Genomic DNA, 144,179 nt, shown 5'->3' on the forward strand with positions numbered 1-144,179 from the left:
AATATAAAATAATCTTTAAATTACATATATTAAATTATATTCTCTGAGCACTTGCAGGATATAAAACGTAAACTTGTATTTTTTGTTGTTGTTTAAGAAATGTCTGTACCTGCTAGAGATTTATCCTTAGGTAGCTAACAGGCAAAATAATAGGATGTACTCTTTAGGATTTGCTTCAGAACACTCTTTGAAAAAAAATTGGGGGTGGGTGGGTGATAGCTGAAGCAAGACTGGTGAGATGTTGATGAGTGTTGGAGCTGATGATGGGTACATAGGCACAGGGGGATTTACTACTGTATCTATTTTGCTGTTTACTTCCCATTTCCCTTCTCTTGCTCTCCCTTCTGGATTTTTTGTTGTTTTTCCCCATGTTTCCTCTAGATACGTGGTGCCCCTATGCTATCCTCTGAATTCCCCCCATTTTCTGAGGTTCAATCACCCCTGATACCTACACTGTAAAGGTGCAAAATGTAGCCATGTTCATTGTTTTAGATGCTACCAGACAGCTGTTAAGAGGAACACAATCAGCTTGTCTTGCACCATGAGTTAAGAGAGAGATAAGTAGCTTAACACTCTTGGGAAGAACTGTACTTTAGAAGAGGAGCCAGGTACCCTCTGGTGGGGTGGGCAGTGTGATAAAGCACAGATGCAACAGCAGGCGGAGCTTGTGGGAAGAGGCTCTTCTTCAATACCTACCTCTCCATCGCCGCCTTTTTGTCCAGTGGTTTTCAGCCTTTAGGAATTTCAAATAGCAAGCTACATTTTGAGGTCATATGTATTTAGTAAAATTATACATATTAAGCTTTCTTGGAATTTTTATAACCTTTAATATAAAGCAGTGAAGCGTCTCAAGTGCTCAAGGAAATATTTTATATTCATGCTGAAAATGCAAAAAGCTAATCAAATGGCTATATTTTCTATTCATTTCCCAAAACATTAGTGGATTACAAATGTTATGTGACCTAAGAGTAATCGCAGGGTGATGATTTTGAGATTGTTCTGATTTTAATAGTAAAATGTAAAAAACAACAACAACAACAAACTCCTGGTTGTTCCTGACTCCTTGAAGCTGGGACACTCTGAGATGTGACTGTACAACCTTGTGGGTACCTATGCCTGGCAGGGGATGAGACCTTCTCGGAGCTCCCATGGCTCCCTCCACATGCCTCTGCCTATGGACCCCTCAGCTTGGATTAAAATTGTGTCTTTACTTGTCAATCTCCCTCCCTAGTCTGTGAGCTGCTGTGGGAGGAGAGGGATTCTGTATTTTTCAATGCCTGGAATGCAGTTGGGTCCCAGTAAATATCAGTTGAATAAAAGGCCCAAAAATTATTTTCTTAAAAAAATTCCCATAGCTTCACCCTCATAGATTTTCTTCCTTGCACAGACCCAAGATGGTCCCATTCTTCACCTGACTCTGAAGACCTCCTGATAAGAAAGTAAATGCTTCCAGGAAACTGCCTGTCAGAGACTCAAAAACTCCAAATGATTCCCCGCTATGGACTGCCTACTGCAGGATGGGCCCACCTGGATTCAGGTCACCTGGTATGTGCCTTTGCCATCAGCTTTCCCTTTCTAGAAACAAGATTGTTACCTTTAAACTGTTCAGTGCTGCTTTTTTTTTTTTTTCAACATAACTGCTTAAGGATTTCCAAACACAAGCTTAGAATTAAAAACCCCAATAATTAGTCCAATTTGTAGTCTACTGTGAGCACAGCAGGTCAGCAGCAAGTTTATTATCAGGCTTGCAAGGTAACAGGATGGTGCATGGCTAAGTGTTTGGGCCAACTTGCCTTGAGTTCTCTCCACTAGCTTCTGCTGCCACATTTCCCTTCTGGTATTTGTAATAGTTTGCTGCGGTGGTTTGGTTTGTCTTTATGAGGGGTGGTGTGGGGGAAAAGCAAAGCAAAAGAAGGAACATGGAGTGAATGCAGCCTCCCTTTAGAGCCTGGTTATAGGAACTCGGGGCAGTTCACCTGATCTGTGACAGTTATTTTCTCAATGTCAATGTCATTAGCGGTCAGGATATCTTTGAGATAGGTCACTGTTTCTGGAGGGAGATAAGGGTTTCTTCCCAAGAGCCAAACATGATCCATGTGAAAAAGCCAGATGATTGTGGTACAGGAGTACACGAGGGCGTAGTTCTCATAGTCGGTGGCCAGGACCCAGTATGGAGCTGATGGCATAACTGAAAACCAGAGAAAGGCAGTATTAGGAGGGGCCAGGGCAAGAGAAACCTTCACCTCTAGGACCCTGGAAGCCAGGCTCTGGGGTTCTAATTCTTCTACATCAGTGGTTCTTAATTGTGACTTCACATGCGAATCATATGGGAACTTTGAAAAATACCAGGCCCACCTCCCCTCACCCTGACTCCCAAATTCTGAACTGGAGGCTATTGGTACTTTTGAAAGCTCCCCAGTGATTCCAGTGTGCAGCCAGAGTTCAGAGTCATAATTCTGGATCCCCCCCACTCCCTGATTGCAGGTTGGTACCTGGAAGTCCATAATACCTGGGAGGTTTGGCTGTACCCCCTGGACCAACAGGCGGCATTTAGCACTAGTGCGTATGGAACAACCACTTAGCTAAACGGAGGCAAGAACGTAAGGTCAGGGGCCCCAGGCTTTCCAAGTTTGTACCACCCAGCTTCCTCTAGAACCCACCTACGGAAGGAGGTAGGGGCTAATGTTGGTCTGCTTGTTTTTCTTCTTGTGCGAACTTTGAAAATCCCACCATTCTTAAGAATACGGTAAATCAGGTGGTAACAGGTTATGATTCACTGACATCTGTATAGTGTTGAAAGCTCAACATTAAAATGGTCCTTAAGAGAGATGGAGGATTTACTTTCCCCATCTGAATCCAGAAACTTCCTCTGTGAACGTGACCTCCACAGCCAAGGTCCAAGTCAAGTGTGTGGCTGAACCACACTGGCTCCATTTTGTCAGCTCCATCTTAGGCCTGCGGTCCTACCCTCTCCCTTTTTTTGTGAGACTGAGCTTTAGCTTACTCACAAGGAATACACCCAAGCCAGATTAGTTCCTTATAAACTTCATCTGACATGAAAACTAGAAGAATGCCTTTTGCTGACACAGGTGGTTAATGGTCACGAGACCCCTGGGGTGAGAGTGCGGGGAGGAAAACCCCTCAGTTCCTGTCAATGTGGACATGCTTCTCTTTAGTAGTCATTCTATTTTTAGCTTTGGCTCCTTTAAGTGCCCCTGTACCCCTTTTAGCGGAATGCAGTGCAGCTGTGAATGCCTCTGAGGGTCGTCCACCTGATTCTACCCACAATAAACTTCTTAATTGTTCTTTATGGAGTTGTCTGCTTCGTTTCGAGTCTCAAAGTTCCTTTTCAGTTCAGAGGATATTATTCAGTAACTCCACTTCCAAACACCAAGGAAAACTCACTGCCCAGCCCAGCTTTTTAAAGTTAAGGGGAAGGTGGACCCAAATGAAACTCCAACAATTTGGCTAGAAAATGGCAGACAGAGCCAGGACTCCAACTTACCTTCACTCTTACCATCTCTTACCTCCAAGATTTCTCACATGTTAGTTGTTCTGCTAATAACTACTAATTTTTCAGTTACTGGTTTCCTCTGGGAAACAAGACTGGCTTGGGTCTCCTACGGCTCAAGCCCAGTGGCCTCCAATCTCTGCTTCCTCTATTGACACACTTACTGTAGTTTTATAGTAAATCACCTGGGTGCTCATCAGTATCCACACTGACATGTAAGCTTCTCAGGGACGAGGGCCAGCTCTGTCTTGCTCATCTTTGCATCTCCAGGGCCTAGCCCAGTGCATGATGGCAGGTAGGAGGTGCTCAATGAATAATTATGCATTGAATCAATATGGGTGACACTCAGATGTGATGGGAGTGCTCTGACCCAGGGCTCTAGCCTTCCGTTTGCATATCTCCCGTCCCTGACACCTCCTGCGAGTGTATACTTACACCAGAAAAACTTAACTCCCAACTTGGCGGGCTCCGTGATGTTCTCCTGGGTGGCTTCACCTTCAATTTGATTCACAGTTCCATCAGCTCTGCAATGAGTTAAAAACCAAAACCAAAAAACCTGAACTCATTAAAAGCCCCAAATCAAGGAAAAGCAAGATTTGTGACACCAACAATCATGGTGGCCAACATTGCAAGTTCTGGGTAGGAGGTTCTTGAAAACAGGTTGGGTCCTAATTCCATTCCCTCCCCTTTGCTTTCTTGCTGTCTCTGAGATGGAACAGAGGAAGACAGCTTTTGGGTGATAAGAATCAACAATTGCAATGCCCCCGGACTGGAAAATACGTGAGGCCCTGGTATTTCAACACTGTTTTTTGGAGTGTATGTAGTAGCCTGCAAGGCCATTTGCTGCTCCTGGGCTCCAAACCAAGAGGGAGGAAAAGGGAATGGAAAAACAAGCAAATAAAACAACCCAACACAGAACAAAGATTCGCTTCTTTAAAACTGAGAAAGGAAAAAATAAGGACTGACTGGATTACTGAAAATCATGTAAAAAGTGGAATCTGGAGATCTGCAAAGTTTCCCCCTCTTTGGGCCTCAGTGATATCACGTGGCATCATTTGTCCCATAAAGGGGTTCATATGCCTGGGTTCATAGCTCTGAGATCCCATCCAGTTCAGCAAGCTTCTGATTGAGTGTGGGAGATTCTGATGTAGGCCAGGTCAAAGCAGACAGTGAGGAAACATTTACCTCACTTCAGGGATTCTACCAGGCATCCAGATCTCAGAGACATTAGATGTGAGGAAATGTGCATCTTACAATTAATGCCACCTTACAATTGTTAGTGTCATTTCTTTTTTAGTGGTATATAAAATGGTGGTGTCTTAAAAGCAATGGTCTTTTTGCTTGGATGGATGAAATACTTTCACTCTTTTGAAGGGAGCTGGCCCCATTTCTGGATAACTTCCAATGACCCCCTGGATCTAAGGGAAAGGGGAAAGACCTAGGGATAGAGGCTATGAAGGAGGGTGCTCTTCCTAGCAGGCCAACAGAGGAGTTTCCTGTTCACCAGTTCTCAGAGGGGCAGACAAACTAAAATTGGAGCAATGGCATGTGTTAGAAAGTCAGTAGGCTATGGTTAGTGGGGATGGATATCCTAGAAGCCAGACAATAAGCAGCAGGTAAGGGGGTTGGGGGTGGGAAATGTTCTCTGATGCTCCTGGATTGCATAGTCTGTTTATCACTGAGTAGGGCTGGAGACCATGCCCCGCTCTCACCTGGGAGTCAACCTGTAAGATGGAAGATGGTCCATTTCTATCTGCATGCAGTTGCTTAGCAACAAACCACTCTCTTCCCAACAGACTTTCCCCCTTTTCACCATCATTTATGTTTTGCTCCAGGACAGTTTTCAAAATACCAGTCTCTGATCATAAACTCACAATTTGTTCATAGGAAAAATGCATTTGTATTTTCAAGGGTAGCAGCATATTAGCAATAATAGGTACTATTAAATGATTACCACATGCTGAACACTGTTCTAAGTGCTTTACATGTGTTACCCCATTTAATGTTCACACAGCGTTATGGACAGATGTACTATGATTATTGCCAATTTACAGAGGAGGAAACTGAGGCCTAGAAAATTACCATAACTAACCTAAGATCACATCATTAGTAAGTAGTAGAACCAGGATTTGAAACTGGGCACCTAACCCCCTCAGCTCCCAGCCCTGAGCCAGCTGTTTTGGCCCCAGCATTCTGACACTGGCTAAGGGTATTTTGCTCAGGCTCCCTGCCATGCCCCCTGCTTGTTCTGCAGAATCTATATCATTTTTCTGACTAACAAACCTTTCTCCATATGCCTTTGCTCTTAAGTAGAAGTGACCCTAGAGGCAGAGTGACCTAATACTCCGGGTACAGTTAAAGATGATTCCTGGCCAACTCAGAAGGAGAGCTGGGGGCATCTGATGGGTTTTGGGATCTGTGTCATTGTCTGACTCTTGACCTTAGAATGGCACAAAATATTTCAAATAAAGTCATTGTTACTTTGGGACCTATAAAATTCCTGTGAGACCTTCTGGGGGTCTGCATCTCAATTCCTGTAGCCCTCACTGGGCTCTGAAATGAGTGGGATTTTTCTTTAGAGTTGCTCAAGATTCTTACTTTATTTCTTTGGTTTACGTGGGGTCAGAGAGTCAGCCCACTGTACTGTGGCTCACAGGAAGCTTAATGGGAATAGGATGGCCATGCAAAGCCTCTCTGAGCCTGAGTAACTCCAGGCTGGGTGGTAGTTGTTTTCTTGCAGTTGAACACAGTTCTTAGACAACTTAGGAAACAGGAATGGCAACCATTCATGCCCCGCCTCTTTCATATATCTTCTGTTCTCTTCACCATTTCACTTCTCCCTGGTGTTGAATCTCAGCTTCATCACTTATAAGCTGTGTGACCCTTGGGCAAATTACTTTACCTCTCTGTACCTCATTTTCCTCATCCATAAAAAGAGAACCTCAGGTTGCTATGGGGATTAAATGAATATCTATGCTCATTTACATGTACATACATAAATAGATGTATATGTACACACATGTATATATACATACACATACAGAACAGTGCCTTGCACATAGGAAATGTTTAATTAATATTAGTTACCATTGTTTATTGTTATTCTTATCTTTGTTGATGGCAGGTGGGTAGGAGTTCTTCCTAGGTTTCTTTTTAAGTTTATATTTGCTTTCTAAAGGATGAATTTTGGGATCAAATATCAGTCTGTTAGAAGTAATAGAAAAATATCTTTCTGTAGGTTCTCCTGTTCACACAACCTAGAGTGTGACTATGTATGTATCTGATTCTTGCTTAATAAGAAAAGGAGTTTTCTAAGAGTTAAAGCTGTCTGGAGATGGGATAAATTGTCATGGAAGATGTTGAGCTCCCAGTTTCTGGAAGGATTCAAGCTATGCTGGATGCCCTCAATCAGCAGATGATATAGAAAGTGCTTCTCTCTTGGTTTGGAGGTCAGACAAGGGGGTCCTTTGCTGTCCTTTGCTACCAGAGGGTCTGTTTTGCAGTGAGAGCAGGAACCTTGCAGTTTGTGTTACCATTGAGTCCCTAGGACATCTCACAGGGTGTGGGACACAATAAGGTGCTCGGCAAGTGGTCATGGAAATGAATGAGTGACTTCTAGTCCCTACCATTCTGCCTGCCAAAAGCTTTCCTCTCAGGACCTGTCATGAGCAGGCAGCCCAGACCCAGCAATGTCTGCATCTTCCCCACACTAGACGGCAAGGACACCAGTCACCCCAGGACAGTCTCTGCAGGGCTCCCTCCCGGGCGTGTGTTGCCTTTGAAAGCACAGCCTCTCACCTCAGCTCCTTGTTTATCACTTTGATGTTTCCGTTTTCCATTAGTGAGTAGTTGGCTTGGATGCAACTTCCCTTCTCAAAGCTCACTGGGATCTTCTCAATTTCATACCATCTTCCAAGATACTGCAGAGACAATGACAAGCAGAGCAAACCCTGTGACTCTCTGGGGACCTGCAAACTCTTCCCCATTGTTGTCTTTCAGAGCAGAGCCCTTTCCTGGGGTAACCAGGCAAAATGGGCTGCATTGTTCCCAGTAGCCACTGAGCAAGATATTGACTCAAATGGTAATAAGTGAATCGGATGTGTGGGCATTGGTTGAATGCCACAGTCCATTCCTAAAGTGCTTTTTATTTAGCTATGCTTTCAGTGTCCCCTTCAGTCAAAATCTATGTGAAATTCTAAACTCCGTAAAAGGAAGGGATTGGTTTAGATGATGTAAGGTGCCATCTCAAATATTTTATGATTCTTCAAGACATCTTTGAATTGTGTGCAAAGTCAGATGTGTTTACTGTGGGGAGCTGGGTCTCCAGAGTTGGTTAAATTCTCCTCATATAACCCCACACAGGGAGTTGGTCACAAAGGCTTTTGGCAGGTGGTCAAGATTTAGAAGACCTGTATCATTCCTCCCCTGGGGGCTTGCTCTCTGTCCACAATTTCAGTGCACAGAGTCATCTTTAAAGGAAGTAAGCAACTGCGCGGGTGAGGGTGAGGGGAGAGAGGCACGCTCCTGCTTCCATACATTGCTGGGCATAGAGACTGCTCCAATCTACAGCCTTCATGAGGGAGACTGCTCCAATCTACAGCCTTCATGAGGGCAACTTGGCAATATCTAGCAAAACTAAAACTACATATACTCTGGCCCAACAATTTCACCTCTGAGAAGGTATCCTCCTGAAATTAAGAAACGATGTATGCATAAGGTTATTCATTGCAATCCTATTTGTAATAACAAAAGACAGGAAATAGTGTAAGTGAGCATTAGTAGGGGACTGGGTAAATAAATGATGGCACATCCATACACTGGAATGTTATACACCCTCTTTTAAAAGAGCTATATGTAATTATCTCCAAGATACATTTTTTTTTTTTTTTTTTTGCGGTACGCGGGCCTCTCACTGTTGTGGCCTCTCCCATTGCGGGGCACAGGCTCCGGACGCACAGGCCCAGTGGCCATGGCTCACGGGCCCAGCCGCTCCGCGGCATGTGGGATCTTCCTGGACCGGGGCACGAACCCGCATCCCCTGCATCGGCAGGCGGACTCTCAACCACTGCGCCACCAGGGAAGCCCCTCCAAGATACATTTAATGGAAAAAGAACCAGATGCAAAATAGTGTACATATTAAACTAACTTTTATGTAAAAATGGGGGGAAAGGTTATTATTATCAGTTCTCTATTGCTGCTGTAACAAATTACCACAAATTTAAAACACCACAAATTTATGGTCTCATAGTTTTGTACATCAGAAGTCCGACACGGGTCTCACTGGGTTAAAATCAAAGTGCTGGCAGTGCTACATTCCTTTCCAGAGGCTCTAGCGGAGAATCTGTCTTCTTGCCCTTTCCAGGATCTAGAGGCTGTTTGCGTTCCTTGGTTTGTGAATCCCTTCCTCCATCTTCAGAGGCAGCAAAAGCAGGTCAAATACCTCTCACACTGCATCTCTTTGACTCTTCTTCCATCATCACTTCTCTCTGACCACAGCTGGGTAAGGTCCTTTGCTTCTAATGATTATATTGGACCCACCTGATAATGCAGGATACTCTTGCCATCTCAAGCTCCATTACTTTAATCACATCTTCAAAATCCCCTTTTCCATGTAAAGAAACAATTTGCAGATTCTGGGGAATATGGCATGGACATCATTCTTCCTACTGCAGTTATGTATGTGCTTTTTATATATGTACATATTATCTCCCAAAAGATACACCATAAGCTGTTTTTACTGGTTGCTACTGGGGAGGAAAACTGAGGCTGGGATATAGGGGTGGAAAGGAAAGTTTTCATTGTATGTCCTTTTGCATCTTTAGAATTTTGAACCATGTGAATATATTTACCTAGTCAAAATATTGATTGAAATTATTTTAGAAATTTAAAAATGTATTACTCTACAAAACAAAATCAAGGAGATGCAGTCACCTTCAAAAAAGTCAGAATTTGAAATGAGAGCATACTGCAAATAGGTAGCAGTATTGCTTCAGTCACCTGGCTCTCTGCTAAAATATCTACCCACATTTAGGGCATAAATTTTCCACTCATTTGTTAAAGGACGTCTTTCAATTAAAAATCACTGAACTTAACAGGCATTTAAAGCACTGAAGAATAAGTTTAAAGGTCAGCTGGTTTCATAGGCATCCTCAGAAAATCTCCATTATATACAATGCATTTAAAATAGTTCTATTATTGTTAAGGTGACTTTAATGCTCCACAATTAAAAACGAGGACACACGATTTTCCAGAAAGGAAGAAACTCAGAGGTGGAAGGTTGCTTTTCATGTCATGTTCCCTCATGATCTCATAATATTTTTGTGAAGGTCTTTTTGTCTTTGGGGGTCTCTGTTTCTCTATCTCTATGAGGAGAATGCAGTGTTCAAAGATAATTATGAAAAGGAAGAAGTAAAACTATCTCCATTTCCAGATGACAGGGTTTTATATATAGAAAATCCTAAGGAATACACACACACACACACACACACACAATTATTAGAACTAACAAATGAATTCAGCAAGGTTAAAGATACAAGAATTAATATATAGAAATAAAATGTATTTCTATACTTACAATGACCAATCTGCAAATTAATTTAAGAAAATCCCATTTATAGTAGCATCAAAAGAACCAAATTCTTATGAAAAAATTTAACCAAAGAAGCATAAAACATACTCTGAAAACTACAAAACATCGTTGAAATAAATTAAAGGAGACCTAAGTAAATGGAAAGACATCCTATGTTCATGGATAGGAAGACTTAAAATTGTTAAAATGGCAATACTCTCCAAATTGACCAACAGATTTAATACAGTCTCTATCAAAATTCCAACTTGCTTCTTTGCAGAAATTGACAAAATGAGCCTAAAATTTATACGGAAATACAAAGGGTCCAGAATAGCCAGAAGAACAAAGTTGAAGAACTCATATATTCTGAAGTCAAAACTTACTACAAAGCTACAGTAATCAAGACTATACTGTGCTGGTATAAGGATAGACATATAGATTAATAGAATAGAATTGAGGGTCCAAAAATAAACTCTTACACATACGGTCAACTGATTTTCAACAAGGGTATCAAGACTATTCAATGGCGAAAGAATAGTCTTCTCAACAAACCATCCTGGAACAACTGGATATCCTCATGCCAAAGAAAGAAGTTTGGCTCCTATATCACATGATATACAAAATTTAACTTAAAATGAATCAAAGACTTAAATGTAAGAACTACAACTGTAAATCGCTTAGAAGAAACTATAGTAGTAAATCTTTATAACCTTAGACTAGGCAATTTTTTTAGATATGCCACAAAAAGCACCAGCAACAAAAGAAAAAATAGATAAATTGGACGTCATTAATATTAAAAAGTTTTGTGCTCAAAAGACACATCAATAAGGTGAAAAGACAATCCTTACCATATATGGGGGAGTTGATTCTATCAACATCTTTTTAGTGCAGGTAACAAGAAAGCCCCTTGGGGGAGTGCTGTCCTCCCCTGGGCTCTGTTTGAGTAACCTGTGGGGGTCCTGCACTCCTGGGAAGCCTAGTTTTGAATCTTACTCTGCATTTACTGGCTGTGTGAACTGAGTGGGTTGCAAGCTCTCTGACGTTCAGCTTCTTTAGCTGTAGAGTGAGGATAATATTTCTGCAGCAGCTGCTGTCAATGCCCTGTCCCATGTCCTTTCAGCCCACCTCTGGGCTCACCTCCATCACAGCGGGCTTCCCATACACACTGCCAGCTTCCCACCTGGAGCCCCTGGGTCTCCTTCTCTGCCACAGGCTTGGCCAGTGCCATGGGAGCTCCCACTGCCCACCTACATCCGTCCGTGGGACAACCTGAGGCACATTCTACATATTTCCTCAGAGGATCCCCAGCAGGATTGAACCCCATTGTTCACAGAGTAACCTGCTCATGAACTCACGCTTTACTGCTTTCCTGCCTTCTCTGTCTGTTTCCCCACATGCCCACTCAGGCTTCCTGGGCTCATCTTCTAAAACATCTCTGCTTCCCAGTTCTTGTCTCATGGTCTGCTTTGGGGGAGCTCCCAGTAAGATAAGTACCTACCCCAAGGCTTGCTGTGGCCATTAAAGCAGAAAAATAAAACCAAACCTGGTAGGATGCTTATGCAAACAGGAGACAGCAAAACAAGCGGGAGTTTAGCCTTTTACCACACCTTATTCACGTCGAAGTTCTCCTGCACTGGAGGATTTGGGCATTTCCCGAGATGGAAAGCTTGTCCCTCAGCTGCTCCGAAGAGTCCAGCCAGGGCAGGAAGCAGCAGCAGCAGAGCTGGGACCATCTTGGAGCTGGGTGGCTGGAGGTGGACCTGGAGTGGGGAGAACAAAGCAGCTGGAGGCGCTCAGATCTCCTGAGGGCACAGAGTCCCCAGAGGAAAATTTCTGGGCTGGCCGGTCCCTCTGTGCACAGCCTCCCACTCAGCCCGTCTGAGCCCCTCATCCCCCAGGGTCACCTCAGTCATCAGTGTCACTGTGAGGCCCTCCACCCCTGTGAGCCTCTCTAGCAGCTTTTGTGCCACCATTAGAACACATTCTGCCTGGTATTAGAGTTTGTTGGATTTATTTTGCCAGCTCCCCCTGACCCTACACACCTAATTATGCATTTTCAAGGACGGGCATCGTTTTTGATTCTCCCTGGACTCACGCACAGAACCTCTCAGTGCCAGGTGCAGTAGGTACTTATTGTATGAACAGAAACAATGTGTGTGTGTTGGGGATGGGTAGGCAAAGGAGGGAGAGTGAAGCCATCAAGTGAACCATGAGAGAAAAAACCAAAAACAAACCATTCATTACATTTAGTGCCCTGTGAGATTCATCAAAGAAATGCCTCCCTGACTCCACTTCCCCACCCTGCCCCCATCTGCTTGGCTGTTTACCAACCCAAGAGTAGGCCTGGGAACTTTAACAGGGAGCAGCGTGCTGGGGACTCCAGGGTCACCCTGACTGGATTTGAATTCTGGCTCTACACATACGAAGTATAACTGTGTCCAATGGATGCTTTAGTTTCCTTGGCTATTAAGTGGGAATAATAATCATACCAACCTCATGAAGTTTCATGAGAATTAAATTAGAAAATATAAGGAGAGCATTTAGAGCAGTGTCTGACAGAGAAAATGCTCAATAAATGCTAGTTATTATTATGAAAAGCAGAAGCAAAATATTGTGTTTCCTGAATTTCTTTTCCTTCCTCCCTTCCTTCCTTCCTTCCTTCGACATGCTGTTGAGGGTATTTTTCATAGATGCTGTACATTTAACCAGAGAAGGACCCGTAGCTGACTTGTAATTGTGCAAAAAGCATTTGAGCCCAGCACCCTTGGGCGTGGAAGCTTCTTTGAGGAGGGGCAATGGGCAGGGGTGAGGGCTGCAGTGCTGTTGACAGGGTAGGAGCCTGGGCTGCTCCCTGCTTCTTTCACTGACTTGCTGTCAGTCTGTTCTCTTCCTTGCAACTCCTTGCCTGTAGCTGCACGGGAGCTATTTCCAACGCTTTGACTTTCTCCCTGTGATGAAGAGGACTGAACCAATGCAAGCAAGATGTTCTCAGATCTGAATATTTAAAAGGATGTGTCATAACAGGAATAATTATAACCACTTTCTTATGAATCTCTAAACCTCCAAATAACCTTTAATAATCAATAACTTTTCTTCTGGAAGTTTTGTTGCCCGTTTTTCAAAAGAACAGTTACCTAATGAGTAAAAGCTGATGCAAGGTTGGGGGGAGGAAGGGTGGTCCCTGAGTCCCTGCCTTGAGCACGTCTGCTGTGGGGCCCTTTCCTTAGTCTCTGAGGCTCCACTTCCCGTCAGCCCCTACCACCAGGTAAACAACACTTGTCTTTTAACCTTTTGGGGGATGATGGATGCCAAAATCCAGCCTAAATCCACAAAAATTTGCATTTCTTTCCAAGAGGTTCTTAGAACCACTGAAGTTCTGCTCTTGGTCCCTAGTAGGCTCCAAGCTCAGTGCCTTGCCCAGGAATTGTAAGCCCAGAGGATGGCCACGCATTCTACATGTTCTACAGGCACCCCCTCCCCCAAACTGGACAGGACCTTAGAGGTCATTTATCCAACGCCACCCCTCAGGTGTACAGATGGGAAAGTTGAGGCCCAGAAGGGGCGGAGCGCTGGGACTCGGGCCCCTTCTCCACTTGTCCATTCTGTCACACCCCTGAGCCATGCTTCCTTCTGTGCCTACCTTCGGTGGCTTCAATAAACACCTACCTCTGTACCTGATAAGTCTCATTTCACCACATGACAGTCCCACCAAAAGTCAGTTCCCCGTCTTACTCTGACAAATATCTTGTTACAGAATGTTCTATTGTGGGCTGAAACATGTTCTTTAGCTCTGTAGGAGGATTTCAGAGCAAAACTAATTCCCCTTGCCTGCTACTCTTCTAAAGATGCCTCTTTATTGCAGTAGTTTTATTCCTATGATGAAAACTTTTTGTGAGAGAAAAAGTTGATAACATCCATCATTTCTTTGCAGTACCCCTCTCATTCTACTTCACCCAGTGCTTATTGAGCACCTTCTGAGGGTAAATCACATTATTAACATATATCTATGAACTTGGGTATGCATGACTTATTTTTGCATTGTCTCCTGATACTAATGGGAAGACTGTCCTAACGAAGAGAGTTTAAATATTTTTTTAAATACTTAAAAAAAGATATAATTTAAATATTATTTTATCTAAATATTAAATAATTAAAAAATAATTCTACTAAGTTATGGTGCATCCACACAGGGCCAGAATTGACTCTGTGGACCACTGCTCACACTCACTGAGCTTCTCCAGGGAGGAGCCCTGGCTTCAGTATTTTATATGTGCATTGAATCTTCACCACACCCTAACTGGAAGTGTCCTGTGCTGACAATTCTCTGTGTACTCAATGAGATTACTTCCTGACAAGCTGTGAAGCCAGAACTTAGGTCAGGTTTCCTAAGAGTCTACACACCTGCATGTTAGCCTGGACCTGGTGCCTGGTCTCAAGGAGCTGCAGAATATTAAGGACTAGGCTTTTAGATTTCACATGACCAAGAAAAAAATACATTTCCACAAGTAAATGGGTCTTAAAAACCATTTCGCTATTGAATCTAACAAGAAAACGTATCTTCTGAAGAAAATATTTTTGCATTTTCTATTAATTTAATTTAATTTAATAATAATTAATTCTATTAATATTAAATGCATTTTCTATTCACATAGTGCATTCCAATTAACTTTTCGGTCAATTTTACTGTAATGCACAGTGGATAACAACCCCCTGAGAATTCATCTGTCACAGTATTGGTGTATGGAACAATTCCTCATTGTCTCATATAGTATAGAGGGGGGTGCGTAGTGCCAGCAGAAGACTTTGAGGTGAGTCAGCACTGCGTTGGCACCCCAGTTCTGGCATTTGTTGGTGGTCTTAGCTTAGGCCTGTTGCTTAGGATATCTGAACTTCAGTTTTCTCATCTGAAAAATGGCACTAACAATATCTTCTTTGTAAGGATGTTTATGGAAAAATGAGACTAAGTCTGCAAAGCAACTGGCCAAAGGCCCTCAGTTTTGTTAGTTACTATTTTTAGCTGAAAAGCGGCAATGAAAACTCAAGACGGTCTCTATTTTAAGCATTATTTATCATAAATGAAAATTAATACCACAGTACATACCTTTTTTATCAAGGTGAAAGCAGTTTCCACATGCAAAATCATCCAATTTGAGATGCCTTCTCTTGGTGACTGGCTTCTCCCAAGCTATTTTATAAGCTTCTCAGGTCATTGATGTTTAATTTTAATGCATGCCACACCCCCTCCAGTTCAGGAAGGCTGGCCTAAAAGCTTCGCTCTGTATGAAACACAAAGATGGATGTTATGTTCATCTCCCTCCCCCAGTTTCCTTCACAGCTGCTCCCTGAAGAAGAAACAACGAGATATTGTTTGTGTGTGTGTGTGTGAGAGAGAGAGAAAGACAAAGTGCATTTCATTCAAAACATCTTTTTTGCTGTGTGGATTTTCTAATTTAATTTTCTCAGTCAGAATGCACTTTTAAGTTCCAGTAAGATGAGTTGCAACATGTATTCAAACATCTGTTATTTATTTTTCATTTTTGTGTAAATGAAAAAGCAACAGTCACATTTCCTGAAAATGGAGCCTGAATTCCACCCATGTGGTCCCTGGCCTGGAACATGACACAGGCAACAGAGAGAAGGTTAGCAAACAGAGTTGGCTTTCTGTGTGATCCTGGGCAAGCCACCCACTTCTCTGAGCCTCATTCTCCCCACTGTGAAGGATAGACTGTCATTTCTGTCCCCACCAGAGTTGGGTGTGTAGGGGCTAAAAGCTGAGAACACCAACGGTGTCTTCTGGAGTTCCTCTCTCTTGAGTCTTGGATGACTCTCCCAGCTACATATTCTAGGCAGCCCGTTCTGCTGGGGGTGGGAGTGGGGACGGGGAGCAGATTTAAGCCTGGGGCACTTTTGGTTGGGCCTCGTCTCTCTCTGTGGAATGAACAACTTTGGAAAGACTCTTAGGCGTTGGATTCTGTGCCTTTGTGATAGGCAGAAGGTTTTTTAATTTTTACTTTTATTTTATTGAAGTATAGTTGATTTACAATGTTGTGTTAATTTCTGCTGTACAGCAAATTGGCTCAGTTATAAAAATATATATTCTTTTTCATATTCTTTTCCATTATGGTTTATCATGGATATTGAATATAGTTTCCCCTGCTATACAGTAGGACCTTTTTGTTTATCCATCCTGTATATAACAGTTTGCATCTGCTAATCCTGAACTCCCAATCCTTCCCTCCCCCCATCTCCCCTCCTCCTTGGCAACCCCAAGTCTGTTCTCTATGTCTGTGCGTCTATTTCTGTTTTGTAGATAAATTGGTATTTTAGATTCCACACATAAGTGATATCATATGGTATTTGTCTTTCTCTTTCTGACTTACTTCACTTAGTATGATAATCTCTAGGTCCATCCATGTTGCTGCAAATGGCAGTATTTCATTCTTTGTTATGGCTGAGTAATATTCCATTGTATATATATATATACCACACTGGCAGAAGGTGACACATAGATAAGACAGTACTTTTGTACCAGACTTATATTCCTAAATAAAATTCATTCTCAAATTTGTAAGCAATAGAGAGAAATTTACAGCACTAGACCTTTAAACCTTATAACAACAGCAACAAGAGTGAAACCTTAACATACCAAACTTTGAGAGCTCTTTCTTTGGGATGTTCTTTACCTTTTCAGGAAAAGAAGGAATTCTTCTTCCTGTTCAGGGCACTGACTCTGACTGTACTCCTGTAATGCTTTCCCTTCAGAACTCTGCATGGCTCCCTCCTTCGTCCAGGTCTCTGATCTAATGTCCTTCCTTTAAGGGCCTTCCTGACCTTTCAAAAATAGCACTCTTGTCACTATCATTTTACTTGGTTCATTATATCCTTACTATATGTTTACCTGAAATTATATCCGTTATTTATGTTTTTTCTTGCTTATGGGGTTTTCCCCACTGGGATCTAAGCTCCACAAGTACAGAGAATTTGCCTCATTTTCTTACTGCTGTACCCCTTGTGGCTAGAACACATCATAAGTGCTCAGTAACTACTTTAAACTGAATGGAAGGGACCTATCTATTCAAAGAATTTACTGAGTATTCTAAGATATGCACAAGGACTAGAGGTAATATTCAAGAGACTTCTATTTGAATTGTTTTCTGGGGAAAGTACTGGCCTGTAACTATTACAATAAATTGTTGCACAGTTTTCCACAAAGCAATATTGCTAAATTTCCAAAAGTGTAAGTTAAGATGGATATATTTATATATTTGAATCCTCAGCATGAAATCAAGGACTGTGGAGCTGAAGGTACTAGTCTAGGAGTCATAGTGTGAGAAAAATCACATTATCTTTCTGGGTCTCAGTTTATTTTTTCCTTCAAGTGTTAGCAAATGGTATAATTTAGGGAAATCCTCTTTTTATATGTTCTGGAATGTAGAGACAAGCACAAGTTCGTAAGCATTATAAAACCAATCAGAACTGTGTTCTAAACAAGTCTTTATGTTTAAATTCCAAAATAGCGCAATTTGTTGTAAACAATTAAAATAGTACCAAAATATAGGCCTCAGAAAGTGTGTCTCATAATCCCACACCTCAGAGATTGTTACATTTGCCCTTATTCTTCTCGGTAGTCCTAGACAGATCCCAACATAATAACAATAATAGCGACAATATCCAGTGTACTGAAGCTTTCTTGTCTTTATGTAATAATGTATCTCTTGATATCAATTCACATAGATCTACTTCATTCTTTCACTTGCTGTAAAACCTTGTTTTTACATGACAGCACATTTCTTCAAGGGGATGGCCTGTGGTTTTATAGGGAAGTAGTTCTTTAGTTGGGTGGTCTTTCATCATGTAGGTAATTGCCTCAGTGGTTTTACCACAAGACCCTCAGGGAAGATGAAATTGTTTTGGTGGACTTTTTGTAGCAAGACATAGAGAACTATCCCATCTTAAAAAAAAAGTTTCCCAGATGGAAATTTCTCTGTTTATTAATACGTGGTTCTTTCAACTACCAGAGTCATCCTGTATGCCTTTCTAAAGTGATTTTTCTTTTGTCAAGTAAAATGAAGGGGAAACACAACTGTACTTTTCTTTTCTTTCTTTTTTTTTTTAAATAAAGAATACTGTGCTATTTTTATTTTATTTTATTTTGTTTTTATTTTTTGGCTGTGTTGGGTCTTCGTTTCTGTGCGAGGGCTTTCTCCAGTTGCGGCGAGCGGGGGCCACTCTTCATCACGGTGCGCGGGCCTCTCACTGTCGCGGCCTCTCTTGTTGTGGAGCACAAGCTCCAGACGCGCAGGCTCAGTAGTTGTGGCTCACGGGTCCAGTTGCTCCGCGGCATGTGGGATCCTCCCAGACCAGGGCTCGAACCCGTGTCCCCTGCATTGGCAGGCAGACTCTCAACCACTGCGCCACCAGGGAAGCCCTGTACTTTTCATGTGAAAGCCCAGATTATGAGTTTTCAATAGCAGGTATTCACTCTTTAAGACTCAGTTCAAAAGCTCCACTCTCTGGTTGTCTTCCTGAATTCTTGCCCACTCCATGCAGTGTTCATCACTCTCTACTTTGTGTTTCCACAGCATCTGTTACTTTGTTCTCAGGCCCATCACACCATGTCAAGCCTCACCACTAGGGCCGCCATCTCCTCCTGGATACTGTCAGACCCTTCAGAGTATGTTTGTCTTTTTGTCCCTGGTAAATTGCCGAATGCCTGGTAGGTAATAAGTGTTTACTAAATGTAATTGGATGATTGAGTGTTTAATTCTCATTATTTTGGGGGATGACCACATACTTCATGATTTATTCAGATGCCCTCCTTCCTCTCCTTCCTGCTCCTTTGTGGCCATTTAGTTTATCACTAGGAGCTGGAACCAGCTGAGAGTTGAAGGATGCCAAGCATCTGCTGAACAGCAAGAAAGCAATCAAACTGGTGAAAACTACAACTTGACATGGCATCAGGGAGGAACACGGAACTGGATGGCAGGAGGCCTGGGTTCTTGTCCTAGCTCTGTTACTAACTCATTTATCCATTCATTCACTCTTTCGACAACAGATATCAAGCACTGCCATGTTCAGGCACTGTTCTAAGTCCTGCAGATATGTAATGGTGAAGAAGAAAGACAAGGTCCTAGCCCTTGTGGGACTTACCATCCAGAATAGAGTCAGACACACAGAGAGGAGAACATATATGAGAGAATAGGGTGATGTGATAGGGAGTGACTGGGTGGGCTACTTCAGTTTTGTGGTCAGGAAGGGCCTCTCTGAGTACTGACATTTCAGTGAGATGTTAATGACAGAAAGGAAACAGTCATTCAAGGATCAGGGGGAAGAGCATTCCAGGAAGAACAGCCAGTGCAAAGGTCCTAGGGTGGGAATAGATTTCAGGTTTTCAAGGGACAGAAAGACCAGTGTGGCTGGAGTGGAGAGATGAGGAGGAAAGTGATTCAAAGTGAGTTTGGAGAGGTAGGCAGAAGCCATGTTACATCTTGCTTTGAGGAATTTAGGTTTTATTTCAAGTACAATGGGAAGCCATGTACTTGTACATTCTACAAGAATTTTACATTCTACATTCTACAAGAATGTGACAAGATTATTTAGGCTTCCCTGTCAAGTGTGGATTGTAGAATGGTTCCAGATGGATCAGCTGGGAAGCTACTGCAGTCATTCAGGTAATGGTGGCTTGGACCACAGTGACTGTGATGAAAATGGAGAGAAGTAGATGAATTTGGAATATGCTTTGGAGATAAAGTGGACAAGATTTGCTGATATATTGAATATAGATAATGAAGAAAAAAGGGAATCAAGACTGACTCCTAGATTTATAGATTGAGCAACTGGGTGAATGCTCACGCTAATGACTAAAACTAGGAAGCCTGAGGAAGGAGAAAGTTTGGGAGGAAAACTCGAGTTCTTTCATAGACAAATTATATCTGAGTTGCCTGTTAGACACCCATGTGGAAATGTGAAGATGGCAGTTGGATAGTCAAGTCAAGATTTGGGGAAAAGTCAGGGCTGGAGGCAGAGATTTTGGAATCATAAGCACATAGATCAGTGGTCCCCAACCTTTTTGGCACCAGGGACTGGTTTCCTGGAAGGCAAGTTTTCCATGGACGGGAGGTTGGGGGCATGGTTCAGGCAGTAATACGAGTGATGGGGAGTGATGGGGAGCGATAGGGAGCAATGGGGAGTGGTGGAGAGCAATGGGGAGCAATGAGGAGCAATGGGGAGTGGTGGGGAGCAATGGGGAGCAGTGCAGAGCGATGAGGAGCAATGGGGAGCGGTGGGGAGTGATGGGGAGCCATGGGGAGAGATGGGGAGTGATGGGGAGTGGTGGGGAGCAATGGGGAGTGGTGGGGAGCGATGGGGAGCAGTGGGGAGCAATGGGGAACGATGGGGAGCGGTGGGGAACAATGGGGAGCAGTGCAGAGCGATGAGGAGCAATGGGGAGCGGTGGGGAGTGATGGGGAGCCATGGGGAGCGATGGGGAGTGATGGGGAGTGGTGGGGAGTGATGGGGAGCGGCAGATGAAGCTTTGCTCACTCACCCACCGCTCACCTCCTGCTGTGCGGCCCGGTTCCTAACAGGCTGCAGACCGGTAATGGTCCGAGACCGGGGGGTTGGGGATCCCAGAAGTAGATGGTCTTCAAAGTCATGGGACTCGATGGGGTTACAAAGGGAGAGCACACAGTAATGGGAGAAAAGGATGCTCAGGACAGATCCCTACTACGCTCTAACTTAGAGAGATTGACTAGAGGAGAAGGAGCCAGTAAAGGAGACATAAGTAAAGGAGGACAGTGGGCTATCACAGAGCCAAGGGAAGAAAATGTTTTAAGAAGGAGGAAATATCAACTTTTACTGAAAGTTCAAAGAAGATAACGAAGAAGCGGCCCCTGGATTTAGCAAATGGTGGTCACCGGTGACCTTGACAATAGTAGTCTCTGTGGATAATGGAAATAGAAGTCCAATTTGAGTGTGTTGAGGAAGGGATGTGGAAACAGCAACTCAGTTTTGAAGTTGAAGGAAAATAGAGAAATGAGTTTAGTAGCTGACGGGAGACATGGAGGTTGAGGAAGATGCTCAAGGCATGCACATGGGGCTGATCCAGTAGAGGAGGAATATTGACTCTGTAGGAGAGGGAGGTGGAGACTGCAAGAGCAATCCTGAGCAGGAGAGAAGGAGTGGGATCCAGAGCACAGGTGGAGAGGCTGGCTTTTGAGAGGAGCAAGGGTTCTGGGCCCATAGAAACAGGAGGGAATGCAGAGGGGAGGAAACCAGATTCAGGGAGGTGTGTAGATCTAGTGGTAAGAAGATGTGGGGTTTTCTCTTTGTGTGCTGAGAAACTCAACAATTCTGCTCTGATCATGGTAAATGGGTTTCCTTGAACACAGTCACTCTGCTAATGACACCTGCCTTAACACCTGCTTCATTTATTAAGGGACAGAGTGGGGAAGGGGCAGGGTTCAACCTAGGATGAATTGTAATCATAGCTCCTGACTATTGAACACTGCAACACCAGGTCCTGTATAGGTGTTTTCCATATATTAGCTCTAATTGTTACATACCCTGCAAGGCAGGCATTAGTACTAGTCCCATTAGAGGGATGAAAAAACGGAGGTGGGAAGATGTGGTCCTGCAACTTTTCTAAAGTGATGAAGTGAGAATTTAAATCCTAACATGTAACTCCAAACCCATACTTTTAACCATTATATTCTATTGCCCCAGCAACAGGAAGGGGTGAAAGGATTCACTGAGAGATTGGCCAGGGGTTTAATATCTTCCAACCTTCTCAGCAGAGAAGGATGATACCAACTGCTTACTAATTCCTGAGAAATGTTGAGGCAAGCAGGAGGGCTGAGTTTTCTGCACCAGGCTCAGAAACTAGTGTTCCAGATTCCTCGACAAAGCCCACCTGAAAGCAGAGGAATTGAACCCATCCATCTAGTCCATCATCCAACACTGTCACCCAACAAATTCCAGGAGCTGGGACATCTGCTACCAGTTACCTCAGTCAACTTACTGTGGCTTTAAGCTTTTCCAGATGTTTGCTGGGAAACAATCTTTGTCGAGTTTTGTAATCCAAGATAGACTGAGGCCAGTTCTTATGAAGATATACAGGGCCGGCAGGGCCACCTCCAAGCCTTCCAATGGGACCAAAATTCAGGATTTTTTAATGCAGAAGCAGTAAGAGCTCTGTTTTGATTTTTTAATTTTCTAAGATAATAAATAGATTGGTGGACAGAGCTCGGGTTTGGGAATAGGGCGATGGGGTTCTTGCCTCGGCTCTCTTACCTCTTAGCTGGGTGACTTTGGAGAGTTTCCTGAGCTTTCAGTCCAGGGTTTGACTATCAGGTGTTTGTAATATGGAATCCATGGGTCTCCATGGGAGGTTGATAGAATCCCATTTCAATAAAATTGAATGCTTTTGCGACCCTGTTTTGTTTTACTCATTTATGGACATATTTGCTGAGTTGTCAGTGGGTCCATGGCACAAAAAGGGTAGGAACCTGAGAGAGGATGTTTGGGGTCCCTGCTTGATTCGACATAATTTCCATGAACATACATTCTGGGAGAGAAATTTCTTTAACGAAGTCCAACTGAGTGTGCAGGAGTGAAGGGCTGTTTCCCAATGCTGGTGAGAGAGGTCAATAAATAGGTGATGGAGCATCACATTTGGGCTGGGGCCCAGGTGACAGAGGGAGAGAGCCAGACTCCAGGCTCTCACATGCTATCTTCATCTGGGTAGAGGGGCTGAACCATCACACACTTAGATGTGTATTTGGGGCACACCCCCGAGAGGCAGGAGCAGCCTGCAGACTTAGAGTCTCAGGTGCCACGTGCTGCCTCGAGGGAGAAGATAAGAGGGAGGGCGAGGGTGGCAGCAGGAGGAGAACCATGACCTGGCCCGTCCTTCTACCTGTGTTACTTTCGCTCCTGTAACACAGTTTCCGATAATAAAGTGATGGTAGAACAAATAGAGAGTTTTCACTGACTGATGAGCCAGCTCTCGGGTACTAGACACTTGTTATGCTGGGTACTCTACATATATTATCTCCTTTAAGCCAAGAGCAACCATGAAAGGTAGATATAATTATATCCATTTCGTGGAGCAGAGAACTTGCTCACAGGTTAGTACTTGCCCCACATGGTGCAGCGAGTGGCTGAACTGGGATTCATAACCACTTCTGAATTCATCTTCTCGTGAATGGGAGCTATTGGCCAGTCTCTTGGTCCAAGGAAGTCCCTCTTACAATGGACATGCCCCAATTTGAAGAACAGGATTTCTATGTCTCCATCTAAGTCTTTAAGAAAATGACCATTTGATTTATTGATTATGCACTTTGTCAAAAGTGGTATTGTTGTACTGTGTCTGGAGTTTTGTGTTTGGCCTTGGAGCCTCCTTTTAAGTTTTCTGAAATACAAGTTGGCCCTCATTACAGCGATGAAGAGAGTATTATTGGATTTGAGAGCCACAGCATACTCCATTAAGAATGGCAAGTGGTTTTTCATGGGCTACATCTCCTGGAGGGAGCAAGTGGGTGTGGGGGAGAGGAGATGACTGAGAACCACAGATTTCATTGGTTTCTGGATTTGGGTGGAGACTGTATAGTAGATCTGTTACTGACTCGAGAATACATCAATGCATCCCTTGGTCTTACATGCTTTGCATGGGGTCTAAGAGCCTCTATTTTAGAATTATTGATGGAGTGAACTATTATAGTATTCTTTTGTGCTTTTTTCCCAAATGTCTTGTGTTAGTGACTCTTCCTTAGTCCAGTGGTCCTTAACTCTGGTCACATATACCTGGGGTGCATTTAATAAGACTGATTCCTGGGCCCTATCTCCAAAGATTCTGACTTAATAGATCTGTGTGAGGGCCTAGGCATCAGTAACTGTTAAAAGCTCTGCCAACATAGCAAACAAACTTATGTTACCGAAGGGGAAAGCAGCGGAGGAATAAATTAGGAGTTTGAGATTACCAGATACAAACTACCATATATAAAATAGATAAACAAGGTCCTACTGTGTAGCACAGGGAACTATATTCGATATCCTATAATAAACCATAATAGAAAAGAATATGAAAAAGAATATATATATCTATATCTGAATCACTTTGCTGTACACCACAAACTAACACAACATGGTAAATCAACTATACTTCAACAAAAAATAAAAATAAGAAAATAAAAGCTCTGCAAACGATTTCAATGTGCAGGGAGGTGAGAATCACTGAGTCATTGTCTTGCTTGCCTTTGGCCATCCTGCTTGCTGCTCCCTTACCTGGAAGACCCCCCTGCCCTCTTCACCTGGTCAACTCTTGCTGGTCCTCCAGGAACACTGAAACACTGGTTGGGCTCTGTGGCCTCCTCTGTGCTCCCAGGACTGTTTGCAAAATCTCTCTCTTACACATCCCCCAGTGTTCTAGTGTGTGGTTTGTCTGTCTTCCCTACAGGGCTGTACGTGGGAAGGGATGTGGCCTTATTTCTTTGAAGCTCCAGCTTCCAGCACAGTGCCTGGCACAAAGTAGGAGCTTGGTAAATGTTTGTTGAATAAGTGAGGGCATGAAAATATTTGGAGGGAAAGAATCAGAAATGTGGCCAGACATGTCTGGTCCTTTTCCGTTCTCTGGGGGCCTTGAAGACACATCAGGAGAGCTTAGGATGAATGTGATTGGAGAGGCCTGAGGCTGCATGTGAACCTGACGTTCAGAAATACATGTATCTGGTTTTTAAAAAGGTCTCCCACACCTTGTCATAATATATACCACAACAAATATTGAAGTCTCAGGGGTTCAGCTCCAGCTACCCCTGTGTAGCTGTCACTCAGCCCATAGCGTCTGCTCGGCTTATGAGTCAAGCTGCCTCTTTGTCCTTTACAGAGATGTTGGTTCTATCTCAGAGCAACAAAGAAAACATTCTGACTGTGAGAGAATGGCTTTCAGGGTTTTCCTGACGCAGTCCTGGAGAGAAGACACTTTTATTTCTATCTGTTCAGTGGGGACCAGTAGAGGCACGGGTGTGTCCATGGCCTTCAGTCATGACATTCACATAAAGACACCGCTGGCAGAGCCTCCTTGGGGTGGGCACTCTGAGGTTTTCAGGTGGGATAGTCTGATCTTTAATGAAAATAGAGAGGGATGAGGAGGAGGAGAAAGCTCTTTCTATTAAGAACCTACCCAGGGCTCCCCTGGTGGTGCAGTAGTTGAGAGTCCGCCTGCGGATGCAGGGGACACGGGTTCGTGCCCTGGTCCGGGAAGATCCCACATGCCGCGGAGCAGCTGGGCCCGTGAACCATGGCCGCTGGGCCTGCGCGTCCGGAGCCTGTGCTCCACAACAGGAGAGGCCACAACAGTGAGAGGCCCGCGTACCGCAAAAAAAAAAAAAAAAAAAACCTACCCAGTGGCACTCAAATGCTATTCCAGAGACTCTGTGTGTTAATTCATCTACTCCTTACAGTAACCCCATGAAGTAGATATTGTCTCTATATTATTTTTACCTTTGAGTCACTTTTCTTCAATACCTACATACTCTGTCTCCAAATATTCTCCACCCAGCCACCTAAATTTCTATTTCATCCCTTCTCTGTTTCCCCAGTGGCAATACCTTACCTCAGGCCGCCATCTAATTTGACGTGAGAAGGTTCAAGTGTCACTAAGCTCATACCATATGTCCCAACCATAGTGGGAGCTGCATTTGGACTTGGGTCTTGGAGTAAAGGGACTTCCTCTGTTGAGTCAATGATTCTGAGACTTACCAAGATTCCCTTGAGGTTTCTGACTAATCCCCTTAGACTTCCTTCTGTCTCCCCCACCCCAAGCCTAAATCTTTGACCTGTTCTCATAAATCAATAATTTATTAATTTAACAAATGTTTACGGAGCACGTCGTAAGGACTAGTCATTTTGCTAGGCACCAGGAAGATGAGGTGTACAAGATCAAATCCCTGTCCTTGTGGACTTTGCTATTCTGACTTCTTTCCCCTCTGAGTAGTTGCTCTGGTCACTTGTTTCTCAGCTTCCCTCACCTGGATCAGTGACCTTTGTAGGAGAAGCTGAACATGGCCATTAACCAGACAAACTCCTGAAGACTCAGGATCTCTGAACCCTGCTGTGAGGGGCCCTGGGCAGCTCCGTTCTGACTGTCCAGGGGCTGCAAGTTGTCTCTTACCTTCCCCTCCCACAGCCATATCCACTCGAGAGATGGGCAAAGCTTAGGGAATCTTAGCATCTCAGGGCTCAGCCTTGCAGGTACCACTCTGGGTAACTTGGGACCACAGGGGACCCTAGTCTCCAGGAAAAGAAGGCTGTTGACCTGTCAGCCAGAAATCCTTTTATCTTTGGTGTCATGAACTCTCAAGTAAACATGCCTTATATACATTTTGCCCTAAGTGATCCAATGTCTGCTTTCCTAGCACATTCTATGTCTTTGGACTGGGCTGCTTTGATGTAGTTAGAATAACAAAAATTTAGGAAAACAAACTCAACTTTTAAAAGAAAAATATGTGAATGAAAGAGTTGGTTCACCAAATCTGCTTCAAATAGGGAGATTTCAATCATGACCAGAAGGCCCATGATTTTCTTAAAAGGGTCAAGGAAGGGCTCCCCTGAAGAAAGTCTGCTGGGCCTGAAGGAAGGTCCCACCTCACAACCCTAAGGGATGAACACACACACTTTGCCTTTTTTCTCTACATTTGGCCTGAGATGATCTTCAGGTTGTCATAACTATTCCAGGTTGAGAATTTCACTTCATTGAGATTCACCCTAACTCACTCAAAAGAACCCAACAGATGGTATAAAGATTTCGGCATCAACCTAATTCACCCCCTCCCCTTTTCTCCCACTAGCCAGGGCTCAGAGATGTGGAATTTTCCAGAAGCTGGTGCTTCCAGTTGAGGGGAAGTGACTGGATTTCCCAGGACCTTCCAACTTCAGGAGGGTTATTTGAAAAGATATCCATGGCCTGCTTAGGGAATAATTACAAGTTGTAGTGTGGGGATGTGCTTGGGCAGGGATGGCTTCAACTGAGGCCCTGAGGGACTGAGTTTGAAACAGGGGAGAAGGAAAAATTTAAAAAAACAACAACCAAAAAACAAAAAACCAAACAATGGTACAAAGGAAGCACTGTTCCCATGAACAGATGGAGTGGCGGGGTCAGCTGAGCCCAGGTCGCTGTACCAGGCCTCCCATAGCATTTGTGCTGGGCTGGGAGGAAGCACATCTCTGGTCCAGGGACAGAGTGGGCCAAGGAAATGGCCCAGGGGATAAATGGCTACATTAGGACGTCCTGCAGAGCAGAGGGATACCCTTAGGACTTTAGATTGGAAAACTGGATAAGTGGAGGGGAATTTCTAGCTCTACTATAGGAGTCCTGCTGTGTAGACTGCCAAATAGAATAATGCAAGTGGCATAGTGAACATTCTGGCTTGAAATATACAGCTTAACTGCTACCTGTTCAGATTAACCAGATAACTGCCAGATCTTCAAGTCCCACAGGGATCTGTGGACACAGGCATAGGAGGCTGCCTTTAGACATGCAGCTGCTTCTAACATATGTGATACACGCAGACATGTGGTTATTCTGTATGCTCTTTAAGGCCTCTTCCTTTCCTGAGCATCTAAAATTTTAGAGACCTACAGCTAAACATGTTAGGGATGAGTCATGCTGTGAATGGTCACTGGGTGGACAGCAGAGGGAAGGAAGGATTCATGTGACCAACCTTGTCCTCCATGATACTAGACCCTACTCAGATCCCGGAGAGTGTCAGGGATGAGGGAGTTTGTAGTCTCCTCTCAATGATGTTGTAGCCAACTAAGGTTTATCCTATTTTGTGTATCTTGACAGGCCATTATTATTTACAGCCAAGAATCAGTGAGAATCTCCATAACAGCTCAGTTAAAGAATTCTCTTCATGTTAGGGCTTCTGGAAAGAGCACAGGTCTGTGAATCAAGACAGAAGGGTTCTAGGCCCAGCTTTGTCATCAATCTGTGGCTGACTTTGCCAAGGAACTTCCTCTGCCCAGATCAAAGTTCATCCTTTCTTGCCACTAACATTCTATGACTGTGATTTGGTACCTAGTATGGGAAGAAGACAAGACCCCAGGCAGGTCAGGGGAGTCAGAAAGGGAAGTTGGGGGAAGGTTGTATTAGCTTAGGAACCATTAAAATCCTTGGATCCTTACATAACTCTGCTTGCATCTTTAAGTCCACTGGCCTCACTCTACTTCCCAAAATGTCAGCTCTGATCAGGGCCTGTGGGCTTCCTCAGAAGCACCAAGACCCACTAGGTCCCCATTTCTTTTATGCACCCACCATGGGGGTAGAGAGTCAGAGATATAGGCTGTGAGGTGAGAAAGGAGGCCATGTGGAGAGTGCAGATGGGGAAGATGCTTCCATTTTGAAACCATTTGCTGCAGGCCCTCCAGCTTCAGCACCAGAAGAGGACTATAGTCATGGATGAATAGCTTATGCTGTTGTCTTAGATGAAACTGTTTATATGAAACAGGAAATGCAAACACAGTTTCTGTTTTTCTGCACTGCATTTCTCTGATGGGGATAATAATAGTTGTGCAACCCGGAGTGTGGTTATTAAACCCATCCTATGGTCACAAAGAAGTTGTGAGAAAGCCAACAGGCACAGACTCCCCAAGGCAGGATTTGGAGATTTTGCAAATTTCAAACTATTTTCCTGATGAACTGTAGTAACCCACCACGAGACAGAAGAGATGGAGTCGAACTCCAAGTACATTTTGTCCTCACAGAGTTTGTTTTAACACCAGAATTTCTTCTGTGTGTTTTTCTCATGGTCTTACCTCTATGAACTTGTTTAGCACTCAGTCTAGTGGACACTTGGTGATTATGAAAGTCTCCAGCACAAAATAAGGGGTTGAGAATGGGAACATTCCAGGATTCCATGGGTTAGTTTATTTTCAGGACCCAAATGGTCTGGTTGGTTCTTCCACCAAATTGAAGAACTGATTATTTGAGGAGGGTTTATCATAGATATATTAATTATATATCTATGTGATTGTGTGTGGCTGAGAGCTGAGGTCCTTGGACTCCAGGAGAAAGGCAGACTCTTTATGATAAGTCTCTAGTGGTCAGATCAGAACCAGCCTTGCGAAGTTAGTGAGAGCCCTGAGCTGATCTGGAGAGCGTAGAACGAAGTGCCTGGCTGATTTTGGACAAGCGTTCTTTGTGGGAAAAAGAGGTCACTCTCTCATCTAGTGCAAACCAAACCTGGGACACAGACATGTACATACAGCGTTCCTGCAATTCTTCCCGTCCAAGAGGACTGCTCCTTTCCCTTCCACATGCTTCTCAGGCAGCCAGTTTCCCTTTGCTGACTCTCCCTCTGTCTCCATCCTTCACACCCTTCCCAAGACTGCCCTTGATGCTCATTTCACCCACTTTTGCCTGGATACAAATGATGGGAAATGGCAGTGAGCTTGTCCTCTGTCCAATCCTTCAGTCCTCAGGAGGGCCCTGGGCCTTGCTTGGCTGAAGCACTGAACCTGGGGATAAAATAAGGAAGAAGTCTGAGAGAAGAGGAGAAGCAGAGGAAGACCAGGGCTGTGACCTGGGGACAGAAGTGAGTTTTCCTCTTATTGACTCACCTCTACCAGGAATTAGGGCAGAAGGAAACATAAAATTTAGCTCTCCAAAGTCTAGAATGATCTTAATCTTACATACCCACTTTACTGAGGACACCTCTAGTGATTTGTTTGGAGATATTTGGGTGAAGAAACTTTGATACTTTTTTATTGTCAATGGGTTTTAACCTGCTATGAAAATAGGGATGAATCATAAAACTTAGTCCTCAAATATGCCCCAGTTATAATTTTTTTTAATAAATTTATTTTATTTTTGGCTGTGTTGGGTCTTTGTTGCTGCTCACGGACTTCTCACTGCAATGGGTTCTCTTCTTTTATTTTTTGCGGTACGCGGGCCTCTCACTGTTGTGGCCTCTCCCACTGCGGAGCACAGGCTCCGGACGCGCAGGCTCAGTGGCCATGGCTCACGGGCCAAGCCGCTCCGCAGCATGTGGGATCTTCCCAGACCGGGGCATGAACCCATGTCCCCTGCATCGGCAGGCGGACTCTCAACCACTGTGCCACCAGGGAAGCCCATGGCTTCTCTTCTTGTAGAGCACGGGCTCTAGGTGTGTGGGCTTCAGTAGTTGTGGCATGTGGGCTCAGTAGTTGTGGCTTGCAGGCTCTAGAGCGCAGGCTCAGTAGTTGTGGTACACGGGCTTATTTGCTCTGCGGCATGTGGGATCATCCTGGACCAGGACTCGAACCCATGTCCCCTGCATTGGCAGGCAGATTCTTAACCACTGCGCCACCTGGGAAGCCCATGCCCTGGTTTTAATTTAAAGCCAAGTATTCAGTTCAGTTTACTTTTCTGTTTTTTTTTCTTTCATTATACTGCTTGTTAAATCCATGACACAGTGGTAACGACATTTTTCATGTCCACTGACACCATTTATTGACATCTTTTCTTTTCTTTTTCTTAGAACATCTTAAAATTTTAATCCTATCTTTACAGGTTACCTAGACCACTTTTGATTATGAAAACTGTAGAAAATTAGTAACTGCCACAAGCGGATGCTGGGTGGTGGCACATGTCGATCTTCCACAGAGTCCTGCTTTTTGGGATATCTGAATGCACTGCTCAGGGTCTCTGCTCACACGCTGGAATCAGTTGTGGCAGATTTTAGTCCACAGGTCGCTTTTCCCCATATTTCTTTGTAAACTCTTCAACGTTCTTACAGAATTTTTTACTGTCCTTGTGCTGGGGGGTTCATTTGGTTGGTTTTGGTTGCTGGCTTCCAGTTTTCAGCACTAATTACCAGCAGACAGACCTGCCCTTTTTCATCCATGTTCCGGGTGATAGATCTTCGATTTAAATGTGATCTTTGGTAGCTTGAATGGGTAGTCTGCTGGAAAGTTGCTTTCGATTCTGAAGACCCCCTTATCAATATGGAGGGTTGTCAGGAACCGTAAGCCCTTGCCAGGTCAACAAAGTAGCTTCATCAACGTAGATGTAAAGGAAGTTTTTCGTCTCACATTTGAGGATGTCTTCAAGCCCCTTCATCAGCCTCCTGCTGGATGCCATCTTCTATCTGGTGTTGCTGCTGGTACCTTGACATCTTTTCTTTAATATTTAGGTCTGTAATTCTGCAGATACCACACATAATAAATGGAAAGTTATCTCATTTTCTTTATTTCATTTTTGTGGACAAATAGAGAGTCTTTTAGTTTATATCAGGTATAAAGATCAAAGAAAGTCTAATTCAAGTTGAAAACCAACAACATTTGGCTGATCATAAACTTTCCCAGGGTGCTACATCTAGAAGAAATTCAGTACCAAGTACAAGTACCATATTGTTGCTATATCACAGGTATCTCACATATCAATGATATTGTAGCTTAGAAGCAGCATCTACACTTTAAGTTGCTCATGCTGAGATATAAGATGCTGCTGGCAATATTTATTTTGAAAACATACAAACAATAGTTCTCTTTTTCATTGCTCCAGTTACCCTTAGTTATAGTACTTAAAAGTACTTTTGTACTGTTTTGTGTGTGATTATAGAAGTAATTCATGTTCAAAAAAAGTGGAAAACACAGGAAAGCACAAAGAAAAGCATATGAAAGCCAGTAATTCCACCAGCCAGAGAGAACCATGGTTACCATTTGGTATTTCTGATATATAGGGATAGGGTTGTAGAAGAGTTATAGAGAGGAGGCATGTATCTTTTGAAACAAAAATGAGATCATATGAGGGGCAGGGAGACAAAAAGGTGAAAGAGATGCTCCAGTTGCATCAGAGTTCATGTGAGACCTTCCGACAGAGACCTTCCAACAGAGAAGTGGAATATTTGAGCTAAACCTTGAGCCCTCCCAGGACTAAGTTCTAGGAGCCTGCCTAAGGGTATAACCTGGTTGTAATTGAATGACTCTGGCCCTGGGGTATTATCCGTAGACTGTCAGGTTTCACAGCAGGTCAAGGCCACTTCTAGGATTTACTCTGCTTTGTAGCTTCCCACCTGGACCTGGAGAAGGCTGTGAAGAAAATGTTTCTAACTCACTTTTCCTCTCCCCTCTTGTCCCCCTTAGCCAGGATTCTTGGCTCTTAGTAGCCAAGCTTCTCTATAGCTGATATATTATTTATGACATTTGCTCCACTGTCACTACAACGATTTTATATTCTGCTCTCTTGAGATATGTTGTAAGAGAAAGAAATATGGTTTTGCCTTTGTTTCACGTCATGCCCATTTATGCTAAATGTATAAAATGGCTCCTCATGCATTTCCCACACCCTGTACCAAAGAAAAATTTTCATTCAGTTGTGTCTTCTAGTGACTCCACACAAGTCCTTTTGACTTTGGGTCAGAACCATTCAATGTTCGTTCCACAAAATTTTCTCAAGCACCCACATGGGCCAGGTACCATTCCATGTATTGGGGATATAGCAATGAATGAAACCTGCAAAAATCCCATCCCTCACAGAGTGCTCATTCTGGTGAGACCAGATGGCCAAATGCCTCTTGCTGCCATGCCAGCTTATTCAATCATTCATTTGTTCAAGCATTCATTCATTCAGGCAGTCCTTCAACAAACACTGAGTGCCTATTATAGTGGCTTTGTAATGTGTTAACTTGGCTAGGCTACATTACACTTTCCTTTCCTTCATGTTTTTGGATAGGGTGGGCCACCAGAGGGATTCTCATGTGAGATTTGGAGGGTGGAAGTGAAGCAGCAGTCATTTTGCAGCTCACACATATGGTCGTGTATCTGCTGGCCCACCTCCTCTGCATGAAGCAGTGACCAGGCCCATATCTGCCCTCACCTCCCCTAGGTCCTCCCTCAGCTTCCCTGACCCCTGGGCAGCTGTGGGCATTTACGCCCACGATGACAGGTGCCTTTGTTTGACCCGTCAGCTCTGTTAGCTCCTATGTACTCTCCTCCACTCTCCAAAGACTCAATCCTGACAAAGCTGGCATTGCTTACCCCCTACTCTACTTCACCCTGCATTTCACTTGTAATTAGCTAAGGAAATTTATTTAAATTTGTTAAACTTATTTACAATTAATTAGCTAAGTGATATATCACTTATTATGTACATTCTACTTTATTTATCCATTCAACAAATGTTCTAACAAGATTCTCCTACATGGCAGGCACTCTGCTAGGTGCTGGGGGTACATTGGAGAGCAGAACAGATGTGGTCTCTGCCCTCATGGAGCTTACAGCCCAGCAGGGGAGGACAGACCAAAAATTCAAGTAAACAAACAAAACTTGATTTTAAAAATGAGTGGGGCTGTATAAATAGAGAAAGGTAAGCCAGGGTGGACAGGAGGGTAGGACCTATTCCAGATAAGATAGATGGGGAAGGCCTTTGTATCCAAATGCATTTTTAAATATTAGAAAGTCAAAAGGATATGGACCCATCAAGAAAGCAGTTTTTGTTAGAAGTGTTCATCCGTTTGAAAAATACTCCACAGTGGTTAAATTTCTTAAGAAGAAATATGAGTAGAGATGGAAAGCTAGCAGTTTGAGAGACCCAGGTTCAGGAGGAAAGAGACAGTCATACAAGTTCACTGGGAGAACAGGAGATGGTGAGTCATCTTTTTCTTTCCTTTTGATCTGATGTTGAAAGGGGGAAATATATGGAAAGGAAGTCCTTCATTCTAACAGAGATGATTTACTAAGAATGAGTTATTGAGAGTGAGTCCAGGCTGTGCCATCAAAAACCTCTCCATTAAGATAGTAGTCAGGGGAAGGGATGGGACACAAGGTGGACCCTGAGAGAATATGCAGCACATGCTTGCGACAAACACCTGGGGGGGTGTGTGTGTGTGTATGTGTGTGTGTGATATGATGCACTTTTTCCTTTACAGAAAATCTTCTAGATTAGTCCATTCTGGGGAAACAAGTGGGGTGATGGCTCTGCATTTTCTTTGACGCTGCCCAAGAACCCAGGATGAAGCCACTCAGACTGGCTGTGAACACTAGGTATTACCTGAGTTGGAAATGCTACCCAGTTAGAGTCAGTTCCCTGGTCAGGGGTTCCCAGTGATCCTGGAATAAGTCACATCTGTCACCAGAGGGTAAGGATCATGACCTTAATCCTTTTGTATTCCCTCAGCGTGCTAAGCAATGTGCTATGCCCCCAGCAGAAGAATCGGTACTTATTGATGCCTTTATACAAAAGCTTCCCACTTGAGCCAAGTCAACTTTTAAAGCTTTTAGGGACTTCCCTGGTGGCACAGTGGTTAAGAATCCGCCTGTCAACGCATGGGACATGGGTTCGAGCCCTGGTCTGGGAAGATCCCACATGCCGCAGAGCAGCTAAGCCCATGCGCTACAACTATTGAGCCTGCGCTTTAGAGCACGTGAGCCAAACTACTGAGCCTGCGTCCCACAACTACTGAAGCCGGAGTGCCTAGAGCCTGTGCTCCACAACAAGAGGAGCCACCGCAATGAGAAGCCTGCACACTGCAATGAAGAGTAGCCCCCCCGTCGCCGCAACTAGAGAAAGCCCGCGCACAGCAACAAAGACCCAACACAGCCAAAAATAAATAAATAAATAAATTTTAGAAAGAAAAAAAAAAAGCTTTTAAAGGTTTGGACCTGAAGTGTGGACTCAGGACACAGAGACCCCAGCAGGGATCTAGTGGTCTTCTAATGTTTCTCATGATGTTTCCAGGTAAAGTTACTGGTTTTGGATCCAGAGGAATGATGCTCCTCATGTTTGGAATTCTACAGAGGAGAGGAAGAACTCAAACAAAAAGCTAGGAGAGGAGCCAATGTGATGAGGAAGAGATTAAAGCCCCTTTCTTCTCAAATGAGGACATTGCTTTCAAAACAAGGATGAACACTGTGCTGGGAAATTTAAAGTTCTCCTTACTGTTTTGCTCTCAGGGCAATTTTAGTAAATAAAGCCCCACTGTTATTCACTGGATTTTCCAGATTTGCTTTAAGCTCCTTTAGCTTGGTGGTGGCAGGCTGATAGGTTATAAAGAAAACACAGCAAGAGAAATCCAGGTTAAAATATTTATTTAAAAGTTAGTGCCTTTGAGGTTACCATTTGATTCAGCCTCTGCATATCTTTCCATATACTCTATTATTTCTGAACTCACTTTACCTATATGTCCTCAAAATACCCATGAATATCCACTCCTTCCTAGATGGCATTAAATTTCATTTTAGATTTTAAAAAAGAAAAAAAGTGCCTTTTCCTGGAATCTGACATTTTCTTCATGGGTCAGAATATCCAGAGTTTCTGTGGTTCATCAACACCAGGGAGACTAAGCACCAAACATTTCACAGATTTCTGTTATAAAGATTTTTACAAACATGGACCCGTGCAAAGGCTCAGTTGTCACCTCTAAAGACAATGGTGTTCCTCAGCCTTACTGTCTGGCCCTGATTAGCACATATGACATAAATAGTATAGCCTCTGGTGTGACCTTGTCACAAAATTCACTCACCTTGGCTATTAGTGGCCTTTACCTGACATAAAACAAATGACCTGTCACTGATCAAGTGAACAAAAGAAATCATAAAAATTCAAGCAAAAGGGGAAAAAATATATGCACATGTAAAGTTTTAACCTAAGGTCACCCAGCCTAAAGCTCTCAGCCAGAAAATGTGTCACCATCTTTCCTCCCACAAGGCATTACTGGGTGGAAAACACATAAGCATCATCAGTAGAGTCTGCCCTGGGATAGCCGTCTCACAGTTCTGATAGAGCAACAACAGCCTGAGACCCCATCTCCAGCACCAGGCATGCCTGTGACCTGGCTTCCATCTTGCACTCAGAGGCCAAGGCCTGGATTCATCACCCCTCACTGCAGCAGGAGCTCAAGGAGGTTCTGCTCAAAATTCAATGTTTATTGCTTGAAGCACTTTTAAAGTCCTTTGTTATCCAAAGCCTTTCCCTTGAGCCCTGGAGAGGATTACAAAGTAATGTTTTCTTCCTTCAGCTTATTTCTTAGGAAATTGCCTTCAGACCTGCCAAAGTCACAAAGAGATGCAGGATTTCATTGGTGTCTTCATACATGGAACATTTGGTCATCCCTCATGATTTTTTCCACTCCTATTTCCTAAAGAGAAAACAGAAGATCTGGGAAAGAGGGGCTACCTGCCTCTGGTCTCTTGGCTGCCCTGGTAGGAAGAGTCCAAGTGACGGTTCCAGGAATGAGGCTGGGACTGTGGGCAGATCCATACCTGTTGCTTCACCTTCTCATTTCACAGTGTGTGGCCCGCTGTCAGGTGAGGGCCACACTCCTTCTGTCCAGGTGCTTTACCTTCACCTTGTTTTGTTACCACATCTTCCCTTATTTTCTGCCTTTCTTCCATCCATATATCATAAATCCATTCACTATCCATCCATCCACCCATCCTTTTACCCATTCTTCCCAAACTGATGACTTCCTATGTGCCAGGCTTTGTGCTAGACACTGACTCTGAAGAGGAGTGAGAATGATTCCTTTCCCCAATCTTGTGGGAGAGGGATATGCAAATATGTTATACATATTTAGCATATGTAAATAACTCTAATATGGTGCAGAGGTTGAGGTGTGCATAGGACCAACGGACTGCCTGCATGCAAAGGAGAAGCATCACCTCCAGCTGTCACCTCCTGAGGTGGACTTCCTGTCAAAATGGCCCCTCTGATCCCACCTCCTGTTGTTCACGCCCTTGTGTGATCCCCTCCCGTTGAGTGTGGGTAGAACTTATGACTTGCTTGATTCTACCATAAGACAAAGGTGACAGGATGTGGGTGACTATGTGTATGTAATTACATTATTCTGTTCCATAAAACTGTAGTGCCCATCTTGCTGGAGTCTCTTTCTCCCTTGCTATAGCTTTGAGGAAGCAAGTGACCACGTTGGGGAATCCCACGTGCCAAGAAACTGCAGAAGGGCATTAGGAGCTAAGAACAGCCTCTGGCTAACAGCCAACAAGAAACGGAAGCTCTGTGTCACGTAGCCACAGGAACTGGGCTCTGCCAACAACCTGAGGGAACTTTGGAAGTGGATCCTTCCTCAGCAGAGCCTCAGGTGAGACTCAGCCCCAGCTGACACCCTTTTCTTTTTTTAAATTGAAGTACAGTTGATTTACAATGTTGTGTTAATTTTTGCCGTACAGCAAAGTGACTCAGTTATACCAGCTGACACCTTGATTACAGTTTTAAAAGACCCTAAACAGCAGATCCAGATAAGCTTTGCTGGGATTCCTGACTGCACAGCAACTGTGAGATAAAACACGTGTGTTGTTTTAAACCCCTAAGTTTGTGGTAATTTGTTATGCAACACTAGAAAACTATCATACCTCCTGAGGAGCAGCTATCAGAAATGTAAAGTTCTGGGAAGGGGCTGACAGCTGGGGGAATGTCTCCAGCTCCCCTGTTCATCCATTCAGCAAATATTTATCGAGCATTTATGATGCACGATGCACTGGTTTAGATACCTTAGTAAACAGAAGAAAATCCCTGGGACTTTCCTGGTGGCACAGTGGTTGGGAATCCGCCTGCCAATGAAGGGGACATGGGTTTGAGCCCTGGTTGGGGAAGATCCCACATGCCGCGGAGCAACTAAGCCTGTGCGCCGCAACTACTGAGCCTGTGCTCTAGAGCCCGCAAGCCACAACTACTGAGCCCATGTGCCACAACTGCTGAAGTCCGTGTGCCTGGAGCTGGTGCTCTGCAACAAGAGAGGCCACCGCAGTGAGAAGCCCGCGCACCATGACGAGGAGTGGCCCCTGCTCGCTGCCACTAGAGAAGGCCCACGCGCACCAACGAAGACCCAATGCAGCCAGAAATAAATAAATTAATTAATTTTAAAAAAAGAAAAGAAAGAAAATCCCTGCTCTCACAAAGCTTATATTCTAGTCAAGGAATAAAAACATTAAATTAATAAATAAATTGTACATAACATGTTATTAGGTGATGAGTACTACAGAAAGGATAAAGGGGCTGGGGATGCCTGGGGTGGGTTGAAGTTTTTCATAGGGTCACTGGGGTAGGCCTCACTGAAAGGGCAAAAGCTGGAAAGAGGTGAGGAAATATTACACAAGAAACTCCAGGCATCCTCCACGTGTACAACTTCAAGCACGGATTCAAGGTCTAATCCTGCCCTGGGGGTTCATGCAGGTCATAACTGCCCTTTTCAACCTCCTTTCTCACCGCTACTCCTCCATGCCCAGGTTCACCCTGCATCCTCACCTCCCAACCCTCTGCCATTCCCCAAACCCACCTACCAAGAATCCTCACTCCTCATTCTGTTCCCACAACAAAATGCTTCTCCTCCCTGTTCACCTCAGTGGTCGCCTCCCCCGAAGCCTCCCCCGGCGCTCCCACCTCACCCTCAGAACAAAGTGTGCCCCTCATCCACGTTCCCTCCAGCTTTGCTTGTGACTTATTGTGAGCTTTCTACTTTCCACACTTGTTACAGCTGGTGGCCTTTGTCTCTTGGAGAGACTGTGGAATGCAGCGACCTGGACTTGTTATCACTGAGTTTCCAGGCTCAGGCATATTATAGGTGGGATTTGTTGAAAAAAAAATATCAGTTGGAGATCAGTCCTCTGCGGGTTTTTTTCTCTCTCTTTCCGTCTACCTCTCGCCCGACTCCCTCACTATCTGTCTTTCTCTGCACACCTCTTTCTGCATTTCTAAGTGTCTTTTTCTGTTTCTCAGTCTGTCTTGGTTTCTCTCTCACACACATGTAGACACATGCACACGGACACTCGCACAATCATTATGCAGAAGTTTCTTTTGAGCATCTTGTTTTCCCATGGCACCAGGGGACAGGTGAGAAGGAAATGAGAGTGGGACGGGGTAGGATTGGGGTGGAGGAGGAACCTTTACTTCAAGGAAAAACCTGAAGTATACAACTGGCCACTCTTAAATATAGGTTAAAACAACCACATTATTACCCACACATCCACCTATGGAGGAAACTCATTCCTCTTATCTTCACATCACCCAGGGTTTCTCAACAGTGGCACTACTGATTTCTTGGATCTAATATGGAGCATGTCCTGTGGCTTGTAGGAGGTTTAGCAGCATCTCTGGCCTCTAACCGCCAGGAGCAGCCCCCAGTCATGACAATCAAAAATACCTCAAGATGTTGCCAACTGTCCTTCGGGGGCAACCCCTTCCCCCTTCCTCCATTGAGAACTGCTGATGTAGCCCTTTTCTCTGATGTCACTCATGTGCAATCTCTCAAGCAGCCTCCTAAGCATATCATTTCTACAAGGTGCAATAAAACAGCAACCTGAACCTGTTCTCATCCTTCCCTAAGCCCTGGGTCTGGCCCTCTGGGATCCAGCACTGACCCTGTGGGGGCCTCTGGTAGCTTACAGGGCACCTTTGTGCTGCCCCTTTTGGGAAGAGCCACCTCCAAGTCAGGACACTCAGCTTGGATTTCAGTCTCCATTCACAAGTTCTACTGGCCCTTTATGTGCAGTGCACCAACTGCACAACTGTATACTGTGGCCCTGTACAAACATTACCCTTCTGCTACTAAACACTGGGGTGGCTGCCAATGAGTTATTCTTCTGAAACCAGGACAGCCCTTTTCTTCTTGAATGTATCCATAGCTGAGGTGATGTGTATCAATGGGGGTGAGGTGTAGAGATGTACATATTTTGCTTCTTAAAGCATCAGATTTTCCTTGCTAAATGTAGTACCTCGAGTAGTAAAATGTGGCCACCTGTGCAGGAGATGAGATCAGACTAGAAGGAGAAGGAGACTATACTGTGGGTAGAACTCAGAGAATATCCAGGATGAAAATACAGTCTACAGATGACCAGAGAAAATGATGACCCACACTTGCAAAACAGTTTCTGAGATGATGTGTGACAGGATCCCAGGGACTCTCAAAGGGAAATCTGACTACACTTTTGACCTTACAAGAATCTACCCCTAGAGGGTTTATGTAGCTTGATCCTGACGCTGCTTAACTTGTGCAGTCAGCCTGCAGTGGTCTAAGCACTGGCATTTTAGTGTAATACCTAAAATGTTGTTTATAATTGTTAAAGTATGTAGGGGAGGTTTATATCATTTTTTATTTGGCTTGTTACTGAGAGAGTATTTGGACAGAGTATTATTCGTTTTCCAAATTCTACTTTTGAGCCTACTTCTTCCACAGCATAGGCCTGACCTGCCTCACAGAATTGCACACATGTTCAAGACAGAGCCTTGGACTCTCAAACAGATAATTCATGCAGCCACATCTGCCTTTCCCAGAGAGGAGAAAGACAGAATAATGATGACTTTCCAATGTTATTAGCAAGGAGCAAACATCTTGAGAAAGGAATGGTTTCCCTTCTTGAGGACAGAGCCCCAAATATGATGTCTAAAAAGGCTGGCTGTTGCATTACTTGTTGCAATTAAAAAGAAAACAAACACTGTAGGAGCAAAAGCCCTACTGATGGAGGCTTCCTCCTGGAATTCAGGCACCTGCTTGTTCATGATACCACTCACCATGTAAGCCAATGACTGGGGGGAAGAATTAGTTTGCCTCTGATTACATCTGATTTTCATCAGTGATGACAATAAACAAGGCAGAAGGACCAAATGATACTTGTGGGAAGCTCAGAAAAGGGCCTGGGAAACACTTTCAATTGAGGATACACAAGAGAAGAAAATCAACTGGGAGTCACATAGATAAAAGGCACACTGACTTAATTCAGTCATCAGAACAGTACAAAGTAAAATAACAAAGTAATATCACTTTTTACCGATTAGACTGGCAGATGTTAGAAAGCTGAATAATGCCAAATGTTGTGGAGCTGTGGATTAGAGGAAACCTGAGCTGTTGGTGGGAGGGGGCACGTACAGCTATTCTGGAGAGAGTCAGGATTCAGTCAAATCATATTCTGGCCAAAAGCCTAGAAGAAAATGTAGGCCAAAATCTTTGTGAGCCTTGGTTAGATAAATTTTTTTAGGACACAAAACGTATGGGCCATAAAAGAGAAACTACCAACTGGACTTCATCAATTTTTAAAAATTTACTCTTCAAAAGACATTGTCAAGCAGGACTGGGGGAAACAGAGACTCCACTCCTGGAGGGCACACACAAAGTAGTGTGCGCAGTGGGACCCAGGGGAAGGAGCACTGACCCCAGGGGAGCCTGAACCAGACCTACCTGCTAGTGTTGGAGGGTCTCTTGCAGAGGCGGGGGGTGGCTGTGGCTCACTGTGGGGACAAGGACACTGGCAGCAGAAGTTCTGGGAAGTACTCCTTGGTGTGAGCCCTCCCAGAGTCTGCCATTAGCCCCACCAAAGAGCCCAGATAGGCCCCAGTGTTGGCTTGCCTCAGGCCAAAAAACCAACAGGGAGGGAACCCAGCCCCACCCATCAGCAGTCAAGCAGATTAAAGTTTTACAGAGCTCTGCCCACCTGAGCAACAGTCAGCTCTACCCACCACCAGTCCCTCCCATCAGGAAACCTGCACAAGCCTCTTAGATAGCCTCATCCACCAGAGGGCAGACAGCAGAAGCAGAAAGAACTACGATCCTGCAGCTTGTGGAACAAAAACCACATTCACAGAAAGATAGACAAGATGAAAAGGCAGAGGGTTATGTACCAGATGAAGGAACAAGATAAAACCCCAGAAAAACAACTACGTGAAGTGGAGATAGGCAACCTTCCAGAAAAAGAATTCAGAATAATGATAGTGAAGATGATCCAGGATCTCGGAAAAAGAATGGAGGCAAACATTGAGAAGATGCAAGAAATGTTTAACAAAGACCTAGAAGAATTAAAGAACAAACAAACAGAGATGAACAATACAATTACTGAAATGAAAACTACACTAGAAGGAATCAATAGAAGAATAACTCAGGCAGAAGAACGGATAAGTGACCTGGAAGACAGAATGGTGGAATTCACTGCTGCAGAACAGAATAAAGAAAAAAGAATGAAAAGAAATGAAGACAGCCTAAGAGACCTCTGGGACAACATTAAATGCAAAAACATTGGCATTATAGGGGTCCCAGAAGAAGAGAGAGAGAAAGGACCAGAGAAAATATTTGCAGAGATTATAGTCGAAAACTTCCCTAACATGGGAAGGGAAATAGCCACCCAAGTCCAAGAAGTGCAGTGAGTCCCATACAGGATAAACCCAAGGAGAAACACACCGAGACACATAGTAATCAAATTGGCAAAAATTAAAGACAAAGAAAAATTATTAAAAACAGCAAGGGAAAAATGACAAATAACATACAAGGGAACTCCCATAAAGTTAACAGCTGATTTCGCAGCAGAAACTCTACAAGCCAGAAGGGAGTGGCATGATATACTTAAAGTGATGAAAGGGAGGAACCTACGACCAAGATTACTCTGGCTGGCAAGGATCTCATTCAGATTCAAGGGAGAAATCAAAAGCTTTACAGACAAGCAAAAGCTAAGAGAATTCAGCACCACCAAACAAACTCTGCAATAAATGGTAAAGGAACTTTTCTAAGTGGAAAACACGAGAGAAGAAAAGGACCTACAAAATCAAACCCAAAACAATTAAGAAAATGGTCATAGGAACATACATATCGATAATTACCTTAAACATATGCACCCAACATAGGAGCACCTCAATACATAAGGCAACTGCTAACAGCTGTAAAAGAGGAAATCGACAGTAACACAGTAATAGTGGGGGACTTTAACACCTCACTTAAACCAATGGACAGATCATCCAAAGTGAAAATAGATAAGGAAACAGAAGCTCTAAATGACACAATAGACCAGATAGATTTAATTTATATTTATAGGACATTGCATCCAAAAACAGCAGATTACACTTTCTTCTCAAGTGTGCATGGAACATTATCCAGGATAGATCACATCTTGGGTCACAAATCAAGCCTCAGTAAATTTAAGAAAACTGAAATCATATCAAGCATCTTTTCTGACCACAATCCTATGAGATTAGAAATGAATTACAGGTGAAAAAATGTAAAAAACACAAACATATGGAGGCTAAACACTACGTTACTAAATAACCAAGAGATCACTGAAGAAATCAAAGAGGAAATCAGAAAACACCTAGAGACAAATGACAATGAAAACACGACAATCCAAAACCTATGGGATGCAGCAAAAGCAGTTCTAAGGGGGAAGTTTATAGCTATACAAGCCTACCTCAAGAAACAAGAAAAATCTCAAATAAACAATCTAACCTTCTACCAAAATGAACTAGAGAAAGAAGAACAAACAAAACCCAAAGTTAGCAGAAGGAAAGAAATCATAAAGATCAGAGCAGAAATAAATGAAATAGAAACAAAGAAAACAATAGCAAAGATCAATAAAACTAAAAGCTGGTTCTTTGAGAAGACAAACAAAATCGATAAACCATTAGCCAGACTCATCAAGAAAAAGAGGGAGAGGACTCAAATCAATAAAATTAGAAATGAAAAAGGAGAAGTTACAACGGACACCTCAGAAATACAAAGCATCCTAAGAGACTACTACCAGCAACTCTATGCCAATAAAACGGACAACCTGGAAGAAATGGACAAGTTCTTAGAAAGATATAACCTTCCAAGACTGAACCAGGAAGAAATAGAAAATATGAACAGACCAATCACAAGTAATGAAATTGAAACTGTGATTAAAAATCTTCCAACAAACAAAAGTCCAGGACCAGATGGCTTCACAGGTGAATTCTATCAAACATTTTGAGAAGAGCTAACACCCATCCTTCTCAAACTCTTCCAAAAAATTGCGGAGAAAGGAACACTCCCAAACTCATTCTATGAGGCCACCATCACCCTGATACCAAAACCAGACAAAGATACTACAAACAAAGAAAATTATAGATAAATATCACTGATGAATATAGATGCAAAAATCCTCAACAAAATACTAGCAAACAGAATCCAACAACACATTAAAAGGATCATATACCATGCTCAAGTGGGATTTATCCCAGGGATGCAAGGATTCTTCAATATATGCAAATCAATCAATGTGATACACCATATTAACAAACTGAAGAATAAAACCCATATGATCATCTCAATAGATGCAGAAAAAGCTTTTGACAAAATTCAGCACCCATTTATGATAAAAGCTCTCCAGAAAGTGGGCATAGAGGGAACATACCTAAACATAATAAAGGCCATATACGACAAACCCACAGCAAACATCATTCTCAATGGTGAAAAACTGAAAGCTTTCCTCTAAGATCAGGAACAAGACAAGGATGTCCACCCTCACTGTTATTATTCAACATAGTTTTGGAAGTCCTAGCCTCGGCAATCAGAGAAGAAAAAGAAATAAAAGGAATACAAGTTGGAAAAGAAGAAGTAAAACTGTCATTGTTTGCAGATGACATGATACTATACATAGATAATACTAAAGAGGCCACCAGAAAACTACTAGAGCTAATCAATGAATTTGGTAAAGTTGTAGGATACAAAATTAATACACAGAAATCTCTTGCATTCCTATACACTAATGATGAAAAATCTGAAAGAGAAATTAAGGAAACACTCCCATTTACCATTGCAACAAAAAGAAATACCTAGGAATAAACCTTTCTAGGGAGACAAAGACCTGTATGCAGAAAACTATAAGACACTGAAGACACTGATGAAAGAAATTAAAGATGATACCAACAGATGGAGAGATATACCATGTTCTTGGATTGGAAGAATCAACATTGTGAAAATGACTATACTACCCAAAGCAATCTACAGATTCAATGCAATCCCTATCAAATTACCAATGGCATTTTTTATAGAACTAAAATAAAAACTCTTAAAATTTGTATAGAGACACAAAAGACCCCGAATAGCCAAAGCAGTCTTGAGGGAAAAAAACGGAGCTGGAGTAATCAGACTCCCTGCCTTCAGCTACAGTAAAGCTACAGTAATCAAGACAATATGGTACTAGTACAAAAACAGAAACATAGATCAATGGAACAAGATAGAAAGCCCAGAGGTAAACCCATGCACCTACGGTCAACTAATCTATGAGAAAGGAGGCAAGGATATACAATGGAGAAAAGACAGTCTCTTCAACAAGTGGTGCTGGGAAAACTGGACAGCTACTTGTAAAAGAATGAAATTAGAACACTCCCTAACACCATACACAAAAATAAACTCAAAATGGATTAAAGACCTAAATGTAAGACTGGACACTGTAACACTCTTAGAGGAAAACATAGGAAGAATACTCTTTGACATAAATCACAGCAAGATCTTTTTTGATCCACCTCCTAGAGTAATGGAAATAAAAATAAAAATAAACAAATGGGACCTAATGAAACTTAAAAGCTTTTGCACAGCAAAGGAAACCATAAACAAGACGAAAAGACAACCCTCAGAATGGGAGAAAATATTTGCAAATGACTCAATGGACAAAGGATTAATCTCCAAAATATATAAACAGCTCGTGCAGCTCAATATTAAAAAAACAAACAACCCAGTCCAGAAATGAGCAGAAGACCTAAACAGACATTTCTCCAAAGAAGACATACAGATGGCCAAGAAGCACATGAAAAGCTGCTCAACAATAATTAGTGAATTATTAGAGAAATGCAACTCAAAACTACAATGAGGTATCACCTCACACCAGTTAGAATGGGCATCATCAGAAAATCTACAAACAACAAATGCTGGAGAGGGTGTGGAGAAAAGGGAACACTCTTGCACTGTTAGTGGGAATGTAAACTGATACAGCCACTATGGAGAACAGTATGGAGGTTCCTTAAAAAACTAAAAATAGAATTACCACATGACCTAGCAATCCCACTACTGGGCATATACCCAGAGAAAACCAAAATTCAAAAAGACACATCACCCCAATGTTCATTGCAGCACTATTTACAATAGCCAGGTCATGGAAGCAACCTAAATGCCCATAGACAGACGAATGGATAAAGAAGGTATGGTACATATATACAATGGAATATTACTCAGCCATAAAAAGGAACGAAATTGGGTCATTTGTTGAGACATGGATGGATCTAGAGAATGTCACACAGAGTGAAGTTAAGTCAGAAAGAGAAAAACAAATATCGTATATTAACACATATATGTGGAACGTAGAAAAATGGTACAGATGAACTAGTTTGCAGGACAGAAATAGAGGCACAGATGTAGAGAACAAACGTATGTACACCAAGGGGGGAAAGCCGTGGGGTGGTGGTGGTGGTGGTGGGATTAATTGGGAGATTGGGATTGACATGTATACACTGATGTGTATAAAATTGATGACTAATAAGAACCTGCTGTATAAAAATAAAATAAAATAAAAATATTTAAAAAAAAGAGAACAGAAAAAAAAAGACATTGTCAAGAAAATGAAAGACAAGCCACAGACTGGGAGGTAAATATTGGCATATATATGTGATGAAGTTCTTATATGCTTTATACATAAAGAACTCTTACAATTTAGTAAGAAGAAGATAAACAACTCGATTAAAGAAATGGACAAAAGAATGAACAGACACCTCATCAAAAGTTATATGAAAAGCTAATAAGCATGTTCAACATCATTAGTCACTAGGAAAATACAAACTAAAACTGAAATGAGATGTCACCATAGACCCACTAGAATGGTTAAAATTAAAAAGACTTACCATACCAAGTGTTAGTGAGGATGTGGAGCAACGGAATGCCTCAGATATTGCTGGTGGGAATGCAAAATATCACAGCCACTTTGGAAAGCACTTTGACAGTTTCTCATAAAGTTAAATACACATATCATATGACCCAGCAATTCCACACCGAGGTATTTACCCAAGAGAAATAAAAACATATGTCCACATAAAGACCTGCTACATGAGTGTTCACAGCAGCTTTATTCTTACTGACTCAAAGTGGAAACAACTCTAATATCCATCAACTTGTGAACAGATGAATATCAATGTGGTGAATACTGCAAACTGTGATAAATCCATACAGTGGGATACTACTCAGTAACAAAAAGGAATGAACTACAGATACATACAAGAACAGATGAATCTCAAAAGCATTATGCTAAGTGAAAGAAGCCAAGCACAAAAAAATACATATCATTTATATAACATTCTAGAAAAGGCAAAACAATAGTGACAGAAGCAAATCAGTGGTCACCAAATGCCAGGGGATGGGGGAGGGGACCCACTGCAAAGGGCAGCAGGGAACATGAAATGCTCTGCCTTGGTGTGGTGGTGGCTTCATGAATGGATTCATTTGACAAAACTTAAAGTGAGTGAATTTTATTACATGTGTAAATTTTACCTCAATATAGTGAATTAAAAAAATATATACATGAGACAATGTTACTTGGAAAAAAGATGAGGTAGAGGAAGTTGAGTGTTGGTGGGTGAGGAAAGGGAAGCAAAGAGAAAATAAGAGAGAGATACAGACAGACAGACAACCAGAAAGGAAAGACAAAGACACAAGAAATGCAGAGAGAGACATACAAACATAGGTACAAAACCACCAGCAACAGAGACATGCCCAGAGAAAAATAGAAGGAAAGAAAGGAAAAAAGAATAGAAACTCCTAGGGACTTCCCTGGTGGCTCAGTGGTTAAGAATCCGCCTCTCAATGCAGGGGATGTGGGTTCAATCCCTGGCCAGGCAACTAAATCTCACATGCATGTTGCAACTAAGAGTTCACATGCCACAACTAAAGAGTCCGTGAGCCACAACTAAGGAGCACATGTGCTGCAACTAAGGAGCCCGTGAGCCACAACTAGGGAGCCCACCTGCCACAACTAAAACCTGGCACAACCGAAAAAAAAGCTTAAAAAAAAAAGAATAGAAACTCCTAGAAGATATGACAATAGAATACTATTCGTTATTGTTACCTTTTGGAATACCAGCACTAAAAAATAAATGTTGTAATAGTTTTACAACTATAGGCTCATATAAATTTGAATTTGTAAGGATCTCAGCAGCAGAAAGGATCTTGTAGTTTCCCTAGCCAACCTCTGACACAGAGCAAGAATGCCCCCTGCAGCATCCCCAGAGCCTGGAAGATCAGCTCCTCATCCTTATCACTGCTGGGCAAGGGTGCTCAGACTTTACCCAGCAGCTGGCATACAGAGTCCCACAGGTGTGGCTCTGAGGGTGAGTGGGATCTGCCCCTCTACCTCCCAGCTTCTACCCCACTTGCTCCTGTGGGACCACACGGGGTATGGAGGATGCTTTCTGCCCCACTTGAGATATTTGAAGACTGGGGTCCTATGTCCCTTCGAATCCTCTCTATTCCAAGTTAAACATTTCCTGTTCCTTTAACTTTCCTCACACTAGAAGGTTCCTGAGCCCTCCAGCATCCAACCTACCTCCCTCCCCACCCCTTGGGCTCTGATTTGTCAGTGTTCCCTGGGGAGTGTGGTGCCACCACATGGCAGAATTGAGAGACTAATCCTGTGTCTAGTTTGGGGCACATTGCTTTTATTAGTGTAGCCTAACCTTCATTTAAAGCCCTCCCAACCCTTGTTGACAAAGGGGTTTTCAAGTTGTGAAATATATCAGGTATATAAGAAGCATTGAGTAAAATACTCACTTAATAACCCACCCCTCTGCTTTGGCAATATACTACGATGCTACATTTGCTGCAGACTTCAAAAGTCACCTTTTAAGCCACACTTACTTCAGATATTACAGCTACGATTGAAGCCTCACCCCTTTCACACTCCCTTCCCTATCTCCCCTAGAGAAACCATTATCAGAACTTTGCGTTTAAATCAACTATATTTCAATAAAAATGAAAAAAAGAACTCTGTGATTAATCCTTCCCATGCATGCTTTCATATGGTTAAATGTATGAATCAACAGTACTTAGCATTGTTTTACATGTTTTCAGCTTCAAATAAATTGTGACACACTGTATGTATTTTTCTATACCTTAAGTTTTTGAGATTTGATTCATTTTAACTGTGATTCAGCAATCCATTGAATTTTCTAAAATTTGTTTATTCATGCCCCTGTCCGACAGGCATTTAGGTTGTTTCCATTACAGACAATGATGAGATGAACACTGTCGATCACGACTCCTTGTGCTCATGTGTGGGAGTCTCTCTAGGGTCAGTAGCTGTGACTGGAATGGCTGCGTCATGGCATGTGTGTATTTTTTCCTTTACTAAATATTGCACACATGCTTTTTTAACCAACTGATTCATGCAAAGCTTGTGACCAGCTAATGTTATCATATAAACACCTATCAAGCCCAATATGTTTTGTTTTTAAAAAGCCAATGTTGTACTCACTGAATGTCTCCTATATGTAAGACACTGTGCTAGGAACCATGGGCATACAGAAAAATGGTAGGTCCTTTGCCTTCCAGGAATTTACACATATATGAAGGCAAATCTAGGGCAGGATTGGGTCTGTATATGGAGCATCCTCACTGATGCTCCTAATTACTTATGAAAACCCACTGATGAGATGCATGCTCTTTTACTTGGGAAAGGAAGCAGAAAAGTGAAACACTATATGCTACATGCCTTATAGTGCCTTTCCTTCAAGGATCACCTCCTTCATAATTGCATACATTTGTGTAGTGCTTCATAGTTTACATACACATTACCTAACTGCTTCTCATAATCTCTTCCCTGGGAATCTGATTGGGCACCTCTAATCACCCCCAGTAGAGATGGAGGAGCTGGGGCACAGAAGGGGAAGTGAACTGTCCCACATAATGAGGTCAGAAATGGCAGAGCCCAAGCTAGAACTCAGGTCTCCTGACTCCAAATCAGGGCTTTCTCCCAAGTATCACCAACTGCCCAGGAAAACCCTTTGGGGGCTCTCTCTCTCTGTCCTTGTATCAGACTGAAAGTTAGACATGTTATCAACAAAAGTTCACAGTATTAAATCCAGGCTCCATGGCTGGTAAAATGCCCTTGACAGCCAGTCACAGGTGTTTCTAAGGTCTCCTTCTCCTCTTCCTCTCCAGGCCTGGGTACTCAAATTCCCATAGGAAAGAACAACCCTACCTGTGATTGGAAGCATCTATTTTCTAGGAAACACAGTCTTACCACATTTGTAAAGCTAGGGTACAGACAACTGGAACTACTCACTGTCCTCCAATGCATCTCCCCCTTCCCTCTATTGAGCCTTTGCTCAGTTCCCTCTCCTGAGTGCTCTCACCTCCATTTCTACCTATCAAAATCCTGTCCATACTCAGAATAGCCATCACGACACTGAAGAAGAACAAAGTCAGAGGATGGACACTATCTAACTTCAAGACTTACTATAAAGCTGCAATAATCAAGACAGTCTTGTATTGGTGAAAAAGTAGACACATAGATCAATGGAACAAACTGTAGAACCCAGAAATAAACCCACAGTTAATCTTTAATCCATTTCAAGTTAATCTTTTTATATGGTGCAAGATAAGGGTCCAGTTTCATTCTTTGGCATGTGGATATCCAGTTTTCACGACACTATTTATTGCAAAGACTCTCTTTTCCCCATTTGTGTTCTTGGTGCACTTCCCAAAGATTAGTTGACCACATATGCAAGGGTTTATTGCTGGGTTCTCTTGTCTGTTTTATTGGTCTATGTGCCTGTTTTTATCCCAATACCATGGTGTTTTGATTCGTATAGGTTTGTAATATAGTTTAAAATCAGGACGTGTGATTCTTCCAGCTTTCTTAAGATTGCTTTGGCTAGCCATCAATCCCACTTCTGAGTATACACCCAAAAGAAATAAAATCAGTATCTCAAAGAAATATCTGCACTCCATGTTTATTAAAGCATTATTCACAATAGTCAAGATATGGAAACAACCTAAGTGTCTGTTGACAGATGAATGGATAAAAAAAATGATATATATATATATATATATATATATATATATTCAATGGAATATTATTCAGGCATGAAAAAATAAATTCTGCCATTTGTGACAATATGGATGAACCTGGAGGACATTACACTAAGTGAAATAAGCCAAACACAGAAAGACATGTGTTCTCATTTATATGTAGAATCTGAAAGAGTTGAATTCATAGAACCAGAAAGTAGATGGTGGTTGCCAGGGACTGGGGCTGGGGGCAGGATGGGGGGAAATGGAGAGATGTTGGTCAAAGTGTACAAACTTTTAGTTATAAGATGAATAATTTCTGGGGATCTAAAGTATAGCATGGTGATTATAGTAAATACTGTATTATATATACTTGAAATTTGCTGAGAGTAAATCTTAAGTGTTCTCACCACACACACACACACACACACACACACACACACACACAAATTATGGGAGGTGATGGATGTGTTAGTTAACTTGATTGTGGTGATCATTTCACAATGTATACATATATTAAATCATCACATTGTACACCTTAAAAATCACATTGTACAACCCAAATATATACAATATTTATGTTAATCATACTTCAGTAAAGCTAGAAAAAAATAATAAAAGCAAGTGAGATGATAAAAAAGAAGTGTGGGTCCACATAAATGTAGTCAATTGATCTTTGACAAATTGAATTGCAAAGGCAATTCAATGGAGAAAGGATAGTCTTTTCAATAAATGGTGCTGGAGTAACTGGACATTCACATGTAAAAAAATGAATCTAGACACAGACGTTACACATTTCATAAAAATTAACTCAAAATGGATCATGGATGTAAATGTAAAATGCAAAACTTTAAAACTTTGAGAAGATAACATAGGAGAAAATCTAAGTGATCTTGGGTTTGGCAATGACATTTTAGGTACAACATGAAAGAGAAATTTGATAAGTTGAACTTCATTAAAATGAAAAACTTCTGCTTTGTGAAAGACACTGTTCAGAGGATGACAAGTCACAGAATGGGAGAAAATATTTCCCCCAAATGTACAAAGAATGCTTAAAATTCAACCATAAGAAAACAGCCAACCTGATTTTAAAATGGGCTAAAGATCTGAACAGAGAACTCACCAATGATATACAGTTGGCAAATAAGCATATGAAAAGATGAAGGTGACAGCACGGTTGGCTGCTTCTGAAGTCTCTCTGGCTTGGCTTCTCCCTGTGTCTTCACATGGTCTTTTCTCTATACTCACCTGTGCCCAAACTTTTTCCAATAAGGACAAGTCATATCAGATTAGGGTCCACTCATATGACCTCATTTTACCTTAATTACCTCTTTCAAGGTCTTATTTCCAAATACAGTCACATTCTCAGGTACTAGAGGTTAGGACTTCAACATATGAATTTTGTGGGGGACACAACTCAGCACATAATGGCCACTTTGGAAGACAGGTTGGCAGTTTCTTACAAAATTAAACGTATTCTCGGGCTTCCCTGGTGGCGCAGTGGTTGAGAGTCTGCCTGCCGATCCAGTGGACGCGGGTTCGTGCCCCGGTCCGGGAAGATCCCACATGCCGCGGAGCAGCTGGGCCCGTGAGCCATGGCCGCTGAGCCTGCGCGTCCGGAGCCTGTGCTCCGCAACGGGAGAGGCCACAACAGTGAGAGGCTCGCATAGCGCAAAAACAAACAAACAAACATATTCTCACCATATGATTAAGCAATCATGCCACTTGGTATATATGCAAATGTATTGAAAACTTATGTTCACCCAAGAACCTATACAGAAAGGTTTATAGCAACATTATTCATAACTGCCAAAACTTGGAAGCTACCAAGATGTCTTTTGGTAGGTGAGTGGCTGAACAAACCATGGTATATCCAAACAATGGAATATTATTTGGTTATAAAAAGAAATGAGTAATCAAGACATAAAAAGACACAGAAGAGTCTTAAATACATATTACTGAGTGAAATAAGCCATTCTGAAAAGGCTACATACTGCATGATTCCAACTATATGACATTCTGGAAAAAGCAAAACTATAGAGACGGTAAAAAGATTAGTAGTTACCAAGGGTTGGGGGCAGGGGATAAATAGGCAGAGCACAGAGGATTTTTAGGGCAGTGGAACTATTCTGTATGATACTGTATGGTGGATATATATCATTATAGATATATATATAGAATGTACAACACCAAGAGTGAGCCCTAATATAAACTATGGGCTTTAGTTAACAATAACGTATCAATACTGATTCATCAATTGCAACAAAAGTACTACATGATTGTGAGATGTTGATAATAGAGGAAACTGTGTGCTTGGGGGTGGTAAGGGGGGTATATAGGAAGTCTCTAAATTTCAGCCTTCTTACCTGCAAAGTGAGGATAAAAGTACCTAGGGGGTTCTTGTGAGGATTAAATGAGATAATGCATGAAAAACACCTGGAGCACAAAGTGCCTCTCTTCCAGCACCTGCCACGCTCAGCCTTGTAGAACAGAGAGATCCTGCAGACTCAGGGTTTTTTACTTTTACCCCCAAGTGCCTGGAGGGTAGAAAAACACCTGAATATCTGTGTGCCCTGCAGGTGGGTGGGCTCCCCTTGGTGATATAGTGGAGCAGGCCAGTGGGCATCTTCTGTAGAAGGCTGCTGGGCTGCCTGTCCCTTGACATCAGGGCAGTGGGCTGTGAGGTCCAGGCAAGCCTGGAAAATGAAGCCCAGGGCCTCCTAAGGCCACACAGTTAGAAAGTGGCAAACCAGGAGGAGAGTTCAGGTTTCTACACTCAAGGCTCTTTCCATGAAAACGGGAAGGGGAAGATAGAAGAGGAATGGGAGGGGAGATTGGAGGGTGCAGCAAGGGAAGGAGAAGGAAGTGCAGACACTGTCGGAGTGGTGCAGAAGGAGCTTGTTCAAAGAGCAGGATGTCTGGCCAGGAGGTCCAGCCCCTCCCCCAGGCCTCACCCAACCATGTGACTCAGTGTCATAGGATGATGCCTGTTCTGTGAGGTTGAAATGAGGTAATGGAATGGATGCCAGGCTATCTTAAAAATGACATACGTGTAAATGTAAGAGATTCCTGCCTCCAGTCCTCAGAGCTCTGACACTTGCAGGTGTATAACCCTCTTTCTGCATGATAGGACCTTTGGGCCTCAGTGAGCTATCAGGAGGGCTAAATGAGATCAAACACCTACCCAATGTTGTCTCAATGTTGTCTGTCTCTTCCTCCTGTTTCACCTAGGGCCAGGGTGGGCCAGGGGCATCCAACAGTTCCTGCCTAACTTCTCCACAGGTCCCTGAGAATTAAGGGCCAATGATCCTAGGAGGGGTGTATTCAGCTCTTAAGTGAGTTTGCTGATAACAAGCCAGCCTGTCTGCAACTGGAACTATTCTTGGGTCTAAGAAGGATCAGGAAACGGCCCTCTCTGGCCCCCCAACTCCTTGCTGTTGTGGAAAACGCTTCACGTGCGTGGCTTCCACATGGTCAGGATGACTACTGTCGCCACCCTGAGTCTTAGAACAACCCACCTGGGACCAATTTTTGCATCAGAATTGTGAAGCCGAAAAGATTTATTTTTGACAACCCTCCCAGTGTGTGCTTCACTGTAAAGTAGGCATAATATCATTAGCTACATCATGGGATTGTTATGAGGCTTAAATGAAATAATACATGTACAATGTTTAGTATAGCACCTGGCACAAAGCAAGTACTTAATGAACATTAGTGATTAATACTTCTATTATTAGGGCATGAGACTAGGTTTGGGGGGAGACTGTTGTGAGTCTAGAATTATTACATTATTCTCAGTTAGAAATGGCTGGTCCAGATGGTCCCCTTTGTTTTTGTAAGGAAAGGCTGGGGGAAAATACCCTAACATGAGAGGGGTCTCTGTGTTTCCCCTAAGGCAAATGCCTCTAATCCAAGGGCACATGTATCACCAACCCCAAGGCTCTATCAGTTCCCTTGGGATAGCAGCCTGATCAGTCTGAGAACTAAGAAAGAACAAAGAGACATCCAGGAGAGCCTCTTGCCTCTGAAACAGAGGGACTCAGACACTGGCAGGTGGGATGACAGTCATGCCCTTCCCACTGGTGGGGAAGAGAAACAATTGTCAGTGACAACCTTCTCCTTGAAAAGGTTCATGACAAAAGATAAAGATTTCTGAGGCAGAGAAAAATGATTAGGTTGGAACTAACCATAACCCACCCACAGAGATGCAAATCCTATTTCAAGCAGGCAAGAGGGGGAAACAACAGGAAAGAGAGGTATATTTTTTTTCCCTGGCAACTGTACCAAATCTAAGCATTCTCTGCAGGCTTAATTGCCATGTAACCTTCAACTTTATAAACATGTTTTAAAAATAATAACTGTGGCCAGAATGAGAGTTTTGAAAAGCAGCAGCCAGCAGGCTGTAAGCCTAGGTTAAATCGTTTAAAGAGACTGAAAGTGGCCTGGGACAAGGATGGATAGCCCAGTTCCAAGGAAATGAGGCCTGGTTATCACGCTGATATCATGCATAGGATCACTTATTTGAATGAATCATTTCATCATCAAATAATCATCTCACACTAACAGATCTTGGAAGAAAATGAAAAATTCAATCAATTGTAATAGAAAGCAAAAGAGAAGAAAGAAAATTTATCCTAGATTCTATCTCCTCCAAATTTAACTCATTTTCTGTGTTCCCCATATATAATCTTACTCAGTTAAGATTATGCAGTTAAATGGTTAAACTCCTTTTTTTCCAGGCAAAGTCTCAGAAAGGGGTCATTTGGGGGTTATGTTTATTTTGCTGCAGAACTGATTTAGCAGAGTGGTCATGCCTGGTGAATCCTTTCTGGGATCTGTCTGGTTGGGTGATGAAGCCAGAAAGCCATGAAGCCCTGGGACACGAGCGTGAACAGTGGCTGGAGGGCAGCGTGTGAGGGAGCTGACCTTGAACAGTTCTACCACTCAGGGGATTCCCAGAAATGAGTGGGGGTGGTGGGAGATGCCGGCAGGGTGGGCTGAGATCCTCAATCAGGTGGGTGTAGGTGACAGAAAATTAAAATGTGACTTTTATGTTAACATGACCTTCCTTGTAGCCACAGGCTGGAGCTTGGGGACATTTTGGCAATACGTAGAAGAAATCTTACTTATATCCACCAGCAAGGAAAACACATAAAAATCTCAGGGATATTTTGTCTTATTCCCTTGACAGTTTAAAGATAAGTCAAGTCAAAGTCGAGACGAGTGGAATAACAGCCTGTTCTCAAGGATTCCCTCCCTTCTGGCACAATCCGGTTTCTCAAGGGTAGTGAAACACATTGAGGAAGGCACTCTCTTGGGGAAAAAAATTTTTTTTTGGTTCTTGAGAGAAACAGAGAAGAAATATGACAACATGTGCTCTTGGTAGACACTCAGAACCGTTTACGAAGGGCTCTTTCTTTAGGAGTTAATTAAAAATAATAATAAACAGATGCCTTTTGATGGTTTTTGTGTTTCAAAATGTTGACTTGTTACATCCAAGGATCCTCCCTGTGTTCCGGAATAACAATTTCTCCCAAGAGAAGTAGCTTAATTCAGTTCTGCAGTGAGGTTAAGAAGCAGTTGGACTGGAAGAGTACTCCCTAAAGCACCCATCTGCCTTGTGTCCAGGCTTGTGGGAGAGACACATCTAAGTGAATTGCCACACTAAGTGAATCGTCCTCAAGACGCTCACACTCTAGCAGTAGAGAGAGCTAGTGCTCAGCTGGGTGAGTAAATTCCCATGTACATTAAACACTGGCTCTGCCACTACATAGACCTTCATTATGTGCCACAAATCAGCATGACTCGTAGCCCCTGAGGATGCCTGGCTTGGATGGTCTGTCGAGGGAGGACCTCTAGGTCACTTTACATGTGGACAATGGATTGCGCTGTTCCTCCCAACGGGAAGAGGAGGGGCCGCCATGTGCCATATGTGTGGACCTGCCCGGCTCCCTTGGGCTTTATGTGGAAACATCTATCTCTTCTCCAACTGAAGACACAAACAGCTACACTTCACTTGGGACGCACGGAGCACTGGTGGTGCATAACCACCCCAGCTGAGCTCTGCCATATGGTCTGGAGGAAGAATCACTTGGGGTGCTAGAGCACTCTACAGTACAGAGGCAGGCAGCTGACCTTTTTGTCCATCCCGAAGCCTCAAGTCGAGGGCTGGTGGATGTTAGTTTAGCACTGCCTCAGGGACTGAGGGACCGCTCACAGGGCCCAGAGGTATGCTTGCTTCTGTTCGTTTTCTGTTTTGTTTTTGTTTTGAGGCCCTTGCCGAGTTTAAAGTTTTTCAGCCCAGGCAGTCTTCTTCTCAGCTCTAGTAGCTCTCCGGTGAGAAGAGGCAGCCGGGGCCGTGAGGGAATGCCGCTTCGGAGTGAGCAGGTGGGAGTTCTAGTCTGGTCCCAGCAAGGTATTTAAACTCCCTGAACCTCAGTTCTCAACTGCTCACAGAAACAGCCCTTCCAGCTTCCAGCTAAAAACGGCTGGGACCAGAAAACTCAAGATTGTAGAATTGCCTTTTGGGAGCTACCCTCCCTTTTTACACAGAAAACTAGGTCTCTGAGAAAACCTTGGCCAAGAAGAGCACAAGGGGGAGAGAACCACAGGCAAGCCAGGCTGGGGGCCTTCCTGTGAGCCCTGGCCCAAGACGGCCTTTATGGGACACCTGGGCCTCCCTTGCACAGTGTCCGTATCTGCAAAGAATAACAGGCCACTTAAAAGGGTGTGGGTAGCACTTGACAATTCACACACACACTTTATCTCATGGGCTCTTCAGACTGCACGGGCTTTTGTTGCTCCTGGACGTTTCATCTCTTGTGCAAAGTATTTCTACCCGGATTTGGTCTTTACCAGTCCTGCCACCAGGCAACTCCTTAGATTCCCAAGGCACTGGACTCCCCGCAGAGCACAGCATCCTACCCACCAAGGAATAGGCCGGGACAGGGGAAAGGACTATGAACATGGGTCCTTTTCCTCACCTGCTCACACCTCACTGTTCAACCCAGCGCTGCCTCTCCTCAGAGCTTTGTGGCTCAGCCTCCTCTTCAGGCCAGAACCGCGCCTTCCCACTTGGGACGCGGGCCGTCCAGGAACTGGCCCGGAATCAGGGCCACTGGGCCCGCTCACCAACGTGCAATTTAAGCAGAAGCTGAACCGGCTCCTTCCGCGTCAACTTGCCTGACGCTGGAGAAGGGCGACCTCTAGTGTTGGTTCTTGGAAGGGACGCAGCGGCTTTCCGCAACCGAGGTGAGGCTCCTGGGGCCAGTCCAGCAGTGAACCGAGAGGGGCAGAGTTTAACTGGACTTGTTAGAGAGATGGGGAGGAAGGACAGAGGGGACTCTTGAGCTCCAGGAAGCCCAACCGTGCACACTTGGCCTCTAAGGCCTGCTCACTGTCCAAACACACCTACCCCTCTTGTAACATCTTCCTCTTTTGTAACACCCAAGACTCAGCCCGCCCCTCACCCCTGACTCACCTGGCTGAAACAAGCTCACCTGCCTCTGCTACCAGACCAAACGTGGGTCAGCTCACCTGTGCACAGTAAAGCCAATCCACTGACGCCTGGTTGTGGTGAAGGAAACTGCAGTGTTTATTGCAGGACACCAAGCAAGGAGTCCAGGCTGTTTATGCTTAAAAGCCCCGAACTCCTCAAAAGCTTTTAGGGAAAGGTTTTTAAAGACCGGGTGAGGGAGAGGGGTTGGGGGTGTGTGATCAGCTCGTGGACATTCTTCTGATTGGTCGGTGGTGAGGTAATTGTGAGTCAACATCATCAACCTCCTGATTCCAATTGGTCTCGGGTCTACGTGCTTGTGGGCAGCATGCAGTTAACTTCTTCCACCTGATGGGGGTTTTAGTAGCTGTCAAACAGCTCAAAGGATATGGCTCAGGATATTATCTATAGCCCTCGAGGAGGAACTAACAGTCCTTGACTTTGTTTAATAGCTAAACTATTATTATTTTGTCTTGCTTGACTGTTTTCCTTTCTTTCTGCATTTTCTCACTTCTCGGATTAAATTTATTCTTTGGAATTTGGGGAAGGCCTAGGAGGCTAAGGTTTTTTTTTACAGACAAGAGGCAGACAGAGGACATGGATGGGGGTGTGTTCTGTTTGTGGAAGACCTGTTCAGTTACACCTCTGTGACTGGAGAAGGGGAAGGTGGGAAAGGCATCAAGCAATGTGTCTGGGTATGAACCAGGGCACCTGGTTGAACGCACCAATCCTTGGGTGACCTCCATCTATGTCTCCATGGTCCTGCCATGACCAATCGGTCAGTCCTGTCTTCGGCAGGGGGTTGCGGTGGGGAGTGTGTGAGCAGGCAAATACTGGGTGGTGTGCCCTTGTGAGGCAGTGGGACTGCCTGGTGACTGTGACTTTTCAGGGCTCCACCACCTTCATCAACACCACCCCATTCTTTGAGATGGAAAATCCACAATCTTCAGTAAAGTGATACACTGTTCGGCTTAAAGCCCTCCTTCCCCCTTTCCCTTCTAAACAGACGACCTTGCTTAAGCCCCTCCTATAAGGAATTGTAGAGCTGCCACCGGCCACAGGATGTGACGCCCATGGGGCTTAGGAGGCAGAGGTTTTAGGAAATGAAGGGTTTGGGGATGCTTGAAGGGAGAAGTGTCCATCCTCAGCACTACGCCCTCTCTATTCCCAGTCTCGCAAGTATATTCAGAACCTATTTGTTGCTGTTTTTTCTTATGAGTTATAATCTATTTTCATTTTTATGTGACTTTATTGAGTTTAATGAGACCCCAAACTGCCACACTTACAAGGTCAAATTGAGTGTTTTTTGTATATAATTTTTGCCAAGTCTATTTCCAACCATAGGTAGGGTGACCACCCATCCCACTTTGCCTGAAACAGTCCTGGTTTACATCTGTCACCTGGGCATAATTTTTCATGGTGTTCTCTTTCACTCCAAAAAGGGCCCCACTTACATGGTGAATTACACTGTCACACTAATCACAGATAATCTGTGTAAGAAAACATTTAGGCATTAGGATTTAGAGGATGTGAGAGATAATGTTACCAGGAATTTGAGATTTAAATGGTTATTATAATCTTGGCATAATTAGCTCTAAGCTTTCTGGCAGCTGAAACAGAAGAAAAATATGAAGAGTTAGGAAGTTGATTCTGTCCTGTAAAATGATGCATATTATGTCTTTTAGAGGGACATATTTATCAGGCACTTAATTTTAGGAGAATGTTTCACATAAATTGTCACATAAGGGACACTGAGTACCATAAGGGACTGTGTCTTCCATGTTAGTTTTTGAAGAATTTTCTATGTGGCCATTTTTAATATTGGTCCTTAAAATTATTGTCCTTTTCTAATTCTCTTTCTCTGTGAAAAATGGGGAGGGAATAAAAATTATTTCACAGGGGTTAACTGAGATAATATGTATGCAAGTACCAAGTAAACTAGAAATATCAAAATACTGTCATTTTCATTCTTATTACCTTGTTGAAAACCCTCCTTTTATTGATGGGGGAGCCGAGGCCCAGAGAGAGAGAAGTAATGTGGCTACTTAGTGACAAAACAGGGGTTAAGGTTCCTGTTTATCCCTCAGTGCTAATAAAACCTCACAGAACTGTTCACCAAGACATTGAGATTCTGTCAGGCCGCCAGTGTGGGCTGTAGGTGGGGTGGGAAGATGAGGCAGAAAGGCTTTGGATAGTAGTGGCCCAGATGGTGATGCTAGAAATGGTGTTTTAAGCCATCATCATAAAGAGATGTTATTAACCTAATTTTCTTTTAGCAAGACAGAAAGCTTCTCATGGTGATTGTTTGAGTCACTCTCAGGTGAAAGAATAAGCCATCTATTTTTTGCAAGTTAAGAAAAATGTTGCTCCCAGTCTGGTTTCCAGGGGCACAGCCTTTTGGGACTAGTTCCAGCAGGGGTTTTTCCAGCATTAGGGCACGACCTTCTTTTCAGCTTCTCCTCCTCCCAGCCAGTAAGTCTCAAAGTGTGGTCCCAGACCAGCAGCATCTCCATCACCCAGAAACATGTTAGATATGTAAGTTCTCAGGCCTCACCCCAGACCCACTGAATCCGAAATTGGGGGTGATTCTGTTGTACACTAAGGGCTGAGATCACTGCTCCAGGCTGTTCCTAGGGCCCTGTCTGGCTTCCTAGAGAGAAGAGAAACAAAATTGTGGCAATTCTCCCCCTTGCTGCTCTCCCTACCCCGCAGGCAGGCTGTCCTTTCTAAACTCCTAATAACAATTGGTTTTTCAGGTATGGCCCTCGCACTTGCTCAAAAATGAAGTTGCATGGCCTCTGTTTGATGGTTTGCCTAGCCAATACCAGATCTGGATAATACCCACTACCTTTATCAAGCATTTCATGTGTGCCAGATTTGAGAGCACTATGATCTGATGGCCCAATTTCGTTTTATTTTAAAGAAAAAACACTTAAGTCTTCCGCCTCTGATATCTATGGCTGATTTCCAGTTGGGATCAATTAAAAAGGATCCTATTTATTATTTTTTTAAAGGTGAATCAGGTCTCCAGGAAGTGAAAGCTACAGCCTTTTACTTTTCACTAGAATGTAGAATTCTGTAGAAACTGCTATTCCCCTTCCAAAAGAGCTTTTCGCTTTTCCATATGGGTCTCAGCAGAAATAGTCTGTCCTAACCTGAAAGAATATTGATTCACTTTTCAAGGCATAATGAACCTAACAGTTGTACCTGCTCAGCCCACCACTGCAGCAGACCAGTGTTATGGGTGTGGACTTATCAACGAGGAAAGAACCCTCAACCTTCCATGCTGAGGGCTTTTCTTGACTAGACCGTAAACTGAAAAGGAACTGAAGAAAATTATGGTTGCATAGATCTCAAATTGCCCTCTTCCATGTAGTTCTTCCTAGTGGAACTTTCTGGACTACTCAAGGCACTCTTCCTCAAGCTTTGTTTTGTAGGCAGCACGCTGCCAGGAGAGTGGAAACTTTTTCTACTTGTGTGGCAGAGGAAAGCTGGAGGCTGGGAGGCTGGGGCTGAGTCCCTGCACTAGTAGGCAGGAGGGTACACCCCAGAGCCAACTTCCGCTCCTTGACCTGAGCAGTCAGCACAACCCCTCTGAGCTCTGGGCAAGCTGCCTTGACCAACAGCAAGGGGGAAAGACTCTTAAGAACAGGTAGTGTAACTGAGCAGGATCCTCTGGGACCTTCCTGGGACAGAACCCCCCACCCCATGTCCTCCGCCTGCCTCTTGTCTGTAGAAAACTTTAGCCTCCTAGGCCTTCCCTGAGTTCCAAAGAGTAAATTTAACTGGAGAAATGAGAAAATACAAAAACAAAGGGAAACACTCAAGGAAGACAAAATAATAATAGTTTAGCCATTAAACAAAGTCAAGGACCTTTAGTTCCATCTCAAGGGCTATAGCTAATATCCTGAGCCATATCCTTTGAGCTGTTTGACAGCTACCAAAACCCCCATCAGGTGGAAGAAGTTAACTGCATGCTGACCACAAGCATGTAGACCCCAGACTGCTTCGAACCTTAAGGTTGATGATGTTGACTCTCAATTACCTCACCACCAACCAATCAGAAGAATGTCCATGAGCTGATCATGCACCTCCCAAACCCCCTTTCCTCACCCTGTCTTTAAAAACCTTTCCCTGAAAGCCATGGGGGAGTTCAGGTCTTTTAAGCACTATCTGTTTGGACTCATTGCTTGGTGACCTGCAATAAACACTGCAGTTTCCTTCACCACAACCCTATGTCAGTAGACTGGCTTTACTGTGCGTGGGCCAGCTGACCCAAGTTTGGCTTGGTAATGGGGGAGAGTAACAGATGGAGACAAGTAAACAGAATCAAGAACAGAAGTATCTTTCCTCCAGAACACTGGTTCTCAGCCTTGAGCTGACATTAGAATCAACTTGGGAAGCTATTAGCATTTCTGACAACCAGGCCATACCCTAGACCAATTAAATTAGAATCTCTGGGAGTGGGAACCAGACAACAGCATTTTTTTTAAAGCTCCCTGGGTGGTTCCAATATGCAGCCAGGTTTGAGAGACATCTTTCTAGCATTCACTTCCTCCGGTAACTGCTGTTTTCCTGCCTTCTCTCAGGGCATGGGCCCCTTCTCATTTGTCTTGCTTGTATTTCTTCATTCTTCTGGCCTTGAGGACCATGATGTAGAGTCAGGGACATCTTATGCTAAGCGAAAGTTTAATCTGAATTTCTTTTGCTTGGACCCCTTGTTTCCCTTTGAATCTTTTACCTTTTTCAAACAGAGTTGAGTCCCAGTAGAAATGATTGGTTTCAAGATTCAGGAATGAGACATAAAGACAATTTATCATTTGATTTTGGACTTCTGGTCACTTCTGGTTGAGTATGATGAACAAATGAGCCTCTCCATAATGAGACATTGCTTCATGGTAGTAGTTGAAGAAAAGGAGAGCCTCATCAACAGGATAGACTCTTAATGTTTTCCTGGACAAATATAGTGATGTTTTCAAAGGTATGTCACCAGAGACCCTCCAAACAGCCATGTTAAAGTTTGCCAATTTATGACCACACGATCTACCTCTCTCTCCCCTGCCGGGCATGATGAGGTCTTATCTCCTTTACAAGTCCTCTCCTCCCTTACTGACTACAAAAACATTCTTGGAAAAGGTCTTGGGTTGAATTTGTATGCAAAATAAAGCCTGTGATTTTGGACTCCTAAGGAACCTGGGTGTGGCGGTCACCAGTTTTTGTCTAATGAACCCTTCCCTCCTTCTTTCTTGCCATGCAGCTCTTCTAAACACTAAAACCTTTTTAAAATTCTGAAACAGGTTCCCATACTCCCTCCCCCACCTCCCGATCCTCCCCAACACACTGATTCGCCATACTTCTGTCAGGATCTGGAGCATCATGGACCATGAGAAAAGGAGAAATACACCTACAGGTTGTGAACCAAGTAAGCATATCGTACTCTCTCCCCCTGTCCTTTACTCCCCTCTGCTGCCTGGGGATGCCTTGGCTAAGTACCATCCTCAAGCTGTATTTTTTTTTTTTTTTGGTGGTACGTGGGCCTCTCACTGTTGTGGCCTCTCCCGTTGCGGAGCACAGGCTCCGGACGCGCAGGCTCAGCGGCCATGGCTCACGGGCCCAGCCGCTCCGCGGCATGTGGGATCTTCCCAGACTGGGGCACGAACCCATGTCCCCTGCATCGGCAGGTGGACTCTCAACCACTGTGCCACCAGGGAAGCCCGTCAAGCTGTTTTCAATGAAAAAATGCTGTGTCATTAGAGAGAGTGACTAAACTTTGAAACTGTTAAATGTCTATTTAGCCTTTATGTTACCCTTCCTAACGTTTTATATCTTTCCATGAAAGTTGGGTTTTCTGCTTTCATCCCTAGGCTAGATGGACTTGCTCTGGGAACTCCCCAGGGCAAGGGCCAGGAAGAAAACCTCTCCTCTTCTCAGAACAGGTGAATTCACGAAGATCCTGGCCTCAGCCCAGTTTCCCCAGAAAAAGGAGCCTGAGGCAAAGCTTGCATGGTAAATCTCTACTGGGGAAAGGTACTGAGTTCCAAGGAAGTAAGAATAAGGGGAAAAGGGAAGTGAGGAGACAATGGAAATACAAGGTAGCTCATTACCAAATGGGCCTCAGTTTCTTTTTTTTCAAAAATTTATTTATTTTTGGCTACGTTGGGTCTTTGTTGCTACGCATGGGCCTTCTCTAGTTGTGGCGAGCGGGGGCTACTCTTCGTTGCAGTGCACGGGCCTCTCTTGTTGTGGAGCACGGGCTTCAGTAGTTGTGGCTCACGGGCTTACTTGCTCTGCGACATGTGGGATCTTCCCAGACCAGGGCTCGAACCCATGTCCCCTGCATTGGCAGGCAGATTCTTAACCACTGCACCACGAAGGAAGTCCGGGGCCTCAGCTTCTTAAGCAAACACAGCTAGTTGCTTAGGAAACAGTGCTTGATCCAGGGGGCTGGGATATAAGACCGGCTAAGCAAGAGCTGACTTGGGGGCACTTTCTCAGGATGATAGGTTTAACATCCTGGCAAGGACCCCAGGGGATGAGGCAGGCTGTAGGGTGGCTCCTAGAAGCCTAGAGACAGTGATAACCAATGCTGAGTGCTGCAGTGGACACACCTGAGTCGCCCCAGCAGATGTTGGTGAGGGAATAAAAATGCTGAGGAAAGTGGGCACCTGGAATGGATATATAATATGAAGCCAGGCAATCCACAAGGGGAGTATGTTTCTCGGAGGTTTCTGTTGGAGCAGGAAGATAGAGGGAAATATAATTTTAATCTCATTTGACTAGTAATTTTTATTTTCTAAATTTTCTAGAATAAACTCATATTAAAGCGAGCAAATCATCAGGAGTTCCTCCCTTGGTGAGTTTTCCCAGAGGCACAGTGCAGCTTCCTCAAGAGCATGGCCCACCTTTAGGAGTTGAGTTCCAAAACCAAAGGAATGAAGCTCAGGAACAGTCAACTCTTTGGAGAGGAGGTATGATGTGGCGGGAGAGGGGATAGGCCCGACATCAATTCAGCAAACGTTTGTACGGCATCATCTATGTGCCTGTGGTACAGAAATTAATCCAATCTGGTCTCTGCAGTCCAGGAGCTCCCAAATCAATAATCAAGAGCTAGCCATTGGGCTTCCCTGGTGGCGCAGTGGTTGAGAGTCCGCCTGCCAATGCAGGGGACACGGATTCGTGCCCCAGTCCGGGAAGATCCCACATGCCGCGGAGTGGCTGGGCCCGTGAGCGGCTGGGCCCGTGAGCCATGGCCGCTGAGCCTGCGCGTCCAGAGCCTGTGCTCCGCAACGGGAGAGGCCACAACAGTGAGAGGCCCACGTAAAGCAAAAAAAAAAAAAAAAAGAGCTAGCCATGGAGGACTTCATGCCTGGGTAGAGATCATCTCTTTGGGCCTCTCTCAGAATTGGGGGTGTTGATGTTTACTTAGCACTGGGAAGGGTTGATTTTAAGTTGTTTTCCTAGTAACGGAAAAGCCCTCTGATCCACTGCCCACGTCAATGAGACTAGGCCAGGTCAGGGCCAGAGTTTGTTCCTAAACCTGCAGGGACTTTTGCATGAACCAGGGGCTGCTGACCCATTGCTGCCCAGCTGGCAGACTTCTAGGGAAATCTACAAAGGAAGCACCTATGTGACATATTTTCTCCAGGGTTTCTGTAGGGTTCCTGCCACCTTAGAAATGAAGAAGGAGAAAAATCTGGCAGCAAATGGCTGAACAAAATTCCACTGAACTGGAGAGAAGATTCTTGGTTGTGTTGCCCAGTGCCTACACACTGCCTGCATGTGACGGATTCTCAGTTGCTGTCACTGATTGAGGCAAGGTTGTTATTGGATGCATCTGAGAAATTTTACAGAGTACCATTTTTGTTATCGTTTTAATTATGAAAGTACTAAATGCACTGACAACAAAGTAAGAGGTCCCCATCAATCCCTGCCCTTCTAATCGGAGGTAGTTACTTGTAATAGTTTCTTGTAATTCCTTCTGGAAAAATTTTTAACAAATGTAAGCATAACACACACACAGTTGGTCACACTACATAAATATTAATTTGCTTTTCTCACTTAAAAATATATATTGAAGATCTTTCACACCACCCTAACCTATTTAATGGCTGCAGAATATATTTCAGTGCATGAGTGTACCATAATTTAGTTACCCATTTGCTGTTAGATATTTATATTGTTTGCAGCCTTTTGATTTTATAGTGTTATAGTGAAGATAATTGTGCATACGCCATTGGGCACTTCTACAAATAACTCTAGATGATTCATTACTAGAAATGGAACTGCCAGGTTGAATTTTAGAGGATACTGCCAAATTGCTCTCTCCCTCAAATTTATTTGAAACAACTATTGTATGAATCTGCCTATTTCCCTATATCTAGCACCTCCCTAGGACCAGGGCCAGAGGATCCCTGCCATGGGCCCCAAGCTGTAGAAAGCTCCATTCTGGCTCTCCTCTGGTGGTGACCTTCGCACAGGGCATGGGCTCTATTGGGTCAAGGGGGTGTGCCCACCTAAAGCCCACACACACACCCCTTCTTGACCATGCTCTGGGTATCTGAGACCCTAGAATTTCTTTCCCAAAGAGCCCTAAGCCTCTGGGGACTGCATAGGCCTCTTCCCAGACCCATCTTCCAGAATGCATATAGCTGATACACTCATCCTTAGGCCCTAAGGTGGCCAAGGGGTAACCATATATGGAGTGTAGAGGGAGCTTGGATGTGTGGGCTGGGTGTACACACACACACACAGAGCGTAAGGCATCTCACAGTGGAGGATGGAGCTGGGGTGGGAAAAGAAGGGGCAGCTATGAACTAGGGGCTGGGTGCCATCTTTGGTGCAGAAGTCTGAGGAGTGTAAGAAGTCTAAACTTGAACCTGGCCTTTTAGATTATGAATGAGATATATTAGTTAAGGTAAGAGAAAAAAATATTTGATGGTTTACTTGTAGTTTGTTTGTTGCATTTGTATTGTTGCTTTAACCCTGCAAACGTTAAGGGTGGGTCACTTCCAAGTTTTTTTTTTTTTTTTTTGTGGTACGCGGGCCTCTCACTGCTGTGGCCTCTCCCGCTGGGGAGCACAGGCTCCGGACACGCAGGCCCAGCGGCCATGGCTCACGAGCCCAGCTGCTCCGCGGCATGCGGGATCCTCCAGGACCGGGGCACGAACCCGTGTCCCCTGCATCGGCAGGCGGACTCTCAACCACTGCGCCACCAGGGAAGCCCTACTTCCAAGTTTTTAATCTCTGCCAAGCTTTTGGGGTGGGGCGGGGGGGAATGGTATATGCGATGGGCATGTCTTTAAAATTAGTAATGATGAGCACATTTACATGTTTCTCAGCCATTTTTCTGTCAACTACCATTCTATATCTTTGTTCCTTTCTTCTTTTTTCTTTTCTTCCTTTTTCTTTCTATCTTTATCTTATTTATTTGTAAATGTTCTCTTGTGTATTAAGGTAATTAGCTCTTTGTTACCTGTGTTGCACATGTGTTCTCTCTTTTTGTCATTTATCTTTTGATTTTGTTTAGGGTATTTTCTCTCTTTTTTTGCCAGTGTTTAAACATTTTCTGCTTTCATATGTATCTATCATTTTTCTTCTTTTCTCCTCTTTCTTTTTAATGGCTGTTGTTTACATGCTATTTATATGTTTTCCCAAAACCTATCTTACTCTAAGATCTTTTTTTCCACAAAATGCTTTATTTACAAAACATATATACTGAATATTATACAGCAGGCCCTATCACCATGGAAACAACTCCAAAGCAAAGGCAGGGAGGGCTAGCGAAAGTGATGCCCATAGAAAGGGCAGAGCTCTGTCTCTTGGCCAACCTTCCACTTCAGAAGGAAAACTTCCCATTAGCACCTGGGAGCGTGTGGTGGGCTTAGAGCCCACAAAGACTGAAGGCCTAGAGGGGAGTGAGGTGAAGGGGGGGACTGGTTGCTCTGCTGGGGCTTACGAAGCAGATGCTGCTGGGAACTGGTGGGAGGAGGAATGGACACCCGGTATCCGGCAGGGGGCGCTGGATGAGTGCAAGCTGGAGGGGGAAGCAGCAGCTCACAGGGTCTTGGGCGCTCCAGGCCCAGAAAGTTCTGAAAATCAGGGTAAGGGGGTCAGGTCGTGTCTTGACACCACCAGCAAGAGCATTTGCTTGAGCTGGTAGCCACTCTGCCAGCCACGTACCACCTTTCCCACACCAAAGAGGAGCTCCTACTCAACCTTGTGTAGCTTCTCAGCAGGGCTGTAGCTGCACACAGGGAGCAGGTGATGATGAAGCCGATCCACCTGCTTTTTCTTCTGGACGTATATTACCACAGCCCCTACTGCCCCAACCAGGGTGATGAGGAAGAAAGGCTCCCACACACGGCCCCCCATGGAGTCACTGTTGACCTGGGTGGGCATTGGGACTGCGGTGTTACTCATGACATCAACAGCCAGAGGACTGGGTAGTCAGCCTGGGAAATAGTGCCTCGGGAGGGCGTCCTCACTGGGCTCCCTTCCGCCACTGCAGCCCCAACAAGAATGCCCTGGGTTGGCTCCTGGACCTAAGATAAACAAAACAAAAAACTACATATGCTTTTTCCCCCAGCAAATTTGGACACATACACTGCCTCCTGAGCCAGTCAAAGATCAGCTTCAGAGAGGAGAGATGGAAGGCAGAACAGAAAAAAATATTTGAAGAATAATGGCCAAAATTTCCCCCAATTTGATAAAAGCTATAAACTCACAGATCCAATAAGTTCAATCAACTCCAAAGCATAAGAAACATGAAGAAAACTACACCAAGGAACATCATAATCAAATTGCTCAAAATCAATGATAAAGAGAAAATCTTAAAAGTGGCCAAAGAGAGAATGAATACAGGATGACAGCAAATTTCCCACCGAAAAAAATGCAAGCAAGACAGCAGGGGAGCATCTTTAAAGCACTGCATGAAAAAAAATCAAACCTGTTAACTAGAATTCCATAACCAGCACAAGTATCCTTCTAAACAGAAGTGAAATAAAGGTTTTGTTTTCAGACATACGAAAGCTGTAGGAATTCATTACCAGCAGACCTGCACTACAGGAAAGGTTAAAAGAGGTCCTTTAGGCAGAAGGAAAATGATACCAGGTGGAAATATGGATCGACACAGAGAAATGAAGAGCAGCCACATGGGTAAATATTGAAAATCTTTTTCCTTATTATCTAAATCTCTTTAAAAGACAATTGAGTGTTTAAATAAAAATAAAACAATGTAGCGTAGGTTTTACAGCGTATGTAGAGGAAAATGTAAACAACACAGCAGAAAGTTCAGGAGGGGAGAAATTAAAATAGACTACTGTATGGTTCTTATATGTGTATTATATCACTTGAAGGTAAATCATGCTAAGTTAAAGATATATACTATCAACCTTAAAGCAGCCTCTCCTTAGCCTTTCAGTTTACTTTCTACAAACTACGCACGTTAACTTAGTGATCACCTATTTTTTTTTTTTTTTTTTTTTTTTTGCGGTACGCAGGCCTCTCACTGTTGTGGCCTCTCCCGTTGCAGAGCACAGGCTCCGGACGCGCAGGCTCCGCGGCCATGGCTCACGGGCCCAGCCGCTCCGCGGCATGTGGGATCCTCCCGGACCGGGGCACGAACCCGTGCCCCCTGCATCGGCAGGCGGACTCCCAACCACTGCGCCACCAGGGAAGCCCAGTGATCACCTATTTTTACTTGGAAAAAAAAAAAAGAACTTTTGTAAACAGGTAAATGTAATGTTTGAGCTATCTTCCCACCAACTTGCACTGTCATTGGGGTCATCGATACAGTCCTGTAACAGCTAACTCACAATGTAAAGGCAGTGTTTATTTACTGACATCAGGAACTAAAAATGGGCAACTCATTTTGCTTCAGGTTTAATTCTTTTTATCTCCTTGTTTCTCTTGTTTTTTTCTGTCTGTTTTTCCCACATAGGGGATTATAGAATCTCAGCCCTCTGGGAGATGAGTGGCTTCCAGTAGGTGAAGTGTTGGCTCAGGTGTCTGAGTTCTATTTGTGGGGTTGGAGAGACCCTGGAGGCAGGAACAGCCTGAAAGTCATGGGTGAAGGTAGAAGGTCCCAGGGAACGGACCAGGTGGTGTGAACTGCTCACTGGGGCTAACGGCAGAACAGCCAGACATATCAGGCTGAAGATTTAATTGTGGTTTGGATTCTCACTAATATGCCTCCTGCTCTTGTCAAGATCACCAATGATCTCCATGTGTTACATTCAGTGGTCAACTCCCAGCCTCATGTTTTGACCTATCAGCAGCCTTTGAAGGCTGATCCCTTCTGCCTCTTGAACGCATTTCGTTCACCTGGCTTGCAGGGGATCGCTCTTTCTTGGCTCTTCTCCTACCTCCTGCCTGTTCTTTCTTCGTCTCCTCTGCCGGTTCCTTCTCTCCTCCCTGACTTTTAAATATCAGAGGGTCTCAGGGTTCAAATCTAGGGCCACTTCTTTTCTCTATCCACATTCACTCCCTTAGTGATCTAACCCAGCTTCAGGAATTTATTTTTTCCAGCCCAGATTTCTTCCAGACTGCATTCCACACTCCACCTCTCCCTTTGGGTATGTAAGCATCTCAATATTCACATGTTCAAAACTGAACTCTAATCTTCCACTTAAAATCTGCTCTCAAATGTCCCCCCTCATCTCAGTTAATGAAACTACATCCTTCCAGTTATTCAGGACAAAATCCTCAGAGTCATCTTTGACATCTTTCTCTCTCTTACCCTTACATCCCATCTGGTAGCAAATCCTGCAGACTTTATCTTCAAAACATTCAGGATCAGGCCACTCCTCACACCTCTGCCGCTACCAGCCTGGTCCGAGCCACCATCGTCTCTCCTAAATCATTCCAACTGGCTCCTAACTGGTCTCCCTGCTTCCATCCTTGACCGACTTCAGTCTATTCTCAAACGGCAGTCAGGAATTCTCTCAAAATCCAGGATAAGTCATGTTACTCCTCTTCTCAAAACCTTCCAGTGGCTCGCATCCCAACCGATAAAGCCGAAGTCCAACGTCCCCCGTAATCCTGCCCCAGCGCCCTCTGACTGCAACCCCACCCGCTTCTCTTCCTCTCATTGGCTCTGCTCCAGCTACCCCGGCCTCCTCGACCTCCCTGCGCTCCCGGAACTCACTGCGCATGCTCATGCCTCTCTTGCCCTTGCTGTTCTCTCTGTGCAGTTGCTATTCCCCCAGCAAGGCAGAGTTACTCTTGAGCTAATGGAGTGGAAGCTTCCCGCCCTTCACTTCCACAGGCCTCTCTAAGGCCTGCACCTACTTTTATACTGGTAAATTTATATTGTTTTTCTTAAAAAGGGTCTCAAAATTGTATAAACATCAGGTCCACAAACCTTGGATCTATTCCTGTTCCCCAGACATCTGCATGGATTGCTCCTTTACCTACTTCAAGTCTTCGTTCAAATATCACCTTTGGAATGAAACTATTTAAATTGTATCTCCCTCTCTTCCTGTCTGGCAACTACCCATCCTCTTTTCCTACTTTATGTTTTCCCTTAGCACTTATCCCCCTTGGCAATACTAAAATTTGTTTATCTTGTTTATTATCTGTGTCCCTCACTAGGATTTAAGCTCCATGAGAGCAGGGATTTTTATGTGCTTTGTTCCCAGGCATATCTCTGATGCCTAGAGCAAATGGTAAGCACTCAAACATTTTTTTTGTTGAATGAATAAAGCTCAGTTTTTGGAGTGAGGGAGTGGAATAAGCTAATTTGTATTTGTGGACTCAGAAAGAAAGGCAGCAGCACCCTGGGAGGAGGACAGAGGTAGAAGGAATGGAAAGACAGGTGGCTCTGCATTCATCCAGGGCCTGACACTACAAGACTAGTATTTGGTCTGGATGTGCTGGGGCCAATAGGGTGTGGATATTCTGTGAGGGGCAGATACCTAAAGGCAGGAAGAGGTTTGAGGGCCCACTTCTGCTCCATTGCCTCTTAGGCACCTCCCCATGGAAAGATGCTCCACTTCTGAGTCCCTCTGCTTTAGAGACTTCTCCCATGATAAGAAGTCCCTCTTGGGCTTCCCTGGTGGCACAGTGGTTGAGAGATGCAGGGGACGCGGGTTCGTGCCCCGGTATGAGAAGATCCCACATGCCGCGGAGCGGTTAGGCCTGTGAGCCATGGCCACTGAGCCTGCGCGTCCAGAGCCTGTGCTCCGCAACGGGAGAGGCTACAACAGTGAGAGGCCCGTGTACCGCAAAAAAAAAAAAAAAAAAAAAAAAGAGAGAGAGAGACACAGAGAGAGATTGATTTTAAGGAGTTGGCTCACGTGTAGAGACTAGGCAAGTCCAAAATCTAGGTTATGCTGGTAAGGTAGAGGCACAGGGAAGAGTTGCAATTTGAGCCAGAGGTAGTCTGCCAGCAGAATTCCTTCTCCTTCTGAGGAGGTCAGTCTTTTTTTACTAAGGCCTTCATTTGGTTGGATGAGGCCCACCCACATTATGGAGGGTAATTTGTTTTACTCAAAGTCCACTAATTTAAATGTTAATCTCATTCAAAAACAATTTCACAGAGACATCTGGGATAATGTTTGACCAAATATATGGGCACTGTGGCCTAGCCAAGTTGACACATAAAATTAACCATCACAGGGCTTCCCTGGTGGTGCAGTGGTTAAGAATCTGCCTGCCAATGCAGGGGACACGTTCGATCCCTGGTCTGGGAAGATCCCACATGCCGCGGAGCAACTAATCCCATGCGCCACAACTACTGAGCCTGCGCTCTAGAGCCTGTGAGCCACAATTACTGAGCCCGCGTTCCACAGCTACTGAAGCCCACGTGCCTAGAGCCCGTGCTCCACAACAAGAGAAGCCACTGCAATAAGAAGCCTGCGTACCGCAACGAAGAGTAGCCCCTGCTCGCCGCAACTAGAGAAAGCCCGTGAGCAGCAATGGAGACCCAACACAGCGATAAATTTTTTTTAATTAAGTAATTAATTAATTTAAAAAAATAATAAAATTAACCATCACAGTTCACTCCCTGTCAACTTGGCACCCATATACATCTCCTTAGACCATACTTATTCTCCAAATAAAGACAATAACAAGGTCGAAATTCAAACTACATGATACAACTCTCCTGTATACAACTAAAAATGCACTAACACTTTCTCCGAAAGAGGACACAGAGTCCTTCGGTGATGTTCACTCTTCTTGATGTCCCATAACTTAAATACTATGATGTGAAGTTAACAATAGTATGATATATGAGTCAAAGTATCTCATGTTACATGATAAGGGGATAAGAGAGAAAAGAAAGGAAAGATATTACACACACATATTCATAACAAAATAAGGAAGAAATACTCATGACAATTACAGTCCTTATTCTGCAACTGGTCACATGGTTGTACCTGGTATTTATAATTACTATTTGCCACTGCCCATTCCATATTCCCTTTGCCCTCAGCAGGTCATGGTTCTTTACCATGTTTGGGTGGGGTGACCCCAACTTTATTTATGAAGAGTCTAGACCATTAGTAGTACTGCCTGAATTCAGCTGTTGTAATTTTCCATTGACTTTAATTACAAGGTATGGTAATACTAAGAAACACCCTGAAGGGATCTCCTGTGTTGCATACATACTCTTCCTCACCTGATTGTGATGTTTAAGAGGTATGTTTTGGTCCTACCTTCTTGCAGCTGACCCTGTCCAAAGCAATCTTACAGTCTTTCTCAGGTCCTGATTCTGGGTTATGCTCAGGGAACTCTCTGGATAGTTCTCATTCTGTTCAGGCCAGTTCCTATGCTCATTTATGCCCACACATCCTGGCAGGGAGAGCTCACTGTGGAGTCAGCTGGAGCTGCCCTTTGGCATCATTTTTTCTTATGCATCCCTAGGCAGTGGCATCCACCCTTGATTCTCCACTTGTCAGAGGGCCAAACTCACAGACATTTTAAGCTTAAAACAAAGTTATGAAGCTGAACTTTGCCTATTCAGCGACAAACACACAAACATCAGAACTCTAAATATTGTATTTTATCATTAGTTGGCCTTGCTTATCATATGAATGTGAGAGTTTCCCTTCCCAGCTAAAGACAAGCATTGAAATAATACACATAAAGCCTGGAAGAGGTTTCCAGGGGTGTCTATTACATCTTATCAACTGAGAATTAAGAGGATTCCAGGTGTATCTGGCTTGTATCTTGCCTGGACCTGCGTGCTGATAGTGCTGAGGGAGCCTTGCTACAGCTGGCCAAGGTGAGCAAATGCTGAGCGTGAAGACTATCCGCAGAAGGAAACCCTTCCAGTCTTGGGAGGAGCCTGGTGTGAGGGGAGGGCGTTGGGGAGGAACAAATGGGTCTTTTTCTCTTTTTTTTTGGTGAGCTTTTAAAATTAATTTATTTCAGAACAAAGGTAATTATAAAGTGAAATCCTCTAGTGAGCAACATAGAAACATTGTTCTGTGTTCATTAATTTCTAGATATTCGATATTGGTCTTGTCTCACAATTTACTGTTAGAGAAATTGCTAGCAAGAGAATATCCTTGTGCCATTTGTGTTGAAAAGAAAATAAGACTAGCAAAGTGAATCTGAAGTATAACCTTCTCAACAAATAGGCCTTTGGAAAGAGGTACTGGCAACCCCAAAATGGGAAGCAGCAGCTTTGTAATTTGATTTCCCTTTTGAAATAATAGGCTCTGTCCCTGGTAGCAACAAGCAGAAAATATAAATAATACACATTCATTGGGGAAAAAAATGAAATGATATTAATCAAAATAAGCATATGGTTTTAAAAATGTTTATTATAACATATTAACTATTATTTAAAAAATAGATTTGAAGTTCAGAAAATTAAATCAGCTTTAAGGGTTGAGAATTTTATCCCATATTTTTGTCTTTCCAAGTTTATATGTTCAATTAGGACCTATAATTTCTTTCCCTAGTTGAGTGCATCAGACCTTGGCTTCTGTACTGTACTCACTGGAAGGAACTTCAATGTAACAAAGCAATTCCAGCTTCTGTTAAGATTACTCACAAAACAATGCCCAACTGGTTATAAAAAATTCTGGACTCCAAATAGCCTTAAAAACTGGGATTTTTACCCGTTTTGTCAAAGCAAGAACCTTAGAACAGTTGGTGGTGTGCTAAAAGAAAGTCTTTGGAGTGGGACAGACTTGTGTACATTCTGTCTCTGCTACTTCCTAGCTGTGTTGCTATGGACAATTATTTGACCTCTCTGGGCCTCAACTTCCTCAGATGGAAAATGGGGATAATCTTAGGTCACTTTTAGGACTGCTGCAGAGATTAAGTGAAAAAATGCACACAAAGCACTTGGCATAGTGTTTGGTATGCAGCGATCAGTCGTTAGCTGCTAAATTGTATTACTTGAAGACAGGGACCCCGCACTGGGTTATCACTGCATCCTCAACACAAAGCACAATGCCTGGGATCTAAGGGCTTGATCAAGTTAAGCTGCATGAAGGAAGGGGTTTCACGCAGTGCTGTAGCTTGGGGTGGATGGGCAGAGGTGGGGACACAGTTGTTTTTTTATTTCCTCATACTTTTCTCTCTTCAAAGGTCCCAATTACCTCAAAATAACTTTGGTTAAGTTTCCAAACTACTCCCCCCTCTGCAATACACACACAGAAAGAAAAAAACCCACAACTCTGTGGCTTAAACAAACAATCATTTTAGTTAAATACATTAGAGTCAAGAGACAGAAAGGGAGTGGGGATGTGGGTGTCCAATACACCCCTTTTTTTCCCCATAAGGTCCAAGCCCTCGTTCTACTTGCTTATTCACTGCAGGGAGAAGGTTGGGCCTCCACTTCTCATCCATGGGCAGAATTCAGTGTTATAGTCATGTTAGGACCCAGGGTTCTTCAGCACACTAGATTCTGAGCATCAGTTTGTTTAGAATAGTACATTGGGCTTTTTCGTTCCTTCACTGTTAACTATAGAAAAAGCTACTTGACACTTCTAAAATTCTGCAGATTAAGGACATGATTTCTAGCCAAAAAAAAAAAAAAAAAAATTTTTTTTTAAAGAAAATTCAGTTGCATTAAACAAATGGAAGACCTGTAATGTTTGGGATAGTAAATGGTGTTGTGACTCTCTATCCCCCAGTAGAACTCAGCACAGAGCGCTGCACTCGTGGGCTCCTGGAGGGTTCCCACGTGGCTGGCTAAGGGCAGGATTTAACTTGTACCATCTGGTGTTGGACACAACACTGAAGACAGAGAAGAGCAGGGGCATTCAGAGATGGGGCAGGGCCAGATATAGCAGGGGAGGGCTGGGGCCTAGGAAGATGAATGATTAGTCTGAGCTGGGATCCAAGATTAGTCTGAGCTAGGAGGCAATTAGGAGCTGATAGAGGGACAGGAGCAAACACTGTGGCTCTCTGGACAGGGGTCTGTTTCAAGGGGGAACCCAGACTAAGCCAATGGTTAATCCAAAAGAGGCATCTCAGCCCACCTTTCAAGGTCCTTCTCAGCAAACCTTTCCCAAGTCTGCTAACGAGGAATCCATTAGGAGGGGGATCTTTTGAGGGGACTTCATTCTGAGAGTCTTTCAGGATGCTACCTTTCTACAGATCCTGTCCTGAAGCCCCACCAGAACTCCCACCACACTTACAAGTTCCTCTTTTAGAAGACTTACAGGGCTTCTAAGGATTCATTTAGCTTATGTACATGTCTCATTTCCCTTCTTGAAGGCTGGGACTAAGGGCTCTTTCCTCCCAAACCTAGCTTAGTAATTTGCAACAGCACCCTCTTGGTATTGAAATGAGATGAAGTGTGCTAGGTGCCAAAGACCCTGGCCTGAGACCTTGTATCTGGGCAGAGGAACTGCTTTTACAGCGGGGGCAAGGGGGAGAGGGAGGGCAAAAAAGAGACGTAATCTGGGCACATGCTGTGTTGGGAGTGACCTGGGTCCCACCCTGTCTCTGCTTCCATGTTCAACCCCAGAGCTGAAAGTTTCTCGTTTCAAGGTCAGCAAACAGGACCTACCTTGGAAGGAGGGAAAACGTTTAAGGTAAGGCCGAGAATGGCTTTGTCCAATGCTAACCTAGACCCAGCCCTTTAGCTGGCCGTGTCTCCTGGGAGTCTCTGATACTTCCAGCCTGCCCCCGAGAGTTTATTAATGATGCCCTAAAGAGCAGGGCAGCAGGGCAAAAAAAGAGCAACAGCTCAAACAGAACACATGGATTCCTCATTAGCAGACTTGGGAAAGGTCTGCTGAGAATGACCCCCAAAGTTGGGCTGAGATGCCTCTTTGGGGTTTTTTGGGGTCTTCTTTGTGTGTTTTTTAAAAAATTTATTTTATTCAAGTATAGTTGATTTACAATGTTGTTAATTTCTACTGTTCAGCAAAGTGATTCAGTTGTACATATATATACATTCTTTTTCATATTCTTTTCCATTATGGTTTATCACAGAACATTGAATATAGTTCCCTGTTGAGATGACTCTTTTGGATTAACCACTGGCTTAGTCTGGGTTCCCCCCCACCCACCAAAACAAACTCTGAACAAGAACTTGTTCAGAGTGCATCCTACCTTCATGATACAGGTAGTTTATTTTGGGAATGAATCCCGAGGAACAGGAGTGGAGGATTTGGAAGAGTCAAACAGTCAAGGCAGGAATGCGAAAGGCAATCCAAGGGTGCATTATTGAGCTGATCAAGTTGGGCACACTGTGGGCAGCCAGGGGTCTATCATCTTAGGTGCTGTACAAAACGTACCTCAGAACTGCCCACTGGAAGAACGGAAGAGTGTAATAGTTCTCCACCAGCTCCTGTCTGCCTTGGTCAAACGTTGTCCTAGGACGTGTTAATTCCTTTGCACTTCCAAGTTTATGCATGTGTCAAAATGGGCTTGGGCTTCCTGTAGGGGGCCCAGGCTGCAGTGACAGAGAAGCCCCGAGAGGGCAAGATACCAGGTACAGCTGAGGCAAGGTGCTCTCAGGTTTCACCTGTATGCAGCTGGTTGCCAGAGCAAAACTGGAATAAAAAGTGGGGCTGAGAAGGTGTGAGGTCAGCCACAGGTGGAGTCAGATATAACCGTAGACAGATCAACTGTCTTGTCCTTGTCTTTCATGAATAGAACTTTATTTCCATTAATTCTCAGTCCAAAGTCAGGATCTATGGTTTTCCTAGGTGGAAATATTAACTCTTCCTTTAGTTAACTGCTTTTCTAGCAATGCATAACCCTCAAAGTGTAACCTGGTGACCCAATATAAGGATTTATGTTATGGCCATGGCATGCTGTAACAGTGACTATTCTGAAACACAGCACTGATGCAAGCTTGAGTCTGTCTGTGAAATGGGTACAGAGAACCAAGTGCATCCTACCTTCATGATTCTCCTGGTCTTCAAAGCTCTACATGCCGGGAGCCAGAGATAAGGAAGATTCAGCCTTCAAGAAGCTCATGTAACGGAGCTGACAGGTTTCTTTAAAGCCCCACCAGGCCCTTCTTTCCTTCCTGTTTTCATCTGCCTGGTCCCTTTCCAATCAGCCCTTCTCTATAATTTGACCTAAACATAGCTCTGCCACTAATTTGCCCTGATAGGTTCCTTCTCCTCAGCTGGTTTCTCAGCCTGGAAACTTGGCAGGGGAGCCTGGTCTGTGGCAGATTGGCCTCCGATGTTCCGTTGTTGAAACTCTGGGAAGCTGTGCTATTCTTAAATTATTTTTTTAAATCGTAGGAAGAAAATTTTAAATAAATTTCATCTGATCAAAAGACAAATTTAAAAACAAACCAACAAACCAACCCACCCCAATGAGCTCCAAAGACAGCAAGTAGGCGTAGGACCTGGAAAGGCGTCTCAACCTCACCGGGTTTCCTCACTTCCTGGAGCGGCACCTCCACCTCCCTACCCGCAACCCGCGGGGTGAAATCGTTCCCCGCTCGTTCCAGAACCAGGATGGCGGTGGAGGAGATCGGAGCGCGGTTTAGACCTAAAATGGGCGGCAGTGGGTTAATCCCGGGCTCGGCGCCTAACGAATAGAAGTACCCTCTGCGGGAGGAGGGCCAGGCCTGACGCCGCAAGGCGAAGGAGGCGGCGCAGAGGCTCCCCGCCCCTGCGCCGCCCGCCGTCGGGCTCCGCCCCGCGCGGCCCTACAGAGCAAAGCCCCTGTGCGCAGGCGCATCCCGGCATCTGAGGCTGGAGGCCGCAGGAGTGGGAGCCAGTAAGGCGCTTCGAGAAGGAAACGGCGGTAGCGCCCGCTGGTACAAGACGCGAGCGCGGGTACCTGCGAAGCGCCAGGTTCCGGCGAACACACCAGCTGAGCCCTCAGCAGCTGGAGCCCCCGCGCCAGTTTGGTTTGGGGTAAGAGGAGGGGTCCGTATCTCTGCAGCTCGGGCGTGATGAGCCGGCGCCCCTAAACCGGCGTGATGCTCGGTTTGGTTTGGACTTGCGCTGCCCTTTACTAGGGTCTCGGGGATGCGAGTGGAAAAGGGGGCACCAAGTCCTGTAGGCTGGGCCCTGCGGCCGCGGCCGAAGTAACGGTGTAAAGATGGACCGATCCCGCCCAGAGCCGTCTCAACCCCAGGTGATCCTCATCCTCCGCCCTCCCGGGCCTTCCGTCCGTGCTCCGGGAGCCCAGCCTGACGTTTATTATTCAGAAAATGTGATTGTCAGGGGGAGGCCTAGGTTGAACACGCGGCCCCGAGTCTCCCAGGTGAAACCCTCAACACTTATCCTTCTCTGCCGCCGCATTTTACAGAAGACGAGCCCAGCCCCGAGAAGGGAAGAAACCGGCCGAGCCAGAGGCCGAGTCAGGGCCGAAGCCAGTAGTCCTACCTTCTAGCCTGAGATCTAGGCACTGCTTCCTTCCTCACCGCATCTCTCTGGGTCTGCCCGCATCCCTCGTCCTCCTGCCGCGTCCTCCACGGGGCTCTGTTCTCGGGGGCTTGGTTGTGGGGGGAGGGGGAGTGCTTCCTCCCCTCAAGCTGCGCCCTCGGGAAGGATGCTGGACAGCAGTCAGGCCGCCGGTCCAGTTTCCTCGAGCACGAGCTGAGCCGGCTGTTACTGGAGGACCGTAGAGACCGCAGAGGCCGCAGGACCGGGGGAGGAGGAGGACCGAGCAATTTGGAGGCGCCGCGGGAGCAGGCGGGAGATACTGGGTTGGTGGTGGGCCCGCGGCCGGGGAAGGCCGGGAGCCTCTGCCGCTCACAGGTGCGGGAACAGCTCAACTTGGTCTGGGCGGTGCGGTCTCAGCCAATGGGAGCGTGGCTCGGGCCGAGCCCCCTCGACTCCCAGCCTCTGGTCAGCCGGAAGGGGCTGCGGCCCTGCGATTGGCCCGGACGCGGGGCTGCCAGCGCGCTTGGCGAGTTGGCGCCGGCGAGCCTCGGGCGTCCCGCGCTCTGCCTGCCCGCTGGGGCGACGCGTCAGAGACAGGGACCCGGGCGGTCTGCGCCCTGCTGGGGGAGGGTTTGGAGCCGCGCGGGACGTTGAGCTCATTTGAGCTCTGCGTGTTTTTTTCCAACCAGTCTGCCAAAATCTGCCCAGAGTCAGCTGATGCAAAGTCCCCGTCTAACCCTGCCAGTGGTTACAGAGGCACACCTTTCGTTACGGTGGGCTTCAGGCTGCCAGGATCCTTTAAGATGCATCAAATATCCTAGCACTTTCTACCAGAGCGTTGCAGCCCGGCCGTGCCCAGGGCATATACCCGTGGCGGGCGAGGAAGCTGAACTTTGAAATGAGTGTAGCTCGCATAGTCTCTCACTACACATTTACAGAGTGGCGGCTTCCTGTCAGACACCAGAGTAGTCATTCTGGATGAGCCAGAGGTCAATGAAACAATCCAGGTTGAGACTGGTGGTCAGATGGCGGAGCGGGGTGCTGTGAATGGTTATAAGCAGAAATACCTCTAATACTACCCGGCCTAGGTTAAGTGCTATTTCAGAGGCACATAAGGAAGCAGTGAAAATGCAAATATGGAGCGCGGCGTCTTAACCACTGACCTGCTAGGGAAGTCCCGCAACAAGAGATTGATGTTTGATTTAGGGGATCAGGAAAGGTTTCTTGAAGGAGGTTATTTGAATCAGTTAGGGCTTAGTGGATAACGGAGACCTCAGATTTGGTATAGGATGAGCAAGGCACAAAAATTGGAAAGTACAGGGCTTATTGAGAGATGGTGTAGCAAATGGTATAATGAGTAGATGAGAGAAGTGTAGTTGGAGATATGATTTGGAGGGGCCCGGTGAGGACCAGGATGCTGGGCTTGTACGCTCTGATTTGAAATGTGGTAAGCGCTTATGAATAGGATGGCTCCTTAAACTGTCAGTTGTACTAATGTCATTTTTTTACATCTGCATGAAAAATCTTGGAAATATCTTTGATTCTTCCTTCTTTCATAGCCTACATTTAATTGGTCAGTAAATCACAGTGGGCTTCACCTTCAAAACACAGCCAGACTCTGACCACGTCTAATTAGCTCCATGGTTTCCACCGGGGCTGGCAGCCCTTTTATTTATGTCCAGGGATTACCTCTTCACGTTCTGCTGGAGTTCTGCAGTGCACAGCCTGCGTGGCTGTACATTATGGTCCTGGGTTACTGCCATAGCTTCTAAATGGTCTCCCTGCTCCTGCCCTTGTCCATCCTCAGTCTATTCCTAACCCAGTGAGAGTTATCATTTTAAAATAGAAGCCTGATATGGTATTCCTCTGCTGAAAACTCTCTTAGGTCACTCAAATATTATGTGCCTACTGTGTACAGGTCTGACTTGAATTTGGTAGGCAAGCCCTGTTCTCCTAGGGATGGGATGCCTGCTTAACCTGGTGGTTGTAATTATGGCCATTTTGATAGCTCTGGTAACACTTGGGGAAGGACAGATGTTTCCTTGACAGAAGTGGAGAGGGAGAGGCTTCTGTTCCTGTTATCATTATGAGGTCTACAGTGTGGCATTCTCAGAATATCAGGCAAGCTTAAGAATTAATGATAATGATCTGCAGAAAGAACCTGCTTTCAGTGTGTTTTCACCAATATTGTTTTGGCTGCAACTAACAGAAACATTAAGCATGCTTAAATCAACACAGAATAAAGACATCACGTGCCTTACAGAGCTGAAGACAGGAGGGCAGCTGGGTCTCAGGAGCAGGAGGCTCTGTTGTTTTTTTCTCTCTTCTTCACCTCCATCTCTGCTTCTTTCTACATGTGTGCCTGACTCCTTTCTCTCTTTGCAGATTGGCTTTCTCCATCTCTCTCTCTGGCTTCAGGCTCAAATGTCGCATAGCTGCCCACCCCCCTCCCCCCAACTCCAGCAACTAGATCACTTGTCTCTACCCCACACAGGCTGCTTTGCATACTTTCACAATGCCAGGGGACAGAATGATGGATTCATCTGGTGTCAGGTGTCTCTCCCTGACCCACTCTTCCATGGCCAGAGGGTGGGGGTGGGGGGGGGTCTCACTGTACAACTACAGCTGCAGAGGCCAAATCCTGTGGGCAACAGGCAAGTCTGAAAGGGACGGGGATCAGCTGAGCAAGACAGACACACGAAAGATGGCAACTGCTGAGAGTGTGATGTGTTCTCTGAAGAGAAATGGCCATCACCTAAGTCTAATCTGGTGGCTAGTGTCTAGTGTCAGACTAATCCAAGTGTCTGCATTAGGTTTGCCTTCGCTGAACTGGGCTATAAAGTTAAATCCTTGGCTTTTATTGAAGGTCTCTGTTAGAGGCAGCCATATAAAAGTCACTTCTGCATTTACGATAAAATGGTAGTGGGAACGTCACCTACAATATCATTTGGTGTTCCTGTATAATGTCTTTAGACTTTCGTTTCAGAATAGTTCTCTCTCTAAGGGGTAATAGGCATCTTATCTGAATAAAGACTTTAAAACTTGTCAGGTTTCCTTTTTGCCTCAAGGAAGCCTCCAAAAACTGTAGTTAGCACGTATAGCTGAGCTGAGCTGAGCTGGAACTTCTAGGCAAGATTATGCTAAGTGATCAGAAGGGAAATAGCCAAAGGATAATAGACATCTATTTGGTAAGAGATCTCAAACCCTAATGCCCACAGTGTCCAGGCAGTTAATAGAGGTGATGTGGGTAGGCTTGAGATAGTAAGTGAAAACGTTTTGTTATTGTGTTCAAGCATAACATAGCTGCCTCGTTACATTGCCTTTTAAAACACTAGGCAGGCCAAACAAAATAACCAAGTAGAGTATGTTGGAAACTGGCTGCCAGTTGTCAGACCTTGGAGTCTCACACAGGTTACGGGCTTTGAGCGCCTCAGTGTGGTGTCCCTACACAGGATGGTTCTTAGCTTAAACCCAGCTCACCCTCCCCGGTGAAACAGGACCTCCCTCTCCCACTTGGTAGTACCAAGGCCCTTCCAGACTTCATGTCCAGAAACTTGAGTTCTCTTTCCGGCCTAAGTCCTGCCTCCTGAATTCCTATTTGCTGCTGATGCCCCGCCTCTTCTGAGGATGTCAGTACTGGGAATGTTTGCCACTTACAGGGGAGACCTTGACCCTGACCCACAGGAATGCAGCCAGCTGTGTCTTCTGCAAGATAGTATTGTCAGAATGCAGCAAGTGAGCCCAGCATCAAGACAAGGGTGCACACAGGTTGTTTTTTTTCTTTTGGAGAGGGAGTGCTTTCTGTGGGCTACACGTGGGGTTTGCACTGACAATGGAAAGGAGGTGCCCTTGAGAGCAGACCTAACTGTTCTCAGAATTAGAAAAGTTTCTCCCAGATTCCAGAATAATACGTGAACGTCTTGATTTCGTGACAGTATCATATAACTTTGGTCCCCCCGGAGCAGCTGATTGAACCCAAAGCTAAAGAGGTGGTCCCCGCCCTCACAGGGGCTCTGCCTGTCCCCTTGCAGCGCCCGCCTCCCACCGCCATTTCTGTTTGCAAACCAAAAGGCAACTGAGTGGCATTTCAAGTTTGAGAAACTAATGTTTACAGAGACTAAAGCCCAGCACAAAACACTGAGATGACAAACAGCCCTGATGAGTACAGGAATTCCACTGCCTATAGCATTGTGTTTGGGGTGAAAATAGCAACATATTTAAGGAATGTAAAAAAGTAGTAGAAGAAAAAGATATCTAAAATTCTAGCTTTTTTTTTTTTTTTTGCGGTACGCGGGCCTCTCACTGTTGTGGGCTCTCCCGTTGCGGAGCACAGGCTCCGGACGCGCAGGCTCAGCGGCCATGGCTCACGGGCCCAGCTGCTCCGCGGCACGTGGGATCTTCCTGGACCGGGGCACGAACCCGTGTCCCCTGCATCGGCAGGCGGACTCTCAACCACTGCGCCACCAGGGAAGCCCTCTAGCATTTTTTATATGAGAGATTACATTGTGAACAGTGCATTATTAAAGGGGCTGAGTTTTCATGCAATTTAGGCTATTTTGACGCCAGTGCTTTTAGATATTGCTGACTCAAAGGAAAATAAAATTAAAAGCAGCTCTCGGGAGAGACATTGAGGCAAACACTGAGGCATTCTGTGCCACAGGCATTGAGCAGAAAGGATGGAAAGCGATTGAATTACAGACGACTGGATTTTAAATCACCCAGTGGTGGTGACCTCGGACTCCAGTCCTGGAGGGAGGAGGCAGAGATGTCTGTGCTCAGCCAGCCGGTCAGTACTTGGGAGGGGTGCGGGGCACCCACATCATGGGCCTGTGCCTTCCATGAAGGGCCAGTGTGTGTGTGGGGATGGGGGTGAGGTTCGAGCACACAACTCACCCCCACTCAGCAGGGACTCACTGAGTGCCTCCTTCGTGTCAGGGTCTTCCAGGCATGGGGGATTCAGTGGTGACTAAGATGGACAAGGTGCCTAGCCTCACTGAGCTTATGATCTAGAAGGGGGAGATAAGTAAAGAAACAAGAGAATCTTGGATTGAAGGGCAATCTTATGGAGAGCAACCCCTGTGTGTTGCATGGGGGGTTGGGCAGCCTCTCTGAAGTCAGAAGGGTCCGAAGGACTCAGCCCTCTAGAGAGAGGAAAGGCAAGGTCCACGGCCCTGAGGCGAGAAAGAGCTCCGTGTATGTTCAGAAGGTCAGCGTGGCTACAGAGCAGTGAGCACAGGGGAGGGGGTACCAGATAGGAAGGGAGGCAGAGGCCAGCTCCAAAAAGGCATGGAGAGGAGGCTTTTAGTCAAGGGAGTCACGTACCTGACTGGTGTTGGAAAGACCTTTCTGGCTGCAGTGCTGAGACTGGAGTGTGGCGAGTAGGGGCCGGAGCAGAAGCAAGAGCCTACTGCACAGTCCAGGAAGGATCACGCAAGACACAAGAGCCCTATTTGTTTTCCTCTCCTGAAGATTAAACAGATGAAACACCGCCACCTGCCTTCTGCAGTAAATACTGTGGTTGTTGGCTAGTTAGTGAACTTATCACAGATGCACTGGCTGATCAGATTAGGGGCGGCAGCAAAATGGCAGGGGAGGAGCTGCCTCAGGCACAACCTTGTTACTGTTAAGGGCAGTATAACAAACCACAGGCAGGTGTGCAAAGAGAGACTTGGACGGTTCCCCAGGAAAAGAGCAACAGCTCCCAGGGCTGGGATTGCCTTGCTCAGCTCCCTCCCTACCTCCCTTTCCTTCCCTTAGGCCAGGAGGAATCACTAGAGGGGAATTAACCAGAACAGGAGGACAACTAATGCACACACCCATCTACAACTCATAATAGGAAGCTAGTCACTGTGCTGAGTAGCCTTACTGACACATGGCCTTGCTGCAACAAGTTTGATTTAATGTGGAAAGGGAGTGGTAGGGTGGTGGGAGAGACTGTGTGGGTGTGGGTGTTTTAATTTAGGTTGATTAGAGTGTGTCTCATTTTGTAGCTTCAGTCTCCATGCTATGATGAGTTACTGATGAATTCAGCCCCAGGGCTGGACCCTGTGCATGGTGGGGTGGAGACAGGTGGAGAGCTGAATCAAAAGACACCTGGCCCAGGACTGAAAAAGCTGCCTGGAGGCATGTGGGCAAATTGAGATGGATGTTTTGCTGGATATGGGGAACACTGAGAATGGGACTCATGGAGCTGGAATCCCTGAGGAGGTGGGACCCTGGGCACCCCAGTGGTTGCTGCACAGCCTAGTTTGAGGGTCACTGGTGCTACACCCTCCTCATGCTACAAAAGGGTGATGACTCACCCAGGGTTACCCCATGAGTTGGTGGCACAGCTGGAGCCAGAACCCAGGTTTCTAGATGTTCCAGCCTCCTGACTCTTTTCATCACATGAGGCTGTAGCTTGAGAGGAGGGTGGCAGGCAGGGACTGCCTGGTGCCTTGACTGAACCTGGGTCAAACAGTGCCCACTTTAACTTTCACAACCTGGAAGGAAAATGGCCCCTTCTGCCTAAACTCCTGAAGGCAGCAACACAATGCTGAGGACACATTTTGTGTTTCAGAACCCACCCGGAGGAACCTGACCATTCTGCCTCTCGTGGCCACTATGCTGACTGCCCGCTTCTCCAGACCCCTGTCACAGCTCCCGAGGAAAACCCTGAATTTCTCTGATAGAGTAAATGGAGCAAGGTAAGAAAATGAAGGGTGGAGGTGACCTTGAGGGTTACACTTTCTGGGCAAAGCAGAGCTCTTCACACATAATAAGGCTTGACTCTCAAAGGTGTCCCTCAATACCCACTGTCCACCAGCAAAGGACACTCAAAGGTGTCGTCGGAAGACAGAGACCTTCCCATGTCACACAAGGCACAGAAGAATATCTTTCATCAGATTTTTTTAAAAACTTTTTATTTTGAAGTAACTCTACACTTATACAAAAGTTGTAAAAATAGTCCAAAAGTTTCCCGTAACCCCTTCGCCTAACTTCCCCAAGTGTTAACATCTTACAAAACCATAGTGCAGTCATCCAAACCAGGAAATTACCACTGATATAATACTATTAACTAATCTGCAGACTTGATGCAAATTTCACCAGATGGCCCACGAATGGACATTTTCCTGGTCCAGGATACAAACCAGGGTTCCCAGTACATTTAGTTGTCATGTCTCCTTACTCTCTTCCTGTCAGGGGCAGTTCCTCAGTCTTTGTTGTTCATGACCTTAACACCTTGGAAGAATGTCTCTCAGTGTGGGCTGTGGGATGTCCTCGTGTTTAGATTCAGGTTTGTGTGTTTGGAAGAAACCCACTCAGGTGAGGTGGTGCCCTTCTTAGTGCATCACATCAGGAGGCACAGATCTCATTACTTTAATCACCTGGTTAATGGCTCTTTTAAAATCTCGCACGTGAAACTATGGTTAACTAAAATGTCACGAGACTTCACTGAACTGGGTGATTTAGAGACAGCATTAAGTACAAAGTAAACAAGCAGCTCTTCTTCTTTGAGAGCTTCTGGAAATTGCCTTTTCCAAGGGAATTTAGTGTGCTCTCCTACCTCATTTTCTTCTTTTGCAGCTAGAGCAAGGAAAAAAATAATGCCCTTTCTTTTATATTTGAGAGGAGTGAAATCAAGTGGCAGGTTAAATTCAAAGACCCAGCAGCTAGAAAATTGATGGTTATTTTCTGTGCCAATAAATATATCTAGAAGAACATGCATTGAGGTTTTTAGCAGCGTTTGCTTAAAAGCATTTCCACAGGATACAGAAGCTTGGTTGGAGGTGAGGCTTCAACTGCTGGAGGACACCATATAAGAAGAGTTGATATCCCATCAAAGAGGGAATGGAGCTTGGTTCTGTTAAAGGGCTTTTGAAAGAAGATTTGCTGTCATTTTTTTCAGTGAATGACTCACAGAAATGGTAAAATCTGTCTCAAATATGGCTTTCAGAGTTTTCTGGAGATTTTTTATGGAGGAGAAAATAATCCCAAAGGAAGTTTAAATACTTTTACAAAGATTTTATCCTCAGAGGGAGTGGTACAACCATTCTGTACCCATACAAACATTCTTTTTTTCACTTTAGTACAGTATTCAATAAATCACATGAAATATTCAACGCTTTATTATTTTAAAAAATTAAAGGGAAGTAAGGCATTAGTCAAGCTTCTGGCTCATTTGAAGGGACAGAAAAGCTATCCCAGGAGACTCTGAGTCTTCTGGAAGGATTGTAGAAATCACCTGGTTAGGCTAAGGGGTTGGGCACAGGGTGGTCAGGGGCAGAGCTGAGTCAGAGTGCATTAGCTGTCCTCCAGGAAAAGTTGTCGGCAGAGGTCAGGGAGGGAGACCCAGATGTGTGAGGTGGAAGGAATGGTGGGTGATCACTGTGCCTGGATCAGACAGGAGGTCTTTGGGTGGCCTGATCATTTTGCTTGAATTTCAGTTGGAAGGGGCCTCATGCTCCAGTCCCCACCTGTGGGTGATCCTTTGATCTCATCCTTAACAAGTGACCTTACAGCCTCTATTTGAATATCTCCAGCCATGGGGCAGTCAGTACCTCTCACAGCACACCTGTCTTTGGACAGTGCTATTATAAAGTCCTTCTTCATACTGGGCAGAAATCTTTCCTCTGTAAATGCCACCCCTTGTTCCTGGGTCTGCCTTCTGTATTCATACTGAACAAGTTAATCTCTTATCCCTGGGGATACTGTGCCACCCTAATACCCCTGCATGTTTTTTCATTGCTCATCTCCCATGGTTTTCCCACTCAGCATCCAGGTTTCCCACCTGAATGATGCCCATTTGACCTGTGCTCTTTCTTGAGATGTGGTGCCCCAAACAGAACACCACCCTCCCCTACCCTACATGGCCCAGAGCAGCAGTCACCCGGTACACAGCACCTGTCCAGATGAAACCTCCCCAGAAGTGGCCGGATGCGGTCCCTGCCCTGACAACTTGCTCTGCTTCCTGGCTCTATACAGCCCTCAGATTTTGGATTTCTGAAGGCTCTGGCTCTGCCTAGGACACTACTTCCCGGATTCTGGTTACACACTCAAGCTGGATCAGCCGCAGTGCTCAGCCCTGCCTGCCCAGGCATGGCGTGTAATACTCCAGGGCAGCCTGACCTGGGCAGAATGGAGAGTGGCCCTTGCCTCCCTATTCCTGTCCAGCCTAGGCTCACAAAACTTCTTTTGGCGGCCACATCACTTGTGATTCGTAGTTGATCAGACTAATTTTTTTCCACAGGTGCTACTGTGTGAGACCTCATTCCTCCCCAGCTGCCCTTGTGTCATCAACATTTGTCCTTCCTAAACCCATCTTGTTAGATTCAGGCTGTCAAGCTGACTCCTGACTCCTCTCAGCAGAAAGCTGGGTAACTGGTTATTGTTGCTGATTCGTGATGAAAGGAACAAAAGGGATAGAGACATAGACTGGAAGGAAGGAAAAGAAGCCAGCATTAATGCCTTGGCCAGCACAGGGTGGTGTCTCGAATGTGGCCCGGTGAGTTCCTGGATGCCAGTGCTCTGGGGACCAGCTGGTTCTTCCACAGGCCTGTGGGGAAATGCCGATTGCAACCTCTCCACCCCATCTGATTGCTCTTCTAGGTTAGGATGGAAATCAGCAAGCTCTCCTCCTCTGAATCTGGAGGCCACGTCTTTGGGATTCACCCCTCGGCAAGTTTACTGACTATCCTGAGTTTAACTTGTACCACCTGTGAGACTGGCATAGCCATTAGAGTAAGTGGTTTGGGTGACCGGCAGTTTGCTGCCACCACAAGACCCTCCTGGGGAGAGGTGACCCTCCAGGGCAATGCTCACTATTTTATATTATGGGATTCAGACTTAACCCCTCAGGGGCATTCTTAGCCTTGATAAGCTAATGTATCAGGACTGCATCACAATTAGAAGGGCAAAGACTTCCAGAAGGCCAGGGCTGGAGAGGTATCAGTGGGCCCAGCCTTCTTGTCTCTTTCTGCTCTGTCATCCTGATGGTGGCCCTCACCTCCGAATGCCGCGATGTTCCTCCACCTCCAGCCTCAGTCCAGGCAGGAAGAAGCAAAGCAACATGGAGGAAGGGAAGAGCTGCCCCTGCATCAGGAGAGAAAACTCTCCCAGCAATCATTGCAGACTTCTGCTTGCACCTTATGGGCCAGGGGTAGGTCACATGATTGCTGGGTAGGCGATAGTCTGGAAAGAATTGGGCACGTTGGTACACCAGACAACATTTTGGTAGTGAGACAGATGAGAAGAATAGATACTAGCAGCAAACAGTAGTGTCTGCCTTGGCTGGGCTGTGGCCTAGAGCTGATTTTGTCCCCGGAGATGTTAGGACTTGGCAGTCAAGAGGCTTGAAAAGGAAACCCCATGGGGAAAAAGTCCGTTTTCTCTTTTCCTAAGGCAGCAGTTACAAACTCTGGTTGCAGGTTAGAACCACCTAGAGCGCAGTGGGGAAAAAAATCCTCGTGTCCCACCCCTGGGGACTCGGATTTCATTCATTAGGGGTGAGGCCAACCATGGGAATAGTTTAAAAAGCTTTCTTGGTTGCTTAGTTCTTCAACTATTTTCGGAAGAATTTCAATCGCATACAAAAGTAGATAGTAGTAAATTGATCCCTGGTGTACCTGGGCTTCAACAGTTATCAGCTCATGACCAATCTTGTTTCATCTGTGTTCCCACCCACTTTCCTCCCCTTCCCTCTACTGGATTGTTTCAAAGCAAATCCTGGACATCATGTTGGTGTTCAGGTATCTATTGCTAAATAGTAAGATCTCTTTTTAATAATGTAAGCACATAATCAGCATCGTTTTACCAAGTGATTCTAATAAGCAATCAGGGAGGAGAACCTAAGAACAGCTGCTCTGGACCTACATCAACCAGGCCTTTCCCAGTACTGCCTGTATTGGAATCAGGTGTTGGTTTAACATGCAGATTTCCAGGGGCCACCCCATCCTACTGAATCAGAATGTCAATCAGGGATTTGGGAGCCTGCATTTTAACAAGCTTCCCAGGTGCTTGTTAACTAAAGGTAAGGAATTGGGGTGCTAAGGCCTTCCTAGACCCAAGGCCCCTCTGAACTGAGAAGTAGCCCCAAGCCAGGGATCCCGTGGCACCTGCAGGAGCTGCAAAGTGAGAGAATAAATAAGAGCAGGGTGAGGCAGTCCCAGCAGTGGCCAAAGGAAAGGCTGAGAAACCAAGTGGTGTCCAGGAGGGCACTCCTGTGTCAGCTGGAGCTCCCCAGCAGTGTTCTTGGCCCTCGCCTTATCAGGGTTCTGCCTCTTGGGGATTGGGTGTGGAGGGATGGAGCCTTGTGCTCTCTGGAGAAGTAGAAATATGCCATTGATAGCTGGGTATGAGCAGTAACGCCTGGTATAATATACCCAGAGACAGTCAAGTTTGAGTGGATATATTTGAATATGGGGAGGTGGGTTAGAGAAAATCTGGCAACAAATCAGTTTGAAATAATTTTTTTCTTGCTGTGACCTTTTTGTTACTTTTTAAAATATCAAATAGTGCAAAAGGATGGCAGGGGACAAGGACAGTTCTGCCAGAGACACCTTGTTCTTTTTGTACAGCAAATCCTGGGGTTATGGTAAAACAGTGATTGATTTTAGATAAAGTCATTTAACTAGTTTTGGGTGTAGTGACCATACCACTCTACTCACTTGTGACCAATGCCCCCACCAGGGGTAGTGTCAGAGAAAGCCAAGTAGGGGCCAGGACTTACATTCTCACCCAGTAGTAATAAGGAACCCTGCCTGCTTGGGGTAGGGGGCGGGTAGAGGAGTGTCAGAGGACACCTAGTAGAGACGGAGAGCTAGGACTTCCTCCACCTCTCAGCAGTAATGAGACCACACACCCCCATACAGTGGAGAGCAGTAGTGAGGCACTCCGACCCCTCACCAATAGCCAGGGAGGTATTGGTGAAGACCCAGTGGGAAGCTGGAACTCCCATCCGTACCCAGCAGTAACTCCTTCCAATTTACTTTATGAAGCTAGTATTAGCTGATTCTAAAACCAGAAAAAGACCGTACAAAACAGAGGACTGCAGATCAATACCCCTCATGAATATAGGTGCCAAAATCCTTAAAATATTAACCAGTAGAATTCAGCAATATATGAAAAGAATTGTAAGCCATGAAAAAGTGAATTTGTTCCAGGGCTGCAAAGATGGCTCGTTGCTAAAAATCAGTTAATGTAATCCAGCAAACTGAAAGCCAAAGAAGAAAAATGCCATGAATCTATTATTGCAGAAAGAGCAAAATTTAACACTCATTTGTGACAAACACTCTCAGAAAAATAGGCATAGATGGAAACTTCCTAAACTTGATAAAGAGCATCTATGAAAACCATGCAGCTAACATTATATTTCCTGGTGAAAGACTGAATGCCTTCTCCCTAAGATGGGAGCAGGGCAAGAACGTCCACTCTCACCACCGACTCACTATAGTGCAATAAGGAAGTGCAATAAAGCAAGAAAAGGAAATAAAAGTCATACAGGTTGTAAAAGAAGAAATAAAACTGTCCCTATTTGCAGATTACATGATTGACTACATAGAAAATCCCAAGGAATCCACAGAGCACCCCTAGAACTAATAAATGAGTTCAGCAGGACACAGGATACAAAATAACACGCACAAGTCAGTGCATTTCTATATCCTAGCAGTGAACTTGTGGATATCAACATCTAAAATAATACCATTTACAATTGCTCAAAAGAATGAGTTACTTAGGTATAAATACAACAAATTATACAAGATTTGTACCTTGAAAATGATACAATACTGATGAAAGAAATCAAAGATCTAAATAAATGGAGACCCACACTATGTTCAGGGATTGAAAGACTCAAAAAAGTAAAAATGTTGACTTTCCCTAAATTGATATACAAGTTTAGCACAATTTCTATCAAAATCCCAGTCAGATTTTTATAGAAAAAGACAAGATTGTTCTAAAACTTATATGAAAAGGCAAAGGAAATAGAATAGCAAAAACAATTTTGAAAAAGAAAAATAAGGTGGGAGTGCATAACTCAATGAAACAGAGAATCCAGAAATAAAACCACATGGATATGCCCAACCGTTATTTGACAAAGGTGCAAAAGCAAATCAATGGAGGAAAGATAACATTTTCAAAAAATGGTGCTGGAGCATGGATATTCATAGGCAAAAACAAAAACAACCAACTTTGACTTATCTCACATTTTATACAAAAGTTAACTCACAATGGATCATGGACTTAAATTATAAAACACAAGACTAGGGACTTCCCTGGCGGTCCAGTGGTTAAGACTCCAACCTTCCAATGCAAGGGACACGGGTTCAATCCTGGGTTGGGGAACTAAGATCCCACATGCCTCGTGGTATGGCCAAAAAATGAAAAAACAAACAAAACAAGACTATAAATCTTTTAGGAAAAAAACCAGGAGAAAATCTTTGGGTTGGGGCATAGGCAAAGAGTTCTGAAACTTGACACCAAAATATGATCCATAAAAGGAAAAATTGGATAATCAGACTTCAAAATGAAACACTATTTCTCTACGTAAAGATCTTGTTAAGAGGATGAAAAGACAAGTTATAGACTAGGAGAAAATATTTGCATACCACATATGCAACAAAGGACTAGCATCTAGAACATATAAAGAACTCTCAAAACTCAATAGTGAAAGAACAAACACTCCAATTACAATAGAATATACACAAAAGACATAAAGAGACATTTTAATCAAAGGGGATATACTGATGGCAAATAAGCACATGAAAAGATTTTCAACATCATTAGCCATTAGAGAAATGCAAATTAAGACCACAGTGGATATCTTTACACAGTTACCAGCATGGTTAAAATAAAAAATAGTGATACCACCAAATGCTGGCAAGGATATGGGGAAACTGGATCACTCATACATCACTGCTGGGAATGTAGAATGCTACAGCCACCCTGGAAAACAGTTTTAAAGTTTCTTAAAAAACTAAACATGCAACTACCATATGACCCAGCAATTGCTCTTCTGGGCATTTACCCAAGAGAAAAACAGGTTCACACAAAACCTATACAGGAATGTTCCTGGATGCTTTATTTGTAATAGCCCTAAATTGGAAGCAACCCAGATGACCTTCAATAGTTGAATGGTTAAACGAACTGTGGTACAGGATACCACAGAATACAATTTAGCAATAGAAAGGAACAAATTATTGATACATGCGACAATAGACAATCAGATGAATCTCTAGGGAATTACGTTGTGTGAAAAAAGCCAATCCCAAAAGGTTAATATTCTATGACTCCATTCTTGAAATGACAGAATTATAGAGGTGGAGAACAGATTAGTGGTTAAAGAGGATGTGGGAGTGGGTGTGGCTATAAAAGGATAACACAAAGGATCCTTGCGGTGGTGGAACTGTTCTGTATTTTCACTGCATATGTCAATATCCTGGTTGTGATACTGTACTAGAGTTTTGCACGATGTTACCATTAGGGGAAATTGGGTAAAAGGTACAGGGCATCTCTCTGTATTCTGAACTTCATGTGAATCTAGAATTATTTCAAAATAAAAAAACTATCAGGAAACCATGTAAAACCTAAGGGTTAAGACTGTTGCATTTGCAGAAGGCTTTGTTGACAAAGGTCTATCACTGGAAGGCTCTTCCTACACAGTGGCAAAAATGTCCACTGCAACTGCTGGCCCACTTTGTCCCAGACTAGTAACCTGGAGGAAACAGGCCCTCCTCCTCAGTGGTACCAACAGATTGTCCTCAGGGGTTTGGGGTGGGAGTAGTGAGTAGGGTGGGTCCTGGTGCCTGAGGGCCTGTTGAGTTGCTTCCACCCCAGAACAAGGTCTGGTGTGACCACAGCCTTTGCTCATGGCTTTCTTTCCTCTTGCAGAGGCTCGCTGCTGTTTCACTCTGCCTCCTTTGTCCCTGACGACCGTCGGACTTAACGCTTCTTCGGTGAACCCAGTGAGTGGCAGCCCGGCTACATGGGACCCAGCCAGGTGGTCAGAGCCCTCCTCCCTGGGCTCCCAGGCCCTGACCCACCCTCAGAGTAAGGGCTTCAGTGCTTCGAGGGCACTCAGAGCCACTCTCTCACTCGCTGAACAACCCCTGCCCCATCAAATGAAGTTAGGGGTTAAGAGTTTAGACTCCGAAATCTCTCAGTCCTTCTTTCAGTTCCAGGTCTATCGCTAATTATGTTGGGCATTTTAAAATGTCTATATCCTCACTTGTAACGAGATATAATAATCATACTTATTATATGGAGTTATTGTGAGAATTAAAATAATGCATGCACAGTGCCTTGCCCATGGTAGGTACTCAGTACTTGACGATGAAGATGACAGTGATGATGGTGATGGTGATGATGGTATTGTAGATGAGGAAACTGAGGTTCAGAAAGAGGAGGTAACTTGCCCAAGCAATATTGCTAGTTGGTGGTAGAGTCTGGGTTAGAACCTGGTCTCTTGATTCTGAGTCCAAGCATTTCTACTATACCAGGGTGCTTCTCCAAACAGCAAGAGACAAGTGGGGAGGGCCAGGCCTGGCCCACTCAGGAAGCCTTAATTTTTACTGCCCAGAGGAGGCCTGGTCATTCAGCCCTCAGGATCCTGGGTTCCTAACGTGGGGTCTGACCTTTTAAAACAGGTTGCCAGCAAAGCTGTCTTGGTCACAGGCTGTGACTCTGGATTTGGGTTCTCCTTGGCCAAGCATCTGCATTCAAAAGGCTTCCTTGTATTTGCTGGCTACTTGATGAAGGTAAGAGATGGGTCATCTTCATAATCATTGTCCTTTTTTTTTTTTTTTTTGCGGTACACGGGCCTCTCACTGTTGTGGCCTCTCCCCTTGCGGAGCACAGGTTCCGGACACGCAGGCTCAGTGGCCATGGCTCACGGGCCTAGCCGCTCCGCGGCATGTGGGATCTTCCCGGACCAGGGCACGAACCCGTGTCCCCTGCATTGGCAGGCGGACTCTCAACCACTGCGCCACCAGGGAAGCCCATCACTGTCCTTTTATACATAGTTATTGTTTGGTAGGGTTTTAAAATTGCAATCAAATACACATAAAATAAAATTTACCATCTTAACCACTTTTAAGGGTACTGTTCAGCAGTGTTAAATATATTCACATTGTTGTACAACCATCACCTCCATCCATCCCCATAACACTTTTCATCTTGCAAAACTGAAAGTCTATACCTAATATAAACAATAACTGCCCATTCTCCCCTCCCCTCCAGTCCCTGGCAACCACCATTACAATTTCTGTCTTTATGAATTTGACTACTCTAAGTACCTAATATAAGTGGACTTGTGCAGTGTTTGTCTTTTTGTGACTGGCTTATTTCATCTGGCATAATGTCCTCAAGGTTCATCCATGCTGTAGCATATTACAGAATTTCCTTCCTTTTCAAGGCTGAGTAATATTCCACTGTGTGTATATGCCGTATATTGCTTATCCATTCATCTGTCAATGGACATTTGGGTTTCTTCTACATTTTGGCTATTGTGAATAATGCTGTTATGAACATGGGTGTACAAATATCTCTTTAAGATCCTGCTTTCGATTCTTTGGGGTATATACCCACAAGTAGAATTACTGGATCATATGATGATTTTATCTTAAATTGTTTGAGGAACTGCCACACTCTTTTCCACAGTGATTGTACCATTCTACATTCCTACCAACAGTGCACAAGGAGTCCAATTTCTCTATATCCTTGCCAATACTTGTTGTTTTCTGGGGTTTTTTCTGATAATAGTCGTCATAATGGGTGTGAGGTGATATCTCATTGTAGTTTTGGTTTGCATTTCCCTCATAATTTTTGATGTTGAAAACCTTTTCATGTGCTTACTGGCCATTCATAGATCTTCCTTGGAGAAATGTCTGTTGAAGTCCTTTGCCCATTTTTTAACGGTATGTTTTTGTTGTTGTTTGTTTAGTTTTAGGAGTTCTCTGTATATTCTGGATATTAAATCCTTATCAGATATGTGATTTGCAAATATTTTCTCCCACTCTGTGGGTTGCCTTTTTACTCTGGGGATAGTATCTATGATATACAAAATTAAAAAAATGTTATGAAGTCTAATTTGCCTATTTTTAATTTTGTTACTTGCGCCTTTGGTGTCATATCCAAGAAATCATTGCCAAATCCAATGTCATGAAGTTTTGCCCTATGTTTCTTCTAAGAGTTTTATTGTTTTGGTCTTACATGTAGGTTCTTGATCCATTTTGAGTTAATTTTTGTGTGTGGTGTTAGGTAAGGGTCCAACTTCATTCTTTTACATGTGGATATCCACTTTTCCCAGCACCACTTGTTGAAAAGACTGTCCTTTCCCCAGTGAGTGGTCAAGGTACACTTGTCAAAAATCATTTGACCATATATATGAGGGTTTATTTCTGGGCTCTCAATTCTATTCCATTGGTCTGTCTTTATGCCAATACTAGACTATTTTGATTATTGTAGCTTTGTAGTAAGTTTTGAAATCAATAAGTCTGAGTCCTCCAGTTTTGCTCTTCTTTTTCAAGTTTGTTTTGGCTATTTGGAGTCCCTTGAGATTCCATATGAATTTTAGGATAGGTTTCTCTTCTCTAAAAAAACATCATTAAGATTTTGACAGGTATTGGATTAAATCTGTGGATTGCTTTGGGTAGTACTGACATTTTAACAGTATTAAGTCATCTGATCCATGAACACAGGATGTGTTTCCATTTATTTCTTTCACCTTTAATTTCTTTCAGAAATGTTTTGTGGTTTTCATTGTGCAAGTCTTTCACTTTCTTGGTTAAGCTAATTCCTAAGTATTTTATTGTTTTTTGATGCTATTGTCAATGGAATTGTTTTTGTCATTTCCTTTTCAGATTGTTCATTGTTTGTTTGTAGAAATATGCCTGATTTTTGTGTGTTGACTTTTATCCTGCCACTGTGCTGAATTCACTTGTTATTTCTAACAGGGTTTTACTTTTGTGGAATCTTTAGGGTTTTCTACATGTAAGATCATATCATCTGCAAGCAGATAATTTTACTTCTTCCTTTCCAGTTTGGATATCTTTCTTTTTCTTGCCTAATTGCTCTGGCTACAACTTCCAGTAATATGTTGAATAGAAGTGGTTAGATTGGCCAAAATCAACCGCAATTTACTATCTATACAGTCTCCTGGAAGTTGCAAGCCTTCAACAGATCCTAGAATTCCAAAATAGTTACATTAGACAGATTCTGCCAGTGCACTTATTGTCTAGGTGGGGAGACAGATTCCTGGTGGTTCCCAGTCTGCCATCTTCCCAGAATCTTACTTCAAGCTGAGTATTTAATATCAGTACTGCCCAGAACCTGGGCCAGTGTTTGTAGTTGTTTTTTAATTGCCTTCCCAACAACTGGCTCATCTGTTGCTTACAACAACTGATATCTTTTCCATTCACTTCAGTGTCTCTTGTTCTTCATAGCTTCATTCATTCATTTGTTCATTTGCCAAATGCTAATGATGTTCCTGACACTTTGCTAGGTGCTGAAGAAGAGTAAGACCTGATCCCTGTCCCCAAGGAGCATTGTCCAGTGGTGATGGGACAGCCATGCACAGACACAGCTGGAAGAATTAGAGTGGAGAGTGTTCTCAGGGTTGTGCAAAGAATGTTTAATGAGGATGCACAGAAGGAAGGGATTGACTCTGGCATGACAAAAGGGGTGACGTTTGTTCTGGGCCATGGAGAATGAATAATGCTGTCATAGGTGGAGACTGGGAGGAATGACCTGTCAGACAGAAGGAGTAACCTAACCATAGGCTTGGAAGTATGAGGCTCCACTGGGACTCATAAAATGGAATTTAGGATGCATGAAAGGAAGCATTGGGACGTGAAGCTGCAAAAGGAATTAGGAGACAATTCCCCTAATTTAGCAAGTTCTTCTACATTTACCACAATCCATTTTTAGAACATTTCCAACTTTCAAAAATTTCCCTCTTGATCATTTGCACACCTACCCACACCTACCTCTAGTTCTAGGTAGCCACTGATTTCTGCCTCTTTAGATTTGCCTTTCTGGACTATTCAAATAAATGGAATCATACAATGAGTAGTCTTATGTGCCAGGTTTATTTTACTTAGCATAAAGTGTTTGAGATTCATCCATATTGTAGAATGTATCAGTAGTTCATTCCTTTTTACTACTGGTTGATGTTTTATTGTATGGATATGCTACATTAAAAAATTCACTAGTTGATAGATATTTGGATTAAAATGTTTGGATTTTGGGCCATTTTTGGCCATTTCGTGCTTCTTTTACTGTTCTTTAAAGGCATGATCCAGAAGTTGCACATATAGCACCCATGCTGTCACTCTATTGGCCAGAGCTTAGTCACATGGCCTACCTGACTGCTAGGGATGCTGGGAAATGTAATTGGTATTCTGAAACAATATGTACCCTGCTTTAAGTCAGGGGTTTTACTGCTATAGAAGAAGGGAAGAATGGGTATTCAGGACAACTTGCTGTCTCTCCTCAGTGGATGAGACATTTTTCTTTATTTTGAAGGCAGTAGGAACCCTGGGAAGGAATTTTTTTTTAACTAGGTTTAATATCTATAAAACAGTATCTGTTCAATGTAAAAAATTCAAGAATATGAACAAGTACAAATAGTAAAGTAATTTGCATTGTCATGGTCTGAACATATTTCTAGATCAGAGAAGAGTTTATTTGTCCTTTTAATTTTTACTTATTTTGCATTATGAAAGTAGTACATACTCCTAATAGATTCAAACAATACAGAAATATGTGGTGTAAAAAAGTGAAGTCTTTTCATTTCAGTCTCTTGCCCCAAAGTAACTGCAATTCATCTGTGCACTGTATTTCTTACTTTCGTTATTATAAACAAAGCCACAGTGAATAATCTTGCACCTATCTTTTTTTTTTTTTTTTTTGCGGTACACGGGCCTCTCACTGTTGTGGCCTCTCTCGTTGCGGAGCACAGGCTCCGGACGCACAGGCTCAGTGGCCATGGCTCACGGGCCCAGCTGCTCCGCGGCATGTGGGATCCTCCCGGACCGGGGCACGAACCCGTGTCCCCTGCATCGGCAGGCGGACTCTCAACCACTGCGCCACCAGGGAAGCCCTTGCACCTATCTTTCATTAGTAATTCTTAGGAAAAATTTCTAGATGTGAAAGTGCTAGGTGGAAAGGTGTGCAGATTTTAGAATTTATTCAAATCTGCCAGAGTGCTCCCCTCAAAAGCTATACCAGTGCCTACTCCCTCTAATGGTGAAAGGATCTGGGGGGAAATGGGTGTGGCTGTGCTTAAGGTTGGGTTCTCTGTATAATGTGGACCTGCCTTAACAGGTCCTGGCAGGAGTCGTGGTGCCTCAAAACACCTTGTGCCTTTAAAATTCCTCATTCATATATTCAGCACCTGTGCCATTGTGCTGGCCTGTCCAGGGACAAGGTGGGAGCACACCTGGACTTAATGCTGCAGAGGAGCTTTCGAGAGGGAGTCAGGGCCTTGGGTGCTAGTCCTAGATCAGCCACTAACCCGGGAACTGGGCAAGCACTTCGCCTCCCCAGCCCCACTCTGCTCTTACTTAAATGAGAGGGTCCAACTGGGTGATCTTAGGTCCTTCCACTCCTGCAGCGGTGATTTTATGAGTTAGTGACACGTTCTTTGAGGAGAGTACCAGGCAAATCACTGCCAGGTTATGTCTGGTGGTGTCTACCTCTTGACTATTACGGTGTCATGGTCTGTCTGTTCTGGTTAAGAGCTAGAGGGGGCAGAAGTCACTAGAGGTCTGAATTAGTTATGCAAACCAGAAGATGGTCAGAGCTATTAGGGACTATGGAGAAAGTGCTGCAGGAGTTGAAAATGGGAGATTAGTCTTCCAAGCTGGTTCTGAGACGTTAAGCCACATGATAGATTCTAGCTACATCTGCCAAACACTCTGCCTGCTCGTATTTAGTTACCCCTCCTCTTGTGCTTCAGATCTCAGTGCCTCAGTCCAACTCAGGGACTTGGCTCCACCACATAGGTGTCTCCACCCTCCCACATCATTAACCCCTCACTGTCTACCAAATCACTTTGGCACATGTACATGCGTGTGCGCACACACACACCACGACACAACTCCACTTCCTGTGTGTACTACCACCCCATTTCTCTGCTTCCCTTTATAGAAAAGCACCCCGAGAGGGTTTCTTGTACTAGATATTTTCATTTACTTTCCATTTTTTTCCGCAACCTAGTTAGATGGGGCTTTTGCTCCTACCACTCTGTTTATTTGTTTATTCACAAAAGATGTTTATTGAGCACCTGCTATGATCCAGCAACATTCTCTGTTGGAGCTACAGCATGTACCAATTCAGTGACAGGTTCTTGCCCTGTGGAGTTTACGTGGGGGGAGGAGATAGACAAGGAACACAGTAAGTAAGTAAATTGCTTCTCTGTGGGATGATAAAAGCTATGGAGGAAAATAAAGCAGGAAAAGAAGATGGAGGGTGAATGTGGTGGAAGGGGTGCCCGGTTTTAAAGAGAGAAGAAGGACTTCACTGAGAAGTGAGGGAGCGAGTCATGCAGATGCGTGTGGGAAAAGGGGATGGCCAAGCCAAAACCCCCAAGGAGAGCGTGTGCCTGGGGGGCTAGAGAAACAGCAGGAGGCCTCTGTGGCTGAAGCCCAATAAGTGAGAGGGGCGTAGTGTGAATAAGCATGGGGGGTGGTAGTGGGAAGATTTGTATCGGAGGAGGAAAAGATTGCCTCTCTGGGAGCGCAGGGAAGGCTTGGTGGGCCAAGATGCCATTTCATCACCATCTGGAAGGATGAACAGGAGTTCCCTGTGATGGGCGGAGGTGGCATATCCAGACATCACTGGTACTTTGAGGTAGCTGAAGCCTAGTGCCCTTTGTGGAGGAAGAGGAAGCTGAGAAAGGAAGGCAGGACCAGACCAGGAGGGGCTCTGAATGCCTCTGATACGGCTTTTATCAAGGATGCCAGCAGTCCCTATTTTGTCAGATCCATTGGCTACTTCTCAGACCATTTTCATACGCAACCTGTCAGCAGCTTTGACCAAACAAACCGCTCTCGCTTATAACACTTTGTTTCTTGACTTTGTGGACACCCTGCACTCTTGGTTTTTCTCCATCTCCTTTGCTGGCTCCTCCTTTTTGGCTCATCCTGTAATATTACAACACCCCAGACTTGTTCCTCTTGTCACCATATTTCTAATACGTGTGATAGATGCTCACATATAATATGTGCTGAGTGTCCTCACATTCTGCCTTGAGGTGCTAGACAGCCGAACAATAAATGCTGAGAGGCTGTGAAACTCTTCTGCCGGGACTAGTCCATGATCTGCCTCGATGTTGTAATAAATTGAGGTAGAAGAGGTTGAAAGGTTGGAAAGGGTAGTTAGGGTGCTGTGCTATTTTCCCTCTGGTCTCAACTAAAATGAGGTGGGCTTCAAGAGAACTTACTTGGAGAACTTAAATTTTGTGCCTTGGAGTTTGGAGGTCACAAAATGGTGTGTTAGTGTTTACCAAAAGAAGTCTAAAAGCCCCCAAATGAGGGTGGAGTGGCTCATCTGGAAGCAGAGCAAAGAGAGCCCCTAGAGAGGGGGCTGTCCTTCTACAGGCAGGACACTGCCGCCTGGACCTGATATGCACAATGGGAGAGCTGCCTGGAGTCATCTTAAGGGCACCTGTGCAGTGAGACTTCTAGGAGGGTGCGTGTGACTCAGCCAGAAGGGTGTCCCACTGAAGCCCAGGCTGAGGGAGGAGATGCCCAGGTAGAGGAGGGAATGGTCCAGTGGAAGGATCTCTGTGGAAACCACAAAAGTGTCCCAAGAAGGGAGGACCAGCTCTTGAGCACCTGCTGTCCCAGGGCTCCAAGAGCAGACAACAATGGCACCACCCTCAGATGACTACATCTTGCCCTTTCATTAGCCAGCCCCTGCATCCAGCCCTGGAAGGGTCAGAGATTAAGGAATAGGAGAGGAGGACAAACCTGAAAATAGTGAGAAGGCCAGCCTCCAGCCCTGCTACCTGGCACCCCACTCCCACTTCCCACAGCCCTGCCAGGCCTGGGTCAGGGCAGGCTCTAAACTGGATATAAGTTGTTGGGGTTTTTTTGAATTTTATTTTATTTTATTTATTTTTTTATACAGCAGGTTCTTATTAGTCATCCATTTTATACATATCAGTGTATACATGTCAATCGCAATCTCCCAATTCATCACACCACCCCCACCCCCACCCCCCGCCACTTTCCCCGCTTGGTGTCCATACGTTTGTTCTCTACATCTGTGTCTCTATTTCTGCCCTGCAAACCAGTTCATCTGTACCATTTTTCTAGGTTCCACATATATGCATTAATATACGATATTTGTTTTTCTCTTTCTGACTTACTTCCCTCTGTATGACAGTCTCTAGATCCAAACTGGATATCTAAACTGGATATAAGTTTGAGAGTTTGGGTATTCAAGCCAGACTGGACAGGAGTTATTTGATTAGTAGACTGAACTGGACTCCCTGCCAAAAGAAAGAGGTTCTCTGTTATCTGAGAATGAGTGGAAAAGCTACAAGACTTGCCTGAAATTTCATCCAGGGGTGGTAAAATAGCTTACAGACGAAGTTTAAAGGGATAGTGAAAGAAGTGGGTTTATCAATAAACCGGTTACACAGGCACCAACACAGTAGGACTGAATGCTTGTCCCTGAGCAGCAAGACAGACATGGACAAAGACAGAAACCCTGGAGCCAGGGAGGCAGTGTGGCCCGGGCAGTGCAGCCTGGGCCCCGGGACAGGTGGATCCAGAAGGGGACAGACTGCCATAGTCTGCGGGCTGCGGGCTGAGGGGGGTTGGGAAAAGTTTCTTTTGAACAGCTGGAGGCAAACTGACAGCAGGACATGCAGGCTGCTCAGAGGCAGATGAGGACTCCTGGGAGGTCTGTCAGGAGAAGGTAGGAGGGTGGGGTTTCTCTCCTGGGGCCTGAATGCTGTGCCTGAAGCTGTGGGCTGTGAGATTAACCCCCGGTTTCCTCTGTGAGAAGGCTCTTAGCTGCCAAGCTGCCAAACTAAGTTCCTGCTGGTACCCTGGCCTAGAGTGAGGGGCTTCCCCCGGGAACTGCAGGGACATTGGCTTGATGCTGGCTAGAGGCACAGGAGAGGTCTGGCGTGGGGCCCAAGAGCTGCTGCCAGATGGCAGCAGGGTTGACAAAGTCCAGAGGAGGAAATGTCACTCAGCTCTCGACAGCAGCTGGAATCCATGTTATCGGGAGTAGACATCAGCATCCCTCGGAGACTCAGGCCACGCGGGCTCTACCCCAAGGGGCATTTGAGGAACCACGATATGAAGACTGAATTAAAACAAGATATGTATTTTCCTAATGTCCACGTGCTGTCTGTGGGAAAGAGAGGTGTCTGTGGGCACCAGCCCCTCCAGCCTCTGGACTTGAAGATGGCGTCCAGGGAGCTCTTCTCTGGTGCAGCCCTCTGTGGGGACGGCAGCAGGACCTCCAGGCTTGTCTGCTCCCCCGTGGCTGGAACACCATGTCGTTTGGGAAGACTGGCATACCAGGGGGGTTCAGCGTGGACTGAGCCTCACACCTGGCTGCTCTGTGCAGAGGTGACTCTGGATGTGGCTGGCATTCCTGGTGCCACGCCGTGCTGCTGCTTCCAGGGCCACTGGGGAGGCTCCCTGGAGAACCTGGGGTTAGGGTCCTCCTGGTTCAAACCACTGACACTCAGCCCAACCTGCAGAGAACTTTCCACCGCTGGTGTATGCTGACCATCCTCGTGCTTCCCGCTCTGGCCTTACTGGGGATGTTTGTTTCAGTACCAGATGTAGCCCAGACAAGCCCTCGGCTGAGAGTAGGCATTTCTCCATCACTTCATCCTCTGGCAGTTACTCCTTTCCTCTCATAAGATGCATCACTGTTCTGTAGACCACTGACAAAAGTCACTACCAATTAAATTATGACTGACAGTGTTTAATTTTCAGATCGATCGTAGCTCATCCCTATGGTGAAAAAAGTATGTGTCATAGAATACAAGAAATATGGTAATACAACCTGCTTAGGGCGTGAGGACTAATGAGATAATGCAAATCAAATGCTTAGCAGTGTGAAGCACAGTAAACAATAAATGATGTCTAGTTTACGCAAATCCTCCAGCAGCTCACCCCTGCCCCCAAGCAGACCCCTGCCCACCTCTCCTGCCTCATGTCCCACCACTTCCTCTGCCTCTGCTCTGCCTGCAGTGGCTTACGGCAGGACCGTAGTGCCCCTCCTCCTGAAGTGCCCCATCCCCAGGCCCCCTCTGGTTAATGTCCTCAGCTGGCACTGCCTTTGGAGGCTCTTCCCTGCCCACCCCACCTTCTGTTCAGCCTCCCGCCTCCCACAAGCTTTCATACAGCAAAGTCACCCCATATTCTCTGCTTACCCATCTGCCTCCTTCCCTAAAACTTGACTCTTTGAGAACAGAGGCTGAGTTATTTATTTTTGTGTCTGTGTTCTTAGCACAGTGCTGGAACATGACAGAGGCCCAAGAAATGTTTGCTGAGTGAATGACACTTGTCTCCTGTTTAGTAACTCCTGAATTTGCATAGAACTTTGTCATATAACAGGTTTTTGTAAAAAGCAGTTTCCTCATTGCATTAACCTGAGCAGGTCAGGACAGGTGGCGATGCCCTTATTTCCAACTGTAGCTGGAACAACCGGGCACCTCTTAAGGGATGCACCTGAGTACACAGACCCTGGTCCTTGATGTCCTCTGCCACCAGGGCAGAATCACCTCCATTCCCTGTACTAGTCTGGCCAGTTAGCCTAATCGGGCAAGGCGGGGAGGACCCTGGGTTGCAGGGGGAAGCACTCACCCCCTGCCCTTGGATGGGGCTCAAACCCCAGCACCACCCTGACACACAAACCTTTCCCTGCTGCTTTTTTCCACTCGATGCATTTCAGGAAGGGTTGTTAAACCACTCACCATGACCTTACTTAACCAATACTGCATTTTTGGGAAGAAAGATGTGAAGATTTTTAGGTCTGAAAAAGAAAATAAATCTGTCAGATACGTGGTTGCACATGTCTCGCTCTCCCTCTTTCCCTCCCTTCCTGCCCCCTCTCCCAAATGTCTTTTTCCTGGTAAAACAGTGCAAATTCCTGCCTTCTCAGGCAATACTGTCTTTGACCTCCAGGTGGTGCCCTCCCTGAGCTTTCAGACCAGATGCCTTTCCTAAGCTGGTGGCCGCTCTGACTCGTACTCCACCCATCGACCCCAGCAGGAACCTTCCGGGAGACAAGTGCATTCTCCCCACTCCCATTGCCCGCACCGTGGAGGGCACATTTTGATGGCGAGTTTGATGCCTTTCACCCTGGCTCTGTGGAACAGTTGCTGCCAAAGCCAGGGGAGCCAGCCGTGGTGGTGAGATGAAGGGCATTGTCCGATTAGAGCCGGTGAGCCATCTGCCACGAGCCCCTTTGCTCCCCAGCAGGGCTCTGAGGGACTGGACATCCAGAGCCTGTAACCAGCCCTCTCCTCCCCACTGCAGGGAAAGGCCAAGTGAGTAGACCAACCAGCAGGCTGTGGGCCTGGCCTGATCTTGAAACCATCCCTTATCTTGCATTCAGTAAACATTTATTGAGTGCCTACTGTATACTTGGTAGTGTGCTGAGCACCCGAAGGGGTATGAGCGGGGAGGAGAAGTTCGTAGTTGGGCACCAGCCAAGTTGAAGTCAGTGGCTTCATGGTGGGACCTATGAGGAACAGTTATAGCGCTGGTGACATTATGCCATGGACAGGGAAGACCCTACACCTGGGGCACTCTTGGTCTGGGAGTGAGAAGACTGGAGTTACTCTGGGCTTAGCCTCTTACTAGAAGTGTGATCTTGGGCTTGTCCCTTCACCTGTGAGGGTCTCAGCTTGTCCATCTGTGAGGCTCACATGTCAATCTGACCATGGCAGGGCATTTCAACTAAAGCTGCTCTCAGGCTGAGGGGCAGGGGAGCTGAGCGGAGCCAGGAAGCAGCGGAGGCAGGAGGGGCCGTGATGTCAGAGGAGTGGCAGGCTGTTCAGGCTCAGAGAGGGCAGAGTCCTTGGTGGGGAGTGGGTGAGAAGCATGGCAAAGGAGGTCTCGCACGCCCCACTCCGGAAGGGAAGCATAGGAGCAGGAAGTGGTTGACCGAGGAGGAGAGTCTGCCGGAGGGGGTCAGATCAGGATGGAGGAGGAGGAAAGAGACTGTGACAGGGAGACCTGGGAGGGCTTCTCCAACAACATAGGAGGGAGGCAACAGGGACCCAAACTAATGCTGTAGACGCAGGAAAGAAGGCACCGATTCTAAGGACGCAGCAAAGGAAGGCAATAGCAACACAGGGTTAAGTGCCAGGGCTGTGTCCTCACACAGACCTGGGTCCTAATGCCCTCCTGTCCACTGGTTAGCTGGGTGACACTGAGCAAGGTGCTTAACCTCTCTGAGCCTCAGTTGCCTCATCCAGATATGGAACAATTTAGTATCTATTGTACTTTTTTTTGTTTTTTGTTTTTTTTTGAGGTACACGGGCCTCTCACTGCTGTGGCCTCTCCCATTGTGGAGCACAGGCTCCAGATGCGCAGGCTCAGCGGCCATGGCTCACGGGCCTAGCCACTCCGTGGCATGTGGGATCCTCCCGGACCGGGGCACGAACCTGTGTCCCCTGCATCGGCAGGCGGACTCTCAACCACTGCGCCACCAGGGAAGCCCTATCGTACTTTTTTATAGGTTGGTTGTGAGGATCAGGCGAATGAATGGATGCAAAGTGCTTAGTTCAGGGCCTGGCAGCTGTCCTTTTGATCTTTCTCAGTAATATTAATGGTACTCTTGACTCATTAGATGGGGAAGAGATGAAGGGGCTGGAGGAGTTGAAGATGACAGTGAAACTATTAGCAAGGAAGAGGAGCAGGCTTGGGCCACTGGGCACTTGGTGTGTTGGTTGGTTAGGATGAATCGGGGACCTGTGGGACATGCAGGTAAGAGCGATGGTCTGGAGGAGCAGGTGGGGTTGGGAGAGAGCCGTGACTCCCCGGGGGTACATTGGAACAGTTCCTCAGAGGTGGCGATGGGGCCGTTGCAGGAGAACAGCTGTCACCCAGACCAGCAGGAATGTCATGAGTTTATTCAGAATGCTGGCTGAGGACTCCAGCGAGCTCCTTCGTCCACAGACTGTTGTTACTTATCATGTCGTCAGAGCTGTGATCCAGGAACAGTGTGCTTCCACAGGTCAAGTTCCGTTAAACTTGTTTCGTTATCGGTATCAAATGTAATTAATTTTTAGCTGGATAAAAGGACTGTATGTATTTTATGTTGTGTGCCATACTGTGCCATATGAATCAAACACAAAGCAGCTGGAAATTTCCATGAACATACAGAAGATGAGGCTGCCTAAGCATTGAGTGTCATTTGAGGGAAGGTGCACTAGGACAGGGCACGGGGGGACAGGTGGAAGAAAGGGGTCAGGGAAGATGGAGGAGATGCTTGGGTATCATTAATGCGAAGGGAGGAGTGAGGGTCAGGATCCATAAGTGGTGTAAGCACACCAGGTGCAGGGGGAGAGGTTGAGGCCAGTGAAGGTGGCGGGGGTGAGGGATGAGGGAGGCGTCCTTAGCATGGGCCGCCCTGGACACCCTGGAGCAGCATGGGGCCGGGACCCAGAATGGCAGGGAAATGGGAGACTGGAGAGTGTAGCTTGTGTTCTCAGAAGCCTGGCCGTGGAGGGAAGGAGAGCAAGACGGTGGTGTGAGGGGGTAGCATGATTGAGAAAAAGTTCTTTAGGATATGGGGACATGGTATTTACAGACAGTCATTCACCCGACAAACATTTATTGAGCATCTGCTGTGTACAACGTTGAACGTTGACGGGAGGGAGCCGGGGCAAGGGAGGAGTGGAAGTTGCATAAGAGAGAAGGATGGATGGCTGATGGTGTGGAAGGTGGAGGGTGAAGTGGCAGCCTTGACAATTGGTGAGAGGCCTCCTGCTTCTCCTGGTGCCAGGAGTGGGGCAAAGACTTCCAGGGGAAAGTCTGCAGCGGGGGGAGAGGGAGTGGCTGCGTGAGGTCAGCCCTGAGAGCTGAGCGGCGGGGGGAGGCTTCGGCTTGGCCGCCATGGGGAGTGGGGGTGAGAGCGTCATGAGCACTTTGTTAACCGGCCATTTCCTTCCTCTGATAAATGACCTTAATTCTCCTTAATTGAAGGAGAAGGCACCAGAGGTCAGTTGACGAAGCTTTAATTTGGGTAACACGAAGGAAAGAAGCTAGAGACCAATTACTCTGTCATTTACACAAACTCATTTCCATGATTAAGTAGGGGTGAAGCAGGGCCAGAGTTCCCACAGGCAGGGGTCAGCCCCCCAGGAGGCAGCCCTGCCCTGAGGCTACGCCTTGGCAAGGAGCACTTTCATGGCCTTGCCATGAAAAATCCTGAGGGGTTCCACAAAGAAGAGACAGGGCCCCGCCGTCCTGAGGCTCCAGCCCATCCAGTCCTTACACCCAAAAGACAGCTCAGAGGGGGCCCTGCAGCACAAGGCTGCCTCCTCGTTGCGCCGTCCCCCAGTTCAGCGCTGCCTCTGCCTCAGCCTCAGCCTCACTGGTCACACCGGAGCCAGGCTCCCGCCTTGGGTCCTCTGTTTCCCTAGCTGTGAGAGTAGTAATCAGCCTAAACGGACTCCAGTGATCCTGCTAGCACCCAGTTCTCTGAGTCTACTTATCTGGCCCTTAGCTGGCCTTGCAGGAAACAGTCAACCCAAGTACACTCAGTGTATGTTTGCTCTGACCCAGTACAGCCCCATGGGACCACACAAAGCTGAGGGGTGTTCGCTACCTGCAAAGACCAGGTGTGTCCATTGTTCATACTGATGAACAGCTTACCAGGTGCCAGGGGCTCACCACATGACACCCAGCCAATAGTGCATGGTTCACAGAGGATGGAGTAGTGGTTAGGAGGGTCTTGGAGGGGAGCTGGACTGGGGGCCCCACCCGACATCAAGGCTTGGCTGAGCCTTTAACTTGCTGTGTGACCTTGGACGCCGCGTCCCCTCTCTGGTCCTCCAGAGAGGGCTTGGCCTGGAAGACTCCTGAGGTTCCCCTGGTTTCTGGCAAGAGGGAGAATACAAGTGAAGGCTCAGAGGCAGGAATGAATAAACAGGTGCCCAGGTGCAGGAAGTGGGATGAGACTGGAGGGAATAGGATTGAAATGAGTGAGGTGAGGTGGGGCTCCAGGCTGGAGGTGGGCTGGGTCATGATGGGTCAGAGAGTCGCTGCAGGCAGAAGTGAGATGAGAATTGGACACGAGACTGAAGGGAGGGTCACAGCCAGCAGCTTAGGCCTCTCCATCTCCTGTCATTCCTGGGTGACTCTAGAACGTGTCCCAAGAGCCTTGGACGAGAAGCTGGCAAGTTATGGGGAAAAGGAATGAAAGTGAGGAGGGGAATGGCCTGCAGGCTGATGGGTGATATCCGGAGGCCGAGCCCTGTGATGAGTGCGGTTCTGTCCCCTCCTGTCCAGGCTTGTAGGGCCTGGTTAACTATGCGGGCATCTCAATGTCTGGGGGATGTGGAGTTCTCCAGCATGGAGACCTACAAGGAGGTGGTGCAAGTAAACCTCTGGGGCACAGTGTGGGGGACAAAACCCTTTCTCTCCCTCATCCAGAGGGCCACAGGTGAGTTGGAAAGGGACCTTCTTTCTGCCCCCTGGGCCTGCTCTACCTTTTCATCTTTGCTCAGAATGGAAATAGGTCTCAGCAGACTCAACATCCACTGCCCTCACTGGCTGAGTGCATGACCCCCAGGGGCCACAAGGGGCCATGGATGGTGGCCAGCGGGGGTGCCCTGGACCGGGGAGCAGAAAGGGATGTGTGATTTTCAGAAAGTAGAGCAGGTAAGAGGTCAGCAGTCTGCACCAAAGGCTAAAAGATTACAGTTGTAATCCCAGTCTGGGAACCTGATCCAGACAAATAACCACCTTTGTGCACAGAGCTGTGTGTACACATCAGGTATGGAGAGGGGTGTGGTTAAGTAAATGTTGGTATATCCATTCTGTGGGTTACTGTGCCATAGTTAACCAATGAGACAATTGTGGTAGTAGGTGAAAATAATAATAGTAATAATCAAGATTAGAAATTGCCAAAACAAACGCCCAAACCACGTTAGGTGGCCAAATGTAAGCAAACCACCTAAGAAGTCACTGACTCAGATTTTCTCCCGATAGTAGCAAACAATTATGGCAAAAAGGGGAAGATCCATACCATCCATCCCACTGCCCCAGCAATGACAGGAGGAACCCAGAGAGCATCTGTAGGGTTTTGGAAGAAATCCCCAATCCTTCAGCAACTTCCAACATAGAGGTTTCTGAAAGGTGTCTCCTCACAGTGTCCAGGTGGGGCTGTGCCTTAACTTCCTGGGTGCGCACCCAGGGCGAGTGGGTCTCAAGTCTGCCTGGGCTTACCGGGCAGGCTGGATGGCTCCTTCTCCATCCACTGCCCCACGGCTGGGAGAGGCTGTGGTCAGCTCCTAGCACCCCCAGGCTGGGCCTATGGGAGAGCTTCTCCAGCTCCCCACTCTCTCCCAGTGCCTGAGACTCTGTCCGCACGTCTTAGATCTGCAGTCAGGTTCAGGACCCTGCCCCTGCCTGCTTGGCGACAGAGCCCGACCAGGTGATAACAGTTGGGGTTACTGGCCACAGGAGAACGTGGCAGGCGAGATAGAGCTTGTGTGTATTGCTCAGTTTACTGCGCCCTCCCGCTGTGTAGGCCTGCTTTCCACTCTTTGCTCCTCCCCTGTCCTGCCTGGGAACAGCCAGCTACCCAGGAAATACCAGAGATGCTGATGCTGATGTGTGGGCCTGAGCTGGCCTTCATTATAAACGAGGGGGCCCCCTCACCCTGGCTGGTTCAGAAGGCGGAGCCCCAGCCTGACAGGCCGCAAAATAGCTGTCAGGGGCCAGGAGGCCAGGTTCTGGCCAGACCTCCAGAAACACGCCAGGCCCCAGACCCTCTGCAGGTATTGTTCCGTGAGCAGGAGTTTGCTGTCTTCCTCCGCAGGCTGCGTGGTCAGCATCAGCAGCATGCTGGGCTGCATGGCCCACGCGGCCGGCCCCCCGTACTGCATCACCAGGTTTGGGGTGGAGGCTTTCTCCGACTGCCTGCGCTACGAGGTGCACCCACTGGGAGTGAAGGTCGGCGTGGTGGAACCCGGCAACTTCATCGCCACCACCAGCCTCCACGGCGCTGAGCGCATCCAGGCCATCGCCAGTAAGATGTGGGACGAGCTGCCTGAGGGGGTGCGCAAGGACTACGGCAGGAAGTACTTTGACGAGAGGGTCGCGAAGATGGAGACCTACTGCAACAGCAGCTCCACGGACACGTCCCCCGTCATCAGCGCTGTCACCCACACCCTGACCTCCGGCTACCCCCTACACTCACTACCACCCCATGGACTACTACTGTTGGGTGCGAATGCGGATCACGACCCACTTGCCTGGAGCGATCTCCGACAGGATCTACATACACTGAGGAGTTTCGCACTGGCCTCTGTTGGGGAGCCCTGGGGGGAGGGAAGAGGATGGGGCTGGGGGAGCGGCTTGTGTCATTACCTCTTGACTACCCACTTGTGGATTATCCCAGTCCCAGGAGGACCCACTACCAGTTTGAGTGTTAACCAGAGCAGGCAGCCCAGCTCAACTCGTGTGCCCAGTGAATGGCTCGGGCCTCCTCAACTGGGGTGCAGAGTGGTGGGCAGGGTCCACAAACCTCAGGGCAAACATGGTGAATCTGTCTTTCTGGAATTGATTTTATACAACGATTTTAGGTAGACATCTTTATATTAAAAACAGATTTATTATAAAATAGAATCCAAATCCTTTATATTTTAAAGCCAAAGCATCAGTTCAACAAATTTATCTCAGGACTCCCCTGGCGGTCCAGTGGTTAAGACTTCACCTTCCAATTTAGGGGGTGCAGGTTCAATCCCTGGTCAGCTAAGATCCCACATGCCTCGGGGCCAAAAAACCAAAACATAAAGCAGAAGCAATATTGTAACAAATTTAGTAGACTTTAAAGAAATGGTCCACATCAAAAAATTTTATCTCATTTGATCCTTAAACCAGCCTCATGAGTAAAAAGGGCAGTTTTTTTTTTCTTTTGTACATGAAGAATCTTTGGCTCAAAGAGGATACATGAATTACCCTTTTATTGCTTATAAATCAATTTTGCTTATATTGCTTTATATAAAATATAAAGGTCCAAGTCGTGTGTTCCTGCCACTGCTGTAGAAACATTTCACATTTTATGTTCCGGGGCTGCTCTGGATCCAGTTATCTGAGGATCCTGTGACGAGCTCTGTACCCCCACCTGGGCCATATATATCATGTGCCCACCATGCATCTCTTTGCATGTCCTTGGTGCTGCGGTGTGCAGCCTGCAGCCAGTGATTCAGAGCTGAGTGGAGGGGGTGGCAACGTTCTGGAGATTTCCTTTTGAGGTTTCTCCAGCTTATCTTAGGACAAACTTGTGTGGAGGTGCTCACTGGCTAAGAGGTAATTTGTTTCTGGTTTGGGTCTGCTTGGTCTTGCCTGGGGTGGGACCCATGTTGATGGGACATTCTTGGCAGGAGCCGTGATACATAGGATGGGCACTGTGGCCTCTCCTCCCCCAGGGGTGGGTCCAGGTTCCCTGTCTGTCTCACCTGGTGCTTATACACACACACGCACACACACACACACACCTGTTCTATGGTGCTCAGGGTGGCCTTCATTGATGGCTCACCTTCCTAATATGGACTTATTTTTACTTAAACCAGGTCACTGATCAGCAGAGTCTGTTATCACTTCTTGGGTTTGTTATCACTTTCTTTGGGTTTTTTTTTTAATAAATGTATTTATTTTACTTGTTTTAATTTTTGGCTGCGTTGGGTCTTCGTTGCTGCTCGCAGGTTTTCTCTAGTTGTGGCGAGCGGGGGCCACTGTTCATTGCCGTGCATGGACTTCTCACTGTGGTGGCTTCTCTTGTTGTGGAGCACGGGCTTTAGGCCTGCAGGCTTCAGTAGTTGTGGCTCGTGGGCTCTAGAGCACAGGCTCAGTAGTTGTGGCACACGGGCTTAGTTGCTCCGTGGCATGTGGGATCTTCCTGGACCAGGGCTTGAATCCGTGTCCCCTGCATTGGCAGGCAGATTCTTAACCACTGCGCCACCAGGGAAGCCCTTGGGTTTGGGTTTGAAGGCTAGTATCCCTGCAATTGCCCAGAGCCTGCATGTTTGGACAAAAACCAGGCAACACCCTCCTCCAGGTATCTGCAGGCCTTGGGACAGGTTCCTGAGTACCAGCCCTTCTGCCTCGCCCTGGAAGGGCCAGGCCTGCCGCTAGAGGGTGCCCTATCTCCTTTGCAGCCGGAGTGGCCTCAGCTCCTGATTTGGGAGCTCCCACCCAAGCCTGAGGTCTTGAAGGGTTGGTGATTCCCCACCTTGGAAGTGGTCCAGGCACAAAGACACAAGGCCCCTTTAGAAACAACTCTTCCTTCTCTTCTAGTAGCTGCCTGGCTTAATCGTGGAGCCTGGTGCCAGGAGTAGGCAGAACCTGGAGAGCTGGAACCAGCCACGGGGCTCAGGCAGTGCCAAAGAAGCGGGGGTCTCACAACGAGAAAATTCAGCCTGCCTTTTGGGCCTTGATCCCCTCTGTCATCAAGCGGGGATGCCCTGCCCAGCTCCCTATCTGCACGGTGAGGCCCAGAGGGCCTGTGTGGATGACAGGGTGGGCAGGGAGACTGAAACCCTCCAGAGCCCAGGGAGGGACACTTGATGGTCATTGTCTTTACATAACAAGAAGAGCTTTTTGAATCACAAGGCTTGCCTTTCAGAATCTCATTTTTATATCTTGGGAGATTTTGTTTCCATGCTTAATTTTATTAAAGGAAAATGTATGCAGAACTTGAAGTTACTCGTGTGCATGGGTGCCTGGGAACTGGCAGGAAAGGGAGATGGTCATACGCTCTGGGTCAGGATCAGCAGTAAACCGAACGCTGGAGAAGATGCATCTGCGTTAAGTCAGGACTGCTAGCCTGGCCTGCAGGCTGCCCTGATTTTTAATTTTTATCCCAGTGATTGGAAAGCCCAGAGCAACTTTCCCCAGATCATCTCAATGCTAATGAAAACCTCACAATTACTATTCACCTTTTGGCAGCTGAGAGCCTCCTTGGGGGCAGGTCTCGTTTTGATCCTTACAAGAGACAGCTGAGGTGGGCAGAATAGAGGTGGTTGTTCCCATTTTATAAATGGCATAACTGAGACCCAGAGAGGGGAAGTGACTCACCCAGCATCACAGTGGGTCTGAGCAGATCCAGGGCCAGCACGAAAGTCTCCTGAGTGGTGCTGTACACCATCACCTCACTCTGTGGCCCCAGGAGCCCTGGGAACCAGGTGGATGGGTCAGGGTCGCCTGGTACCTAGACCCTCACTGCCTGTCAGCAGAGCTGCCCCTGCTTGTGGGGGTGAGGGGAGGCTGCCACCTGCGCCCGCTGTCTGGGGCTGCTGGGGACTAATGGTGGCCACCAGCACCACCTTGGGTGGGGAGCATTGTCTCCAGCACCCTCCCCTTGGAAGGATTCGCTCAGTCGGTGAGGCCTGAGGACCCACCTCCTGTTGTCTATTCAGGCCTGCAGCTCTGGGCCTGGGTCCCTTGGAGTATAACCCCATCTTCCAAGCAGCAGGTACCAGTCAGCTATGCAGGGCAGGGCACTAGTGAGCAGGCACCTGCACAGGGCCCTGGGCCAGGAACCAGGCATTCACTGAACCATTGGATCCTCCTCAAGGCCTCTGAGATAGGGGGAGAGTCCTACACCCCAATCCCACTCTGCCACCCCGTGGTGTAATCTTGAGTAAGTGGCTCTGGTTCCAGGGCCTCCATCGAGGCCTCAGGCAAGAGGAGGGGAAGCGTGCAGACAAAGCCTGGCACTGCGGGCGGGGGGTGTGGGCTGGACTCGGCTTGCACCTGGGACCTTGCCCAGTAGTACCTCTGTCTGTGGGGACCCACGGACGGGTGCCTTCAGCCCGCACTGCCCCTCCCTTGATGGCTGGAGGCTGGGTGAGGGCTTTTTGCAAGATGCTCCCGACGGTGCCTTGTTACAGAACACGTGCTGCGCTTTACATTCCACCCGGGGCCAAGGGCTTTGCAAGCAGGTGACAAGCCAGCCTGGCCCTCCCTGCCATGAGCTGTTCTGAGTGCCTCCGCTGCCCAGGGCAGTGGGCTCTGCCAGACTCCCCACTTGTGAGGCCTGCTCATTTCCTGTATTTCAAGCGGGAACTGGCTCTGCAAAGCTGCACCAAGTCTTTCTGGTGCAGGTGCAGACATGAGCAAGCAGAGGCTCTCTCGGCTTAGGTAGCACCAGGCCCAGGCTGCCAAAGAGCAACCAAGCACAGCTGTGCAGTGCTGGGCCCAGTCCACAGCCAGCTCCGCCCCTCCTCTCCTCTGATTCTCACAGTAGCCTTGGGAGCTAGGCAGGGTGGGGTTATTTTCTCATTTTACACATGAGGACTACCCCAAGTCTCTCACCAAGAGAGGGATAGAACCGGGTGGCCAAGTCAGATCTAACCTCCAGCCCGGAGCTAGTGATGCATGAAAAGCAGGGCAGATGGCACCCGGATCTAAAATAAGGAGGGGAAAAAAATACCTCAATTATGTAACAGTGAGAAAGATCCGTAGGCATACGCATAGTACAACCACGGAGTGCTGCCCCATAAGCCATCTCCTCCTTCCCTCCCCCATCTCCTTCTTCCCTCCCCCAGGCTCTGGGCCCTGCTCCCTGGGAGGGGATGTGCTGGAGGAGCCCATCAGCGACCCTCCAGGAGGAAATCTGCCTGGCCTGGGCTCACACCGCCCCATCTTGGGCGTTTCTGAGGGCATGCTCTAAGAACACCAACACCTAACCCTTGGACAGAAACAGATTCTGGAGCTGCCCTCAGAGAGCTCGAGGGTCGTCTGAGCACAAGACTTGAGAATCCTCAGATACGGAGGTGGAACAAGGAGGGCTCTGGGGACCCAGTGCTCCGATGTGGAACAAACAAGAAAACAAGCAAACACAGAGCATCTAAGGCCGTCCTGGTATGTGCAGGCACCAAGGAAGGTGGTTTGTGAGGTTTGTGGCTTCAGAGGTATCAGGTGAGCACATACTGGTCAGGGCCCAGGGCCCAGGGCCTGGGATTAGGGCTGGGAGGGCTGCCGGGACTCCTGGAACCTCAGAGAAGGAAAAGGGACTCAGCCATCATCAAGCATGACTCCCAACCTCCAGGCAGCTGGCCAGGCTTTGAAGCCCTCCAGTGACAAGGATCTCCTTACTTCCTAAGATGGCATTTCCTTGGTTAGGGAAAATTCACCCAAAGACTGAGCTGAAATCTTCCATCTCTGACTTAAGTCCTTTGACACTTGGCTATGACCCAGAACTGCCCAGAACACTAGGTTGGAAATGGCCAAGTCAGGTTCAGGAGCCAAGGTCCCTCATTTGACAAGGTTTCCATACCCCTCACTGTCTGAACAGAAGGTTTCAGCTGTGATTATCCCATCTCTCATTCTTGATGACACACATCAGGCTGAATGGTCACCTAAGTCCCATCAAGCAGCAAGAACTTTGAGACAGGGTATAATACATTTGTAGAGATGCTGACAATTTCTTACACACATGTGCCCCCTCACAAGTAAGTGTGCTCCCAAATCATCTCTCATCTGATCCTCATAAATGGCTTATGAGTTAGGCAGGGCTACTCTTCCCACTTTACAGATAAGGAAACTGAGCCTCAGGGAAGTGGAGTCATTTGCCCAAGATCACAGAGCCAGGAAGTGGGAGAGCCAAGACAGAAATCCAGGCCTGGCCTCCATCCCTAGGGCCCCTTCCTTTACCCCCAGGCTGCCTCAGTCTCTCCATCAGGGCCCTGGAGCTGGGCTGCACCAGTCAGTCAGAGCCTGACCATGTAGCCTGTGAAGGAGTGATGGGTGGGAAGCATTAAACTCAACTTTCTTCCAGCCCACAGTTTTGCAGAGAACAACGGGGAAAGGGAGGCTGGGCCTTTCCTGCATCTCACTGCAGGTGTGTCCACTGTGTCTGGATCTGCCAGTGGCCTGGGCTCTGATGAGGGCCTGAGGTGGAGAGAGCAGGTCCAGGAGGTATTTCCAGGGCTGTGGCTGAGGACGATCCTGGCCTCAGCATCCATGGGCATGCGTTAGAGGGGAGAGAGTGTGAATGGGGACCAACCTCCAGGGATGCTGGGGCCCAGAAACTCCTGTGCTGCTCTCAGTGAGACTTAATTACTCTATAAAATGTGAGGCTGCTCCCACTTATCAAATTATAGATAAGCTTAATTACAGCTTGCTGAGTAACTACACTGGGCGTGTTCAGAAATAGCAGTGGGCTGATTGCTCTTCTCAGTTTCAGCTGTAGCCACCTGGGTTTCAGGAGGAAGTTCTGCTGCTAAGCTCCACTCTCAGGCTGCAGGAGGGACTGCACCGAGCGTGCTTCCTGACTGGGCCTGTCCTCAGCCAGCAAGTGCTTTGCTGAGCCATCTCTGTTCCATTACTGGGTTATTTACTCTGCTGGGGCCTCTCTCTCTCTCCTATTCATGTTGTGTTCTAGCCAAAGGTTTTGGCTCATAATGTCTGACTGAAGGTGTGCAAAGTAGTACAGGACATGCCTTAAGAGACAAGGAAAGGGAGCTTCGCTGGTGGCCCAGTGGTTGAGAATCCGCCTGCCAATTCAGGGGACACGGGTTTGATCCCTGGTCCGGGAAGATCCCACATGCCGCGGAGCAACTAAGCCTGCGTGCCACAACTACTGAGCCTGCGCTCTAGAGCCCATGAGCCACAACTACTGAGCCTGTGTGCCGCAACTACTGAAGCCCACGCGCCTAGAGCCTGTGCTCCGCAACAAGAGAAGCCACCGCGATGAGAAGCCCGTGCACCGCAATGAAGAGTAGCCCCCGTTCACCACAACTAGAGAAAGCCCATGCACAGTAACTAAGACCCAACGTAGCCAAAAATAAATAAATAAAATAAATAAAGAGACAAGGAAAGAATATGGTGCTGGATGAGAGAACACACACTTTGTGGAGTCTCAAGAGCACCTTCAAGGAAACAAGTAAAGAGCAGCAGGCCACTAGGGATTGGTGAGAGGTCTGTGACATTATGAAGGGCACCATAGGCCTTCCCTGGTAGTCCAGTGGTTAAGACTCCGTGCTTCCATTGCAGGGGGCGCAAGTTCGATCCCTGGTCGGGGAACTAAGATCCCACATGCTGCATGGTGTGGCCAAAAAATAAATAAATAAATGAAGGGCACCATAAACATCCCTGCATACTGGCAGGATTGATGGACTTGCTCCAATGGAAGAAACTGGCAGAAGGCACAGTGTGATTTCAGGGCATTTGATGGGAATGGAGGAGCAATCCCGAGGATAATACAAGTGCCCTAGGTGTTCCCACATTCGGAGGTGCACCTGGGACCTCTGTGCTTAATAGCATCTGCTCCCTCTCCCTCTGCCCCCTTTATTATTTGAGTCTCTGCTTTGTGCCAGGTGCTGTACTGGGCACAGGGCATCCAGTGGCAGGCAGCTCACTGCTCTCCTAGGAAACTTTAACCCAGGATGACAGATTCCACGGTTTGGGGGAGGAAGTAAAATGCTTTATTGTACCAGCAATGAATCACAATAGTCATTTTCAATCTACACACAACCTAAATTGTCTTCTTTCCTTTATAGCCTCAGCGCCCCAGGTATGCTGCAGATGTGAGGGGACGGGAATGGGCAGGGGTCTTTTCCTACTTAAGGAGTCACCCGACTTTCTCAAAGGAAAAATAAAAATTGAGTGTCCCTGGAAAAACACTGCTGCACCTTGCCCAGATGCCAACAATATGAAGTGGCCAAGCAAACAGTGCTATGACCACTTGCTGAATGATCAGGCAGGAGCTCTGTGACACCAGGGGTTGGGCACTTGGTCTAGAGGCTGAAGGTAGAAGCAGCCCGTATGCTCAAGCTGAGCACAGACATGGAGGGGTAGACGCCGACTGGAGGAATGCAACAAATTGGAATTTTCAGCATTGGGGGTTGACTTTCTGTGAGGCTAAGTGTACAACAAAAGAATGCAACAGAACACTAAAAAGATACTCTTGGGGAAGCTCTTGTTTTCCTGCAGCAGAGAAAGAAGGGGCAAATCTGGGGGTCCCTGAGCAGGCAGCTCCTGGGGAATGGAGCCCACTGGTGATGCCCTGTTAGAGATAAAAGGAGTTCAGAGAGCCTGCAGCCAGAAGGATGGGAGAGAAACAAGACTTGCTGGAAGTTTCATTCTGGGCGAGGTTGGGTAGAAAGAACACAAGTTCTGGAGCTGGACAGACCTGACTTTGAATCCTGTTCTGCAACCTTCCGATTGCATAATGCTGTCAAATAATCTAGTCTCTCCTAGCCTCAGTTTCTGTATGTCTGAAATGGGGGTAACAATGGGTACCTTGCAGGGTTGTTAGGTAAGTGTTTAAGGTCCCTAGCACATCACCTGGCATGGGGGAGGGACTCAGAAGGCATCCTGGCCAGTGTAGCCAGGGCCTAAATAACCCTCTCCCATCCCTACCCGACCCCATCCCAACCTTTCTGAGAAATGCCTAGGCCTAACTCCAAGGGTGTTCCAGAGGCAGAGACAGAAATCGGGAAACACTCAAAGTTGAACCCTAGCAGCCAGAGCCCACCTTCCTGTTCACCTTGCTCCTTTCAGGGGCCTGGGGCAGAGGAGGTAATTTCTTCCTTCAGGTGCCCCTTTCTGACTGTTAAACGCAGAACAAACTCTACAGCCCTACATCACCTCCTTGCTGGAAATTCCTGAAGAGGATGGCAGGTGGATTAAGGAATTATCGGCCAGAAGGGCTTCAGCCTCAGAGCCTGGAAAACAAGTGCATCCCAGGCAAAGGAGGTATTTTCTGTAGCACAAATCCTTGAAACTGTCCAGGGGGATCAGCCTGGACAGCTTTGGCTTTGGGGAGGATGGGAAGATGGACTTGTTTCTCCTGCCTCCAGCTGTCTGTGTTTGGGTTCTTCCTGTTACCGCTCAGTTATGTCTTAGCTAGGCCTGGCTTCCTCGCTGTCTTTTTTCCTTTGGCATCCAAGTTCTGAGGGTTAAATGCTGTCTATAATCAGGCTTCAGGGGATCTGCACTAAGATTTTATTCCCAGCCTCTAGGGGTTCCCAGTCCTGTGGGGCAGGTGGGCTGTGTTCCGACCCAGGGGAGCTGGCCATCACTTGGGACATCCTGTATACAGTGGATGTACACTGTTTGTGGGAGCCCAGGGAAGGTAGAAGAGAACTCAGACTGGGCAGATTACAGGTGCTCCCTACAAGGAGATCGTGTTTCAGTGGAGCCTTGATGAGTGAAGAGGATTTTGATAGGTAGAAACAGGACATGGGGTACTTGGCAGGGTGTTCACACTGAAGGGAACAGTGTGGGACTGGCCCAGCATCTGGGAAGGACAGAATTCTTGAGGGGAAAGTGCAGTAATTTGGCGGAGCTTGAAGACTTCTGGCCCCTGGGAATGAAAGGATGCTGGAAGGAAGGGGTGTGAGATCTTAGAGGGCAGTGTTCAGACAGACCTGACCCTCGGCACCATATCACTACAAGCTGGACCTCAAAGTCATCCAGCCTCTTGGTTCCCAAACTAACTGCATGTGAATCTCTTGGGGGTCTGATTAAAAAACAGAACCGGTGCATCTGGGGCAGAGCCTAGGAACCTTATTTCTAAGAGGTGACTCCAAGGCACAGCAAGGAAAGGGACAGTGAAAGAAGGGGGGACACCACACCCTGAGTTAGTGACAGATCTGGGCCTAGAAGCTGGGTGTCCCACCCCTAGTCTGTGCTCCTCCACTGTACACATGAGGGGAGAGCCAGGGCATCTGTGACTGTGGGTTTGCCTGTCCCTTCGTAGTTACTCGCAGGGAAACTCCTGAAGCAGAAAGGGCCTGAGGGCTTGTTTTAGAAGCACCAGGGTAGGGAGATGCTGGTGAACTTTCCTCCATTTTCAGAGACCTTTGTGGGGTGAAGTGAAGGCTAGGAGGGAGAAGGAAAGATATTCCCTGAGCCCTGGCGGAGGCCAGGTGGCCTGCTGGAGTGTTACCATTATCAGGAAAAGAAGGGTGGAAGGCCCCAGTGCAGATCTGTCTGTCCAGTTTGGCATTTGGATTGTGGCACTAGTTGGGGGCCCAGCCTCGCCACAATTTTCAGGTGTGCGTCCTACCATGGAAGATTCCATTAAGCTGTGCCGAGCCCACCTGCTGTGTCACTCGGCTCCTCGGAACCCCTGTTTTGCTCAGTGTTCTCTCCTTGGCCAGGAGGGGGCAGTCAGCTGCCTCTCCAGTTTTCTTCCTGCCTTTAGAGCTGAGGCCTGGAAGGGCCCAGAGGTGGTTAAACAGGATAGGACTTTCTCTGACCCATCGCAGCAGGCCTGAGTTCCAGTTCCACATTCTCATTGCAGACTGAGCCACTGGGGCTAGGTGAGGAGAAGCAACATGCTCCCATCCCTGTTTTTTTTTAGTGCTCAGGGACCTGGCTCCCTGCTGCCTAGCTCTCCTGCATAAGCCAGAGGCTTGGGGCAGGGCCTGCAACAGGTCTATGTTATATATTCTCCCCTTCTATAGGAATATATCCACCAGTGTTTAGCTGGGCACATAGTAACTGCCCATAATAAAGATTACATGTCCCAGCTTCCTTTGCAGCTATAGGTGATCACGTGACTATGTTCTAGCCAATGGCACATAAGTAGACATGGTAGTACAACAGCTTTCAGGAACCTTCCTTAAGAGGTAGTTTATAAGCATCCTTTGGCTCCTTCATTCTGTCATTCTGCTGCCTGGAACTTGGACACTGCCATCTTAGACCATGAGGTCAAGGCCATGTATGGTGTTATAAGATAGTGTCTGGATCCCAGACACTAGGGAACTATTTTCCACCCTTAATCACCTATTCAGATTTTATGTGAGAAGAAATAAACTTCTGTGCTTTCTGCATTACCACTAGTTTGGGATTCTTTCTTTGGAGGCAAACCAAATCCTAACTAATGTAGGCCACAGCTAGATAGAAGATGCGGAAGCCATTGCACACACATGGGGGCAGGCAGCCACGTTTAATAATAATAGTCATGAGCATTTACTGAGCACTTCCTAGTGCCAGGTTCTGAGTTAAGCACTTTATATGCATTATCCTGTTTGATCCTCCTGATGATACTATGAGGCAAGATTTATAATCCCAATTTTATAGATGATTAAACTGAGGCTTACGTTTAAATACTTGCCCAGTCAGTCAGAAAGTGACAGGATTCCGAATCAGAATCTCTTTAACAGCTGGACGAAAGCCCTGATTGTTCCTCAGGCTGTGAGGAGGGTCCCTGCCAAGCTGGGCTCAGCTTAGATTGAGAGGAGAGATTCAGGAGGCTGTGACTGCACGGAAATTGACCATAAATCAGGCTGAAGACTCTGGGCAACCCAAACTCTAGTCCTTATTCTCCAAACAAAATTCTTAGGCTTTAAATACTTTTGAGGTCTAGTTCCTCCACCTAATGAAGGTATCCCCTCAAGAGCATCTCCAGTGTGATCACCTGATATGGTCTGAATGTTTGTGTGCTCCCCAAATTCATATGCTGACATCCTAACCCCCAAAGATGATGGTATTGGGAGGTGGGGCCTTTGGGAGTTGCTTAAGTCATGAGGGTGGAGTCCTCAGGAATGGGGTTAGTGCCTTATAAAAGAGGCTCCAGAGAGCCCCCCAGCCCCTTCCACGTGAGGACACAGTGAAAGGCACAAGCTATGAACCAGGAAGAGGGCCCTTCCTCACTAGACCATGCTGGCACCTTGATCTTGGAATTTCCAGCCTCCAGAACTGTGAGAAATAAATTTCTGTTGGTAATAAGCCACCCCATCTGTGTTATCTTGCTATGGCAGCCAGAGCTAAGACATCTCCTATTTAGTGGCTGAGCTAAGAGGGCTCCAGACACCTCTTCTTCCACCCCCTCCTCCTCTCCCCACCTTTCTCTTCCTCCTCCTCTTTTCTCCCTTGTTTTCTCTGCATGCCCCTTCCTGCTTTACTTTCTGAGGATCATGGAGGTTGTTCCAGAGGCTCCTTATATAGTGTGGCCTCCCCCGAATGGGCCTTTGTTTATCTTCAAAGATTTCCATGGAGCATCAACCCCAAAATGTCTAAGACATAAAGAACTCCATCTAGACAGGAAAGCTTGGTACTACTCCCCGCTTTACTACCAAGTTCCCTTGTCACCTGGGCAAGTCCCTTCTCCATTCCAGGCCTCACTCTCCTCATTTAAAAATAATAGCAATAATAACAATAATAACAACCCCTAACACACTGTGACCCAGGCACAATACGTTCTTTCTTTCTTTCTTTTTTTTTTTTATGGCTGCGTTGGGTCTTTGTTGCTGCGCGTGGGCTTTCTCCAGTCGCGCTGAGCAGGGGCCACTTTTCGCTGCAGTGTGCGGGCTTCTCACTGTGGTGGCTTCTCTTGTTGCGGAGCATGGGCTCTAGGCGCGTGGGCTTCAGTAGTTGCGGCACACAGGCTCAGTAGCTGTGGCTCGTGGGCTCTAGAGCACAGGCTCAGTAGTTGTGGCGCACGGGCTTAGCTGCTCCGCGGCATGTGGGATCTTCGCGGATCAGGGCTCGAACCCGTGTCCCCTGCATTGGCAGGTGGACTCCCAACCACTGCACCACCAGGGAAGTCCCAACACAATACGTTCTAAGTGCACTACATGCATTAATTCACTTAATCCTTATAACAACCCTATTAAGGAGGTAGTACTATTCCTATTCCTGTTTTACAGTTGAAGAACCTGAGACACAGAGGTTTTTAAGTTGTCCAAGGTCATGCACAACAAAGTAAAAATGAGAGAACAATAGACTTTAAAGAGGACCTCAAACTTGTGTTCAGTTACAGTCTCTGCTTTAACGATGTCTCCTGCAGTCTCAATGCAGTACAGATGAAAGCGGCGGGGGGGGCGGAATGGGGGGGGGTCTAATCTCTCTCACCCCGGCGGCCTTGCTCGCACTACTCTGCAGGCCTCGCCTTCCACCTAGAACAGTGTGAAAGCCACAAAACTCCAGAGCTCTAGTCTCCAAGGGCCCCTCCCATTGGAACATTCTGAGTCTCTCTTGGCCAGGAGTCCCTGGGGTTTGGAAGGCAGGGCGCCCTGCCATCTGCCAGATGACACTAGGATTAAGGGCTTGATAAGAACCTGTCTGCGAGCTCCCCTGCACGGTGATTAACCCCCCAGAATGGCCTGTTTCCCAGGGGAGCAAAATCTCCCCCTAGGAGAGCTGGGGCCTTCTGCTTGACCTCAGCTGCTTTCAGAAAGCATCTGTGCTTTAAACTAGAGGCGACACCCAACCCCGAGAACAGAGGAAGGGAGGCTGCGACGTCCTACGGGCAGAGCTGGAGCAGCGGCGGTCTGTCCCGGCGGGCGATGCGCTCCGGCCGCGGTCTTGGCGGTCCTGGCGTCCGCTCGGCTGACTCTGCCCTCTTCCGCCCCGAGGCTGTCAGCTCCCCGCGGCAGGAAGCCAGCCCCAAAGGTCCACCAAAAAGCCACTCTCTGGTTGATGACTCATGCAAGTGCCCTGTTACCACTGTGGGAAATACCTGGGGCCCTTCTGCGTATGGGACGGTCTCCTCGTGGCCGCTGGCAAAGCCTGGCCGCCAGCCCTCGGGGGAGCAATGCAGAAGGCGGAGCTAAGGCAGCTGGAAGGAATTTCCATTTGTCTAGAGTTGCCGGGCCTGCTTCTGCCTTACTTCAGCAAGGGACTCAGTGCCTCAGAAAATAGCCTGCCAAACATTCTAGTTTTCAAAGGAGACCATGAGTTCCCTGCCCTGCAGTAAGATTTGTTTATTACAGCGATGTCAATACATCTCCCTATTTACCTCTCCACACCCCCTTTCTGAGCCTCCTCCCTCAGGGTATGTAAACGGCCTGGAAGTGAAGGAAACATTCCGTTTTTCTTTGGTGCCTTACTGAGCTGCCGACACCTGTGCTGAGGGTTAGAGACCTGCTTTCCAGGTGGTTTTTGAAATTTGTTTGTTTTAGCCACCAGTTTATTGTGTGGCTTTGGTAGCATTCCATCCCTGCTTTGAGCTTTGTTTCCTCCAACTGCAAAATGAATCAGTGGTGCTTCCTAGGGTCTCAGTGATTTTTCACAAGTAACTGATAAGGGGTTTGCTTTCAAATCTTGTGAAGTATGGGCTCTGCTAAGAAAAGGGGGGGGGGAATGGTTTGAAAAGCACTTGCCTAGGGGACCTCACACCTGTGTCAAGGAAGTGTCTGCTTAGGTCTCTGATGGAAAACTTTTCTTTAGGCTTCATCACCACGAGGTCCCTGAATCTGGTATGCCTTCTCCTCTCTGGGTGGCCAGGACCTGCCACCCTGAGACAGCCCCAAGAGAAGACAGGACTGAAATCATTCCGCAGAGATTTCCTGCCTCCTGGAGCTGAAGGTCATTTCTATGCCTGCCCCATCTCCCTCCCTGTCCAGGCCTCCTCTGTCTGCTTCTCCTACAAGACCATGACAACAAAGCCCTCCCTGACAGTGTTCTCATTTGACACAGCAGACCTATGATGATGGAGGGAGGGACAGGAATTATTTCCCCCATTTACAGATGAGAAAACAGGCTCAAAGCGGGGAAGGGTTTGAGCAAGGTGACAAGGCAAGTTTTTGGCAGAATGGTGTAAGAATCCTGGCGTCCTGATAACTTAAGGTAAACTGGGACTCCTGCCAGCTGGGGAAATGGTTCTGAGAGGTGTGATGTGGTGAGAAAAAAATATATACTGTGAACGAGCTAATCTGCCCTCTTGAACCTTCTCTAACAGCCAAAACAGGCATGAAAGAGGCCAAGCTAGCAGCTCCACACTAGCTGTGACTTCTCTTGGACCCCTGGGGGTCCTCTGAACACTTCCTAGTGCTCCTGAGGCAAGACACCTTAAGAAATGGACAGCGGGTCCTGGCAGTACCAGGCCAGTGGCAGGAAGGCCCTGGTCCAGTGACTCCCCTGCCCACGACACACGCACCTGGAAATGAGGGGGTTCCTCGGCCATGGCAGGTTCTGATGCAGAAGTGCCACGTGAGCAGAAGGGCTCTCCCTGCCAGCCAGCCCATAGGGCTCTGAGAATCTATCCTAAGCATCACCGGCAGCTTCTTAGCTTCCTCTGCTGTTTCCAAGATGGGCCCAGCACATCCTCAAGGGACCTTGAGTGGAAATCAGTATTCCAGTCACATCTCCAGGTGTCTGTAATCCCGCCTGCTTGAGCAGCACTTGGGAGTTTACAAAGCACCTTCACACCAGAGGTCCACGAGGTAGGCAGGTAGATAGCAGATCGCAGATTTATCTCCATTTTATGAACCGGACACAACAGAGACTCGGGGAGAGGAATGACTTGTCCAAGGTCGCGCAGGACATTAAAGGACCCAGAACTGGAACCTGGGCCTGTGACTGAGTCAGGCTGAGCGAGGCCCTTGCTGTATCAATTTCTGGCTTTGCCCACAGGGTTTCCTCCTCAGCTAAGGCCACAGCAGCCTCACTAGCAAAGACAAGAGTGGGGTATCCATCCTGATGTCCAGCATTTCCCCATGACAAGCAGCCCCTCTTACAATCAGAAAAGGGAGGGCCCTGTTAGGGAACCAAAATCACGTAAGCAACTTGGGAAAGAAGCACTTTCCATGCCCTGTCCTAGCCGCAGCCAGTCCAGGGGTGTGGGAGTCAGGAGGCCTGGGCTTGGGGTCCAGGTCAACAGCTGATTCTCTGGGGGCCTTGGTCAGGTAGACTTTTTTTTTTTTTTTTTTTTGAGTCTCAGTTTCTTCCTCTGTAAGATGGGGTGAAGGACTAGGATCACTGTTCTCAACCAGCTCATGTTAAAATCGCCTGGGAAAGTTTGTACAAAACCCAGCTCTGGGGGCTTCACCCTAGGCCTAGTAGATCAGCTGTGGGGTTGAAGCAATCTGTGGGAACCCACATTGTTAACCTGGTGATTCTGGATGATTCTGAGGCCCACTGACGTCTGAGACCACAAGACTAGATGGTCCCAAGGGCCTTTCCTGCACTGACATCCTATTATTTGAGGCATCAGGAAGTGTGGTAAGTGCACTCTGACTCTCTGCTTATTTCCTCCCATGTTTTGTTCTTTAGAGTAGACTCAGGGTCCTAGAAGTGGAAAATATCTTGAATAGATTCCCAGAGTACAGTCTCTTCAGGAAAAGTACAACAAGTACGAGAAGGCCCAGGAGGGGCTGGATTTTGCATTCCCAAGGGGGCTATGAGCCAACTGTGGGTTTGCTGGGCCTCCAGTCTGCGGTGTACTAGGTGACCCACTCCATGGGCATATCCCAACAATAAGATGATTTCTCTGATGTGGCCTCTACCCACAGATCTGTGGGAACTCTGACTCCATCCAAAGGCTCTATCTGGCTCACAATGGCTACCTTTCCTCCCTGTTCCTCAGGAGGCCCTAACCTGTGGGCTGCCAGGGTAGTCCTGTACCTCTTGGGGTGTCTGCATGCTTGGCAGCCACATACTTGGCTACACAGACAAGCCAGATGTCACTGCCCTGCTGGCACCAGACTGTACCAGTTATGGTTGTTGGCTGAAAACAACAGAAACTAATTCTGGCTGACTTAAGCAAAAAAGGAATTTATTCAGGGATATTGGAAAGCACTGAGACTCACCAGGAAGGCTAGAGAACCAGCCTTGGAAAACAGGTAGAAACAAAGCTGGCTGCCTCTCAGAAAGACTCATGCCATGGGTCTAAAGAGGGGATTTAGATGCTGTGCATCCCACAAAGTGACAAATTCTCTACTCACCTGACGAAAGACTCTACACCCAGAGAAGTGTTGTTGGTGATTTTTGCTGTGGCTGGTGCCAATAAGAGCATTTCCTATTCTTCCAGCCAAGTTTCAAATCCTGTGTGCCTTCCATCTGAGAAGGTTCCTGCCAGGTATCCCCTCCTTTACTCTGCCCCATTTATTCCTCATGTTGCTACACTCATGTTTCACACGCAGCTAGTGTGGAGCTGCTAGCTTGGCCTCTGATTCCAGACCAACCCTTGTTCCCCCTGCCCCAACTCGTACATAGACACCTTAACCCATGTCTCCCTGGCCTACCCCCCTTTCCCAATTTCCTACCCCATTTGATCTCCAGAACCATCTAGTAGGATTGCACCTTTTCCCGCAATCATTTTTCTCCTTCGTCCAGTCAATCAGTAAATATTTACTGGGCATCTACTATGTGCCAGTGACTGTGCTGGGTGATGAGGGATGGGAGAACCCTATCTTTATGGAGCTTAGAGTCTAGTGTGGGACACAGGCATTAACCAAAGAACCATACAATATCTTATGACCAATTGTGATAAATACTATGAAGGAAAAGCTCACCAAAACCTTGAACATTTTAGTAGGGACAACTGATCTGGTCTGGGATGCTTCCCTGGAAGGGTGATGTTTGAGTTAAGATATGTGAGATGAGCGAGAGTTAGCCAGAGGAAGGGGAAGGAGGGAGGGAAGGGGGAGGGAGGGAGAAAAGAAGGAAGGGCATCTTAGGCAGAGGGAACAGCAGGAGCTAGGGTTCTGAGGCAGAATGAAGCTTGTGCCCTCCCAGAAGTTAAAGAAATTAGGGGGGCTGGAGTTCCTACTGTGAGAGGGAGAGTCATGATGCCCAAGGCTGAGGAGGTAGGCACGGGCTAGACCAGCAGAGCGTTGGACTCGCATAATGGATTTTAGTTTTTATCAAAGAGCAACAAGGGACTGTTAAAAAAAAAAAGGAAAGAGGAGTTGGGCCTGCAGCGTGGAGAACAGATCGGAGACAGCAAAAGTGGATGAGGAGGTCTGTGAAGACCCAGTGAGAGATAACAGGGTCTTGGCCTGCTGAGTAGGGGGCGTAGAATGGAGCAGAGGACAGATTCAAGACAAGTTTAAGAAGTGAAATTGACGGGACTTGGTGGTGAGCAGCATAAGGGGAGGGGTCGGGGATGAGGGAGACCATGTGTCTGAGATCACACCGAGGCTTGTGACTTGTGCAGCCAGGTGGAGGGTGTTAGGGGAGCGCTTGTTCCCCACTCCTCATGTTTCCAGGTGAAGGGACTCCTGTTAGATAGCGCTCCTGAGCTCTGTCCCCATGGCTATGATTGGTGCATTAGGAAGGAGGAACCGGGCTAGTGAGGCTCAGGGTCTTCTGGGTTTTCTAGTCCCCATTCCCTGCCACAGATGGCTGTGATCCAGTTTGGTCTCAAGGCCACGCAGCGAGCTTAGCGGGGCTGGCTCTGCCCCCGGCTAGAAGCCTATAGTTTGGGAGGCACGTTCAGTTCAGGGCCGCCTAACCAGTTCAACCAGCCCCAAACCATGGTTCTGGCCTGGAAATGGAAGAGAACTGGCATTTTCTTGCCCTCCACCCGCCTTCCCCCCAGCGCTTCAAAACCCCAACACTTAGAGGCATATTTACTGAGATAGGGGACACTTAAGCAAGAGTAGGTTTTAAGGGAGAGATCATGAATTCAACTCTGGATCCCTTTCCTGGCCACTTTGATTTCTTACCTTTGACGAAAATGTCCCATGAAATCCATACACTTGCCCATGTGCCTCTTTTTTATTATCTCAGGGGCATTAAATACATCAAACTAAAACTTTCTAAAATTTTACTTTGCTGTGGTAGATCAGCCTGGACTTAAACTCTGAATCAGTTCTCCTCAGAGAGGTTATGAACCTACACCCCATCCCGAGGGATAATAATAATAACAGGAACAACTACCACGAACGAAGCCTTCGCTGTGCTCAGACCATCTCAATCCTCACAGTATCCTCCGGGAGAAACACTTTTGCTATTCCCACTTTACAGGAGGAAAGACTGAGGCCCAGAGAGGTTAAACGGCCAGAGCCAAGGGCATCTGGCTAATGAGAAGTGACTGAGATTCCAGAGCTCTTGCTCTTAAATACCATGCTGACCTGGAGGGTGTGCTGGAAGATTTTTAACTGCCATGTGAAAGTAAGAAGCGCAACTGCTTTTTGTGCTCTCAGCTGAGGGGTTCCCAGGCCCTATCAGCCTCTGCTTTCCTCTCCCGTCCATGCTGTGAGCCTTTGAACTCAGAGCTTCTCTCCTTTCCTCTCTTCAGGCATTTTCCAGATGTTTCCACCCCCCACCCCCACCCTCACCCTCACCCAACACAGAGACAACCTGTCTGTTAAAGCCTTGCAAATCCAACCAGAACCATCTGAAAGAGTTTAGCAGGCAGGCAGGAAAGCCAGCCTGAAACTGAGTTAGCCGGGATTCTGCCCAAGGCCCTCACATCAACTATGCAACATAACCACTGCCCAGTGCAGAAAACAGGGTGCACTAGAGCTAGTCTGTTGTCACTGGCTGGTCCTCATTTGAATCGGGAAGTAGTGTTGTGGTGAGATTCAGTCTCCTGTAGTTTTGCACTGGAAGCGGGAAGAGCACATGGACCCCCTCCCAACCCCAGAGGCTCAAACCACCCACCTCCCGCACCTGGGCTCTCAGCCAGGTGCTTTCACAGTGGCATGATGAGCCGTACTCTGCCTGGTGAACATTGCCCTGCAGTCTGAGCGCCTGGATATAATCCTCCACCCTGTGCCTTCCAGGGTCTCCCCCAGGCCCCTGTGTAAAATGAGGATAATAATTGTACCAACGCCACAGAGCTGTCGTGAGAATACATGATTTCATATATGTAAAGGCTTCTGGAACATAGTAAGTATTGCGAAATGGGTTGCTGTCATCGTCATAATCACCATCAATACTTGGTTTCCCACCTTCATGGTTTAAAAAAAAAAATCAAAACCAAGTACCATACATAACATAATTTAGTTAATACTTCAAACGAACTTTAAATAAACTCACTTTTGAAACATAGCCTCCTCCTAAGCGAAGTATCCTTGAAATCACAAGTTTGATGGTTTTAGTTACACTTTTAATGGCTCTTTGCAACAATGCATGCCCATTAAAGTAAATGTGTTCACCCTGTAGCACTAGCTCGTCTTGTGCACAGCCAGGGGTTCTCTGCCCTGGCTTTAAGGAGCAATGCTGTGGGCGAGTGCTGGCATCTGCCTCTGTCTTCTCATCTGTAAAATAGGTGTGATGTGATGCTGCTGCTTCCTGGGACTGTTGTCCTACTGTGCAGCATGTTGGTTGTGACCACGCTTTGTAAGGTGCAGTTCACTAAAGTTGCTATCATGTGGCTCTCCTGTCCCTATCCCATTCCAGGTTAGCTGCTCACCCCAGGTTTGCAAAAGGAGCTGCTAATGGAAAACTTCCCCAACCCCTATCCCACGTCTCCCTGGAATTTGTTGGAATTCGCACTCAATCAAGTAGATATTTTCTCACGTTTTTTCCTTTCCTCAGGCTAGAACAGACCCCAAATCCATTTTAATCCTCCATTCTCATTCAGCATCCCTCCTCCTTATTGAGGGTGTCAGGCCTGGTTGCCATACTCATGTGATGGCACCCCCAGCCCACGCCCCTCCAGCTAGGCTCAAGCCGGCCCCAGGGTTCAGGAAGCAGAACTTCCAGGAATTTTATCTCCATTGGCCCGTGGGCTCTCCCCCTGCTGCCTGTCCATCGAACTCATGGGTCTGAAAATACCCTTTCCCTGGACCTGACCGGCAGAGGCAGCTGCTGCAGTTCTGCCTTTTCCTACTGCATGATGACTCATTACGCATTCCCTCTGACCAGAGCCTCTTCCCTCTCTTCACCTGGGCAAACAAGGTAAATCTCCACCAGAGGGCTTGGTGTCATTTCAGCTCCAAGGGGTGAAGGCTGAGGCCTTGGGGGCTGGGGCACGGTGGGGGTGGGGGGAAGGGCGGTCCTGAGGGCAGAGGACAGGATGGGAATAAAGTCCCAGGCTGAGGCCTGGGATGCTCTGCATTTCCCTGACTCTGCCCTGCCCAGCCAGCGTGCAGGGCTTCACAAATGTCCATTTAGAAAGCTCCTCCCTACTTGTGTGGAGAGGTCCCAGTGACTGGCCCCCATCAGACACAGGAAAAGCTGAGGAATCTGGGCACTAATGACAGTATGATTCCTTTTATTTTATGGGAGAAAGGAAAAAATGCCTATAAAACAAATCCAGAGCTTTTCCCTGAAGAGTGGAAGGGAAGAGCAGTTTTCAGTTTCTTAGACAGTTTTACTCTTAGTCTATCAATGTGCCACGGAATCCCGAAGAATGTACAAATAGCCCTTCAAGTGTGAGTTGTATCTTCCGAATCAGTTGGAAGTGGCTGCTCGACTCCAGCTGGGGCATCTCTGGGCCCTCCTCAGCCCTAGATCCTTTGAGCTAGGGCAGAGAGCCCCTCCCATTTGGCTCTCTCTCCTTTCAGCACTCCCTGCCCCAAATCCTGCCCCTTCAGATTTTCTCAACCCACTGCCCCTACTCCCAGGTCCTGCCTGGCATCCGCAGCCTCCAAGACAGGGCAGGCATTTGGCCACCCTGGGTTCTGCTCTGCCTGGGCTTGGCCCCAGGTGGGGGCTGGTCATTGGGTTCTGTAAGGCGAGCTGAGCTTGCTCCCGACCAAGATGATACCTTGTATCAGCTTGTATCTCCTGTTTATTCATGCACTGAGGGAATCTCTGCTCTCTATCCCCCTGGAGTTGGCCTAACCTTGGTTTGTCAGCCCCCAGGAAAAGGCAGGGGAGTGGGGTGGGAGTTTGTTATGGAATGAATATTTGAGTTCTTCCAAATTCATATGTTGAAATCCTAGCCCCCATAGGTTATGTATTAGGAGGTGGGGCCTCTCGGAAGTGATTAGGTCATGAGGGTGGAGCCCTCATGAATGCGATTAGTGCTCGTAAGAGAGATCCCACACACCTCCCTAGCTCCTTCTGCCATGTGTGGATCCCAGACCATGCTGGCACCCTGATCTTGGACTTTGAACCTCCAGTGAGCAAGAAGTCCCTGCTGTTTATAGGCTACCCAGTCTATGATATTTGGCATAGCAGCCTGAATGGAATAAGGGTTAGAGGGATATAAAAACCCATTCTGGGGCTTCCCTGGTGACGCAGTGGTTGAGAGTCTGCCTGCCGATACAGGGGACATGGGTTCGTGCCCCGGTCTGGGAGGATCCCACATGCCACGGAGTGGCTGGGCCCATGAGCCATGGCCGCTGAGCCTGCGTGTCCGCAGCCTGTGCTCCACAGCGGGAGAGGCCACAACAGTGAGAGGCCCATGCACTGCAAAAAAAAAAAAAAAACATTCTGATCTGTACATATATTTAATTATTTGACCAGAACACTAAATTTTATTTTTCCACGGCACCTATTTCATTGTACTGGCAATTGTTATCTCTTAATAAATGGTGTTCATTCATAGATAGTTGTTCCAGCTTATAGAATTCTGGGGAAAAGAGCTTCCAGAATAGTGATATGTTGAACTTGCCACAAAATCAAGCAAGTTGAAGATGTCTGTGAGTGTTAACCCTCCTTATGACAGTCTCATCTGGTGGGATAGTTAATAGGTAACATAGGGACCTTCACAACAGAGATTATAACAACAATAAAATAATAGTTCTTATAATCAAACTACAGCTGGGCTCTGTAGTGGATGGTGAGGCGTCAGTCATAAACAGGATATGCCCTCTGTCTTCAAGGGCTCTGAGTCTGGGTCATTTTGACTCAGAAGAATTTGCAATGAGCCTTCAAGTCCACTGTTCTCTCTCCAGCAGCCCAGACTGATAGCCATCAGCACGCCATCATTTCATCAGGTGGATGCAGGTGTGACTGAGGATTAAACACCTCACCTTTTATTCCTTCGTGTTGCTGTGTGCTCAGATTTTGTACACATGGTGCATGTCTGCACATCTTTTTACATTTTTATCCACACCAGTTTTGTTTTTTGCTTCTCGGCTAAATTTCCAAAGATCATAAAGAAGTGTGTTTATTCATTTAAATTGCCTTGTGCCAGGATCCACTCAGCCAAACACCTGGATGGTATTTTGATAATGATGATGTTGATGTTGACAAACGCTTGATAATTCAATATCTATGTAAAGTGTCCTATTTTTAAGAGAAAGCTTGGCTAGAACCTAACTAAAATCATAGGCAATTCAGAAGAGGTTTCTTTTAAGAAAATGGCAAGAGAAAAGGCTTTGCAGACCCATCAAATGAGAGAACAGTGGTGCTCCTGGCAGTTTTTTCTGCTTTTGGCACCGTCCAGGTCACCCCCAGAATGATGCAATGTCCTTGAGGACCTCATCCCATCTGCCTCTGTCTGTATGGTCCAGGGCCCATCAGTCCTTAAATGCTACCCTTCCTGCCTACCAGGCAGGCCTGGGCTTCCTCTGTGAGCCACTCTGCCTGAAGCCATGACCCGTGCAGCACCCCAGAGTGTCTCGATGCAACACTTCGCTATTAGCCTCCGTGTTCATCCAGCAATTTCAAGAAGAAACTGCAAGATATTGTTCTATGCCTAATCAAAAGCTGTTCTGCCAAACAACAGGGCAGTGAAGATGAGAGTTGCTTTCAAACCTAAAAGGAAAGGCAAACAAATACAAGACCAAATTCTGTTGGTCAAGCTGGATGCTTTGATATCAGCCTGTCAGAGACGGCAGTGGAGACTTCCTCGACTCCTTGTGACCAGGGCTGATATTCAGCTGGCGTGCAGGGTAAAGACAGCTCTGTCCCACCAGCTTCCATGTGTCCTCTCATCTCCCAGGGAAGAAGCAAGTATGGTTCCCTTTTGGACAAAATGGGCAGCATTCACACTGCAAATTTAGTGATGAAAATGTCTAGGTGCATTTTTTTTGCAAGACTTTTGATAGTTCCACAATTATCCCAGAAGTTTTGCCTGGCCATGCCTCTGTCTCTGGCCTGATGCTCCAGCTGAACAATGCAATGAGAAGTGCTTTGGTAGCCCCTGCGTGCCCAACAGGTGTGTCCTCCTGAACCAGGGGACTAGAACTACCAGCTTATGGGAGCTGGGACTGTCTAGGACCACTTTCTCTGCAGATTTTGCAGTTGTAAGGCAAGGACCTTGCAAACCAAATTCTAGAAGATATCAAGAAGAGGCAAGTGGAGGAAAAAAAAAAGAAAGAAAAGACAAGTGACCAAGACTGCTGCATAAATATAGAATTGGTAGGATACTGCTGGTTCCCAAGAGGGGGATCATCATTCTACTGGTTCTCACCCCAGGCTGAAGGCGCTCTATTGGACTGTGAAGACATCTTGGGCTGGTCTAATAACCTGGGTATCTTCTTTGCCCTTTGCTGTGTTTCAACTTGAGACATGGAAGAGGGAGGATGGTTGCTGTGTGGGGTACGTGTGTGTGATACAGATGGGGATGTGAAAGTCAGGAACTCTGCAACTAACATCTGAGATTTGCCACCAGCCAGGAAAACATTTGTTAAACACTACCCTGGGCCACCTAATACGGCGTCCTCAGAAATCCTGTGGAATGTTTTCAACTTGACAGCCTCTTATGCACCCAGACATATATTTCATATTCCTCAAATCCTAGCCAAGAAAGGGAAGGATGTAGACCTGGTGGGCCTGCAGGTAGCCTGGACCAACACTCAGAAGGAGCTTGAGTTTGGTGCTGGCTCCAACACCAACATATAATCTGTCTTTCATCTGATCCCTCTTGGATCCCCTGAATATGCTGGAAATAATCTTTGACAGTTTCAGCTGAAGTAGCTGAGAGAATGGAAATTTGGAGAGCAAGACCCAGACTGCAGCAATCTGCTGGCCACAACAAGCCACACTGCAGACTCCCCTTAATGCAAGTCATCATTTATTACTAACTCCATTGATGACCTGCTGACTGTGGCCTACAGCTTCACCAGACCGGTAGGAACAGATGGTTGAATGTGATGAGAGCATCACAGAGTGTCAAGGATGGAACTCCTTCATTCTACAGATAAGGAAGCTGAGCCCCAGGGAGGAAAATAGTATAGTTATTTATTCACATTTCTGCTTCCGCCATTAGATTACGAGGTTCTCGAGGGCCAGGACTATATTTTTTGAAGACTCACAGCCTAGCAGAGGGCTTGGCCATTGCAAGATGCTCAATAAATGTTTCTGAAAGGGAGGGAGGGTGGATGGGAAGGGGACTTGCCCAAGGTCACACAGGTTGTAGTGGCAGAACCAGACCCCCTACCCCACAGGCCTCTGTCGGGAGGCAGGCACGCTGGCCACTCAGGGAGCTGCGCATCTCCTTTCAGCTTTGCCAGCTCTAGTTGATGCCTTCCCGTGGGTCAGGCTGGCTCTGTCTATTGCCCAGAAAGTGTCACTGATACCAGACCCCAAGGCATCTGCTGTTCCACAGCAGGTCTGTGATGTGAATGTCATCAGAAGAGCCATGCCGGACTTGTCTCAACTCCCCTGATGGAGGGGCTGGGCCTGGGCTCTCAACTTAGGCTGGTGTCTCTGGCGGGGCAGGACCCAGAGCTGGAGCCAAAGGAGAGCCAAGAGTGAGGGCCCCGGGGTCACAGGCAGGATGGAGCCTAGCAAGACATCCAGGCAAATGGGTGGCAGAATTCTGGAAAAGTCAGTAAGGCAGGGCATCGGAAACCAAGGTCCAGAGAGCAGAAGGGACCTGCCCAAGCTCACCCACTAACAGGGCAGAGATGGACTCGAGGCAGGGACGGTCTCTTCATAGAGGTAAGATGTTCTCTTCCTCCCAACAGCGAGGAAGAGAGGGAGCCAGAGCAAGTCCCGGAGGAAATACGGTGCAGCTGCGGATTCTGTTGACAGGGCGGCAGCAGCCTCGCCCAAGGCGTGTCAGGAGTCGGGGTGTGGGTGGGGCGCTGTGAGAGGAGCTGAGCCGGCTGCATGCCTCTGCGTTGTCTCAGGCTCGCTCCGCTTTCTGCCAGCCCTGGGAACCTACCTTGCACTGGCCCCTCTTTGGGGTTGGGGAGAGGCCCAGAGTTGGAAGTGACTCTTTTCTAAGCAGGCTTCAGGGCCCTGTCAGTGATGTCATCTTCTGCCACATCCCTAGACAAGGTATCCCTTGTGCCCCAGGATTGGCGCTGGACCCAGAGCTTGGTCCCTGCCCCCAGGGGTCTTAAAATCTTGTTGGGGAACTAGGGCACATTTGAGACACCCAGCACCAGGCACTCTAAGGCCAGCACGGCTCTGGCTACACCGAGTGGGTTGCTCAGAAAAAGCAGAGATCCTCGCAGGTAAGTTGGCTTCTTGGAGGAGGTGAGGCTGGAATTGGAGCCCAAGCATTACACGGTGGGTGAGGGTTTTGAGTAAAGTCACTGCAACAAGACTGTATGGGCTTCTCGCAGGGGCGGGGGATGGAAAGCTTTGGGGGCAGCCTCAGAGTCACGGGGTGAGGGCTAGTGTTTTTCAAGCATTTTTTAGCAGCAGAATCCTTCATCAAAGGAAAACCTAGGTATCAACGTGCTAAAAGCAGAACTGCTCAGCTTCCCTTTCACCCCGGGGTTAGCCCCCCAGGAAAGGAATGGAGCTCTACAGCTGGACTAGTTCAACCTTCTTATTGGACCAGCAGGGAAACTGAGGCACAGAGAGCCGAAGGACATGCTCATTGGCTCTTGGGCGCGGAGGCAGACAAGATTAAGGTCTGTCTCCTCTCCCCAGCTCAGGGCTTCCCCCAGTAGACCTTACTCCAGAATGCGGCCAGACTGGGGAGACCTTCCACTGGGCTAAGGAATGTGAGTTCCACAAGATGGAGAACAATGGAATGTGTTTGGGCAAAGGCATTCTTCCTGGCATTCCAGTGTGGCAGCCTAGCTCAGACTGCACTCTCTTGATGTTTCAGTCCCTTTATTGAGGAGGCTGGCATATTTGAATCACCTGAGAACGATCTCCAGCAATGCAGGGTCAGAGACACTGGTGGGGATGGTGGTTTGGGCTAGAGAAGGACAGGTGTCATTGGTTGAGTTTTGGTAAATAGATGAATTGTCAGTGGATAAGTTCAGTGGATAAATTCAGTGGAAGAATCAGAGCTTCTTAAACTGCGTGAGAAATTGTGCCCATTCATTGGCCTAATGATGTGGCTTTAATTAGGAATTCAACAATAACTCAAAAAGTCCTCAGAGAAAGACAAATACTATATGATATCACTTGTATGTGGAATCTAAAAAGTACAACACACTAGTGAATATAACAAAAAAAGAAGCAGACTGACAGATATAGAGAACAAACTAGTTGCCAGTGGGGAGAGGGAAGGGGGGAGGGGCCATATGGGGGTAGGGGATTAAACAGTCCAAACTGTTATGCATAAAATAAATAAGCTACAAAGATATATTGTACAACACAGGGAATATAGCCAATATTTTATAATAACTATAAATGGAATATAACATTTAAAAAGTGTGAATCACTGTATTGTATACCTGTAACTTATATAATATTGTACATCAACTATACTTCAATAAAAAAATACACCTAAAGACCTAAAATGAAAGGTAGAAATAGATAAATAAGCCCCATCTTGAGCTCACAAATAATGCAAAGAACTGATAAATATCTTTGGAAGCTAGACAAGACCTCCTGCCTCTGTCTTCCTTGCAGATTTGTCTTGGCCAAGCCTCCTTCCACTAGGCCTCTACCAGTTTTCATGACACATCTTACTTTCTGTTACCTTATGGCTGAGAAGGCTAGCTGGGACTTGGAGTGAGGTGAAACATCTTAAGTAGGCAGTACATGCATTTATCATTTTTTTTCCTTTTTATTCTTTTATATGACCAAGCTTAGAAATGCTTGTCAGAGAACATCAGACACTTCCTGAGGTTTCAGAGTCAAACCTCCCCTCCACTATCACCCAGGAGAGCTGCTCTCTCAAGCCCTGAGTCCCCCAGCACCATCTGGTACATTACACACATGGAGTGCTTTACGGTTTGTAAAGAGCTTTCGAGTATATTCTCTTATTTGAGCCTCACAACAGTGCCGTGAAGCAAGCCAGCAGGCATTGTCCCGATTTTAGAGAGGGTAAAAGCAAGGGTCACAGGGGCAAGTAGACTTGCTCAAGGTGGTGTCACTAGTTAGCATTTATTTAACAGATATTCATTGTTTTAGTTATACTGCTTTATGGATGATATTTGTTATTACAGCATGAAGCCAGATCTGCTGACTTGCTTCCCAGGACTCTTTCAGCCGTACCAGTCTCTTTCTCCTAGGATATAAATAAAAATGGATTTTCTGCTAGAAACAGGTCAAATGACTTAATACAACTGTAGGTAATTCAGAGGGACCTGGTAAATCCTAAATGAGTCATGCTTCATTTGAATAACAAACCAGAGAAACTCTGAAGCCTGCAGCATAAAGAAATAGAATTATACAGTTGGAGGGAACTCAATTATTGAGACCAGTGGCTTTTAAACATTTTTAAAGCACAAAAACCATTCTTAAAATTCAGTTTTACCAGGCATCTCAATAAGAAAGCCTATCAAATCAGCATCTTTGTAGAACTTGAGGCTTCACTTAATATCTTTGGAAAACCCTCTTATTTATATTGTAGATGAGGAGACAAGACCAGAGGCCCAGGGACAGGTCCCTCGGGGAATCTGTGAGCTGGGGCTGGAACCCCAAGCTGGTGGTATTCCTACTGAAGGGTCCCCATGCAGAATGAACTGATTGACCCAATTCACTTTTTGGTTTTAATCCCCCACTGTTGCCAATATTACTAACACACCCAATCCTTTCCAGTCTCCTTTGCTCGAGCTCTTTATTTCCTCTTCTCAGAATGTATTCCTGCCTCTGAAACTTGCTTTTTTTTTTTCCCCTCCACACCTGGATCAAAGGCATCTCCCCTCCCCTATGAAGTTTCCTCAAGGGTCATAGTGAGAGAGACTCACAGTCTCACTTCTGAGTCCCTCTGGAATCTTTGGTGACATTCTTAGGATGTTCCGCTTTGGTCTTAGAGTCATTTGAGGCTTAATCCCACTCCTGAGATTTCATCCTTTTTGAGGACAAAGGCCCTTCCCAGAACCTAAGACAGTGTCTTCTTCCAGCTCTAAAATACCATGAAGCTATGATCTCAAAAGGTGTTACTCTAGAGTCTTTTTTTTTTCAAATGGAATTGTACAGAATCAGTCTCAGCTTTGAATACCTAAGTCCTGGCTAGTTAGATTCTTATAAAGCTGAGCCAAGTTCCTTCCATCTTGTCCTCTTCCTCATTCTTGAGCACTTATCATGCAGCTCTACATGAACACTGACTGACCTTGACCAGGGCCTGTGAAACACACACAGTTGCTGCCTTCAGGGGCACTGGCCAAGGAGTCTGAATGACTTGGCCCCCCATCCTGGCCCTGCCATTTCCTCAGCAAGCCACATCCTCCCTTAGAGCCCCGGCCTCTTCAGCCATTACACACGCCCACTCCTCTGTGAGGAGCTGAAGACAGGTACATATAGAGGCATTTATAAACTGCAGGCTGCCTTGTTGGCCAGCCTGTTGAAATCAGTGGGAAAGAAATTAAAGTCAGTGTCTAAGATTTCAAAAAATTGTGTAATACCAAATAACCAGTTTATCCGAATGTTCTCTTTCTAGTGGGTTGCTGTGGCATTATACAGTTATAGGCTTCCTACCACTTGCGGTTCAGCCCTGAGGCCCTTGTATTTGCTGCTCTGGAAATCAGCTCACTGTAATCTACTGACTCCAGTTGAAAATATACATTCATTTCCAAAATATTTTTTGAACATCTACTATGCCAGGTTGTTATGGGTTGAATGTGCCTCTCAAAAAAGATATGCTGAAGCCCTAACCCCTGTTATCTGTGAATGTGACCTTATTTGGAAATACAGTCTTTGCAAGTTAAGATGAGGTCATACTAGAGTAGGGTGAGCCCTACTCCATTGTGACTGGTGTCCTTATAAGAAGAGGAGACAAGAAACAGACACAGACACAGAGGGAAGGCTGCCATATGAAAATGGAGGCAAAGATTGGAGTTATGCTGCCACAGCCAAGGAAGCTCTAGGGCTACTGGAAGCTAGAGACAAGAAAGGATCCTCCCCTAGGGGCTTTGGAGGGAGCATGGCCCTACCAAGGCCTTGATTTTGGAAGTCCAGCCCCCAGAACTATGAGAGAGTACATTTGTTTTGTTTTGTTTTGTGGTATGCGGGCCTCTCACTGTTGTGGCCTCTCCTGTTGCGGAGCACAGGCTCTGGACGCACAGGCTCAGCTGCCATGGCTCACAGGCCCAGCCGCTCTGTGGCATGTGGGGTCTTCCCGGACCGGGGCACGAACCTGTGTCCCCTGCATTGGCAGGCAGACTCTCAACCACTGCGCCACCAGGGAAGCCCCATTTCTTTTGTTTTAAGCCACTTAACTTTGTGGTACTTTGTTATGGCAGCCTTAGGAAACTAATACATTGGCAAACTGGGCATCTAGCAGAGAATAAGATATAGAACTTACATTTTGATGAAGGAGGCATGACAATAGACATAGATGAATAAATATGAAAATGGTGGGTTCAGGTACTAAAAGTAGGGTCATGTGATATTGTAGTTCTTACGCAGTGGGCTGGAACCAGATCACGTAGGGCCTTGGAATGCTGTATGGGAAAAGGGATTGTCATGGAGCCAGGGTGGCTGTGGACAGACCTAACTGGGTTATTCAGATGGATGATGGTGGTTTTGAAAAGAACGGTGGCAATGGAGGTGAAGTGAAATGGACAGATTTGAGATATTTCGTGATGATTGAACCAGAAGATCTTGCTGATGGATTGGCTGTGGAGATGTGAAAAGAGAGGAAGCAAGGATGAATCTAGATTTTTGACTTAAGCCCAAAACATTAATTTTTGAGTAGAAGGTGAGGTCTTTTATTGAAGTGGGGAAGATTAGGGGAGGCACATGTTGGGGGTGAGAGGTATGGAATCAAGGGTTCTGTTAGGTTTGAGATGCCTGTTAAACATCTTTGTGGAGGTGTAAGCAAGCCATTGGTTGTTTGAGTTCAGTGGCAGGAGGGCCTCCAAGACCAGGGTCCTTCTCCCTGTGTGGTGACAAAAGATTTTTCCAAATCCCAAGGCCTCCAGTGAGACTGGAGAGAGTTCCTTTTTTCCTATTGGAAGCTTTCTCTTTGTCCAGGGTTATAGCTGGGCATATGCCTCCTGAGTGGCCCTGGATAACCGCTAATGCTAACAGACTTGCTAAGTAGTGTGGAAGTTTTTAAACTCCTTCACAAAGTATTTTGTGCTTCCTGCAGTGTCTTCAGAGCTGTGTCTAGCTTCATCTGCAGAGTCAGGTCTCCTGGGGCTTCCAGGATAAACTGGGTGGAAGGGTTGGAGGAAGCTGTAGGTGACCCTGGACAGTATTCCCAGGACTCCAGGCTCCGAGCTGGTTGACTAATTAAGAAAGCAGAAGAAACGTTTGCTTTGCACAGACTCATTTCCAGCACAAAGAGCTTGGGGAAAAAAAAAAAAAAGCCAGAAATTCCTGTACTCTGGGCAGGCCAAGCCTCACCCGAGGGTGCTGACTCAGAAATAGCAGCTGCTTGCCCTGGGAGCCAGCAGTTGTTGGCACAATCAAAGATCAATTAAAACATGCCATTCTGGTTTGCTCTCCCTACACCAGTCTTTTCAGGGCCCTTCCTCTCACTTTCAGCTTCCTCCAAAGACTTGTTTCCTGCCTAATTAACTTGGAGCCCAGTGGCCTGTGAAGGAGGTGGCTGGAAGGAGGGAGGAGCGGTGTACCAGGAGCTAAGGCCTGGGGCTTGCTTGGGTTCCTCCAGCACCATTCCTGGGACTGTCAGTAATTCACTGACCTCCCTGGGCCTCTGGTTCCCCAACTACGAAGCAGATAGTGATCGTCCACCTTCCTGTCCTGTGCTTCCAGGGTCATCCTGAGGGTGAAGAGAGAATGCATATGGCCATGCTCCGTAAACTGTAGGCCCCTCTCCAAGTTTAGTGGTTGCTGTGATGTACAGCATATACAATACGACAAAGTGTGTATTTTTAACCCATCTTAAAATTAACCCTAAGAGAAAAAAAAATGGAATCATTTTTTTTCTAGTTGCAAAATAGTTTAGGGGAGAAGAAATCAATAATCCAGAAACTCCTGAAGTTTCTCTAAGTTGACATCTCCCTGGCCCCAGGGGCCCAGAAGTGGGGCTGTAACTGGGTGCCAGAGAATGGCTACAACACAGGGTTCCAGGAGCCTCCCAGGGAGGGTTGCCAGATCAA

The 144,179-nt window shown here is 46.2% G+C and overlaps 2 protein-coding genes and 1 pseudogene across 4 annotated transcripts; 1 reads left to right on the forward strand and 2 right to left on the reverse strand.

The window, feature by feature from the left end:
* Positions 1–781: 781 nt before the first annotated feature.
* On the reverse strand, positions 782–80,704 carry APOD (apolipoprotein D). 2 transcript variants are annotated; one of them, XM_081235939.1, is made up of 7 exons: positions 80,096–80,704; positions 29,488–29,591; positions 15,181–15,355; positions 11,687–11,839; positions 7,310–7,431; positions 3,947–4,035; positions 782–2,188 (listed from the first exon to the last, which is right to left on the reverse strand). In XM_081235939.1, the coding sequence occupies exons 3-7, from the start codon at positions 15,220–15,222 to the stop codon at positions 1,953–1,955; spliced, it is 642 nt and encodes a 213-aa protein (XP_081092065.1). In that variant the 5' UTR covers positions 15,223–15,355; positions 29,488–29,591; positions 80,096–80,704; the 3' UTR covers positions 782–1,952. The 2 variants fall into 2 exon arrangements, with proteins under 2 accessions (XP_081092065.1, XP_081092066.1); XM_081235940.1 differs by lacking the exon at positions 29,488–29,591.
* Positions 30,597–31,194, reverse strand: LOC308617658 (ubiquitin-conjugating enzyme E2 L3-like; annotated as a pseudogene). Its single transcript has one exon. The product of its transcript is annotated as a ubiquitin-conjugating enzyme E2 L3-like (transcript).
* On the forward strand, positions 80,355–112,573 carry BDH1 (3-hydroxybutyrate dehydrogenase 1; the record flags this gene model as incomplete). The annotated part of the gene is given in 11 exon segments (XM_081235358.1): positions 80,355–80,418; positions 86,655–86,781; positions 94,961–95,012; positions 95,014–95,034; positions 95,716–95,837; positions 106,255–106,373; positions 106,425–106,489; positions 110,577–110,603; positions 110,605–110,722; positions 112,103–112,464; positions 112,466–112,573. Coding segments are annotated over 10 exon segments (1,077 nt in total). The 5' UTR covers positions 80,355–80,418; positions 86,655–86,698.
* Between the last annotated feature and the right edge of the window lie 31,606 nt (positions 112,574–144,179).

The sequence above is a fragment of the Mesoplodon bidens genome, assembly GCF_964165515.1.
Source record: "Mesoplodon bidens genome assembly, chromosome: 5".
NCBI classification, from domain to species: domain Eukaryota; kingdom Metazoa; phylum Chordata; class Mammalia; order Artiodactyla; family Ziphiidae; genus Mesoplodon; species Mesoplodon bidens.

Coding starts and splice junctions, on each gene's coding strand:
- APOD (XM_081235940.1), bottom strand. CDS start 15,222: ATGATTTTGCATGTGGAAACTGCTTTCACCTTGATAAAAAAG. Junction 7,432..11,686: donor AGAACTTCGACGTGAATAAG/GTGTGGTAAAAG, acceptor TTGTCTCTGCAG/TATCTTGGAAGATGGTATGA. Junction 2,189..3,946: donor GGGAGTTAAGTTTTTCTGGT/GTAAGTATACAC, acceptor TCTGGTTTTCAG/TTATGCCATCAGCTCCATAC.